Here is a 128,954-nt window from a genome sequence, read left to right as displayed (position 1 = left end):
AGGATTATTTGTTGTAGTTCTGTGAAAAATGTCATGGGTATTTTGATAGGGATTGCATTAAATCTGTAGATTGCTTTGGGTAGTGTGGCCATTTATTTATTTTTATAGCTGTTTCAGCTTTTTAAAAATTTTTTTTAAATTTATTTTATTTATTTTTGGCTGCGTTGTGTCTTAGTCGCAGCATGCAGGATCTTCGTTGAGGCATGTGAGATCTTTTGTTGCAGCACGTGAGCTTTTCGTTGTGGTGCGCGGGCTTCTCTCTAGTTGTGGCGTGTGGGTTTTCTCTTCTCTAGTTGTGGCGCGCAGGCTCCAGAGCGCGTGGGCTCTGTAGTTTGCGGCACACAGGCTTTCTAGTAGAGGTGCACGAGCTCAGTAGTTGTGGTGCGCGGGCTTAGTTGCCCTGCAGCATGTGGCATCGTAGTTCCCTGACCAGGGATCGAACCCATGTCCCCTGCATTGTAAGGCGGATTCTTTACCACTGGACCACCAGGGAAGTCCCAGTAGGATGGCTATTTTAACAATATTAATTGTTCCAATCCAAGAGCACAGGGTATCTTTCCATTTCTTTGTATCATTGTATCATCTTCAGTTTTCTTCATCAGTGTTTTATAGTTTTCAGAGTATAGGTCTTTCACCTCCTTGGTTAAGTTTATTCCTAGGTATTTTATTCTTTTTGATGCAATTTTAAATGGGATTTTTCTTGGCTTTCTCTTTCTGATAGTTCATCATTAATGTATAGAAAAGCAACAGACTTCTGTATATTAATCTTGTAACCTGTAACTTCACTGAAATCATTTAGTGGTGGAGACTTTAGGGTTTCCTATGGATAGTATCATATCTTCTGAAAATACTGACAGTTTTACTTCTTCCCTTCCAATTTGGTTACCTTTTATTTCTTTTTTTTGGTCAGATTGCTGTGGCTAGGGCTTCCAGTACTATGTTAAATATCAGGGGTGAGAGTGGGCATCCTTGTCTTCTTCCTGATTTTAGAGGAAAAGCTCTTAGCTTTTCATCATTGAGTGTGATGTTAGCTGTGGGTTTGTTGTAATGGCCTTTATTATGTTGAGATATATTCTGTCTGCTGCAACTTTGATGAGAGATCATGAATGCATGTTGCACTTTGTCAAATGCTTTTTCTGTGTGTATTGAGATGATCATGTGATGTTGATCCTTCCTTTTATTAATGTGGTGCATCTCATTGATTGATTTGTGGATGTTGAACCATTCTTAGGTCCCTGGAATAAATCCCACTTGATCATGGTATATGATCCTTTTATATATTGTTGTATTCAGTTTGCTAATACTTTGTTGGGAATTTTTGCATCTATATTCATCAAAGATACTGGCCTGTAATTTTCTTTTTTTGTATTGTCTTTGTCTGGTTCTAGTGACAGGGTGATGGTGGCCTTGCAGAATGAATTTGGGAGTGTTCTGTCTTCAGTTTTTTGGAATAGTTTGAGAAGGATGTGTATTAGCTCTTGTTTATATGTTTGGTAGAATTCCTCTGTGCCACTGTCTGGTCCTGACTTTTGTTTGTTGGCAGGTTTTTTTCTTTTTTTTACTACAAACTCAATTTCACTATTAGTGTTTCACAGATTGTCTATTTCTTCCCGATTCAGTCTTGGAAGATTGTATATTTCTAGAAATGTATCCATTTCTTCTAAGTTGTCTTACTTGTTGGCATGTAAGTATTCTTAGTGTTCTTTTATGAATTTTTGTATCTCTGTGTTATTGGTTGTTATTTCTCTTCTTTTGTTTGTTTGTTTCTTTTTTTAGCCTCTATTTTTATTTGTTTCCTCTCTGATCTTTATTATTTCCTTCCTTCTGCTGACTTTGGTCTTTGTTTGTTCTTCTTTTTCTAATTCCTTTCACTGGTAGGTTAGGTTGTTTATTTGAGATTTTTGTTTGTTTCTGTATCACTTTAAACTTCCCTTTTAGAACTGCCCTTTTGCTGCATCCCATAGATTTTGGAAAGTTGTGTTTTTATTTCCATTTGTCTTGAGGTATTTTCTGAATTCCTCTTTGATTTCTTCATTGACCCAATGTTTTTTTAGTAGCATGTTGTTTAATCTCCACATGTTTGTGCTTTTCCTGTTTTTTGTCCTGTGATTGATTTCTAGTTTTATACTGTTGTGGTCCAAAAAAAATGTTGATATAATTTCTATCCTTTTAAATTTGTGAGGCTTTTTTGTGGCCTAGCATGTGATCTGTCCTCAAAAACGTTCCATATGCACTTGAAAACAATGTGTATTTTTCTGTTTTTGGATGGAATGTCCTGTAGATATCTATTAAGTTCAACTGGTCTATTGTGTCATATAAGCACTGTTTCCTTATTGATTCTCTGTTTGGATGAAATATTCATTGATGTAAGTGGGGTGTTAAAGTACACTATTATTATTTTATTATTGTCAGTTTCTCCTTTTATGTATTTCAGTATTTGCTTTATATATCTAGAAGCTCCTATATTAGGTGCATTTATGTTAACAAATGTTATATCCTCTTCTTTTTTTATAAATTTATTTATTTTATTTTTGGCTGCGTTGGGTCTTCGTTGCTGCGTACAGGCTTTCTCTAGTTGCGGTGAGCGTGGGCTACTCTTCGTTGTGATGCGCGGGCTTCTCATTGCAGTGGTTTCTCTTGTTGTGGAGCACAGGCTCTAGGCGCGCGGGCTTCAGTAGTTGTGGCAGTCGGGCTCAGTAGTTGTGGCTCGCAGGCTCTAGAGCGCAGGCTCAGTAGTTGTGGTGCACAGGCTTAGTTGCTCCGCGGCATGTGGGATCTTCCCAGACCAGGGCTCGAACCCACGTCCCCTGCATTGGCAGGCGGATTCTTAACCACTGTGCCACCAGGGAAGTCCCTATATCCTCTTCTTGTGTTGATTCCTTTATCATTATAAAATGCCCTTCTTTGTCTTTTGTATAGACATTGTTTTAAAGTCTGTTTTGCCTGATATGAGTATTGTTACCCCAGCTTTCTTGACATTTCCATTTGCATGCAGTATCTTTTTCTATCCCTTACTTTCAGTCTGTGTGTGTCTTTAGCTCTGAAATGAGTCTTTTGTAAGCAGCATACATATGGGTCTTTGTTTTTTTGGCTGTGCTGTGTGGCATGTGGTATCTTAGTTCCCAGACCAGGATCCTATGCCCCCTGCAATGGAAGCGTGGAGTCTTAACCACTGGACTGCCAGGAAGTCCCTAGCCAACCTATGACTTTTGATTGGTGTGTTTAGTCCATTGACATTTAAAGTGATTACTGATAGGAATGTACTTATTGCCATTTTGTTACTTGTTTGCTGATTGTTTTTGTAGTTCTTCTCTGTCTTCCTTTAGTTTCTTCTCTTGTGGTTTGATGATTTGCTTTAGTGTTCCTTTCTCTCTAGTTTTTCTGTATCTATTGTAGGTTTTTGATTTGTGGTTACCATGGGGTTCATATATTTCGACCTATAACTATATCTACCTGTTTTTTTTTTTTACCTGTTTTAAACTTGTAGTCATTTAAGTTCAAAAAGATCTAAAAGATTCTTCTAAAAGAGCTACATTTTTCTTACTTTCACATGTTACGAGTTTTTGATGTCATATTTTACATCTTCATGTTTATCCCTTAACTGTTTATTATAGTTCATTTTACAATTTTTTGCTTTTTAATTTTTGTACTAGCTTACTGAAATGGTCAATCACAGCCTTTAATATACATTTGACTTTACTAGTGGGATTTTTCCTTTCCTATGGATTCTTTGTTCTTGTAGCCTTTTGTTTTCCGCTTTAGCATTTCTTTTAGGGTCAGTTTAGTATTGATGAACTCTTTTTGTTTTTGCTTATCTGAGAAATTCTTGATCTCTCCCTCAATTCTGACTGGTTATTTTGCTGGGTAGAGTATCCTAGTTTGTAGATTTTTCCCTTTCAGCACTTTATATCATGCCCTTCCATTCTGGCCTGCAAAGTTTCTGCAGAAAAATCAGCTGCTCGCCTTTTGGGAGTTCCCTTGTATGTGACTCTTGGTTTTTCTCTTGCTGCCATTAGAATTCTCTCTTTAACTTCTGCTGTTTTCATTATGACATGTCTTTGTGTGGGTGTCTTTGGGTTCATCTTGTTTGGGACTGTTCTTCCTGTACCTGAATATCTGTTTCCTTCTGCAGTTTGGGAAGTTTTCAGCCATAATTTCATCAAATACATTTTGACTCCTTTTTCTCTCTTCTCCTTCTGGGACCCCTATAATTCAAATGTTGGTATGCTTGATGTTGTCCCAAAGGTTCCTTAAACTGTTTTCTTTTTTATGTTTCTCTTTTAGCTGTTCTGAATGAGTGATTTCCATTACTCTATCTTCCAGATCACTTAGTATTCTTCTGTATCACCTAGTCTGCTGTTAATTCCTCTTGTGTATTTTTCATTTCAGTTATTGTATTCTTCAGTTCTGAGGGGTTCTTTTAATATTTTCTAGTTCCTTGTTAAATCTGTCATGTGTTCATCTCTTTTTTTTCAGTCAGTATTCTTATTCCCAATGCTGTGAACTCTTCATCTGGTAAATTGTTTATCTGTGTTACATTAGTTGTTCTCACAAGGGTTTTTGTGTTCTTTCATTTGAAACAAATTCCTGTCTTCTCATTTTGCTTATCTTTCTCTGTCTCTGTGAAACTAGATGAAGCAGTTACCGATCCCAGTCTTGGAGGGGTGGCCTTGTGTGGGGATGTCCCGACACAGTCTGCGTGTGCCAGCTGCTTTGCTGGGAGAGCTGGATCTGACGTGAGCATGAGTCACATCTTCCCCCAGGGTGTGCTGGCACCTACCACCTTGGTAGGAGGTGGGGCTGGATGTGGAGGTGGCAGAGTCAGGTGTGAGCTGGGTTCTCAGACCCTGAGGGTCAGTCTGAGCTGGTTCGTTCCCTGTAGGTGTGTGCCCTCCCTCCGAGCGTCAGCACCTTTGCTCCAGAGGGGAGTGCACTGGAGCGGGCGCCCAGGGCTTGCTGGGGGGTGCCTGAGCAGCACGGGCACCAGTCACAGTTGCAGCCAATCCTGACCTGCTATGAATGCCAGTAATAGCCATCCTCGCCCTGTTCAGGTGCCGTGCTGGGTTGAGTCAGCTCTGGCTCCTCAACCAAGCACTCTCCTCAGCTGCAGCGGCCTTCACCCTCCTGAGTGCGGTGCGGGCTGCACCACAGAGTGAGAGGGGCCACAGGGGGTGCTCAGTGTGGGCCGGGCCATGGCCCGGGTTGGTGTGCAAACTGACCAGAGCCCGGGCAGTTTCTGTCTGCTTCCTCCACTTGGCCCGGGAGTGAGCAGGCATGTGCCCACTCTTCACGAGTAGAGTCTGGGTTTGTCACATCCCCACTGCTGGTTCCACTGGTTTTCAAACCAGCTAAGGGGACTTGGCCTCCTCGTGTTGGACCCCAGGGCCGGGGTGCCCAGAGGTGGTTCCAACTGCTCACTCCCCAGGGAGGGTCTCCCGAGTCAGTGTCATCCCCCTCCTTTGTGACCCCTCCCAGGGGCGCAGGTCCCGACCTGATCGCTTCTCCCCCCTTCCTACTCAGCCCTGTAGGGCTCTATCTTACAGCCTTGGTTATAGAGGAATCCTTCTGCCAGTTTCCAGTGAGAATTGCTCCGCATGTAGATATATTTTGATGTGTTTGTGGGGGTAGGTGAGCCCCGTGTCCTCTTCCTCTTCCATCTTGATGTCCTCTGGAAAAAGCTTTTTTAAAAAATTGTATTGAGGTATAGTTAATTTACAATGTTGTGTTTAATTTCTGCTGTACAGCAAAGTGACTCAGTTATACATATATATATTGTTTTTCAGTTCTTTTCCATTATGGTTTGACATGGGATTTTGAATATAGTTCCCTGTGCTCTACAGTAGGACCTTGTTGTGTATCTGTGGCAGTAGCTTTTACAGTATAGAAATATGTAGTCCTGTGGGACTGCTGTGGAGGCCTTGCTGGCCACCAGACGGGCGATCTGAGGTGTCCCCTGGGCAATAGTTGCAAAAACTGGGGCTCTAGACGAGTTTATAAGCTTCTTTCTGGAAGATACCGCTGAGCGGGAGTGAGGCAGAGGGGGCGCATAGGATGGTGTCCCAGCCCGCGTTCCCTGAGAGCACCTCTGTTCCAGGGCCTCGGGCTGAGCCACACCTGGAGCCTGACCCTCAGGCCGAAGCTCCGGGACAGGAAGTAGGCCTCTTTCACGGAGAGAGTCGGGGTGTGTTCCGGTGTGGTGTCTGTGCGGTGTCCTGGGGTGGGACCCTGCCAAGAGCTGTCTCTGACCGTCACAGTCCTGTGGGCCCAGGAGCACAAGCCCACTGGCCACCAGAGCCGGGTGTTCACGGGCATCCCGGGGCAGCAACAGTGGGACACCAGCGGTGTGTAGGAGCTCCCCCCGAGCCGTGGGCTCTGGACGTGCTGGAGCGAGGATGCAAACACCCAGCTCTCGAGGTCTCTGGAAAGGTTTGTGCTCAGCCCTTAGATGTTGTGTGTCAGCCTGCTCCTCAGGCTTCTGCCTTGCTGGTGAGCCAGTAGGGCCTCTTTCACAGGAAGACTGAGCTCCTGGGCCTGCTGCCTCTTGTTGTGCCCTGAGGGTGGTAGCTGTCTGAGACTCCGCCTCCACTGGTTATGGTGCTGTGGGACCTGTCCGTGTAAGGCCCACTGGCAACTGGAGCCGGGTGACGTGGAGGTGTCGCCTGGCAGCAGCTGCAAAAATCAGGGCGCCAGAGGGTATAAACTCCTCTCTGGGAGATACCAGTGAGGTGCAGCAAGGCAGGGGGTGGGCAGGAAGATTGCATCCACCAGCCTCCATTCCCTGGAGCACCTCTTGGGCCCCTGCAAGCCTGCCATTTCAGAGGCCTGCCCCTCAGGCCAAAGCCCCTGGACAGCAAATAGGCCTCTATCTCACAAAGACGGGCGAATGTTTTGGTCTGTTATCTGTGCAGCGCCCTGGGTTGTAGCCTGCCAAGAACTCTCTCCAATGTTACAGTCCCAGGGGACCCAGAAACGCAAGCCCTCGGTGTTCAGAGCCAGGTGATCAAGGGGCAGCCCCTGGGCCGAAGCCTCAAAAACCAGGCACCTGACGTAAGAACCGGGGCACTGGTGTGTGTAAGAGCTCCCCTCCCAGAGGTGCTGGTGCTGTGGGCGTGGCAGAGAGAGCGGTGAAGACATGCACCCTCCCAGGAGACAGGAAAAATGATGGGGCTTGCCGGCCCTCACGAGGCAGAGAGAGAGCCAGGATGGCTCCACAGAGACAAAAGGAGAAAGGTCTCAGTTAACCAACAGGCCACCCCCAGCTTTAGCAAGAGGGAGCACAGTGGCAGCGCCAGCGCCCTGTCCCTGGAGAGTGTCCCACCAGGCCTGGCTCCTCGGGCCGAGGCTCTGAGATCAGCCAGTGAGCCTCTGCCGTCAAGTCTGGGCCCTGGGCTGAGTGAGCCTGCGTGTCAGGGCGCCTCTGGGCCTCCTGAAGCCTGCTGGGTCTCGTGGATGCGGGGCTGGGTGGGCTGCAAGCCAGATGTTTTGGGGGCCCGTCTCTCGCCGGGGCGCCCTTTGTGGGGTGCAACCTCTGGCTCCTCAGGGAGAAGCTCCAGGTTTGTGATTCCCTCCTTGTGGTGGGCAGCTGTGCCAGGGGTGGGTTTATGGGGAGACTGCGTCAGCCTCTCCTACCCGCTTCCACGTGGCTCTTGTCTCGTTTGTCAACGTGAGGTAGCTGCTCGGCGAGTTGAAGGTCTTTTTCAGAGGAGATGGTCGCACCTGCAGCTGTTGACGCGTGTCTGGAGGAGGGGAGCTCAGGGTCTTCCTGAGTCACCCCACTCTGGGTCCCGATGGCTGCAGTTTGGGGCATCAGTTTGGCAGCGTTTCAGCTTTCTTTTTCCTGCTGTGCTTGCAACTTTTCCGTGAGATTGTTTCCAAAGAGAAAGAGAACTTCAAAAGTGTTCATACCCTTTGATTCAGTGATTTCATCTAGGAATCTATCCTAGAGAAATAATCAGAAATCTAAGCCACGATTGATGTATAAAGCTTCCACACTTTTTGTAATATAAACACTGTAAATAACCCAGTATCTCAGGGCCTTTGTGCTTTTCGTGTGTCTACACTTTGTTACTTCAGTGCTGAACTGTCTAGACGCCTACGGGGCCATCTTTCTTCAGGGGTTATATTTTTGAGAGTCACACTCTGTGAAGCACCTTGTGGAGAGTTTGGGTTGGTACACTTGAAGACAAGGCGGAAGGAAATGGCTCTGTGGGTAGAAATCTAGGTTCAGTATTTGAAGGTGTCTGATGTGCACTTCTGAATGGGCTCAGATACTTGTGGCGTTTCAGGGCTCCTGCCTGAACACCCAAAGAGCCCAAGTGGAAACAGGTGCAGCAGAGGCTTCCGATAGCACCAGGTCTGTGCAGGGGCAGGAATATGGACGTTGAGCCGGAAGCCTCGACTTAGTCTCGGTTGGCCTTGCACAGCCGGCGACTGGCCTCGCTCAGCCGGGCAGTGAGGGAGGCGTCGTGAGGGCCGCGAGGGGTGCCGCTGCCGGCTGTGAAGCTGCTAAGGGGAGTGGGGATGAAGCGTCTGTACGGACGGAGCACCTGCAGTGGGCAGGCGGAGGCTTGTCCCGGGGTCACAGTGTTTCTCAGTGGAGCGGCGCTGGCAGTGCAGTCCCAGCAGCACCATTTCCGCGCTCCCAGCACGGCGTCATCCACGGGGGTCTAACTCGTTGCCAGCAGCCCCGGGAGGCACTGTTTCCGTCACCCCCACCCCACTGCAGCCTGAGGGTCCACAGGGACCTCCAGGTTCCCTGCCAGAGTGTCTTCACTCTGCCAGGCATTTCAAACAGAGGCGATTTCACGTGGGGAACTGATTACAGCTGCCCCCCAACCCACCGCCAGCCGGGGCTGGTGGAATAGAACAGGGGTGATGACCAGTTTGGCTATAGAGGCAGGAAGCCAGGTGACGAGGACGGGAATGCCGGAGAGGCTGCCCTTCCTCCCACCTGCCAGAGACCGCTTGGAGGCCGGTGTCTTGGGGTCCGGCGCTGTGGCTGGCACACTTCTCCCTCGGCACCACAGAGCATGGGAGGGCGGGCCTGCATCCGAAGAGCGGAAGGTGAGCCACTAGCAACTTAAGGTGTTGTCAACTCACCTCAGATTGTGGCACTGCTGCAGCTGGTGTGATACGTCCCTCTTCGCTGCCAAAGCCCCAGTTTTGTCTGGGTGGCCATTCCTCCCATCGTGGTGAAGATGGGCTCCACATCCAGGGTCCACGCCCACTGCCCTGGCTAGTGCTGGATTTGGAGCGTCACGTGGCCTGGAGCTCCACTATCTACCCGTGTGGACAGAGCTGGCCTTTTCTCACGTCTAGTGAGGTGTCGCCAGTCCTGGCGGGTGAGTGTCCTAAGTCAGGAGCAGTAAGGTACTGCCGACCCCACATATGCGTTCTCATTTACTGTGTTTATTTAATGCATATGTGTTCTTTGATCTTAATTTGTACCTGAACCTGGATTTATAGTCTGAGAACTTGCACGTTGCACAAGGGCGGGGCTGGGAAAATCGGGCTCTGCGTGGTTCACCCGCAAGGTCAGACTGATCCCAGCCCTGAGCTGTGGCCGCAGTGGGATGATGTTTCGTCAGCACTAAACATCCTGACCACGAACGTAGCCTTTTCTGCGTTTTGAACCCGAGTTCAACCTGGGATACTGACAAGGGGCCGGGATGGTGGGAGTGGAAACCATGCAGCCCCTGAGGGAGCAAAGAGAATATGAGCACACAAATTAGGAACAACGTACAGGAGTCCAGGGAGTGCACTTTGTTCCTGTCTAAGAAAGTTCTCACTAATAAACACACCTGTCCCATGCCGGGGAGCCTGACCCCTGACCCCTGACCCTGGGGCATGAGGAGGAGCCGGGGTGAGTGAGCCAGAGGAAAACGGGCTGTGGTTAGGGTAAGCTGGCTGCTGCTGAGCACAGCTGGGTCTCCCAAATAGGCTACCATTCTAGCAGCATTCAGTTCTCTAAGGTGCTTTTAAACACAGAAATCATGATTCTGAAGAAGGGAAGAGAAAGGATGTTTAGGGTCAGTGGCCCAGAACAGGGAAGTTTCCCTTTGATATTTTCTACCTGAGTGATCCTGGTATGAGCAGCCCTTCAGTGTATATTCTTGATGTCATTTATGCTGGATGACAAATCCTGGAACCACTATTGTTAGATGGACTGGAGGTTTATGGCTCAGTCCAGAATAATTCAAGGAGGAGACTGGTGTTTTTCCTTAGTGGGAACTGTGTGGATGAATGTTGCATTTCTTTTTTTTATACATTTATTTATTTATTTTTTGGCTGCATTGGGTCTTCGTTGCTGTGCTCGGGCTTTTTCTAGTTGCGTTGAGCGGGGGCGACTCTTGGTTGTGGTGCACGGGCTTCTCACTGTGGTGGCTTCTCTTGTTGCGGAGCACGGGCTCTAGGTGCGTGGGCTTCAGTAGTTGTGGCTCGCGGGCTCTAGAGCGCAGGCTCAGTAGTTGTGGCTCACAGGCTCTAGAGCGCAGGCTCAGTAGTTGTGGTGCACGGGCTTGGCTGCTCTGCGGCATGTGGGATCTTCCCAGACCAAGGCTCGAACCCATGCCCCCTGAATTGGCAGGTGGATTCTCAACCACTGCATCACCAGGGAAGCCCCGAATGTTGCATTTCTGGAAGCAGATAGATGGGGCGGGAAAAGTACTGGATGTCAAAAAATATGGGTGTGAATTATGGCTCTGCAAATTACCATGTGATCCCGGAAATATCAGTCTACCTTTACTTCTTCGTTTTACAAAGTGATGGTAAAAATTTACAATATCCTCCTTCTGGTTTTGTTTTTATTCATAGCAGTTACTGGCAAACAAAATATTACATCTTATACTCATTTTTTATTATCTGTTTCTAAAGTACAAGGTCCATGGAAACATTTGTATGCTCCCACTCACTAAATAAAAAAACTAAGAGAATATAACAACCTCTGAACAAAGAGCTTATGCTGGTTTAGGAGACAAAACACATGAAACCAAAACAGCAACCTGAGGACATTGAGTAGGGTTTGCAGTGCTTCCCTGAGTCCCTGGAAGCTGGTCTATGGAAGCTGCTTCTCACCTGTGCTCTGGGCTTCGGGTGGGGTTCATATGAAAAATGTAACTCGGGGGGCTTCCCTGGTGGCGCAGTGGTTGAGAGTCCGCCTGCCGATGCAGGGGACGCGGGTTCGTGCCCCGGTCCGGGAGGATCCCGCGTGCCGCGGAGCGTCTGGGCCCGTGAGCCGTGGCCGCTGAGCCTGCGTGTCCGGAGCCTGTGCTCCGCAGCGGGAGAGGCCACAGCAGTGAGAGGCCCGCGTACCGCAAAAAAAAAAAGTAACTTGGTCCTGGAGCAAATCAGGCAGACGACTCAGTTTGCCGTGAAACACCTGTAGTCTCGCTCAACAGATCACTGGGGTCCCTACTAGAAGTAAAACTTGTGTGCAAAGAGCTCTTCCCCCCCCCCGGCACGCTGGCTTGGGGTCAAGAGGGTTCAGGTTAAGGAATGTGTTTCCTGTCGAAGCTCCCTGGGGAGGGAGCGTGGACAATGGCACTGGTTTCCTGGGCTGGGGACACCAGTGGTGAATCATTCTGTTTGCTTTTTAGTAACATAGGAACAGTTGATGCCACTCCTTGGAAATGTTGTTCAGTAACGCAATGTTCTCAATCCCTGAAAGTTATCTTTTTGTGAAGGTAAAGAAGAAAACAAAATAAGTGAGGAAACGTAAGAGGGTAAAAGAATTTGTATGTTGACTTGGGATGTGTTTGGGATACGAAATACTTAGCAGACTGATGTCAGAGGCAGACAGGAGGAACAGGTGTAGCTGGAATAAAAAGTAAACCACAGAACAGTATTTCTGCCCATCAGGAAATACTTTTTGCAGGCTACCTGATATTAGGGTCTCAGTACCAGCATTATCCAGGTATCTTTGCGACTTGCAACAAGACCCCGCTCCCTGTCTCTGGCTACTTTGTGTAAAACTGTGAGATACTATATAACCTCACTGATTCGTGGACAGGGTCTCCCTATCAGCTGAAAGGTTGGCCCTCCTGAGATGTCACAGGCTCTGGGGCTGGCAACGTGCATTACTACGAGGTCAAGTGACCTGCGCTCCCTGGCAGGTTAGCCAGGTATCTGCCCCTGCGTCTCCGACTCCATCACAGGAGCTAACTCAGAGCACGTATCCAGCTTCAGTACCTGCCTGCCTCAGCTCCACCTCACAGGCTGCGGGGGTGACTGTCCCAATGCTCGAGTCCCCCCGACTCTAAATGGAAAAGGGCTGCCTGCAGCTCAGCGTCAGTGAGGGGATTCAGCGAGGTGGTGCACACTGGTAAAGCTGAGATAGTTGCGCCTCTTTCTTCCAGGAGTTATTGGTGTTTGCTGCTGTCACCTTGACATTTGTAATTTACTGAATGAGATCTTGATGTATTATACATTTAGTAATGTCCACGATGATAAAGTGTTCATGGAGGTTTTGCAAACCAGGGTATATTTTGAAAAAGCTGTACAGTAAGTATTCAGAAAAGCTTTTTCAAAAGGACTTCAAAAGAAGGTTCTGGACCTACAACACATCTATCATCTCCTATCAAATAGGAGTATAATTTGGTTACCTGAAATGCCTTACTACCTGCTTGAGTTTGAGCCCATTTTTCCCATCTGTAAAATGGGGCTACTACTACTTGCCTGTGGAGGAAGTGTGAGGATTACGTGAAAAAAAAAAATAAGGCACACACACAAGAGGCACTTGGTAAATAGTAGGTATTCCATCCTGAGGCTGAGTTTCTCTCTGCTGATCGTTAACAGACATTCTCTCCAGTATTTAGAACACAGCTGAAAGCAGCAAAGAAAAAGTTTTATTCTTTGATATAAAAGAAAACTTTAATGTGTATACAACATAGTTTTTTTTGTCCTTTTTTTTTTAAAAAAAGAAAAGCGCAGAAATATAGACCTGGATAGAAAAATACACTCAAGCAGCTGCTCAAGACAATTCATAACAACTCCTAAAATAATGAACAATCGCACACAAATCTCAGCGTAAGCCTTTTTTTCCTTTAAAAAAGTATTCACATTTACTTAAAAACACACCTAGTTATTTGACAAGATATTCAATAACCAGCAATAACTTAATAAAAGAACATTTCCTTTGTGATAGTAAGTTAGCATAAGAGTTTTGGTTCTACAATACTTGTCATAGTAAAAAAACACTTCTGACTCCTGGTGCCCAAAAATGCTCATACAGTCATTGGAGCCCATAAATTTGGGGGTCCTAGACCTCAAAGGGGAGCATCTTTGGTCTTCCCTATGCTTAGGACCAAAACAGACAGTGATCCTGGCATACAAATAACAAAAACAAACAAAGGTGCAGGAGACCACAGCTACTCAATAAAAGCTACTTATGCCCAATAAATAGTTTCCAAAAGAAAAATAATTTGCTTTTCACTGAATGAATTCAGGAGAAATGAACACATTGAGATACACTGTTTTCCACCTGTTAGCAACCTGCCATCCATAACGTCAGTTCTGCCACCACCAGCAGGGGGTGCCTGACCACAGGAGAAACAGCCACATAGTTTCCCAAAAGGCAACCTACAAAAATACGTTTACCTGTATTTACATGAAAACTTCTTTGGGTGAAAGTTTAGTTTTCAAAGTACAAGTGTAACATTTTCTCCTCGACACTGGATTCAAGTAGAAAATACAGGTCATATAAAGTTTGATTGGCTGAAACATGAATAAACCTTTAAAATTACTAAATATGTGAATATTGCTAGAATACCAAAGGAAGTGACAATGAATTCAATCTGTGTTGTTAGAAATCTTTACATTCCATGTGACTTGTTATTTAAAATCAAATCAAAGGTAACAGAACCCATACATCCAAATGACTGACCTTTCAAAGGCCTGCGTGAAGTGTTGGGAACACTTCAGAAACTGCCCTCAGAGTCACAATCCACAGGAAAAGACTGGTTTTTACCTCAGAGTAAATGCTGGCTTTTGATCACAGACGGTACTGGTGAGCTGTGCCTTCCACTGTCTTCCCAAAATTGAATTCACCTCAAAGGCTAAACAGGGCACCTCTGACGGCCTCACAAAACTGCCTGTCGGGGCGAGTCCACCGCTGCGGCCACCACGACCACTTCACGCTATGTGAGACAGGACTGCAAACAAACAGTGCAACGTTCTGAAATTCATCCTCTACCGCCATGCTTATTATTCCAGGTGTGGGTGCATTTGCTCTTGAAAACCAGCCTCTACCTTCCTGCCACGTCCCATCTTCATAGCCTCTGGCCCGTCAGCAGAATCAGTGCAAGTCGGCAGGAAGCACAGTGAAAACATGAATTTGACTATTTTAAAAAAGTAATTTTAAAGCTTCATTTTAAAAAGTATATTTTTAAAATTTAAAAACGAAGTATTTTCTGCACTTGGTCGGATTCTTTCTACCACTTGACAAAGGTGCTAGACCCTCACCCAGCCTCGTGCAGACGGTGCAGGTATTTCATGTTCTGTGGAGAAATTCTACAAAAATACAATATGCTTTTCTCTCCATAAGTTGGAATAAAGAGTAGGGTGGTGGGAGAAAAGGGAGGGATAAGTAAAAACAACACAAAGGGGGCGTGCAGTATACAATTTTTTCTTATTTTAAGACTGGAATAAAACTTGAAGAAGTATTTCCCCTCGGGAAACTGACCTGTCTGACGCCTGGCCCTACAGGGTGACTGCCGGCCCGTGCTCTTCCACCCCTCCGGGGGGCAGGGCCAGGCTGTGGCGGGGGTCAGACCGGAGGGAGCTGAGCAGCCTCTGGACACTGCCCTCCCGCCCAGGGCTGTGCAGGCCGGGCGCCAGGCCAGCGCCGTTGACCCGAGCGAGGCTGCCTGGTGGCGGCCTGGGTACCAGCCGGGGCTCCAGGACGCCCTCGAGGACCACGTCGGCCTCTTCGTCGCTCTCCATCTCATCAGGGGGCAAGTTCTGCAGGACGTGGGCTGTAGGCAGGCTGTGGCGGCTGGCCGTGCTGTCCGAGGAGCGGCCGGAGCTGCCCAACGCACGGCTGCCACGCACCACGTTGTTCCTCTGGTTGGCCGGCTTGACCGTGACGATGAGGTTGTGGCTGTTGGCGATCATCATGTCCGTGACCTGGTCCAGTGTCTTCCCGGCCACCTCAATCCCGTTCACCTCCAAGACCTCATCGTCCACGGCCAGCAGCCCAGTGCTCTCGGCCAGGCCGCCAGGCACCATACGGGAGATGAAGATGCCGGGCACCTTCTCCAGCCCCTGTGGGGCCACGCGCACGCTCGTGCCGTCGCGGATGTAGAAGCCCAGTGGCTTCTGGCAGCCATGCCGGTACAGCCTCACACGGCGGTGTGTCTCGGGGAGGATGTCCACGTCGATGATGGAGGACACGGGGCGGAAGTCATGGGGCAGGCCAATGTGCAGGTGTGTGCGCCGGCGAGGGCCGTCCTCCCGCAGGGCCAGGGGGCGCCGCCGCCTGGACAGTGAACCCACCCCGAAGCTGCAGCGCTCGGCCTCTTCTGGAAGAGCACAGAGGAGTCAGTCAGAGGAGAGACCCGCGGGCAATGGGGAAGCACAAGTCGAACAGCATCGAACACCCAGAGCCTGAGGCTGGCCGTCCAGGTAAGGCCTGGCCTCCTGCAGCTCCCTTCCCACCACCTCTCTGACTTGTGGTGTGACCCCAGGGAAGTCTGAGGCAATGGGCAAATCAAACCGTATAGAGAACTGACTGAAACACAAGTCTCCCACACATGCCCAGGAGCTGAATGATCGATTCATTTTGTCACACTTCAGTTTTGGGGAAAGTCCCAACCTCCTGGATGATATGCAAACACAATGCAGTAACTTTATGGGTTGTTTTGCTGAGCCCACAGCAATCCTGGCATCAGGTGAGCTGGCCCAACAGTATTCACCAGGCAAAGGTTTGATGCCGAGTTCAAGCACAGTCACCTCCTTAACATTAGCTCTCCGGGCAACCAACAGAATGGTTGAAAGGTTAAGAGAATTAACAATAGATGAAAGGTTTAAAAGTGCCTGACTGGATTCCGCAATGACAGTGGAGCGGGAAGCACCAGGAACGTCTTCCAACCTGGACCACAACTGCAGGGGCAGAATCTGTCTGATGTAACTAATTTGGAACTTGAGAGTCTGTTGAAGGCTCAACTTCCAGGGGAAGAACTGGACGGTAATTGCAGTCAATTTTGCTCAGTTTCAACTCTCAGCACAGTAGCAGCTGCCTAGCCCACCCCCCAGCACCCTGGGAGGCAGCTGTGCACTGTTCCTGGAGAGTATGTGGGCCAGGGTGGGCAAAAAGGACCCTGCTCTCCAAACATCAGGCATCTGTGCCCTGATTACGGACTGCTACTTCTGATCACAAAGGTGTAGACAGAGGTAGGTGGCTATTGTACCTCCCTGCATTGTTGCAAGCCCCTCTCCTTCTACCTGAAGGAGCGTCCAGGAGAGTTAATGGACTGGCACCCTTTCTCTCCCTTCATTTTTCACCTTTTTTCATTTTGGGAGCCAGACCTTAAAGTCTAGGACAGTAAAAACAACTGCATATATGGGGAAAGTTAGAAGTGACTGTGCATGCTCAAGGAAAGACTCAGAAAGGACCTTAGAAAACCTTAAGTTCACACCTTAATGTTGATACTCAGCAAAGAGCCTCCAACAATTAAAAAAAAACACCCCAAAACAGTAACAAAAACCCAGCAAACCCTGGGGAAGGGGTAGAATCTGATTTCCAGAGCTACCATGTTATTAGCTTAATCTCCAGTGTTCAACAGCAACAAAAAAAGTCACAAGACATACAAAGAAACGAGAGTGTGCCCCAAAGGAAAACAGTAATAGAAACTGTCCCTGAAACAACCTGACGGCAGATTTACTAGACAAAGACTTTAAAACAATGGCCTAAGACATGATCAAAAAACTAAAAAAAAAAAAAAGAGATGTGGGTAAAGTCAAGAAAACAATGTATGAACAAAATGGAAACATCAACAGACAGAAAACCTAAAAGGAAACTAAATAGAAATTTTGGAGATGAAAAGTACAATAATGGAAATTATTGAACAGGGGACTCAAAGGCAGATTGGAGCAGGCAGAAGAAGGAATCAGTGAACTTGAAGACAGGACAGTAGAAATGATCATATCTGAGGAACAACAAAAACAAAAGGTTAAAGAAAAGAGAACAGAGTGTAAACAATCACTGGGACACCATTAAGCAAACTGATATATGCCTTGTGAGAGTCTGAAAAGGAGAAGAGAAAGGGGTGGAGGGAATATGGGAAGAAATAATGGCTGAAAACTCCCAGACTTGAGGAAGTGTGCAAAGGCAAACATCCAAGCTCAACAATCTCTATGTAAGATGAAGTCAAAGAGACACAAGATTACAAAATAATCAAACTTAATAAAGACACAATATAGGGGGCAGAGTCAAGATGGTGGCATGAGAAGACGCCAAGTTAGCATCTCCCCACAACTAGGGCTCCTGCCTGCCGCTGATGGGGGACCCTGATGCCCAAGGAGATGGGAGGAATCCTCAAGTAAACCGGTAGGATGTGGGGGGACTGGGGGGGAGGAGAAGTGGAAGCCAGACAGGATGGGGCCCCTGAGGCCGGGGAGATCGGGAGAGGCAGGGGGAGGGGCCCTGTGAGAGGAGCAGGAGAGGAGTGGAGGGCAAGTGCCCACCCACTCAGGCCTGGGGAGCCTGCTGGGCTCCCAGGCTGATCCCCGCCCTCCAGGACAACCCCCCCCACCGGCAGCATTCGTCCTGGAGGCATAGGAAGGAGGCCGAGAGGCGAACAGGAGAGGCAGGTGGGAGGGGCCCTGTGGGAGGAGCAGGAGAGGAGGGGAGGGTGTTTGCCCTGCCCACTTAAGCCCGGGAAGCTTGCTGTGCTCCAAGGTGAAGTCCCCCGCCCTCTGAGACCAGGAGTGGGGGGCACGCCTTGGCCCCTTCTGTTCCGTTGAGCCTAAGCCCCACCCTGCACAGCCCCCAGGGCCTTTTCCAGCCCTGTGGGTCCTAAGCATAGGCCCCGCCCACCACCCAAACCTCGCTCTTGCTTAGGCCCCGCCCTCCACAGCTGGGGCCTTTCCCCCCCTTTTTTCCTCCTCTTTTTTACTAGTGTGGTACTGTTGTACCCTCTGGTTGTTGATCCATCTATATTTTTACTCATATTATTTCTAACACATCTGTTAGGTTCCTAGTCTAATTCTATTTTGGGCTTTGTTATTGTCCTCTTTTTTTGTTCTGCCACCCCACATGGTTTGCAGGCTCTTGGTTCTTGAGCTGGGGGTCGGGCCGAAGCTCCTGCAGTGGGAGCTCCAAGTCTGAACCACTGGACTAACAGAGAACCTCAGACCCCAGGGAATATTCATCGGAGTGAGGTCTCAGAGTTCCTCATCTCAGCACCAAGACCCAGCTCTACCCAACAGCCTACAAACTCCAGTGTTGGAAGCCTCAGGCCAAACAACCAGTAAGAAAGGAACACAATCCCACTCATAAAAACAACAACAACAACAACAAAAAACATGGGACAGCAAAAAAATATTTCCAGATGAAGGAGCAAGGTAAAAACCTACAAGACCAAATAAATGAAGAGGAAATAGGCAGTCTACCTGAAAAAGAATTCAGAGTAATGATAATAAAGATGATCCGGAATCTCGGAAATAGAATGGAGGCACAGATTGAGAAAATACAAGAAATGTTCAACAAAGATCTAGAAGAACTAAAGAGCAAACAGAGATGAGCAACACTATAACTGAAATGAAGAATACACTAGAAGGAATCAATAACAGAATAACTGAGGCAGAAGAACAAATAAGTGACCTGGAAGATAAAATGGTGGAAATAACTGCCGAGGAGCAGAATAAAGAAAAAAGAATGAGAAGAATTGAGGACAGTCTCAGAGACCCCGGGGACAACATTAAACACACCAACATTCGAATTACAGGGGTCCCAGAAGAAGAAGAGAAAAAGAAAGGGTCTGAGAAAATATGTGAAGAGATTATAGTTGAAAACTTCCCTAACATGGGAAAGGAAATAATCACCCAAGTCCAGAAAGCACAGAGTCTCCCATACAGGATAAACCCTAGGAAAAACACACCAAGACACATACTAATCAAACTAACAAAAATTAAATTCAAAGAAAAAATATTAAAAGCAGCAAGGGAAAAACAAAAAATAACATACAAAGGAATCCCCATAAGGTTATCAGCTGATTTTTTAGCAGAAACTCTGCAGGCCAGAAGGGAGTGGCAGGATATACTTAAAGTGATGAAGGAGTAAAACCTACAACCAAGATTACTCTACCCAGCGAGGATCTCATTCAGATTAGATGGAGAAATCAAAAACTTTTCAAACAAGCAAAAGCGAAGAGGATTCAGCACCACCAAACCAGCTTTACAACAAATGCTAAAGAAGCTTCTCTAGGTGGGAAACACAAGAGAAGAAAAATACCCACAAAAACAAACCCAAAACAATTAAAAGAATGGTAATAGGAACATACATATCGATAATAACCTTGAATGTAAATGGATTAAATGCCCCAACCAAAAGACACAGACTGGCTGAATGGATACAAAAACAAGACCCATATATGTGCTGTATACAAGACACCCATTTCAGACCTGCGGACATATACAGACTGAAAGTGAAGGGATGGAAAAAAGATATTCCATACAAATGGAAATCAAAAGAAGTTGAGTAGCAATACTCGTATCAGATAAAATAGACTTTAAAATAAAAACTGTTATAAGAGATAAGGAGGGACGCTACATAATGATCAAAGGATCAATCCAAGAAGATACAACAATTATAAATGTTTATGCATCCAACATAGGAGCACCTCAATACATAAGGCAAATGCTAACAACCATGAAAGGAGAAATCGACAGTAACACAATAATAGTAGGGGACTTTAACACCCCACTTACACCAATGGACAGATCATCCAAAATGAAATAGATAAGGAAACACAAGCTTTAAATGACACAATAGATGAGATGGACTTAACTGATTATTTATAGAACATTCCACCCAAAAGTGGCAGAATACACTTTCTTTTCAAGTGCACATGGAACATTCTCCAGGACAGATCCCATCTTGGGTCACAAATCAAGCCTCAGAAAATTTAAGAAAATTGAAATCATATCAAGCATCTTTTCTGACCACAACGCTATGAGATTGAAAATCACGTACAGGAAAAAAAAAACTGTAAATAAACACAAGTACACGGAGGCTAATCAGTGAGCTACTAAATAACCAAGAGATGATTGAAGAAATCAAAGAAGAAATCAAAAAATATATAGAAACAAATGACAACGAAAACATGACGACCCCAAACCTATGGGACACAGCAAAAGCAGTTCTAAGAGGGAAGTTTACAGCAATTCAGTCTCACCTCAACAAACAAGAAAAATCTCAAATAAACAATCTAACCCTACACTTAGAACAACTAGAGAAAGAAGAACAAAGATAACCCAAAATCAGTAGAAGCAAAGTAATCATAAAGATCAGAGCAGAAATAAATGAAATAGAAATGAAGAAAATAATAACAAAGATCAATAAAACTAAAAGCTGGTTCTTTGAGAAGATGAACAAAATTGATAAACCCTTAGCCAGACTCATCAAGAAAAAAGGGAGAGGATGCAAATCAATAAAATTAGAAATGAAAAAGGAGAAATCACAACTGACACTGCAGAAATATAAAGGATAATAAGAGAGTACTACAAACAACTATATGCCAATAAAATGGACAACCTGGAAGAAATGGACAAATTCTTAGAAAGGTACAATATTCCAAGACTGAACAAGGAAGAATTAGAAAATATAAACAGACCTATCACAAGTAATGAAATTGAAACCGTAATTAAAAATCTTCCAACAAACAAAAGTCCAGGACCAGACAGCGTCACAGGCAAATTCACTCAAATATTTAGAGAAGAGCTAACACCAATCCTTCTCAAACTCTTCCAAAAAATTGCAGAGGGAAAAACACTCCCAAATTCACTCTACGAAACCACCATCACCCTGATACCAAAACCAGAAAAAGATACCACAAAAAAATTATAGACCAATATCACTGATGAACATAGATGCAAAAATCCTCAACCAAATACTAGCAAACAGAATCCAACAGCACATTAAAAGGATCATACACCACGATCAAGTGGGATTTATCCCAGGGATGCAAGGATTCTTCAATATACGCAAGTCGATCAATGAGATACACCATATGATCATTGAAGTAGATGCAGAAAAAGCTTTCAACAAAATTCAACACCGATTTATGATTAAAAACTCTCCAGAAAACGGGCATGGAGGGAACCTACCTCAACATAATAAAGGCCATATATGACAAACCCATTCAAGCATCATACTCAATGGTGAAAAACTGAAAGCATTTCCACTAAGATCAGGAATAAGGATGTCCACTCTTGCTACTCTTATTCCATGGCAATCAGAGAAGAAAAATAAAAGGAATGCAAATTGGAAAAGAAGAAGTAAAACTCTCACTGTTTGCAGATGCCATGATACTATACATAGAAAATCCTAAAGATGCCACCAGAAAACTACTAGAACTAATCAATGAATTTGGTAAGGTTGCAGGATACAAAATTAACGCACAGAAATCTCTGGCATACCTATACACCAACAACAAAAACTCAGAAAGAGAAATTAAGGAAACAATCCCATCTACTATTGCAACAAAAAGAATAAAATACTTAGGAATAAACCTGCCTAAGGAGGTAGAAGACTTGTACTCAGAAGACTATAAAACACTGATGAAAGAAATCAAAGATGACATAAACAGATGGAGAAATATACCATGTTCTTGGATTGGAAGAATCAATATTGTGAAAACGACTGTACTACCCAAAGCAATCTACAGATTCAGTTCAATCACTATCAAACTACCAATGGCATTCTTCACCATTGAATTAGAACAAAAAATTTTACAGTTTGTATGGACACACAAAAGACCCCAAACAGCCAAAGCAATCTTGAGAAAGAAAAATGGACTTGGAGCAATCAGGCTCCCCGACTTCAAGCTATACCACAAAGCTACCGTAATCAAGAAAGTATGGTACTGGCACAAAAACAGAACTATAGATCAATGGAACAGTATAGAATAAGTGGTGCTGGGAAAACTGGACAGCTACATGTAAAAGAATGAAATTAGAACACTCACTAACACCATACACAAAAATAAACTCCAAATGGATTAAAGACTTAAATGTCAGACCAGACACTATAAAACTCTTACAGGAGAACATAGGAAAAACACTCTTTGACATAAACCACAGCAAGATTTTTTTTGACCCACCTCCTAGAGTAACGGAAATAAAAACAAACAAATGGGACTTAATGAAACTTAAAAGCTTTTGCACAGCAAGGGAAACGTTAAACAAGACGAAAAGACAACCCTCAGAATGGGAGAAAATATTTGCAAATGAAGCAACTGACAAAGGATTAATCTCTAAAATATACAAGCAGCTCATGCAGCTCAATATCAAAAAAACAAACAACCCAATCCAAAAACAGGCAGAAGACCTAAATAGACATTTCTCCAAGGAAGATATACAGATTGCCAACAAACACATGAAAGGGTGCTCAACATCACTAATCATTAGAGGAATGCAAATCAAAACCGCTATGAGGTATCACCTCACACCAGTCAGAATGACCATCATCAAAAAGTCTTCAAACAACAAATGCTGGAGAGGGTGTGGAGAAAAGGGAACCCTCCTGCACTGTTGGTGGGAATGTAAATTGATACAGCCACTATGGAGAACAGTATGGAGGTTCCTTAGAAAACTAAGAATAGAACTACCATATGACCCAGCAATCCCACTACTGGGCATATACCCTGAGAAAACCATAATTCAAAAGGGTCATGTACCACAATGTTCATTGAAGTACTGTTTACAATAGCCAGGACATGGAACCAACCTAAGTGTCCATAAACAGATGAATGGATGAAGAAGATGTGGCACATATATACAATGGAATGTTACTCAGCCATAAAAAGAAACGAAACTGAGTTATTTGTAGTGAGGTGGATGGACTCAGAGTCTGTCATACAGAGTGAAGTAAGTCAGAAAGAGAAAAACAAATACCGTATGGTAACGCATATATATGGAATCTAAAAGAAAAAGAAAAAAATGGTACTGATGAACCTAGCTGCACGGCAGGAATAAGGATGTAGACGTAGAAAATGGACTTGAGGACACGGGGAGGGGGAAGGGTAAGCTGGGAGGAAGTGAGAGAGTGGCATGGACATCTATACACTACCAAACGTAAAATAGATAGCTAGTGGGAAGCAGCCGCATAGCACAGGGAAATCAGCTCGGTGCTTTGTGACCACCTAGAGGGGTGGGATAGGGAGGGTGGGAGGGAGGCTCCAGAGGGAGGGGATATGGGGACATGTGTATGCATATGGCTGATTTGCTTTGGTGTACAACAGAAAGTCCACACCATTGTGACGCAATTATACTCCAATAAAGATGTATCAAAAAAAAATACTAGACTCAGTATAATCTTACATGCTCCAGGACACAGGGCAGGAGCAGTAATTTGAAAGGAGGCTGGGTCACACCCACCTGCTGATCTCAGAGCGCCCCCTGGAGTGGCAGGAGGCATCTGCAGCTCACCCTGGGGACACAGACGCTGGTGGCAGCCACCTTGGGGAACTCATCCTACCACATGGACACCCGTGATGGAAAGTGCTGTTTTTGAATTCTCCCTATAGCTTATCAGCTTCAGGACCCAGCCCTGCCCCGCCCAGCAGCCTGCAGGCACCAGTACTGGGAGGCCTCAGGATAAGCGACTAGCCAGGCAGGGACACAGCCCCACCCCCACCAGCAGGCAGGCTGCCCTAAGACCCCCCCCAGCCCCCAGCCACTCCTGCCGACAGCCCCGCCCACCAGAGGGCCTAGGCCCTGGCACCACACCCTGGAACTAGATGCAAGACCCCCACGGCCTTGCCAGAGGGGGTCTTGGATCTAGCCAGAGACTAGAGACTAGATCCACAGCCAGAGACTGCAGGACCCAGCTCTGCCTACCAGTGGGTAAGTACCAGCCCCAGAACCCCCTGGGCCCCCAGCCCTGACCAGAAGCAGGCAGACACCAGCCCCAGGACCACTGCAGCCAGAGACTCCAGGACCAAGCTTCACCCACCAGTGGGTGGTCGCTGGCCCGAGGATCCCTGCCGCTTGCCTTTTCAGGTGTCAGGCGACATGTCAGCAGGCTGGCAACAGTATCAGGACACCCCAGGACTCAGCCCCGCCCACCAGTGGGACGACACCAGCTGTAGGACCCCAAGGACCCTTCAGCCAGAGGCCTCGGGACCTGGCTTCACCAAGCAGTGAGCTGGAACTAGCCCATGGACCCCCCAGTCCCCAGAATCACCCACCAGAAAGCCAGACCAGCTCTGAGATAACCTTAGAATCCTCAGCTAGCTGCCCAGGGATACAGTGGGCCAGCACCAGCCTTGGGATACTGTAGAACCCACAGCCAGCCATGTCAGGAGCAGGACCCACCCACCAACAGGCCAACACTAGATCCAGGAACCCCGGTTCCGCAGCCATCTGTGCCAGAACCAGGCTCTGCCCAACGGTGAGCACCAGATCGGGGACCACCCTGGGTTCTGCAGCCAGCCACCTTGTGACCTTGTCCTGCCAACCAGAGGCCAGCAGCCTCCGCACAAGGCAGGGCCTGGCAAACAACCAGACGGGGCCAGCTGCACCTACCAGACTGCCCACAATAGTCATCCTGCCACAACAGAAGGACCAGCGCAGCCCTCATATAGCCCTAGAGCAAACAGCTCTGGTGACTAGAGGGCAGTGTGCCGCAGGGAACATAGGACATCTCCTAAAAAAGACTACTTCTCTAAGATCAGGAAATGCAACCAACGTATGAGACACACAGAAATAAAAACAGCAAAATAGGTAAAATGAGGCAACAGAGGAACATGTTCCAAATGAAAAAACCCCGAAGAACTAAGAGAAGTGGAGATAAGCAATCTACCCAATAAATAGATCAAGGTAATGATCATAAAGATAATCAAAGAACTTGATATAAGAATGGATGAGCAGAGTAAAAAGTTAGAAGTTTTTAACAAAGAGTAAAAAAACAGAAGGACCAGAGACAAAGAATACGATATCTAAAATGAAAAATACACTAGAAGGAATCAATAGCAGATTAAATGATGCAGAAGAATGGATCAGCTAGCTGGAAGATAGAGTAGTGGAAACCACTGAAGCTGAACAGAAAAATGAATGAAAAGAAATGAGGACAGTTTAAGAGACCTCTGGGACAACATCAAGTATACTAGCTTTCTCATTATAGGGGTTCCCAGAAAGAGGAGAGAGAGAGAAAGGGGCAGAGAACATATTTGAAGACATACTAGCTGAAAACTTCCATAACCTAGGAAAGGAAACAGACGTCCAGGTCCAGGAGGTAGAAAGTCCTAAGCAGGATCAATGCAAATAGGACCACACCAAGATACATTGTAATTAAAATGGCAGAAATTAAGATAAAGAGAGAATATTAACTGCAGCAAGGGAAAAGCAACAAGTTACATACAAGGGAACTCCAGTAAGGCTAACAACTGACTTTTCAGCAGAAACTCTGCAAACCAGAAGGGAGTGGCACCATATATTTAAGGTGATGAAAGGCAAAAACCTACAACCAAGAATACTCTGTTTGGCAAGGCTCTCGTTCAGATCTGATGGAGAGGTCAAAAGGTTTACAGCTAAGCAAAAGCTAAAAGAGTTCAGCACCATGAAACCAGCCTTACAAGAAATGTTAAAGGGGGGGCCTCCTTGGTGGCGCAGTGGTCAAGAGTCCGCCTGCCGATGCGGGGGGCGTGGGTTCGTGCCCCGGTCCGGGAAGATCCCACATGCCACGGAGCAGCTGGGCCCGTGAGTCATGGCCGCTGGGCCTGCGTGTCTGGAGCCTGTGCTCCGCAACGGGAGAGGCCACAACAGTGAGAGGCCTGCGTACCGCAAAAAAAAAAAAAAAAAAAAAAAAAAAAAATGTTAAAGGGACTTCTTTAAGCAAAGAAGAAAAGGCCACAACTGGAAACATGGAAACTATGAAAGGAAAAAGCTCATCAGTAAAAGCAAGTATACAGTAAAGGTAGCAAACCTACCATGTACAAAGGTAGTAAGAAGGTTACAAGACAAAAGTAGTAAATCACCTATATCTGCAATAAGTAGTTAAGGGCTACAAAAACAAAACAAAATGTAAAATATAATATCAAAACAGTTAATTGTGAGGGGAGGGGAGTAAAAATGCAGGGTTGTTTAAATGTGTTTGAAATTACGAGATCAGCAACTTACCATCCCTCATGGTAACAACAAACCAAAAATCTATAATAGATACACAGAAAAGAGAGAAGTTTCTAAACATAACACTAAAGATAGTCATCAAATCACAAGACGAGAACAAAAGAAGAAAGTATCAAAAAAGGACTACAAAACAAACAACTAAAATGGCAATAAGTATGTACCTATCAATAATCACTCTCAATGTAAATGGACTAAATGCTCCAATCAAAAGATACAGAATGGCTGTATATGGATACAAAAACAAGAGCCATGTATATGCTGCCTACAAGAGACTCACTTCAGATCTAAAGAGACACACAGATTGAAAGTCAGGGGATGGACAAAAGTTATTCCATGCAAATGGAAATGAAAATAAAGCCAGGGTAACAATACTTACATCAGACAAAACAGACTTTAAAACGAAGACTGTAACAAGTAACAAAGGACATTACATATTGATCAAGGGATCACCCAAGAAAAACATATAACAACTGTAGATATATATGTACCCAACAGAGCAGCACCTCAATACATAAAGCAAATATTAACAGATATAAAGGGAGAAATTGACAGTAGCACAATAATAGTGAGGGACTTGAACATCCCACTACCATCAACAAACAGATCATCCAGACAAAATCAATAAGGAAACTGGTCTTAAATGACACATTAGACCAGATGGACTTATATATATATATATATATATATATTCATTCCATCCAAAAGCATCAGAATATACATTCTTTTCAAGTGCACGTGGAACATTCTTCAGGGTAGATCACATGCTGGGCCACAAAGAAGTCTCGGTAAGTTTAAGAAATCATATCAAGCATCTTTTCCAACCACGATGCTGTGAGATGAGAAAATCAACTACAAGAAAAAAAGTGCAAAAAACAAAACCATGTGGAGGCTAAACAATACTAAACAACAAATGGATCACTGAAAAAAATCAAAGAAGAAATTAAAACATATCTGGAGATAAATGGAAACGAAAAAACAATGACCCAAAATCTATGGGACATGGCAAACACAGGTCTAAGAGGGAAGTTTACAGTGATACAAGCCTACCTCAGGAAACAAGAAAAATCTCAAACAAACAGCCTAACCGTACATCTAAAGGAACTAGAAAAAGAACAAACAAAACCCAAAGTTAGTAGAAGAAATAATAAAGATCAGAAGAAATAAGCGAAATAGAGACTTAAAAAAATAGAAAAGATCAATCAAACTAGGAGCTGCTTCTCTGAAAAGATAAACAAAATTGGTAAAACCTTCAGCAAGACTCATCAGGAAAAAGAGAGGACCCAAATCAATGATATCAGAAATGAAAAAGTTACAACTGACACCAGAGAAAAACAAAGGATCATAAAGAGATTACTATGAACAGCTGTATGCAAAGAAAATGGACAGCCAAGAATAAATGGACAAATTCCTAGAAGTGTACAATCTGCAAAGACTGAACCAGGAAGAAACAGAAAATATGAACAGACCAATTACCAGTAATGGAATTGCTGGAGGTTTTTTGATTACTAATTCAAACAAAAGTCCAGGACCAGATGGCTTCACAGGTGAATTCTACCAAACCTTTAGAGAAGAGTTAACACCTATCATTCTCAAACTGTTCCAAAAAATTGCAGAGGAAGGAACACTTTCAAATTTGTCCTATAAGGGCAGCATCACCCTGATACCAAAATCAAAACCAGACAGAGCTATCAAACAAAAAAGAAATTTATAGGCCAATATCACTGATGAACATAGACACAAAAATTCTCAACAAATTATTAGCAAACCAAATCCAACAATGTATTAAAAGGATCATACACCATGATTAAATGGGGTACATAGGATGGTTCAACACCCACAAATCAATCAGTGTGATATACCACTTTCACAAATTGAAGAATAAAAATCATATGATCGTCTCAATAGATGCAGAAAAAGCTTTTGACAAAATTCAACAGCCATTTATGATAAAAACTCTCTACAGTGGGTATAAGGAGAACCTACCTCAACATAAGCAAGGTCATATAGGATAAGCCCACCGCTAACATCTTACTCAACGGTGAAGAGCTCAAAGCATTTTCACTAAGATTAGGTGCAAGACACCATCGCCAATTCTCACCGCTTATATTCAGCACAGTACTGGATGTCCTGCCCACATCAATCAGACCAGAAAAAGGAAGAAAAGGAATCCAAATTGGAGAAGAAATAAAACTGTCACTACTTACAGATGACATGATACTATACATAGAAAATCCTACAGATGCCACCAAAAGACTACTAGAGTTCATCAACTAATTCAGTGAAGGTGTAGGATACAGTTAATAGAAGTCTGTTGCAGGTCTGTACACTAACAACGAACTATCGGAAAGAGAAGTTAGGCAAACAGTCCCATTTATAAGCATATGAAAAAAGAATACATAGGAATAGATCTAACTAAGGAGGTAAAAGACCCGTGCTTGGAAAATTAGAAGACACTAATGAAAGAGACTGAAGATGGCACAAAGAGAAGGAAAGATGTGCTGTGCTCTGGATTAGATCAGTATTATTAAAATGACCACACTGCTCAAGGCAATCTGCGGATTTAATGCAGTCCCCACCAAAATACCCATGAGACTTTTCACAGAACTAGGACAAATCATTTACAACTCTATATGGAGGGACTTCCCCGGTGGTCCAGTGGGCAAGACTCTGCACTCCCAATGCAGGGGGCCTGGGTTTGATCCCTGGTCAGGGAACTAGATCCCACATGCATGCTGCAACTAAGATCCTGCCTGCCACGACTGAAGATCCCACGTGCTGCAACTAAAGATCCCATGTGCCGCAACTAAGACCTGGTGCAGCCAAGTACATATGTATGTATGTGTATTTGTGTGTGTGTGTGTGTGTGTATATAAACACAAAAGACCCTGAACAGCCAAAACAATCTTGAGGAGGAACAGAGCTGGAGGAATCAGGCTCCTGACTTCAGACTATTATAACCTACAGTCATCAAAACAGTATGGTAGTGGCACAAAAACAGACACATAGAGCAGTGAAACAGAATAAAAAGCTCAGAAATAAACCCATATGCTTATGGTCAATTTATCTATAACAAAGAAGGCAAGAATACACAATGGGGAAAAGACAGTCTCTTCAGTAAGCAGTGCTGGGAAACCTGGACAGCTACACGTGTAAAAGAACGAAAGTAGAACATTTTCTCACACTATATAAAAAAATAAACTCAAAATGGATTAAAGACCCAGATGTAAGACCAGAAACCATAAAAATCTTGGAAGAAAACATAGGTAGAACACTCCTTGACATAAATTGTAGCAATAATGTTTTGGATCTGTCCCCTAAGGCAAAGGAAAGAAAAGCAAAAACAAAGAAATGGGACACCATTAAACTACAAGGGTTTTGCACCGCAAAGAAAACCATTGACAAAATAAAAAGACAGCCGACTGAACAGGAGAAAATATTTGCAAATGATATGATTGATAAGGGGTTAATATCCAAAATATATAAACAGCTCACACAACTCAATAAAAAACAAACAACCTTTTAAAAAATGGGCATCAGACCTGCATAGGCACTTTTCCAAAGAAGACATACCGATGGCCAACAGGCACGTGAATAGATGCTCAACATCACTTATCATCAGAGAAATGCAAATCAAAACCACGATAAGAGAGCACCTCACACTTATCAGAATGGCTATCGTCAAAAAAATCGCAAATAACAAATGTTGGTGAGGATGTGGAGAAAAGGGAACCAGTGTTCACTGTTGGTGGGAATGTATATTGGTGCAGCCACTGAGCAAAACACTATGGATTTTCCTCAATAAACTAAAAATAGAACTACCATGTGATCCAGCAATTCAACTCCCAGGCATATATCCGAAGAAAACAAAAATATTAACTTGAAAAGATACGTGCATCCCAATGTTCACTGCAGCATTATTTACAATAGTCACAATATGGAAGCAACCTAAGTGTCCATCAACAGATGAATGGATAAACAAGATGTGGTATATATATTCAATGGAATATTACTCAGCTACAAAAAGAATGAAAATTTGCCATTTGCAACCACATGAATGGATGTAGAGAATATTATGCTTAGTGAAATAAGTCAGACAGAGAAAGACAAATACTGTATGTTCTCACTTTATGTGGAATCTAAAGAATGAAACAAACTAATGTATATAACAAAACAGAAACAGACTTACAGAGTAGAGAACAAAATAGTCGTTACCAGTGAGGAGGAAGAGGGGCAAGATGGGAGAGGGGATTAAGAGGCGCAAATGACTATGCATGAAATAAACTACAAGGATATATTGTAAAACACAGGGAAAATATCCGGTATTTTATAATAACTTTAAATGGAGTATAACCTATAAAAATTTTGAATCACTACGTTGTATACCTGAAACTAATATAATTTTGTAAATCAACCATGTAAAAAATATATTTACATATACATGAAGCAAAAGCTGACAGAATTCAAGGGAGAAAGAGACAGTTCTTAGGAGTAGTTGGACTTCAGTACCCCACTCCTAAAAGTGGATACAATGACTGGACAGAAGTAAGGAACTAGAGGACGTAACACAATAAACCAATGAGATCTAACAGACACACACAGAGCACTCCACCCAACAGCATAGAGAGTCTTTTCAAGTACACACGGGACTTTTTCCAGGGTAGACCATATACTAGGCCACAAATTAATTCTCAGTAGATTGAATAAGACAGATATCACAGAAATTATCTTCTCTGATAACAAGAGGATGAAGTTAGAAATCAGTAACATAAAGAAAACTGAAAAATTCACAAAAATGTGTACCTAAACAGCACAGTTTTAAACAAGAAATGGATCAAAGAAGAAATTACATGGGAAATTAGAAAATACTTAGAGATGAATAAAAATGAAAACACAACATACCAAAACTTAAGGGTCACAGCAAAGGCAGTGCTAAGGGGAAAATTTATAGTTATATGCTTGCATTAAAAACCAAGAGCTCTCAAATCTACAACCTAATTTTACAACTAGGAACTAGAAGAATAAGGACAAAATAAACCCAAAGCTAGCAGAAGGAAGGAAATAATAAAGATTAGAGCAGAGATAAATGAAATAGAGAACAGAAAAACAATAGAGAAAAATCAATACAACAAAAAATTTGTTCTTCAAAAAGCTTAACGAAATTGACAAACCCTTAGCTAGGTGAACTAGGAAAAAAGACAGAAGATTCAAATTATTAAAATCAGAAACGACTGTGGGGCATTACAACCATTTCTACAGGAAAAAAAAAAAAGGATTTTAAGAGAGTATTATAACTGCACACCAACAAATTGGAAAACCTAGATGAAATGGACAAATTCCTAGAAACACAAAACCTACCCAGACTAAATTATGAAGAGATGGAAAATCTGAATAGTCCTATAACTAGTAAGGAGATTATACCAGTAGTCCAATTTCTTCCCACAAGGAAAAGCCCTGGACTTGATGTGTTCACTGGTGAATTCTACTAAACATTTAAAGAAGAACTAATACCCAATCCTTCTCAAACTTCTCCCAAAATTCAAGAGGAGGGAACCTTTCCACCTCATTCTATGAGGACTGCATAACCCTGACAAAGCCAGACAAACACACTAAGAGGAAAGAAAACTACAGACCAATATCCCTCATGAACATCCTGGGCAATTCCAAGTGTGAAGGATTTGGGGTGGGGTGAGGGGGCGGGCGGATGCTCTGAGCGGCAGCATCCGGTCCTCCACAGCCCAGAGCATCCGCCCAGAGCATCCTCTCCCCGGACTCAGGACCTGCGCTGTGATTCCATCAGAGCCGCTGGCCTTCCAGCCCCCCCATTCCCCCAGGCTCCCTTCCCCGCGTCCCCAGGCTGGGTGGCCCCAGGGCAGTGGGCACTCCAGGCGCGGTCACCGGACGGAGGCCCAAGGGCTGCGTCCCTGTGCGTCCACCCAGGACTCGGGGGACAGAGGACAGCAGGGCTCCCCACATACACAGGTGGACGAGGCCCCCGCACGAGACGGGGTGGGCTTCTGCCTCCCGAGGGGGGGGGGAATGCCCACCTGCCCACCCTACTCCGGGTTCACCGACGTCACACAAACCGCAGGACGACCCCGAGGGTGGTGAGCGGAAGGCGGCCCCAGGACCGTGGCCCCAGGGACCACTTGCTGTCCAGTGCCTGGGTTTTCTGTTTCCAAGGCCGCAGCCTGAGACGCCAGTGTGCACAGACCCCGAAGCCTAGCAAAACCGCTCTTTCCACCCGAAGCACCACGAAGGGGCAGCCTGAAGAGACAGCACTTTTAGGAATCTCTTCCCAGTCCAAGTCCAACAGCGAAAAACGCCGCTTTACCCGCATCCGACAGCAAAGGCGGAGGGAGGAGCCCCCCCCCCCAGCCCCCAGGCCGGAGAAGCCCCCGCAGGTCGGTGAAGGCCGAGCCCGGAGGCTGGATGTCCACCCTGGGCGGGGGCGTCAGAACAGGACCCGCCCAGGGTCAGCTGCAAGTCCAATGCAATGTCCTAATGTAGGCGGGTTAAAAGGACGGAGGAGCCACTCAGACATAAATCAGAGGAAAGCAGAAGCTGCGCTGATAGGTAACGTATACCTCGGGCAGAGGGACAGACGGGCCACACGCAAGACGGTCCACCCGGGAAGCCCCAAGTGCCCCAGCGGGGCCGCAGCGGGGCGGAGCAAACCAACAGAACGAAAACCGAGCAAAACGCCCTAGAAGAGCTGCAGGAGAAATCGACAAGTCCCGTCACAGCTGGAGACTCGCCCTCAACCCTCCTGACCCAGCACAGGACCCAGCAGGACAGCCTCTGGGGACAGCCCACGGGGGGGACACCCACTCTTCCAAACGCCCAAGAGCTCCGTGCCGGGACGGCCGCGCCCCGACCTCAACAAACTCTTCACACCTGGAGTCACACCGAGTGTGCGATCAAAGCAGAGATCAGCACTGGGGAGGCCACGGGAGGGTCTCCAAACGCTGGGGAGATAATCCAAGGTAAATGGCCGTCTCTAAGGAGAAAACCCGGCACTGGCTGGAGTGGAAAGGAAGCGCAGCCGGCCAAGCACATGAGACGGGGCGGCTGGGATAGCCTGGGGGGAGAGGAGTGCGGGGTGCAGGGACGGGAGAGGCACCCAGAACACGTCAGACAAGGGGAGCAGCCTCTGGTCAGCAGTCAGGGCCCACACCGGAAGGAAGGAAGGAAGGGATAAAGAGAAGTGACTCAACAAGCCTGAAAACAACAGAGAAAATCCATGACGCTAGGAGCCGAGTCCGTCACAGTCTGATGGGGGCGCTGTCACCCTGTGGTCCTGGGCCGCGTCCCCATGTGCGCTCCAGGCCTGCTGGGGCCCACGCACCATCGCGCCGCACCCCCCCGCCCCCCGCTGCCTGAGCGGGTCCTCCACAGCTCTCCTCCCTACCTGCATTACATGCTCTTGACACGTTCACCCCACCGTCATGCCAAGTCCAAACTACAGCAACCGCACGTCCCCCCTCCTCTGGAACCCAAACCCTTCAGACTCCAAGGGCATCCCCTCCATGACGTGTTCCCTTCTGGTCTAGAGGGCTCCAGCTTTCCACTTTCCTGTCCGAGTGTTTTTTGAAGGGTCCGTACTGTCCCCACTAGTGTCGTGTGTGAGTGTTGTTCAGCGTCAGAGCACAGAACCACTGGTCCTGGGCCTCCCCAGACCCTAACAGAGAGGACAGGTATGAGGGGGCCTCGCTGGCCCACAGACAACAATATAAAAATCCCAGCCAACTTCACGTTGATAAATGTTTTTAATGGTGTTGAATGACTAACCTCTAGGAAGTTGCCAGAAACCATCATTTATCATTGCTACTTACTTCCTGAGTGAAAAAGCTACCCCTGTCACCATCTGGACGTGGAAACAAATGCTGTGACGCTTCCGCTTGTATTTTTCCTTCTGAAATGAAGGCAGGCCCGCCTGCAATGCTGCCCACACAACACAGCCTCGCTACCTGAGGCTGTACGGCCAGGGGGGCACTAGGCCACACGCCGCCCAAGCATCACCGCTGTGCCCCTCCACCCAGGGGCGCCCACCCCAAACGAAACAAGCCCAGGAGCGCGACTGCGAGGTCTTTCCGCAGCAGTCCTGGCCCCGTGCCCTGGATAACCCAAGGAGGCAACACAGCCTGGGCCACCTGTGTGCGGACGGACGCCCCTGCTGATCTGACCTGCCTCCCCAGCCTGCAGGCATGAGGAGGACTCCTCAGCTTGGTGGAGTGTTCTGGAATTAGATATTTTTTGAGAAGGGCGGAGCGCTGGCAGGAAGGCCTCAGAGCTGCACCCTCTCGGCATGGGTGAACTATTAGTGTGTTCAGGGCTGGAAGTCGTAGCTGGCGTGCTCAGTCACTGATGAAAACGTAGTTCAGGAAATGGGAGATTTTCCCATTTGTTGGTAAGTATTTCTCATATTTGCCTAACCATAAGTCAGAAAGTTCCTGTAAGAAAAAGCAGCCCTTACTTCCAAATAATACGCCACAGGTTTTTTGTTCAAATCGCTGGTAATTCCATCCGGGAAGCGTATCAGCCGGGTACGGTTACTTCCTTAATGACCCTGACATTTTGGACACAGTTTTTGTTTTGACACCTTCCCGTGAACATGTTATTGTTATACACTAGTTTTTCAACATTAAGGTTGTCAGTCTGTTTCAAATGATAAAATTCTCACGCTGAACCAGATGAATGTTTGAGACTGAATCTCGGTGTTATCAAACTGAAGGCACACAGCTACACACACCACCCCCTCCTTTAGAATCCAGAGTTCAATACGTTTATCGCAGGCAATCAATTACAATCTCCCTGGTCAGGGCAGGGCCTGGAACCACGCTTCCACCGTGAGGTTTAATTAGCTGCCAGATGAGAAAACACAGCTGCTCAGTGGCCGCTTATTATTTACACACAAAACAGGATTTTCCATTTTCTGCTAAATGTCCTCAGTAGAGATCATCAGACCAGTGGGAGGAAACTTGCTTATTTCAGCCCATTCCTGCTTCTTGCAGCCACATGTGATGATTTACAAGCCTGTTCCCATCTTCTTGGTGACCTTGGAGAAGCGACCAGGAGTGTGAGGTGAGGGCTGCAGGCCCACGGCCAGAGGGGGCGGCCGCCTCGTGGGTCCTGATCACACTGTTAGCCAGACCGGGTCCCGGCGGCAGCACCTTCTTGCCTTTCTCCATCTGCTGGCGAGGAGGCCTGCTCACCTCTGGGGATGGCAGGGGAAGCGGGAAGGGGGTTAGCCGGTGGGGCTGGAGCCTGGAGGCTGACCCGGTCCCCTCTCTACCACCTGGCCTCCTTCCTTTGAGGAGCCTCTGAACACAGACACTGGAAGGCCCAGCATCTGACCCTGATCATGCTGGCCGAGAGCTGACACTCCATGCTGACCCTACCCTGTGTGCCCAGCTGCCTGGTTTATTTAGCAGTGCCTCCAAAGGAGTGTCAGCAAATCTAAAGGGGACCAAGGCACCATACCGGGTGCTCAGTCCTTCCAGCGAAGACCCTGTCCAAAGTGAGCAGCTACATCTGGGGACCTCATGGGTCCTGTGGGTGTCAAGGAGCAGAGGACATTCTGTTGTGTGGTTCCCATCCTGGGAGTGCCCTGTCTACTGGGAAACACGTATGAACACGCATGGAAGCACGAAGACACGGGGACCTGGGGGCAGGGCAGTAAGCCTGGGTCCAGGGGCCCTGAGAAGTGCCCCCTGGAGGGTGGGACGGGGTCCAGAAAGGCCTGGGGGAGGCGGGTCCTGAGTGGAGCCTTCACCACATTCCCGGGGGCTGGGAGAGGATGCTGGTGAGAATCGGGTAGGAGTGACCCTGTCCTTTGCTTTGTCCAGCACAGATCCCCTCTCTGGAAGGGAGGCGTCTCAGATCCCTGAAACTATAGTGGCTCAGGCAATTATGGAGACCGAGAAGTCGCACCATCTGCTGTCTGCAAGCTGGAGGCCCAGGTGAGCCAGCAGTGACCCAGGAGCACTGATGTCAAAGGGCAAAGAGGACGATGCCCCAGCCCAGCAGAAAGAGGGAGAATTCTCCCTCCTCCACCGTTTTGTTCCATCCAGGCCTCCGGGGACTGAATGCAGCCCAGCCTACTTCACTCAGTCTATTGACTCGAATGCTCACCTTTTCCGGAAACGCTCCGAAATGCCCACCCTCTGGGCCCCGTGGCCTGGCCAGGCTGGCACATGCAGCCAGCCGCCGACGTTTCCTCCAGGCTCGGGGACCCCTGTCCTCCTTTCTCAGGTGTGGCTGGCGGGGACTCGCAGCGAGAGGTGAGGTGGTCCGGACCCGACCCCGGGTGAGCGCGTTCGGGGTCCTGGGGACCTGCTTTTCAGGCAGGTTGACGCTGGGACTTGTGCCAGGCAGGTTCTGTCCCTGGCCTGGGACGCAGCCCGAGAGCCTCAGGTGATGCACGCGGTTCACGGCTGCTTCTGAACGACGAGGGGGCTGGCGCCAGGCCGGCAAACAGCGGTTTGAACGGAAAGGCAAAGGAGTCTCGGCGGCGGCGGCATCAGAGCAGGCGGCTCAAGGGGGAAAGAGCCGACGCCCTCACGAGGAGGCGGGGCGCCCAGGCTTCACCGCGAGTCCCGAGGCCAGCGGCCCCGCGCCCGGGTCCCAGGCAGCTTCCCTCCGTCCTCCCACGTCCTAAGCAGCGCGGCAAAGCTCCGGCCAGACGCCCGGTGCCGACACCGGCGGGGCAGCCCTGCGGCTCAGGTCGTTTCACACAGAAGCCGTCGCACGGGGACCAGGACCTCAAAAACGAAACTTGGTGTCTAGAATGTCCCACTCCTAAGATCCCGGCTTTGGTTCCTGGAATTCCTTTCCGCAAGAGCAGCACGGTCACGGCTTCTTCATCCCGCAACGTGTTCGATCTTGTTTTCCACGAAGTCAAGCATGAAGGGAGGCCCCCGTTTTCTGGGCGCATGGCCACCGCCCTCTCCCGTTTCACCTTTCCACTCACGTGAAACTATGTTCCCTTCCCCACCTCTGCTTCCAGACGCCCTCGGCAGGAGGGGAGACAAGCCTGCCGCTTCCCGAGCGCGTCTCCCTCCTCGGCCCAGGTCCAGCCGGGGGAGGGCAGGCCGACCGCTCCGCAGTCCTTCCTCACGGGCGACAAGGCCGCTCAGCGCGCCGCGCGTGACACACGTTCGTGGCGCGAGGGGGCTCCTTGGGGCCGTCCTGGGTCCGAGGGCCGGCTGACCAGCCGCAAACCGGCTTCTTTGCCAGCAAACAGGCGCCGGAGGGCCGCCACCTGCACGTGCTCCACTTCTGCCCGCGTGGAGCGCGCTCAGGCCCCGAGGGCCTGGCGGATGCGAGGACACGGGTAGGTGGGCGCGGGCCCCGTCGGGAGCACTCGTCAGGCGGCGGAGAGGAGACGGTCAGGGCGAGGGAGAGCCGTGACCTGAAGTGCCTCTGGGCGCTGGGTTAGGGACCGGCCCTCCCCCGCGAGGAGGGAGCCGTGTCCAGGAGACGCGGGGGCGCAGGCCAGCTGAGGGGAGGCTGGGCAGGGGCTGACGGGGGCCCAGGCGGGGGGCGCAGGGTCAGTAGGAGGAAGGGGGGCCGGGCGGAGGGAGGGAAGCGGCAAGGCGCCCGCGCGGCTGGGGAAGGCACCGTGTCGTGGGCCGCTCCGCTGGCTCAGGTCTACTCTGGAAAATCGACCAAGTTACATGAAAGGAACTTTAAAATTTTTAAACTTGAAACTTTTAAATTTGGAAAACGCAGAATCACGTAGGGTATCCATGGTATTTTCCATGTTATAAACACGGGAACTTGTGGACGGATAGTACTCCCTTTCAAGCAAATTGTTTTTTGGCAATTTACTAGAAACTGGACATTGAATTGAAATTTTATTTTAAAAATTCACTGAGAATTTTTTAAATCCAGATGACCAGTAAAAATGCTTAAAAAACAATCCCGGAGTTCATAAAGATTAGCGGCTCCCCCTGCCAAAGCCCCAAACCCTCTGATTCTGAAGAACAGGAAACAACGTCTTGAAGTGTAAAAGGCTAAATCTTCATGTGGTGCATACGTCAAACCAAGTTATTCCCTTAGTATAAGTAAACATTTTACTGTGTGGATGTCAACAAACCGATTTAAAGTTTACACAGACAAGCAAAAGGACCCTGAATAGCCCGTGAAATACTGAAGGAGGAGAACAGGGTCGGAGGACCGACGCCGTCGACTTTAAGACTCACCGTAAGGTTGTGGTGAAGGGACAGAGACACAGCAACTGAACAGAATGGAGCGCTCAGAACAGACCCGCATAAAGACACTCAACCAATTTTTCTGACAAAGGGGCAAAGGTGATTCAACGGAGAAGGGACAGTCTGTTCAACAGACGGAACAGCTGGATGTCCACACGCAGAAGGTGAATTCAGACCCAGACCTCACAACCCTCAAAAAACTAACTCAAAAGGGGCCACGGACCTAAATGTAAATGTGAAACTGTAAAACCCCTAGAAGCTGACAGCGCAGAAAATCTAGGTGACTCTGGGCTGGCAGCAAGTTTTTAAATACGACACACCAGACATGATCCAGGAGAGGAAGAATGCATAAATGGGACCCTATTGAAATAAAAACTGTTCTGTGAAAGACACAGAGAATGGAAAAAAAAAAAAGAGGAGCCGCACGCTGGGAGAAAATATTTTCAAAACACACATCTGATAAAGGACTTGTTTCTAAAAAACACAAAGAGCTCTCAAAACTCAACAATAAGAAAACAAACAACCCAATTAAAAAAACGGGCAAAAAGTGTGAACAGATACCTCGCCCAATACACACATGACAGATAAGCACTGAAAAATGCCTCACGTCACATCATCAGGGAGACAGAAGGTAAAACAACGAGACGCCACCACACCCCTGTTAGCTCGGCCATTCTAACAGAGGAGCCAAACTCCAGAGCACGGACAACACCAAGTGCCCATGAGGACGCGGGGCAGCAGGAACGCTCACGCGCCGTTGGTGGGGACGCAAAATGGTGCAGCCATCGCAAGACGACAATTCAGTGGTTTCTAACGAAGTTAAAAAAGTCTATAACTACGTGAAAAAAACCAATCCGAAAAGGCTGCGCACTGTGTGATTCCCACTAGATGACACTCGGAAAAAGACAGAACTGTGGAGACACTGAAGAGACAGACCCGTGGCTGCCCAGGATGGAGTGGGCGAGGGGGGGCAGGGGAGAAACAGAGCACAGATCTTCAGCACAGTGAAAATACTCTGCATGGTACTGTTGTGATGGACACGGGTCACTGTGCACGAGGCAAACTCACTGAACACCACAGCACCAAGAGGGGGCCCTGATGTAAACTACGGACTTTAATTAACAGTAACATATCAATACTGCTCATCGGCTGTAAAAGTGTAACGCGTTAATGTGGGATGCTGTCAGCAGGGAGAGAGGGCGATGGGAATTCTCTGTACTTCCTGCTGCATTTTTCTGTAAGTCTAAAGCTGCTCTAAAAAATAAAGTCTGTCCATTTTTAAAAATGCCTTAAAGCATAAAAGGCTAGAAATCGGTCTGTGGTTCTTACACAAAACAAACTACTCCCTCAGTAGCACTGACCGTTTTCTTTAAAAGTAAACTAGGTATTAGTGGTCGAAAAGCCATCAAAGCAGCTAGAACTGCCTGGAACCATCTCCCCTTGGCCCTCGCAGCCCCGACTCGAGGGCCAGCCCTGGCCAGCTGGCTGGGCGAGCACCCCAGACACAGAGCTCAGATGGGGGCTCAGCCTGGCAGGTTGAGGAGAACTCGGGTTGCCCCAGAGGCCGGGGGATGGTACCTCACTCCCCGCCACCTGCCCGCACCTGTGAGCACAGGACAGACAGACGGAACCTCTGTGTCACAGAGCCCCAGTCCAGCGTTGGAGTCAGGAGAACACGCAGCCGGCAGCAACGTCCAGCAACTGTGCCAGGAAGAAAACAGGCCCGGGAGAGGGTCCAGAGCAGCCCTCTGTGACGGGCGGAACAGGCCGGCAGCCTAGGCAGTGCCAGGAGGCTGCAAGTCACTGTGCTGTAAGCAGTGGCACAGTTAAAGGCCTGCTTTCCCTTTAAAGTAACGCCCGGCAGGTGGGCAGGGGACCCCCAAGAGACAGACGGAAGCTGGGTGGGAGTCCAGGAGTCAGCACACACACCTTCTCCGTCCCCTCTCCCACAAAGAGTTCCCACCCAACCTCCCCCCTCCCTGGGTCTGGCTTTGCAGGCCGCTTGCTAACACTCTTGACCTGGAGAAGGGGCCTGTGCGTGGGGGGCCGGCACTCGGCGCCCGGAACCCCGTCCCCTCTGGGAAGCACAGGGCGCCCCCGGGTCTGCTCCACCTCCCTGGGTCTGTGTGTCCTCCTGCTGCCTCATGTGGGCCCTCGAGGTCAGTCCACGGTGGCCCCGAGAAGCTCCAGCCCATCCTCAGTCCACACTGCCCAGCACCCTGGACACAGCTTGAGGCGAACCACAACCTGCCGGATCACGGTGCCGAGCGGTCATGCCTTGTTCATGCCCAGGGGCCCCACTGACCGAGACTGGATGGGGGGCGGCGGTGAACTACCACCACTGCCACGGCTGCCCCTTGCAGCCCGGTCCAGGCGCGAGCTGCTGCGAGCCGGCTGCGTGGCCCCCAGAGGCAGCCAGCAGAGGCCAGGCGTGCGGTCCCACCCCAGGCCGAGTCTGGGGGATCCCTGTCTGGAAGGACACCCGTTTTCCCTACCACTGCTCTTCTGGGTGTTGGCTGTGCTTTAAATAACACGTTTTCATCTGATTTCAGAAGCAATACATGCTCACTGCTACACTTCCCGGCTGTGCACACGCAGCATCATAATCGCGTGGCCCCCGGTGTTGGGATGCTCTCTGTGCCCTTCTGCTGCTGCCTCCCTGTGTGCGGCTCGTGCGGTGTCCCTGTTGTTCACTGCTACACTTCCCAGGCTGCTCACACGCGGCATCATAATCGCGTGGCTGCCGGTGTTGGGATGCTCTCTGTGCCCTTTGGCTGCTGCCTCCCTGTGTGTGATGCTTTCCCCATTAATGCTGTGCGTTAGGAGTCTGTTCAGTAACTGTTCTGCTTTTAAAGACTACATAAGACACCAGGACATGGATTTGCCCGCAGCTGTCTAACCTACCCCTCACAACTGGATATTTGGTTTGACACCACTTTGCAGTCCTACAAATAACAACGAGGTGGCCGTACATTCCTCCATTTCCTTAAGGCAGATGCCCGGACGTGAGTCGCCAGGTCAGCTGGCCAGCGCATCACCAGGACCCAGTCTGAATGCACTCAACCAGGGCATCACAATGGAAGCACAAACGTGAGAAAACACCACCCATGCCGCTCTAATTTGCAGTTCCAGGAATGGTCTTGCGTGTCTGCAGGTGGTACAAGGAAACAGCTCGGGGTGCACTTTCCGCAGAGCCGGGCTGTGTCCAGAGAAGGCAAGCTGGGCGGGCCGAGGGCAGGAGGCCGGGGGCGCGGCCTCGGCCAGGCTGTGCTGGACCTCAGCGCCCGGACGCCTCGAGCCTGCAGGCCACGCTCCACCCACAGGTCCCTTACGTTCCTGTAACTGCTCAAGGGGGGACGCACCAGACAGATGCAGAAACCTCTGGCAGAAACCCTGTGCCCCATCGGGCGCTCAGTGGCGCTCCTCCTCCAGGATCAGACAGACCAGGCCTGTGGGGAGGGGAAGGCCTCTGCAGGCGCCCTGCCTTCTGTCCAATAAGCTGTCCCCACTGTCCTCCATCCTGCTGCTGCTGACTCAGCTTCTCGAGACACAAGCTGAGGAGGGCTCCTTCCCTCCCAGGACAGTTACCCGACTTTAAAGCACCTCGAGGAGAAGAAGGAACAGCTCCCCAACGAGCCCGATTTGCCACCAGGATCACAAGAGCCGCTGCGAGTCGGCTGCGTGGCCACCAGAGGAGCATCCTGGGCCCCGCGGTGCAGGAAGCGGGGCCAGCAGACGGCTGCTGGCTTCTGTGTAAAAGGATTCTAGAAACAAAAAGTGAGAGGAGGGAGAGGGATGGAGGGGAGGGGGGAGGCGGGAGGAGGCCGGAGAACAGGCCGCAGAGAGCTGGAGGCCCTTGCGGTGACGTGCCACACGGGACGGGAGGCTCACACGGGGGACTTTAATCAGCCGTCAGCCTGGCTGCACGGAAACACCTCCTCCAGGCTTGGCTTGTCCAAGGGTGGTTAAGGCCAAACAGCTCCCCTTCCCACAATTAAGCAAACACTGCAGACACATACAGAAAACATCCCGGAAGAACCGCACCACTGGATCAAAACCCAAGTCAGAGCAAGATGTTATTCCTAGAGACACTGGAAATGTCAACATTTTAAAAGTCTGCCACATACGTTGAAGAACAAAATATGCCACATATTACAAAGGAAGCCGGAAGCCCCGCAGTTTTCTGCCTCCCCACAAACTCTGTCGTGCAGACTTGGGACCTGTCTCCTTGCTCTATTTCCCCCCGGCGCCCCCAGATGAACTCGCGGAGCGGAACTCCCTGGAGCCCCCGCTACGCACCCAGCTCTCTCCACTCCCGGCTCATCCGATTGGCTGGGCTGAGGGACTCAGCTGGGCCACTCCCGGATGCCCCCCACCCCCCTGAGTTTTCCTCAAAGGACGCCATCCCGGTTAGTCCCCCATCTTCCCCAGGAGTGCAGTCCTCTGGGTTTGGGACGGCTCCACAGGGCACCTGGGGGCCCAGAGCTCAGGAACCGGCTGAACGTGCTCTGGGCGTCGGTCCTGGCATCACGGTTGCTTCTGTCGGGGCTGGTTCCAGCTTCAAAGGAAGTTTAAAGAGCATTTCTAAGAAATGACTCGAAATGGATGCAGAATCAGGCCTAGGGCGGTGAGCCCTTTAGGGCCTCTGGCGGTAAACAGCTCCGAGGATCGGGGATCGAGGAATGCGTGGCTTGGGAGCGGAAAACTCTAGCCCGTCACCCGTCAGTGTGTCAGTCTGTGCCCTTCTGGAAACAAGGACTTGGGCGGGGCTGGGCGGGGCTCAGGCCAATCAGGGCCCCCTGGAGCTGCGGTGCTAGGGCCCCTCCCCAAAGGTAAACATGCGCTTCAGTCCTTCTGGAAGAGGCTGTGAGGCCCTGCTTCAGGGCAAGACGCCTCCTGACAGCTTGGGGCCCCTCTCGGAGTCGTGGTCCTAGGAGCCCTGCCGACAGCAGACACAGACCTGTCCTCCAGGGGCTGCACGCAGGCTCTGGGGGGCTCGGCACGGCCACTCGCACGTGTCTTGAGCGTCTGCTACTCACCCAGCAGAGAAATTCGGGTAGGTCTGGGTCACCGAGGCCCATCTAGGGGACGAGGAGCGGCAGATCCTTGCTGTGATGCCACAGACGGCCCCGGCCGCGGTGACCCCCAGGCCAGTGTCAGGCGGCTTGGAGGGAGGGCACCCAGTGGCGGGGCCTGGGCATCACTCACAGGGCTCCTGGGGTGGGGCCTTCTCGGTGGCTGTGAGCTCCCCGACACCCCAGGGCAGGGTGTGTCCATGAACTAGAGTCGGCTTCTGGGCCCTGTGCTCAGGTGACGAGATCTCTTTTAACGGCATAGAGGTGTCTCCTGTGCTTGTCTTCTGTTCCCAGGCGCTTGTTTCTTCTTGGGTTTTTGCCTCTGTCCACGGCAGAGCTCCCACCCTCCTGCCCCAGCTTCACCGGGACGAGCTCTACTGTGCATCTCACGCAGAAGCTGGCTGTGGCTTGGCCGAGCTGCAGACGGTGGTCGGCAGGGCACCCCAGCCTGGGAGCCGCTGGCACTGGGAGACAGGCCGGTGACCCTGAGCAGCTCCCAGCACCTCCGTCCCCACCTGGGTCAGGTCTGGGAGGGCTATAAGCCTCCCCCAAGAGCTGACTGACTGACACAGTTTCCTTAGAATCATATCTGTGGGTCCACCCTTTCTGGTAAACTCTAAACATCTTCAGTGCTTTGTTCTTAGCAGTACTAACTTATTTGTAACCCAGCTCAACGTAGACTAGGACCCTGGGTCCTGTATAGAAGGATGCCATGCAGTACTCAGGTAAGGACGAGCTCCCAGAAGGTGGGCTGAGGCACACCTGTCTGCTAGGTGTGCACAGAGAGCCTAAGAACGCTGAAAACAGGCAGGGACTCCGGTGCCACTGAGAGCTGGAAGGTGGGGGAAGAGGGGCACCTCGGACTCGCCACAGATGGAGGAAGGGAAACAGGCAAGAGCACGCAGCCAGGGACCCCTCGGGGAGAAAACCTCCCTAGTAACACGGCCAGTTCTCCAGCCCTCCTTCCCTCTCACTTTAAAACACATTCTTTCAAAATAAACTCTCCTCACATGAGCTTCAGAGAGCCTGGGTGCTTGACAACAAGCTTTCTTTTGACAAAAAACCAAAAAACAAAACACAGTACAGTCATTCCTCAGTATCCGAGGGGCACTGCTCCCAGGGCCCCCCGTGGACACCAAAATCTGCGATGTTCAAGCCCCTTAAAATGGCCCAGTGTGGTCGGCCCTCCATATCCGTGGGTTCTGCATCTGTATCCCCTTCGATCCTCGGCTGGTTCAATCCATGGATGTGAAACCCGTGGATACACAGGGTCAACTGTACTAGTTTTCCCCTGGGTAGTGTCTTCTGTAACTAGGGCATGGAATTCTTAACTTACTTAGGGTGCTGTTTCTGGAAGGCCCCCCACCCCAAGTCCAGGGCAAGGAAAGGAAGAGAGTTTATGTTTTCTTTTGCTTCTGGGCGTCTAGTATCTCATTCTATTAAAAAGTTAACCCAAATCATCCATATTCATTATAGGAAAAATGGAAGCAAAGAATAATCAGAAAACCCCCAGAGCTGGAGCCCCACTCCTAGGTCACCAGCGTCAGCGTCCCCACTAGAACTGTCTCAGAAAAGACTCAGGCCGCCCACTTGCTCCTCTGTGAGCCTCCAGCACGTGACCATGGACACAGCTAGAGGGCATCGTCATCCCAGGTGGGTGTTTCCACACGCCGCCCCCCAGCCCCCCGACCCCACCCAAGAAAACCTCTAAGACAGAGGAGCTTCCAGGCTCCCACCTCTGCCCCAGTCCATGGGGGCGGTGTCAGCAGCGAGCACCAAGTGGTCCATGCAACAGGCACCGCCCAGCTGTTCACTTCACCAGCCCACGTTTGCTCCCTGTGCATCTGGCTCAAGGAAAGGTGTTTTTTTAAAAAAATTGAGATAAAATTCATGTAACATAAAATTCACCATTTAGATCATTTAAAAATGTACAGTCCGGGGCTTCCCTGGTGGCGCAGTGGTTGAGAGTCCGCCTGCCGATGCAGGGGACACGGGTTCGTGCCCCGGTCCGGGAGGATCCCACGTGCCGCGGAGCGGCTGGGCCCGTGAGCCATGGCCGCTGAGCCTGCGCGTCCGGAGCCTGTGCTCCGCAACGGGAGAGGCCACAGCAGTGAGAGGCCCGCGTACCGCAAAAAAAAAAAAAAAACTTTTCCTTTAAGATATTTCCAAACAACAGTGAGAGGCCCGCATACCGAAAAAAAAAAAAAAAACAAACTGTACAGTCCAGAAGTTTTTAGTAAATTCACAGTGTTGTGGAAGCATCACCACTGCCTAATTCTGGAGCATTTTCATCACCCCAGAAAGAAACACCGCCCTTCAAAATGGCTCCCTCCCTCCAACCCCGAGCAAATACTAACCTGCCTTCTCTCTCTATAGATTTGCCAATTCCGGACACTTCCTATAAGTGGAATCATACCGTATGTGGCTTTTTGTGTCTGACTTCTTTCACGGAGCATAATATTTTCAAGTTCATCTACACTGTAGCATTTATCAGTGCTTCATTTCTTTCTATGGCTGAGAAATATACCACTGTGTGGATGGACCACATTTTAAAAATCCATGCCTCCTTGATGGACACTTGGGTTGTTTCCACTTTTTGGCTATTGTGAATAATGCGGCTACGTATGTTTTTGTGTGGACATATATGTTCATTTCTCTTGGGTAGGTGGCTAGGAGTGAAATCGCTGGGTCGTATGCTAACTATACTTTCACCTTTTTGAGGACTCGCCGAATGGTTTTCCACAGCGGCTGCACTATTTTTTATTTCCATCAGCAGTGCCTGAAAGTTCTAGTTTCTCCGTATTTGTTTTTATCTGTCTTTCATCGTTTCCCGTGCTTATTGGCCATCTGAATATCTTCTCTGGAGAAACGTCTTTTCAGAGCCTTTGCCAAATCTGACACATTCAGGTTTCAATTTGTCTTTTTATCATTGATGAGAATGTTCTTTATATTCTAGACACAAATCTCTTAATAAGATACAAGACTTTAAAATATTCTGTTCTGTGGGTTATCTTTTCATTTTCTTGATATTGACACACAAAAGTTTTAAATTTTGATGAAGTCCAATTTATCTATTTTTTCTTTTGTTGCGTGTGCTTTTTTTTTTTTTTTTTTTTTGTGGTACGCGGGCCTCTCACTGCTGTGGCCTCTCCTGCCGCGGAGCACAGGCTCCGGATGCACAGTCTCAGTGGCCATGGCTCACGGACCCAGCCGCTCCGTGGCATGTGGGATCCTCCCGGACCAGGGCACGAACCCCCGTCCCCTGCATCGGCAGGCGGACTCCCAACCACCGCACCACCAGGGAAGCCCCTGTTGCTTGTACTTTTGATATTATATTTGGGAAACCATTGCCTAACCCACGGTCACGTCCCTGTGCATTTCTAAGTAGAGCAGCAAACAAAAGTAGCTGTGGCCCTGGTTTTAAAAAACAGAAGCATAAATAACACCCTGTGTGTGGGGTCTGGTCTTAGGAGCTCTTTTCTGGCTTCCCCGGAGAAGAGGCCCAACACAAAATACCAGGCGTTAATAGAAGCTGTCTGGAACCAGCATGAGGTAAACATGAACAAGCCAACCACACAATGTAGAAAGTCCTAATTTGAGAGGCTACGTGTGGCGCTCAGCTCCCCGTTTCCCAGCCTCATGTGAGGGTGGTGAACACCGGGAGCCTGAGCAAGCTTACCAGGAAAACAAGACTCAGACCAACACTTGGTGTTTTCTGTTAAAAGCTGCCGCAAACAATGGATCAGGTCTTGAAAGCCACCTCAGAGTAAAAATAAAGTCAGCTCTGAAATACCTTTCTCTGCCAAAGGAAGCCATGCCCGAGGTGGGAGATGTTTGGACCACTCCCCGAAGGGTCTGCTGAGATGCTTTCAAAGCCCACAGTGAAGAGTGCTGGGTCCTGTGTGGCCAGTTCTGGGCAGCACTCGAAATTCTCCACCGGGATTCAGGGTCCAGGCTGCTGGCAGAACCACTGAGGTCAGTGACAAGTGAAGCTTTATGTCGTCAGGACACGGGAGAAGCCCCGGCTGAGGCTCAGCCCGGTCAGCCCTGAGAGCTGTTTGCCGTTGCTGAGCCACGCTCGACCTCCCCCAGGGCTCCAGAGGAAGAACGCGAAGGCGCCTGCAGCCAGGAAGTGGAAGCCGTCCTCTCCAACCCTCTGTGGGTGCTCAGAGCCCACCCTTCAGGCCCACAGACACGGGAGCCACTCGGGCGGCTTTCCTGAGGCCCGGAGAGGCCGGCTCAGCCGGCAACAAACCTTCCTGGAGGCCGAGCCGACTAAGAGCTTCCCAGCCCGTCCTCCTCGGTCCTCACGGCTCCTGAGGCCCAGGGTACCTTCCTTTGACAGATGGGGAAACTGAGGCTAGAGGCAGACGCCACTAGGCACGGGACCCAGGTGCTCGCCTGCGGCACTGCGCCGGTGGCCGGGAGGAGTGTGAGCCCCTCAGCAGGGGTAAAGGTGGCATCGTGAAAAGTCGCTACCTCCTGCTGGCGCATTCATTTAAACAGCGTGCAGAGAAAGTGCTCGGCACGCGCTGGGGGCAGAACAGCCCAGACTGGATCACGGATTCAATACACAAAACAGAAAGAAAATGCCCCGATGCCCTCCTTCCTAATAACTGTCTCGCGCACACTTTCCCAGGCTGTTTAGCGCGACTAAAACGTATCTGTACTCTTGGGGTTCTCAGCGGCATGGAGCTGACAGGACACATACAGACACAGACGTAGGAGGAGACTTCTCACGGGAAGCGGCTCCGGCGGTTACAGCGCCAAGGCAGCCCCCAGCCGTAGGCGAGCTGGGGACCCAGGAGCTCCATGTCCGAGGGCAAAGACAGGGAGATGCCCCAGCTCCAGGAGAGAGAATTTGCCCTTCCTTCACCTTTGGTCCCATTTGGGCCCCTAACCGACTGCAGGGGGCCGGGGGTGACCTGCTTTACTCAGTCCACTGATGGAAATGCTCATCTCTCCTGCAAACACCCTGACAGACACACCCGGAAATAATGTTTTATCCGCTTTCCGGGCATCCCTTACGCCAATCAGGTTGACACAAAATTAACCATCATGATACCACAAACAGAAAATACATAAAACAGCACTTTAGTAACTGGGAACTTCCTACGCTAGCTCGAGCTGGGTGGTTTAAACGGAAGACATTTACTTCGCACAGTCCTGGGGACTGGAGTCTGCCCTCGGGGCGCCGCGTGGTGGGTTCTAATGAGGCCTCTTCGTGGTGGAGGGGGAGCTCTGGTGTCCTCTCCTCTTCTTAGAAGGACACAGGCCCCCTCCCATGACCTCATTTAACCTTAATCGCCTCCTGAAGACCCTCGCGTTGGGGTGAGGGCTTCGGCGTGTGGCTTCGGGACATAGCTCGGTCCGTGTTGCTGGGTGCCCGGTTCACAGCTGGCTCCTTCATTTACCGTACCCTGGGCGCTCTCCAGGTAGGACAGGTCTCTCTCTGTCATAGTTATCAGGTGCACACTGCAGGGAGAGGCCTCCGTGTGCCCACCTGGACGCTCGAACCACTCTACGATGACCCTAAGACCGTCACTGTGCCTCCGAGTGGGCTCTTCCCGGAAGCGGGGCTGCGAGCTTTGGGTCAACGTGCACGATGAGCCACGCCGGGCCTGCTGCTGTGACGCCGCCACAGGCAGCGCCTCTAAATCCGATGACCCCAACGGTCCACCAGCGCCAGCGACACTGTGACGTCTTTCCGGTCAGAGGACAGTAAATCCTGAGAGGCTTCCTGGAGGAGGAGCTTTGCAAGGAGAGGAGAGGTTTGTGGTTTATGAGGACCAGCCTTGAAGGCGGACGAGGAGAGAAGAGCTACCGTCATGATGAACAGAGAAAGCGGTGAGGGGGTGGAGTTCACATTTTACCCGGAAAGGATTGGCGACAGAAGCAAGTGTGTAGAAGAGGAGGGAATATCGGCTTAAAGGGACAGGTGAGAAACAGAAATCAGAGCAGATACCCGACCACTCTTAAAGTAGCTGACACCTGCTTTTTATTTATTTCTCCATTTTGAATTCTATTTATATTTTTATACATCAGGTTCTCATTAGTTACCTGTTTTATACATATTAGTGTCTACATGTCAATCCCAATCTCCCAATTCATCCCACCATCACCCCCACCCCCAACCTGCTTTCCCCGCTTGGTGTCCGTACGTTTGTTCTCTGCATCTGTGTCTCTATTTCTGCCCTGCAAACTGGTTCATCCGTACCATTTTTCTAGGTTCCACGTGTATGCGTTAATATACGGTATTTGTTTTTCTCTTTCTGACTTACTTCACTCTGTATGACTGTCTCTAGGTCCATCCACGTCTCTACAAATGACCCAATTTCGTTCCTTTTTATGGCTGAGTAATATTCCATTGTATACAGGTACCGCATCTTCTTTATCCATTTGCCTGTCGATGGGCATTTAGGTTGCTTCCATGACCTGGCTATTGTAAATAGTGCTGCAATGAACATTGGGGTGCGTGTGTCTTTTTGAATTATGGTTTTCTCTGGGTATGTGCCCAGTAGTGGGATTGCTGGGTCCTATGGTAATTCTAATTTTAGTTTTTTAAGGAACCTCCGTATTGTTCTCCATAGTGGCTGTATCAATTTACATTCCCACCAACAGTGCGAGAGGGTTCCCTTTTCTCCACACCCTCTCCAGCATTTGTTGTTTGTAGATTTTCTGACGATGCCCATTCTATCTGGTGTGAGGTGGTACCTCATTGTAGTTTTGATTTGCATTTCTCTAATAATGAGTGATGTTGAGCAGCTTTTCATGTGCTTCTTGGCCAGCTGTATGTCTTCTTTGGAGAAATGTCTATTTAGGTCTTCTGGCCATTTTTGGATTGGGTGGTTTGTTTTTTTAATATTGAGCTGCATGAGCATACCTGCTTTTTAATAAAGTCTTTCCTAGTGTCTCTACCCAGAAAACTTCATGCCCTGAGAAAAGACTGATGGGTATACCTGTAAGTTACGTTTAAACTTCGAACACGTTAAGTGTTTTTCAGAACCAGTTATCCTACTTATAATGTGTATTTCCCACTTCCTTCAAAGCTGAAAAAATGCCCCCAAACCCCAGAGAAAAAAGCCAGCACCTGCTCTGGGATCTCAGCGCCCACGCTGAGAGCGGGCACAGCAGGTAACCCGGGCTGGGGAGCAGGGTAAGGGGCGGTGGTTGTGTGACGGGGGTGAGGGGTCGGCAGGGAGAACGGGAAGGAGTGAAGCACACTCGGCCTTACAGCTGCCGCCTGCCTGCTTTCGGAGGGCTGCTTCTGCAGCTTGCTGTGGGATGCAGGCCCCAGGACAGCTCCACGGGGGAGGAAAGCGCTCTTGGGAGGCCGTGGCCGCGAGGGCTGACAGGTGTCAGGCATGGCCCACAGACAAACACTGCTGCTGTGAGTAGCCCGTGACCGAGCCCTACGAGGTAGGAAGCACTCGTCAATCGCTGTCTGATGGGGCAGAACGTCCTGCCACAGATGGGAAGTGGCTCGTCTTTGTGTGTTCAGTCTTACCAGACACTGCTGTGATTTGCTCTTAAAAATCATGCCAGCACCCACAACTGGGTGCCAAGTAAAGTTAGGCAAACCTGAACAAGGCGCGGGTGTGTCACGTGTGACACTTGTGACAGTTTCGTAAACTACCACCACGGGAGGGAACTGGGCAAAGTACACTGGGATCTCTGTATTATTTCTGAAAACTGCAACCATCTCAATAAAAACCTCAGTAAAAACCCCATGCCAGCGGGGGGAGGGTCCCGCATGCCCAGCCCCCACTCCGGCTGAGGCTCTGCAAACTCAGTGTCTTCGGGAGAGTCGGGTGCTGCCGTGAGGGCCCCTGGGCCCCCACTGCAAGGCCCCAGCACCGCACTCCTGGCTGCATTCACGGCAGGAAAACTCCCAAACCTTCTGCTCTCTCTGCAATGCAAAGATGAGCAGAGACGCCCAGAGCCCACAGGGATCTTCCTGGAGAATTCCTAACGTGTCCTGCTGGCCAGCTCCCAGCTCCCCCCACCCCGCACCCGGGCCAACACACACACACACAGGCTCCCGCCAGACTCCCGGGTCATCTCTGCTCTAGGGCTGCCCTGCTCACTGGAGCGGGGTGGAGGCCCTCAGAGTGTGACGGAGCGTCACCTTCAGCACAACCCGCTTATCCAGCCCTTGTGGGAAACCAGTCTTTATGTACATAACACAGGGCAGGAAGCAAACGTCAACAAATCTGGGTGAGTGGAGACCCAGCCCCGGGAGGGGTACATGGGAGGGGCTGGGGCTGACTGCCCTGCGTTGCTTCGAGAGGACGAGGATCTAAGGCAGAAGGGGTGAGGATCAGCGTTTGGGGGCATCCAGCATGGTTTCCTTGAATGTCTCTGCCCGAGCCAAGCCTGCAAATGCTGAGAATCAGGCGTCCTCTCTCCCCTTCCTCGGCCCCAGTCCCTTCCTGCCACCTACGGGACCATGTCTCCTCGGGAAGGAGCGGGGGAGGACGCACCCAACCTGGGCAGACAGCTAATAAAGAATACGCCGAGTCAAGCGGAGACACAGCCAAACTCCCGAATCCTTACATTTTTGCAGAAGCCACGAGGGGGGGCTGATCACAAAGCACCAATCGGAACCCGGCGTCCCCGCCTCAAGCCCACGTGGGGGGACGTCTCGCCAAACCTCCCGGCCTCGTGCCGTGGCCCGGCCCCCGCGGGAGGGGCCGGTAGGAGGACTGCAGTCATGGTTTTAACTAGAGGGGAACATTTTCACTCGGAAATCCCGGGAACTGAAGTCACTCAGGTGTGTCTCGGTGAAGCAGCCTCAGACGCACGTCGAGGCCGGGGCAGGACGACGTCACCCCTCTGCAAGCAGGCTCGCGTGCCCCCAACTGCAGCAGCACGCCCCCTGGCTCCCTGGCCGTCGCAGGGGAGTACCGCAGCCCACGGGCCTCAACGTCACTGCCAAAGGGCTGACAGGGGTGGGAGCCCCCAGTGAATGCCCCGCTCCCCCATCCCCAGGTCCCCAGGCAGGTCTCGTCTGAGGTCTCCTGCCTCTGCGCCTGAGGCACTGCACCAACCATGGCACCCTGGGAGCCACTCCGGCCCCAAGGCCGCGTTTTCTCATTGGGTACGTGAGCATGGCGACAAACACCAATGCCGTGGGCTACCTGAGTGTTCGGAATACGTGGCACCCCGACACTGTCTCATCAGAGCAAATGGCCTGGGTTACGCAAATTTCAGAACGAGCCTCCACGGCCTGCGCGCTGGCTCGGAACACAGCTGACACAGATGCTCCTGTGGCCTGAGGGCCGAGGAAGCTGCCCCGAGGCTCCAAGAGACAAGGAGAAGGCAGGCTGCGGGGGGCCTCTGCGAAGGCGTGACAAGGCGGCGGCAGCAGTAGGCGTGTGCCTGGCTGGCAGAGCTGCGGACAGAGGCAGAGGTGACAAAGTCCAGCACCCTCCCGAGAGACGCAGAAAGGGGACTGAGGTGCCCCGTGCGTAAGTGACCGGAAGGCCTGGTCTGGCAGCCCCGGATTCAGGGCTTGGAGCTCACTTTGCCTGAAGGTACGGTCCTGGCAGCCCTACCGGCCTGAGCTCCTGCTGGGGGAGTTCGCAGCAGGGCCCGTGGTGCAGCGCTCGGCTCTCACCCTGGGGGGGTGGGACGCTCGGCCCACACGGGCTCCCCGGCAGCCCTGCGAGGGGGAGGGACCCCTGCCCACGTCTGTGCCCACGTCTTTGGAAACATGGGCTCCAGGCTCTCCTCGGACCAGTCCCCGAGTGGGGACCAGAGCTCACTTCCCTCCAAGCTCCCTGGTCACGTTCACCTGCAGCTCAGCTGGGAGCCGCCCGTAGCCGGGCAGGCAGCTGCCCCCAGAAGTTTCCAGCAGGACCGTCTCACGTTAAGCTTGCTTGTCTCTGTCACACCACAGTGACAGGGTGCCCAGTGTGATGGGGCTGCTCCATCTCTGTAGGAAGCAGGCCTGGCCCAGCTCCTAGCACTTCAGTACACACTCCACACGCCCCAGACCCCAGGGCCAGCCTTTCCTGGGGAGGCCAGACCCTCAGCCTGAGAGCACAGCGCCTTCCTCATGACTGCAGCACAGAAAGTGACACTCAACGCAGGGAACGGCCACGAGGGTCCCGACCCCCAGGGGACGTGTGGCGACGGTGGAGACGCCTGTGGTTGTCATCAGCCGGGTGCTACTGGCGCCGTGCAGGTGAGGGCCAGGAGCGCCGCCACGTGCCCGCAAAGCACAGACACCCTGCAGCAAAGGGTTATCTGGCCCAAGTGTCAGCAGTGCCGCAGGGGAGAACACCCGCCACGCACACGTCTCCAGCAGGTGGGAGGGGCCCCCGCAGAGTCAGGCCGTCTAAGGCGCGTGGCAACACACGAGTGGTCGCGACGTGGAAACGTGGGTCACAGGAGACAGCCGGCCTGGGCGGGCGGGGGGCAGGTGCAGCCCAGAGGGTCCATCTGTGGTCAGGACGCTGTGAGGACCAGCCCTGGTGCTGACACCGGGGCCTGCAGGGCAGGCCGAGCATCCCAGGCCAGGCCCAGGGAGGCATCCCCACTGGGGCTCTGCACTGGCCCCTGGCTTCCCGGTGCTGTGGCCTCAGTGCCCCCGACTGGCATGGCCTGCACACGCCCGAGGTGGACATCAGGCCTGGGGCGCACGTGCGCGTTACACACACTCGGGCACCAGGAACTGGCCGGAACGGGGCCGTAAGCACCCGGGGGTCCGCGGGCCTTTGCTCCCGCCCCCTCCCCAGCTTTAGCAGTCTCACCAAAGCTGCGTCCGGAGACCCCTTCTCCTCTGCACACTCCCTGAAGGGTAGCTCTTGCCATGTCCGCTCACAGCTCCCTGCCGCCAGGACCCCAAACAGCGAGAGGGCCGGGGGGCCCCCGGGCTGCCGTTAGCGCTGGGAACCAGGGGCACCGTATCCATGTGATGGAGAAGACTGTGGGCCAGCGGGTGACCCTGCTGGCGGGACCTGAGGCCAAGGGGGCTTGGGGGCAAACCTGGAAGCCGTCTGCAGTGGACGAGCTGGCACAGATGGGCGACCAGCACGTGGCCATCCTCTGCCCAGTCCGCTCTCCACCTGGCGGCACACACGGGACACACGGGGGCAGCGCTCGGGTGCCTGTGAGCCCGGGCCACCCTCTGAGGACCTGCGCCCCAGCTGTGCTGGGTCGTGACTGGGGACACAGGGGCGACCTCCCAGCCCGGTGCCCCACCCAGTGTCAGAGCTGCTCGCCACAGCCTGGGGCCGTGGCAGGCTGAGACAGGGGCGCCTGGCCTTTTGCCTGCCGGGAGTCGCCCCCTTCCTGGCGGGGGCCTGGTCCGGCACCCTCCTCGTGCGGAATGAACGCGGGAAGCAGGCCCTGGGTCTGCTGAGCGGGCTGGGCCGTGGAGCTGCCCCAGAGATCAGGCCAGGCCCCGCCCGGCGGAACCCGCATTTAACCAGACCCGGGAGCACACACGCGTGGCCGTGGGAAGCCCGGCGCCTGGCTCCGCCCCCTATGCCCCTCGTCAGGGGGAACCTGAGGCTGGAAGCGGGCACCCAGAGCACTTACAGCCCTCCTGTGTCTGCAACTTGACAGCTGCCCTGGACCTCGAGCCACTGCGTCCCTCTCCTGAAACGCCCAGGCCGCCTCTGCTGAGGGCCTCGGAGAAACGGCAGCCCCGCCTTCCCTTCCGTGCCCGACGTCCCCACGAGCAGACGTACGCCAGGCAAGGGAAGGTGGCCAAGGGACAGGTTCTGTGTCTAATTCTATGTGTTTCTTTTACTGCAGCCAGCAGAAGCTGGCGAGGGTGTGTGTTGAGGTCAAGGGCAGGCAGTGTGGGTAGAGGCTAGGGTGGCTGTGAGGCTGAGCAAGGGACCTGGGCTCCCTCCCGCTAAGCTGAGCTAGCCATGGCTCCAGCTCGCCCATGGGTGGCACCCTGGGGAGTCAGCGGCGGGGGCCTGCCGGTGGCTGGGTGGTCACTGGTCCTCACAGCTTGGCGGACTCCCTGGTCGTGCCCTTGTCCCTGAAGGTGGTGGCGGCTTTGTGGTGGGTCTGCAGTGGCTCGTCTCCCCCTCTCCCCTCCTTCTACTTGCAGAGTAGTGGCTGTGCAAACTCTGGAACTGCACTTAGTAAGCTATTAGCTTTTCTAAACGTCTTTGTCTTCGTTCATGGCTGAGGAATCAATCTTCCACGTTTAGACACCTCAACTCTGAATTTATTTCCAACGATATCTGAAAATACACACTAAAAATTAATTCACACTTTAAGGTAATGATTTTGGCCAATGTGTTCTGAGAACAAACGGACACTGCATAAAGATAGCTTTCACAGGGAAAAAAAGGTGCTAATCCAACACTTTCTCCAATTCCCTGGAAACCACCTGGGAGGTACAGCCTGAAGCCGATTCCACATCAGCAGTGCCTCAGACAAAGCACGTTCTCAGCGCTTACAAAGCTCGTGTTAACTCTTTAAAAACGCACACTTATTGTTTGGGCAGGACAAACTTCCAAGAAGACAGCTGTACGCTTTAGCTCTGGGGCAGGGCTACACACTCGGCTGAAGGTGGCACGCGCCCAGAAGCCCAAGGCCCTCCTGCCGCGTGCCCCTGCCGCGTGCGGCTGGACCTCCCGGACGGGCTGGCCGGGGGGCAGTTGGCAGGGGTCTGGGGGGGGTCACAGGCGTCCTCCCCTGGAGGTGGCAGGATGCGCTCAAGGGTTGCACCCAGCCCACCCTCGTGAGCTCCGTCTGAAGGAGCACCTGTGGGGAAACTGAGGAAGGAGCAGGAGCTGAGGACGACAGAGAGACACAGGCTGGGGGACGATGCCGTGAAACAGCACGAAGGGCTCGGGGAAAGCCGCTCACGGGCAGAGTGGAGAAGCACGCCGCTCTTCCCACGGGTTCTTCTAAAAACGAAAACAAAGCCACCCAGAAGACAAAATCCCCAGCACCATTCTCCTTCCTTTGCAGTCAGACAAGCCTCACCGGCCCCGAGGGCACATGCTGGTCAGAGAGGCAGCGCAGGCTCCCGAGGTGAGGGCGGCCCCAGCTGAGCCCACTTGCAGGATGCAACGGCAGGGCAGGGCCGTCTCTCCCCTCCAGCTCTGTGCTGGGAGAAACCCCGCATTTGTTTCTGCAGACATTCCTAGGCTCGAGCACAGCACGTTCCCGAGACCACAAAGATCTGCATTTAGCCAAGCCAGGCATAATGACCTTTCCATATCAAACCCAGCCCGAACGACCTTTCACACAACGTTTAAATAAAAGCGAACGGAAAATACAACAAAATGAATCCTCTAAATGGAGCTGTGGTATAAAGTTTCAATGCCCTAACTCAGGAAATCAACTCAGTTTTCCTAGGCTGAGCTGAGAGCCCGTGGCACACAATGAAACCACAAGTACAGATACACACTGAACCGTAACTGTGACGACGTGTGTGCCGTGAATGCTGACGCTGATAAAAGTGCTTTAACTCTCGTGTTTATGGGTTTTCTTCTTATAAATATGTTAGTAGTCAAGTAGCTCTATTCTCTTTGGTCGTTTTTATGAAGAAGATGAAATTAAGAGCCCACTCGCAGATGCATCTGCCCCGATACAAAAGGAAACACTAGGTCTTCAGCCTGATAAAGGGCATTCCTGAAAAAGCCACCACAACCTCACACTCAGGTGACAGGCTGGGTGCTTGTCTCTAACCTCAGGCGCAAGAGTGTCTACTCTTTACTCAATGCAGCACCTGGAGGTTCTAGCCGGGCGATTAGGCAAGAAGAAGAAAGAACAGGCATTCATTCAGGCGGGAAAACGTGAAGTACAGCCATCATTAGAAGTAGGGCCGCTGGGTCCCGTGGTAATGCCACGCTAAACCTTTTGAGGAGGCACCGAACTGAACTGAATACACACGTCTACACAGACACTTGCACAGGAATGTTTACAGCAGCCAAACGGGGGAAACGACCCCAGTGTCCGTCCACTGAGGGATGGATGCACCCATACGTGGAATATTATTCAGCCATAAGGAAGGACCGAAGTACCGACACAGGACACAGCACGGATGTGTCTCAGGAACACGATGTCAAGTGAAGGAAGCCAGTCACAAAAGACCACACGTGATGGGACCCGTTTATGCGGAATGCCCAGGATGGCAAATCTCGGGGGACAGAAAGCAGATCAGGGGTTGTCAGGGGCTGGGAAGAAGCCGTTTTCTGGGTTCAGGGCTCTTTTTGGGGTGATGGAAATGTTCTACAATTGCTGTGGTGGCTGCACAATTCTGTGAACACCCTAAAAGCCAGTGAACTGCACACTTTAAATGGGTGAATTATATGATACAGGAATTACATCTCAGTAAAGTTTTTATTAAAACAAAGAAATAAAATTGTTCCTTCCGGCTCTGGGGGAAGAAAAAGAAATACTAGATACAGCCCAGCGCTTCCTAGTTGTTGCATCCTCAGAATGCCTTTTAAGAAGAAGACATTTGTGAGACATTCTCATCTTCTCCCTACTTTTAATCGACTCTCCTTCCCCCAGTTAGACTACAATCAACACTAACGAATTAAAACCTGAACGTTTTTGCCTTTAACTGGTTTTGCATTTTATTGGGTTCACACCTTGCTTGTCCACATTCTCCGCTTCCAAACAGGCTCACCTGCACCCGTGTCCCAGGACGGGGCCTTGCGAGGGCAGGGCCAGGACACCGCTGGGGAGGCTCCACGCGCCACAACTGGACGGCTCTGCAACGCCCGTGAACATGGCGGCCGTTCATTTCCGCTGAGGCTCTTTTTCCTCCTGACTAACCTGGACTGCTTCCATTTGCGCTACAAACCTGGAGCTTTGGGTCCTTCTGGCTTCTGTGCAGGGCTCTGAGGAGGCAACGGTAAGGACCGCAGGCTTTGCAGAAGGAAGGAGCAGCAATTTGAGGGGTGGCCCCAAACGTCTGCCTTTGTTTTCAGTCCCCGGGAAGAGAGGCGGGTGAAAGGAACCTGCTCCCTACTGCAGCTTCAGGGACGCTTCACGCGGACACAGAGCCTCGCCGCTCAGAAGCTTGCCGTAATTTGCCAGTTATTTCATTAACTCTAACACCACCTTTATCAGGTGAGCAACTGACAAGTAAAATAATCCTCATTCTGTTGAAGACAAAAATTAAGACTTGACACAGGCCAGACGATGATCGGCAAACAAGTGGCCAGTGCCTCCTTCACTCTGAATTCCCCGCTTCAGTGAAGTCCTGCCCCCTTGGGCAGCCCCGAGAGCCCGAGCCCACTCCTCGCGCCTTGGAAAGCAGCCCGCACTCGGCCTTGCCCCCCCACAGGGGCAGGTCTGAGCTGGCACCCCTGCTGCCCACCTCGGCACAGCCCTCTGGGAAGCTGAGAATGAGCAGAGCCGATCAGACAGCGACTGACCTGCCGGCGCGGTGGGAAAACAGGCAAACGCCAGGGAGACACTCCCGGGGGACCGGGGCCAGGCTTGCTGTCGGGCTACTTCCTCACGTTGCCTGTGCTGGGCGGCCTGGAAGTGCACGGCGGGTCCGGGTCGAGCTCAGGATCTGACGTGAGACGGTGCGTGTGTCTGAACCAGGGCGTCTCGTCCTCCCAGGTCCTGCTTGGGGCCCAAGGAGACTGTTCTTTCGGGTGTATTATCGGAAGATCAGGTCGTCACTGAATTGGAAGGTCCCGCCCTCTTCAGGGTCTTTTCCAGCAACTGATCTTGATGAACAGAAGTCTAGTCAATGCTGCTTTGCTTTGCTGACGTCAGTAATCAGCTCCCTTGAGCACACAGGTGGCAAAGTCTCTACTTACAAATCCATTTTGAATGGCCAATTATATCCTCAGAAGGTGATTCAAGGTTCAGTGTGTTAGGAATAAGTGATTTTAAAACTAATTTTAATGAAGGTAAATTAACTTTCACTGTCTTTCCTATCTAGCTACACTTGGGCCCAAAGGTACCTAAGTGTCACACCACCGGAGTGCAAAATCATTCCAGGCACACAACCAAAGACCTTGGGACACAACAGGACACACACACACGGGCACGTGCACACGCAGGCACACGCCAACCGCTGGCTGTGATCAAGCGCTAATAAGCATTTCTTCTGTGGCCGCTCGTCTTCCGACTGTTTCAGAAGTTAACGTGTAAAATGTTATCCTCCATCCCTAAAGTCTGTTTCGTGCCCAGTGGCTTTTCATCTTTTCTGGTCTTCAGAACCAGCTTAAGCAACGGGGGAAGAGTCCAACAGGAGTCACTCTAATGCCCCTGAAGCCCAATTAGAACGCGTCCCATGGTGGGGTAGCTGGCTGACAGCTCAGGACGCAGGACTGCCCCAGGCTCCAACCTGGCTTCTGGGAGCAACCGGCAACACACGGGTGCGTTCTGCTCAATGGGCCCCTTCCTAGAGAGCCCTGGGTGTGCAACACCGGCCCTGACCACTCTTAACTTGTGCCCCAGAGTGGAGGGAACTGTGTCCCGTGGGCAGGACACAGAAGACGGGTGGTGTGAGAGCCACGTACCCCTCGGGCCGAACGACCAGCTTCTCGAGGGGGAGGCTCACTGCTGCCCTGCACTCAGGGAGGTGCTGGGCAGCGGCTGGGCTACTGTGGGTCTGAAGGACACCCAGCCCCGCCCCCGATGCTCAAGGACCGGGACCCCTGGGCCCACACCCCGTCACACACACCCCGTCGCCACTCACACCTCAGCCAGGTGCCATGGGAAAGGGGAGGGTGGTAACAGCTAACCCTCACAAAACGCCCTAAGGGGTCAGGCACAGTTCTGAAGATTTAATCCTCCCAAACTGAGGCTTCACAGATGAGGAAACTGAGGCACAAGAGGGATGAAGTGATTTGCCCGAGGCCACGTGGCTGGTGGGGTGAGGAACGGGGACTCACTATCATCACTGCCATGTCCGAGGAGCACGACCGACCCAGAAGGGAGAGCACGCTGGTGGTCCTAAGGGAGCCAGACTGAAGAAACTCCAAGTTCTGGGGGCTGATCTCAGACAAGAAGCTTAACGGAAAGACCTCGGCGCCAGAAGTGAGACGGCTTGGACTCGGTCAGTCCCACTCACTTCGCAGGACTTCTGCCCCTCCCGAGTCTGCAGTGCAGTGTAATTAAGGTCCAGACTCAGTAACCACTGAGAAGTGGGCCGTGAGCAGGCCCTCCTGGAGACCCACCACGTCTCTGGACATCCAGGGGACAGAGCTGGTGTCTCTCCCAAGCAGAACACTTTCAGAAACCTAGCATCGAGGGGCACTGATGCCAGCCGTTCTGAGGCTCCACCCTCAAGTCCACCCTCACCTCCAAGCGGGGCCGCGGTGCTGACCCGCGGCCCAGACACGATCAGCAGTAACGGCCTGGCCTCACCAGCCCCAGGGCGGCGCGCTGGCAGCTAAGGCCGGCTCGGGCCCCCGGCGGGTAGTCCTTCCCAGTCCCTCTGCCTCGCGGAGGTCGGCCCGAGGAAGAGCTCTCCCCGTTCCCCGCCCTCTCATACTTAACCTTTGTTATGACGTAGGAGAAAGGAGATCAGATAAAAAGCAAGGAAATATGAACCCCCAAGTTCCAAGGACAACACTGGGCCTCTCACAGCCTGTCTCAGGAGCAGGGTTGGGTCGCCGGGGGCAGAGCTGGGTCAGGCATTTCCGAAAAGCCAGCTCTCCGACGCCCATCAGGGCCGGTGGCTCTGCCCCCAGCTCACAGCGGGTTCCTGAACACAAGGTGATTTCAGGTGCTGAGCAGAGGGTGTGGGAAGGATAGCACGATCGAATCAGAGAGAAGGGGCGCCGTTCACTGGCTCCCCTTCCTCCGAGCGGCCACTTAAAAGCCCCACGGGGTCGCCGTCCCCTCCAGGAGGAGCGGGGCCATCCACGTGTCCACCCTCCCCCGCTGGCTCCACAGCCGGGGGCTGTGATTCGGCCTGTATTTACGGGATGCTACAGCGGTTACCAGAGGGGACAACTGTAATTGAAACAGCCGAAAATAACTGCTGGCAGGAAAGCCTGTACTTAGAGCAGACCTCCTCCAGCAGTTCCCATGGCCAGCCCTCCACGCTGCAGGCCAGGCCAGCACAGCACAGGGCGTCACGGAAGCTCCACGGGAGCCTGGAGGAGGGTCACAGGTCCCCAGCCCTGCCCTCAGCGGCCAGGTCTCTGCGCCACCTGGCACTACAAGCCTCACAGCACCCCGTCAGCTGAGTCCCACCCACGGCAGCTGCGCCTCCGCAGCAGAGGCCGCTGGGCAGTGGCGACGACGGGGAGAGGTCTCTGTTCCGCGAGCCCACAGCCAAGGCCGCCGGCTCCAGCTGCCTCTCTCACCAACAGCTCCTGAGCGTGAATCCCAGGGAGCAGTTCCCGGGACCCTACGACAGAGCACCCAGGGGCCAGCCCTGCCCTGGGTCCTCCGCCTGCTTCACCCCGAAGACGCTGCGAGAGACACAGCCTCACGGGCCCTCAGTCCACGAATCCAGAGACGGGGCGAAGACCAGTGCAGCTCCGCTAGCGTTAAACACTTGGCTCAATGAGGCTCGGAGCCGAGCGAGATGCCTGCTTCAGGAAGATGCTTTAACCGCAGGACTGAGCTACACGCCACGTGACTGGCTTCCACAGCGCCCCTCGCTAAGGGGTATAGTTCATCGGGTTTGGCGCACTCGGCTGGGCAACCATCGCCACTGCCTAATTCCAGAACACTTGCATCACCCCGAAAGGAAACCCCAGACACGTCAGCAGTCACTCCCCACCCCGTACTCAAGGTTGTGACTTTTGCTAGTTTATCAATCACTCCAGGTCTATTTATGCAACTACAAGCAAATATGAACAAAGATTCGTACTCCCTCATTTTGTTTCAGGGGGTAACAAATTATACACACAATTTTGCACCTAGGTTTTCCACTTAATACATCTTGAAGACCCTGGATTTTAAGAGCTGAACAAGTCGTCTTCCTGCTGTTTCTACGGAGCTGCCCAGTCCACCGGCGACAGTCCGGGTCAGGAGAGGGTCCTGACCGGCAGGATTGTCCAAGATGGGCAAACCACGGCGACCAGGAACCACAGTGCGTGTCTTTCTCCCGTCCAGAGGAATCTGTGGTCCGTCCGGGGGCCAATTCCTGATGCCCCCCCCCACCTCAGGCCAGTGGAAACTGCAGCCTGCGGGCTGGGCTTGTGCCAGTGCCTCGGTCCTCTGCTGACCGCTCGGGAGCACTGTGGCCTCCTCCTTCACTCCCCACTTCAGCCACAGGAGGAAACCAGAGAAACCTGGACAGCCGTGTGGACCTCTCTGGGACTCAGGTTCGTCCTCTGTAAAAGGGACAGGTCACCCCACTCGGGGAAACCATGGACTTGAGGACGCCTGCCTCGACCATGAGCGCTCCGCAGCCCTCGGAGTCTTCACTGGTGCCAGCGGCCCACGCGCCACACCGCCATCTTGACGCAGAAAACAGGGCTCGTTAAGTTCCCGCTGTAACAACAGACCCTGACGCCGTACTCCCAAGCCCCTGTGAAACACACACCACTTCTGCAGCTCCCTTCACTCACTGTCCTGGGAACGCCTGCCCGTTACGAGGGGGCCGGCAGAGCAATGCAGGCGGCACACAGCACAAGAGGACCAACTGGGTCGGGGGTGCCAAGTGGATGAGGGTTTAAAAGGCACACAGGGTAAGAAGGACGCATTTTCATTTCAGAAGCACCTCGCCATAGTTTGCGGTCAGCAGGAATTCCCCGGGAACTCGAGGAGGGTCCACAGCTAAAGGGTCTGGAAACCTCCTTGTGTGAAGCCCTGGAGCCTGCAGCACGAAGTACACGGTCTTCCTCGCCTGTCCGTGAGCGCCTGCACCAGAGAGCTTGTCAAGCTTTGGCAATTGCTCTGATCGACTCTGAGAGCGCAGGAGGCCCGCCAGGGTTCACTAGCTAAGTGTGCCCCCACGCTCGACAGTGAGGGCCGCCAGAAAGAGCTGCTGGAGGGAGGGTTGAGGAGGGTCAGGTCCTCGGGCGGACACACCCCAAATCTACACGTGGGCCGGTCTCAGGCTCTGCCCTCTGATGAGCCTGAGCGTCAGAACCGTGCTTCCAGCGTCAACCGCACGAAGAACTTCCATCCGCTAAATGATGCTCAAAAAGATTGGGATGGTTCCAAGGTCAAAGGCGACATCAGGAGACGAGGCGCCCTCTGCCTGGCGCCTGCTCCCAAAGGACAGCACACTTTTTCGTGGTGTCTGAAGCTGGCAGGAGAGGGGCAGGGGCCACGTGGGGCAGATCTGTGTTGAAGCCCCCCTCCCCCCGAGGGGCCTCAACCAAACGTCCACCCCACCCGAAGCCCACCCGAGAGCGAGCCAAGGCCAGGGCTGGGAGCACACCCAAGGCTGCGGACAGTGGCTCTTGGGGCTGGGAGTGAGGACGTGCTCGCACACCGCCCGGTGTCCACCACCGCCAGGACAGGCTGGGCTGCAGGGAGGGCCAGGAAGACGCGACCAGCACACCGGCCTGGGCAAGGAGGGCCGCCAGTCTCAGCCTCCCCATTCTCCTGCTATTCTGTCCGCCAGAAGAGAGTCCCAGGCCTGTTAGCCACAGGAGGAGCCACGGGGGCCCGGCCACCTCCAGGCTCCCCTCACCGGAGTCTGGGAGGCGCGGGGAGAAAGGTCTGCAGGCAAGCAGATTTGCCACACTGCCGCAGCCGCCCTGGCAGAGGGCATCCCGCCCCCAACACACAGACACCCGTCACGCTGCATGCTGCACTTCCCCGCTCAGAGGGGTCCCAAGCAGGAGGAGGACAGGTGAGGCTGGCTGACCCTTCTGAGTCACTGCCGATGCCCTGACGTGTCCAGAGGAGCTGGATTAATTTAACCTGAGACTCTCCACGTGCGACCTGAAGTCCAAGAAGCCCGGCCCTCACTGCCAGCCTCCGGTCCAGGCGTGGTCAGCACACGGGAACCAGAGGGATGAGGGTGGGCCGCAGACACAGCCCCCAGGGAAGGCCTGGGGTCTCTGCAGGGACACGATGACGCCACTAGTAAGTGACAATTATTTCCTAAGCGATTTGCTCTTTGCAAAAGTATAATCCCTCACCCTTTGATCTGAAATTCTAAGAAGACCACAGACACTGTCAGTTATCAATGTGCCCTATGGGCGTTTTATAGGAATTCATACTTACACGGACGGAGGTTACTTCTTGGCGTTTGACTTTAACTCACCAAAACACATAATGTTTTAGTGGGTACAGTTTCAGCTGGGAGATGACAAAGTTCAGGAGGTGGACGGTGGCTGCACAACCATGTGAACGTCCTGAACACCCCTGCACTGCATACTCATAAATGGTTAAAATGGTAAATGTTGCGGTACATATGTTTTACCACAATAAAAACAGCCTTTCTTGGTTGGTATGTACTGTACCAACACTCTCCTTTACAGTTTAACAAGGTACAGAACTCCCAGCCGCAGCCTCTCCCCGTCCGTGGTTCTAGCGGGCTGTTGGAATACGGGGGGCGGGGGGCAGGGCCTAGAGGGCGTATCCTGCTGCATTCACGTCCCCATAGAAAACAGCACAGGAGCAAACAGCTCCAAATCCAACTGGCAGTCTAATCCTAAGTCTCCGCCTGCACTTGTTAAATGCTACAAAGTGGCTCGGGGCTTTACGAGAGTCCGGGTGCAGGTGGGGTCCGCTGGAGATGGTGGCCTCTGTGCTGAATCACTTTCCCACAGGAGAGGATGGAAACTACAGAGATACAGGGCAAAAACAGGAAGACAAATCACTACGCAAGAGGAAATCCAAATCTTGCTTACGCTTCTGGAAAAGAAAGAAGTTCATGATGGAAAGTTTAATCTCTGGACTCCAGACTAGTACAGGTGAATCGTTTGTACAGTAAACTGCTTGGCACTAAGGTACCTCTGAAGTTTCCTGTATTCTAAATAACGACTCTCCTGGCTATGGGAAGACAGTACGGTCTTTAATGTGGCCTTAATTCCAGTTCCCAAGGCTGACTGCTTGTTCTGAGCTGCGGACCGTCGCATGTCACACCCATTGCAGTGAAACGGTTGGATGTCACCGGCTCTGCATCCTTTGTTGAAAGGTGCCGGATAAGCCCTCCCCAGGGGGTATTTTAAATAAATTCCAAACAACTTCAGTTGAGAACTATATTTGGAATGTTTACACTTTCCTGAAGCTTCAGTTTCAAAACGAGAACAATTATACAACTTGGTTTGTTGTGACAGTCACATGATAGCTTCAAAGTCCTCAGTCAACAGTAAACTGCTAAATGAGCGTTCGTCTTGAGAGTAGAAGGGATATATGTGTGCTGAGGCTGTGTGCGTGAGTCACTGGAGAAGCCAACTCTGACCTTCACCCCAGAGGTTCTGGTTCCTGGGTTGGGACGAGCTCCAGAATCTGCGTCTCACAAGCTTCCTCCCCTCCCTGGGGTTCTGATGAAGGTGGTCCCCAGGCCACACGGGAATTACTTTTAAGGACTCCTCAAGTAAGATGGTAACAGCGGTGGAACTTAGGAAGGAATGGCTGTTAAAGGGAAACAAGCGGGCTATGACTGAGCCGGGGAATGACATAAACAAACACAGAAGCCAACATGCGAGATGCTGGCGTGAGAAGCCATGAGGCGCGGTAACGAAAAATGTGACGAGGATGCTCGCAGCTGCTGTGGGGCGTGAGCTGTACGTCAGGGGCCAGTCCAGCCTCTAAGCTGCTGAACCAGGTGTCCGGGCAGAAGGAGGGAGTGACAGGCAGGAGGCCAGCTCAGCCCACCGGGGGTGCCACAGGCTGCCCGGTGGAGCCACAGAGACCAAGAGGAGGGGTCAGGCAGGCAGAACATGGAGAAGTAGTCAGCAGAGCTGGAAGACAGGCCAGAGTTTGGGAAGAAAGGAGAAAGAAAGTTAAAAAGGAACAAACCAGCAAGCAAACGTCTCCAGAGCTGTGAGTTTAAGGGCCTTGGACGAAGGTGGCACCAAAGCAATTTCACTCAGGGCTTTGGAACCATTTTTCTAAAACAGAGCATCCTTCTTCCCCCCCACAGCTGCCTGTTTAGAATGATTCCCTCCTCTTCACTGGTGAATTCCACTGAGGACAGATCACAGCGGATGGTGGGCTTCAGACGAGCCCACCCGGACTGCCACCAGCTTCCGGTCTCCACAGCTGTCCTGCGCAATGAGAAGCCCTTTTAAACAGAAATGGCCGCGCAGAGCTAGCGGAACCTGTCACAAGAGTGTCCTTGAGCTTCTCCATGGGCTGTGCTTTCATGGGAGCTGCACCCGGGGTCCAGTCTCCTCCCTGGGGCTTCCATGGGGCCCACACCAACTGCAGGCTCTCCTCCAGCCGTCTTCTTTCTCTCCCCAAAAGAATTTCTTCCAAATGGAGTGGCATTTAATTGGACTGAAAATGACTACTAACGGGAACATAAACAGCTTCCCAGCCCAGCGGCCCTAAGGATACAGGTAGGTGTAGGTTAGATGGGCTAGCCTTTAGCTAAGAGGGAAGACGTCACTGTTTGGAGTAACCTGGAGCTTTTTTCTAGCAAAAACGTGTCAAATGCAAAATGCTTAAAAGAACACAATTTACGATTAATACCGGGCTTCCCTGGTGGCGCAGTGGTTGAGAATCCGCCTGCCAAGGCAGGGGACACGGGTTCGAGCCCTGGTCTGGGAAGATCCCACATGCCGTGGAGCAACTAAGCCCGTGTGCCACAGCTACTGAGGCCCGCGCGCCTGGAGCCTGTGAGCCACAACAAGAGAAGCCGCTGCCATGAGGGGCCCGCACACCGCAACAAACAGTGGCTCCCGTTCGCCGCAACTAGAGAAAGCCTGCGCGCAGCACCAAAGACCCACTGCAGCCAAAAATAAAAAAATAAAATAAAAATAAAAAAAGATTAATACCGATCAACTACTTCTCACCTACGCAAAAGATGTTTTAGCCAGCCACTTTGTAAACACACTAAAAAGAAAGGTCTCGACTGAAGGCAACTGGAATATAGATCTCCCAAGGGATGTGCGATTGGTCCCCAGATCTTATCAAGACCTCGAAGGGCTTCTCCTATGTGCCCCCTCCTCTCATCTGCAAGCTCTGAGGGGGATCTGTCATCTGACCGCATCCTTGGCCAGAAGCTCACTAACGTAGCCACCAGCTCACGAGTGAGCTCCTCCTGTTTGCAGGTGGGGATACGCAATCCCCAGGCTCTCCTGGAGCTCAGAGACCCCTGGTCACCTCCCACCATTTCCTCCCGTCACAGACTTCAGCCTGGTGCTGCGAAACAGAGCCCCCACCCCCCGCAACTTCCTGCTTCTCCCGTGGCCCCGCACACGCTTTTTAGTCGACACTCAGCTCTGATACCGCCTCTTCACAAAGCCCTCCTGGTCTCTCCACCTAACGCAGCTCTTCCCAGTTCCCGAAGCACAATCCCCTGAGTGGTCGCTGTTTTCACGGCAGACTGTGGGGCTGCAGGCCCCTTGTTAGCGCAGGAGCCACGACCTGACCTTGTGCCCCAGGGCTTGGCAGTGCTGAGCACAGAGCAGGTGCCCATCAGCGAGGTGAGCCTGTCAGTAGATCATGTTAGCCGAATGAGTAAGTCAGCAAAGAGCTGGCAGTTCTGTGACCATTATGAATGATGGCCGAGAAGCCACATCTTTAGTAGGGGCTCTGCATTTTCCAGTGCAGAGTTAGGGCTGGCTGACCTAGGAACCATTATCCGGATCAAAGGGGAATGAAGCAAGGACCTGACTTTTGGTAGCTGCCCGAGGCCAGGTCACCTCTCCAAGATCCCTGTGCTGACACCTGTGGACACCCATCCCCAACAAGGGCCAGGAAAGCTCAGCCTTAACCCCTTGCTTACAAAGGCCCACGGGGGCTGGCGCTTCTCGATCTGCTGGCCTTCAGAAACACTCGGCAAAACCCAGTTTTAACTCCAGGCACAGGGCCCTCCCCCAAAGCTGCACACCTGCTGCGGGGACACTGCAGCCTGCTCGGCAAAGCAGGCCTTCCAGACGGAAAGGAGCGGGGCCCCAGCTCACGGAGAGTGTGGCCCAGGACACGCAGCGGGCACGGGTTCCCTCGGGCCGCAGGGGAAGCAGGTGCGGTGGGCAAGGCACCACCCACAGGGCACCTCGGCCCCTTCACACAGGGCGTCTGCTTCAACCTCCCCACGGCTCTCCATCAGCCTTGGAGCAACCCGCACGGCCCTGCAGCAGCTGGCCCAACCCTGGGGCTACAGTGCCTCCCTGCAACATGCCTCCCAGTAGAACCTGCACCCAGAGAGCAGGAACACGACCCAACCTGTGTGCCGCAGCACTGGGGGGCGGGCGTGAGGTTCAGCGAGCCCAAGAAGGAATGACCACTTGCCGGCCTGAACGCAGGTGGGCCCCACGGGAGGTGCCTGAGCGCCAGGCTCTGAGCGCCTCCAAGGCCTCAGGCACACATGGGAGGCTGGGGCGCGGGTGCAGAGTTTACAGGCTGGGATGCTTCAGAAGGCCAAAGAAGCCCTCCCTTCTAAAAGCAGGTGACACCACATAACCCTCACACGCTCTGGAAACAGAAACACAGCCCTGTTACATTACCTGAGGAGTATGTTGCTTTACGTTTAAAAAGAGTTTTCAAAGAGAAATACTATGGAGAACAGCATGGAGGTGCCTTAAAAAACTAAAAATAGAAGTACCATACGACCCAGCAATCCCACTACTGGGCATAAACCTTGAGAAAACCGTAATTCAAAAGGGTCATGTACCACAATGTTCATTGCAGCTCCATTTACAATAGTCAGGACATGGAAGCAACCTAAGTGTCCATCGACAGATGAACGGACGAAGAAGATGTGGCACATGTATACAATGGAATATTACTCAGCCGTAAAAAGAAACGAAACTGAGTTATTTGTAGTGAGATGGATGGATCTAGAGTCTGTCATACAAAGTGAAGTAAGTCAGAAAGAGAAAAACATATACCGTATGATAAGGCATATATATGGAATCTAAGAAAAAAAAAAAGGTCACGAAGAACCTAGGGGCAAGAAGGGAATAAAGACACAGACCTACTAGAGCACGGACTTGAGGATATGGGGAGGGGAAAGGGTGAGCTGTGACAAAGTGAGAGAGAGGCATGGACAGATAAACACTACCAAACGTGAAATAGGTAGCTAGTAGGAAGCAGCCGCACAGTACAGGGAGGTCAGCTCGGTGCTTTGTGACCACCTAGAGGGGTGGGATAGGGAGGGTGGGAGGGAGACGCAAGAGGGAAGAGATATGGGAACCTATGTATATGTATAACTGATTCACTTTGTTATAAAGCAGAAACTAACACACCACTGTAAAGCAATTATACTCCAATAAAGATGTTAAAAAAAAAAAATCCTATTAACACAGGCAGACTGACAACCAGGATTATCAGCTGAAACATGAAAAGAAAGCCCCAAACGGTGCCTCCGTTCCTGGCCTTATTTCCCATCAAAGCAGAACTCCTTGAGCTCGTCCTCACCGAGAACTGGCTTAAATACACGTGTTGATCGTCACAAACGAGCCACTCTGATATCGAAGACAGGAAAGAAACGATACGACGCCCACGTTCAGCCACACGGTCCTTTGGCCTCCGTGGAAGCAAACGGCTTCAGCTGGTACCGTCCGCCCCCCTGGGCGGCTTCCCCCCAGGAGCTCACGTCCTGCGGGTCTTCAGCTCCCACCCAGGGAGGCCAGGCTGGGAGGGGCTCCCTGAGCTCAGGAGCCCGGAGCAGGATAATCAGCTCGCGGGGGCAGGCTGGGACCTGCAAGGCACCGGACTCAGGAGTCCACGGCGGCTGCAGGAGGGCAGCCCTCCCCCCACGCCGCTCGCCAGCCCCTCGCTGGCCTTTGCTGCAGCGCTCAAGGCGGTAAATGCAAAGCTCACGAGCTCCCACGCCTCACGAGAACGGCCTTCAGAGATGTGTTTAAAAGACCCAGTTCAAAGGTCACTCTAATGCCCTGCTGAAGAGAGGTCCACTGGCAAACATACACTTTAGTTAAAGATACGCATGCCGTTTAATCCAGCAAGAACATTTCTACCAATTAATCCTGAATCTGACATGCACATAAAAAGGTACAACAGTTTATTATAATGAAAAATTGGAACAGTTTAAATATAAATTATTATGGGATTGGCTACATTTTGTTAAATTCATACAACTGCTATGTCTGTTAGAAAGGTGGTGTATATCTATATATCTACAAGGAGTCAAAAATATGATGCTAGGGGCTTCCCTGGTGGCGCAGTGGTTGAGAGTCCGCCTGCCGATGCAGGGGACACGGGTTCGTGCCCCGGTCCGGGAAGATCCCACATGCCGCGGAGCAACTAAGCCCGTGCGCCGTGGCCGCTGAGCCTGCACGTCCGGAGCCTGTGCTCCGCAACAGGAAAGGCCACGACAGTGAGAGGCCCACATACCGAAAAAAAAAAAAAAAAAAAAAAAAAAGATGCTAGGCTGAAATAATCTCTACAGTATGTGTATTATGACCCTGTTTATGTGAAACTATATCCAACTAGTTGTATCTACAGCAAGGGGTGTGGAGGGGGCTCACCAAACTGCTAACAATGGTCACCTCAGGGCGGTGAAGTTATTTCCATGTTGTTTGAATTTTCTTTTACAAATACGCTATAAACAGAAAAAACATCTTTTAAAACAAAAGTTTCACAAAGGGTTTAATGACATAGGATATGTTTATGATATGTAAGGATTTCAAAAAGAATCCAAATTGTTAGTATACTATGGGCTTGAATACATAAAAAGTACATATGACTCTCAAATAAATAAGGGAAGAGGAGAATGCAAAATTCCATCCGTGTAAACTCTCACTGTTTATACGCAAGGTGTTCTGTGGGACAGTGAGAGAATAAAACCACCATCTGATGTTCTCCCCTCCCTCCCAGAGGCCCAACTGGAGGGGAAGTTGCAGACCCAGCGACATGGGTGGAGTGAGCCACGTCCAGGACACGGCGAGGCCCGGGCTGCCCGGCAGTGCCTGCACAGTGGCCAGCTTTTCCAGGACAAGCTCTTTCTGGACGGTGGGCGGCTCTGGCTTTGTTTGCTTTTTAATGAGCTACATCAGCACATTCTCTCCCCCCATCCACTCCCACTCCAGGGGTGAACACCGGCTTCAGGCATTTTCTTTTCTGCATGTTCCCACGGTAGAGCAGTGGCAGAGTTTTTGCCCTTTTTCACAGTTGGAAAAAAAAAAAGGAAATTCTCCAAACACACGAACTTCCAGGAATCAGTGACAATTAAAACAGCAAATGTGTCTCGTGAAAAAGACCCCAGAGCAGAGGGGTGTTTAACTGCAGGTTCTCCTCACACACCTGTTCCTATATGTGTGGGCGCATAGATGAAGCTAATCCAGCCAAACTACATCTTTACCCTGCCCTCAACACACAGCCTCAAAACCTTAGGCAGCATCTGAGGAAAGAGAGTAAAACGGGCAGAGAAACAGAGAGATTCAGCTGCGGCAGCTAAACTGTCAGACCCGCTGAGCGCTTCCTGCTAAGCAGTAAGCCACCAACGTAAGAGCCAAACACGCCTCCTGCTAATTAATGACGCATCCAAGGAAAGCGTTTATAAGCAGAATTTGCAGGCCTGATACTTTTAAGAGTCTGCCAGTGTCTATAACCAAATTTTCAATGATTCTATACGTTTCACTTTGAAGAACTTCCCTTAATTACTTATTCCGGCAACACGCTTAAGTGACATCACAAGCAAATACCCCTACCTCCCCACCCTGCCCCAGTCATGCAACTTTCTGATAAGTCAAAAGTTTTAAAATGTGTCTTCCTCATTCTAGGAACCCCAAAGAATGCTAGAATGCCAAGAGCAGTTAACAGACACATGTAAATGAGCAATATTTACACTTATTTTAAAAGTAAATAGTTGAGAGCGCTCTAATTGTGCTGGAAATCTTTTGGTATAATTGTCTTCAACAAGCCTCCTCGACACCCTGGGAGGCCCCTCACCCCAGGGACAGAAAGCAACTGAAATTCCATCAGGGTTCCTCCCCTGGTCCTGGCCTGGGACCTGGGGGTAAAGGGCATCTCTTAAGTGATGAGAACACAGGGGTTGCTAGTATTGGGAGGGTTTATTTGATGGGTAAGTGGTGACAAGTGAGTGTCTGCACTTCCTGTTTATTCTGCTAAAAATAGACTCCCAGCTCCTTTGCTGGTCTCGTCCTGCATTCCCTCTGACTTGGGTCGGTTTCCCCACTGTTCCTGCAAGCTCGGGGAGGACAGGAGTATGCAGGGGATGGAGAGGATCTGTGGTCCAGGTTCCCCACTGTGACTACTTCATCCTGGTAACGGCTCTTCTTCTTCCCTTAAATGGGCAAAGCATTAAAGTGAAAGGCATAATGACATCTTTTATTCACCCAAGGGAAACACCCCACAGCTGGTAACGGTAGCCAGCCCAGGACAGAGGACTGACAAAGTCTACTAAACGCAGAAGGAAAGAAGTCTGCAGATGTGAAGGCCAAAGGCATGGTTCTCTGCCCCCTGTGGACACAAATGCCCCTGACTGGGTCCCAGGAGGGCAAAATCCCAGTCATCGCTGGCCTGTTGTCTGAGCGCCCAAATGCAGACTATCTACAGCTGGGTTCTTAACTCTGCGTCCCAAGAACCCTCAGCAATCTGATGAGGTCTGGGAACTCCTCCTCAGAATAATGTTCTTTTTTTTTTTTTTTTTTAAAGCCCACTTGTTCTTTTATTATTATTATTTTCTTTTTTGTGGTACGCGGGCCTCTCACTGTTGTGGCCTCTCCCGTTGCGGAGCACAGGCTCCGGATGCGCAGGCTCAGCGGCCATGGCTCACGGGCCCAGCCGCTCCGCGGCATGTGGGATCTTCCCGGACCGGGGCACAAACCCGTGTCCCCTGCATCGGCAGGCGAACTCTCAACCGCTGCGCCACCAGGGAAGCCCGCCCAGAATAATGTTCTTAAATGCATAAACTAAGAGACATGGGATGACAAAAGAAAGCAATTACTTTGAAGGCAATGATCAAAGCAAGTGAGGGATACAACACTACAAATGCTTTCTCACTAATGCATTCAACAACAATCCGCACTATTTAAAAATAATGATTACTGTAAATGATATTCAAGATCTCTGGCTGATATGATCACATGATATGAAAATGCTATCTGTGATTTCTACTGGTAACAATGTTGCAGGTCCTGCTAATTTTACTGTGCCTGCCACTGACATTCCCAATGAGTTCAAGGATGGCAGCCAGGGAAGCCCCTTGGGAGCCACTTGGGTGTCCTGAGCGCTGTCTTGAGTCCCAAAGCCCGTGCGTCAGGACAGCAGGTGGTGCTTACAGCTGAGGCCACAGCGAAGAACAAAAAGTCCCTATTACCAGGGGAAAAGACGATTTTAAAAAAACCTGTACAAATAAATGAGTTAAAAAGTCAAAGTATTCACACGGATTGAGGATGGCTGAAGTGTGGAAATAAAGGCTGGAGACGAGCCCAGATGACTTCACTCAGGGCCGAGACTCAGATCCAGGACAGTCTGGTTTGGATCTCATACTTTTAATTTTTAACAACTTTACTGGGATATCATTTACATCCCATAAAGTTCACCCATTTAAAGAGCATAATTCAATGGTTATTAGTATATCTACAGAGCTGTGCAACCAGCACCACTATCGAATTTCAGAATATTTCCATGATCCAGCAAAGAAACCCTGTACCTCCCACCCTCATGAATGTGCCTTCTGTCTCTACAGGCTGCCCATTCTAGACTTTTCATATACAGTTGATTCTCGTTATTCACAGTAGTTACGTCTCACAGAGTCTCCATGAACACTGCATTACTGAACACTGAACCATGGCTGCCAGGAAATACAGGGTCCTGTGAGCCTCTGATCACAGCATTTTCATCCACCGAGCAATAAACTTGCATTAGTGTGTTTCTGGTTGAGACGCCGGATTTCATATACACTATTGATTCATTAACACCAAACACATGGCCAAGAGCGTTTTCTAAGTAAAGCACATCCCATGCACCCTGGGCTCAGAGAAGCCCTACGGCACTCTGGCACTACACTTGGGGCAATTTTAAACAGTGAAATCACACGCACACACACGCACACACAGGAGAATTCTGGGATGACGGTAGAGAAGGGAGCACCAGGGACACCCCCCACCTGGACAACAATGGCAGGACCTGTCTGGGGTAACTAATTTGCAAATCTGAGGCCTGTTGAAGGCTCACGACTTCAAGGGGAAGAACTAGAAGGTTACTGCCCTCAACTCTGGTTCATTCAGGTCTTAGCACCCACCCATCGCACCCCCAGCCACACAGCAGGCAGCTCTGCATGTATGTCTAGAGCAGCTTGCAGGAGCCAGGGTGGGCAAAGAGGACTCTGCCCTGCAAACACCGGGAATCTGTGCTCTGATGCCGACTGCTGCGTCTGATCGCAAAGGTGCAGCCAGAGGCAGGTGGCCATTGTCGCCACACTTTCCGCCACTGTTGCAAACCCCTCCCCAAGAAGCTGAAGTGACCTGAAGGGGATTTCAAAAGTGAGTGCCCTTTTATCCCCCCTTTTTCTCTTTTCCCCTTTCATGAACCAGACATTAAAGACTAGGACATTGAAAAACAACTGCGAAAACCAGGAAGTGACTGTGTGTGCCCAAGGAAGTCTCAGAAAAGACCTCAGAAGTTATTAATTTTACACCTCATGCTGATGGCTTAGCAGAGAAAGCCTACAACAATAATTTTAAAAAACCAAAAAAAACAAAAACAAAAACAAAACCCCCAGCAAACCCTGGGGGAGGGGTAGAATCTGATTTCCAGAGTTGCCATGTTATTAGATTAAAATGTCCAGTGTTCAACAAAAAATCACAAGGCATACAAAGAAATAAGAGAGTATGGCCCATTCACAGGAGAAAATAATTCAACCGAATCTGTCCCTGAAAAGACTTAATGGCAGATATATTAGACAAAGACTTTAAAACAGCAGTCCTAAAAATGCTCAAAGAACTTTAGGAATATGCGGAGAAAGTAAAGAAAAAGTATGAACAAAATGGAAATATCAATAAATATACAGAAAACCTAAGAATAAACCAAAAAGAAATCCTGGAGCTGAAAAGTACAATAATTGAACTGAAAGATGCCCTCGAGGGATTCAAAGGCAGATCTGAGCAGGCAGAAGAAAGAATCAGTGAACTTGAAGATAGGGAAATGTAAATCATCAAGGCTGAGGACTAGAAAGCAAAAGATTGGGGGTGGGGGGAAAGAAAATACCCTAAGGGGCCTGTGGTACACCATCAAGAGGACCAACATATGTATTATGGGAGTCCCAGAAGAGGAAGAGAGATAGAAAAGAGCAGACTATCTGAAGAAGAATGGCTGAAAACTTTCCAAATTTGAATAAAGACATGAATATAAAATTCAAGAAGCACAGCAAATTCCAAATAAGATGAACTCAAAAAGACCCACATTGAGACAAATTTTAATCAAACTTTCAGAAGCCAAGAACAAATAGAGAATCTTGAAAGCAGCAAGAGAGAAGCAAAATCATCACGTGCAGGCCATCCTCAATAAGATTATCTGCACATTTCTCATCAGAAACTTTGGAGGCAAGTAGACAAAGGGCAATGTATTGAAAACGTGGAAAGAAAAAAACCTGTCAATGAATAATCCTATACCCAGTAAAACTGTTCTTCAAAAGTGAGGGAGAAATCAAGACATTTCAACATATACAAAAGCTGAGGGAGTTCATTACCACTAGACCTGCCCTGCAAAAAATGCTCAAGGGAGTCCTGTGATGAAATGAGAGGACAGTAGACAGAATTTCAAAGCCAACTGGAGAAATAAAGATCTCTATAAAATTAAATATATGGGTAATTATAAATGCTATAGTATTGTAACAACGTTTTAGACTGGACTTTTTTTTTTTTTTTTGTGGCTATACGCGGGCCTCTCACTGCTGCAGCCCCTCCCATTGCAGAGCACAGGCTCCAGACGTGCAGGCCCAGCGGCCATGGCTCACAGGCCCAGCCGCTCCACGGCATGTGGGATCCTCCCAGACCGGGGCACGAACCCGTGTCCCCTGCAACGGCAGGCGGACTCTCAACCACTGTGCCATCAGGGAAGCCCCAGACTGGACTTTTTGTTTTCTACATGGTTCAAAACATTAACACATCTTTAAAAAAAGAAAACAATTATAAGTGTAAAGCCAATATTAAGGTAACTTTGATTTGTAACTCCAAATCTTCTTTTCTACATAATTTAGGAGTCTAATGCACTTAAAAGAATTATTAATTTACGTCTGGGGGCACACAATGTAAAAAGATGTAATTTTGTGACATCAACAACAGAAGTAGTAGGGATAGAGCTGTAAAAGAACAGAGTTTCTGTATGTTACTAAAGGTAAGATGGTATGCATTCAAATTACAGTGTTATAACTTTAGGATGTTAAATGTAATTGTCACGGTAGCCAAAAAGAAACAGCTGTATAATATACACAAAAGGAAATGAGAAGTGAGGTTAAACATTTCACCACCAATAAAACCCACAAAAGAAGACAGGATTACAGAAAATGAGTAACATAAAAGACAGTCTTATATGTTACTATAAGACATATACTAAACAAATAGCACAATGGCAGAAGTAAGCCCCTCTTATCAGTAATCACCTTATATGAAAACAGATTAAACTCTTCAATCAAAAGACAGAGATTGGCAGAATGGATAAAAACATACGTTCCACCCATAGGCTGTCTGCAAGAGACTCACCTCAGACCCAAGGACACAAACAGGTTGAAAGTGAAAAGATGAAAAATGATATTCTATGCAAAGAGTAATCAAAATAGAGCAGGGGTAGCTATACTTACATCAAATAAAATGGATGTTAAATCAGAAAAGATTACAAGAGACAAAGTATAACACTATATACTAATAAAAGGTTCATACAGCAAGAAGATATAACAATTATAAACATTTATAAACCAAATGACAGATCATCAAAATATATGAAGCAAAGCCTGACAGAACTGAAGAAACAGACAGTTCTACAAGAATAGTTGGAGACTGAAATACCCGTCTCACAATAATGGATACAAAAGCCAGACAGAAGATAACTAAGGAAATAGAGGACTTAATACAATAAACCAAATAGATCTGACACACACGGAACACTCCACCAAACAACGACCACATACACAGTCTTCTCAAGTGCACATGGGACATCTTCCAGGACAGACCATATGTTAGGCCACAATGTAAGTCACAGAAGATTTAAAAAAGACATCATACAAAGAATCTTCTCTGTTTACAATGGGATGAAGTTACAAACCAAACAGAAAACTGGAAAATTCACAAAACTGTGGAAAGTAAACAACACACCTTTAAACAACCAATGGGTCAAAGAGGAACTCACATGGGAAGAAAGAAAATACTTAAAGACAAATGAAAATGAAAATAAACATACCAAAACTTATGGGATGCAGCAAAAGTAGTGCTAAGGGTAAATTTATAGCTATAATGTTTGCATTAAAAACCAAGAAAAGCCTCAAATCAACAACCTAACTTACAACTTAAGGAACTAGAAAAATAAGAACAAACTAAACTGAAAGCTAGCAGAAGGAAGGAAAGAGTAGAGCAAAAATAAAAGAAATGGAGTATAGAAAAACAGTAGAACACATCATTGAAACTAAATGTTGGTTCTTCAAAAAGATCAAGAAAATCAGCAAATCTTTAGCTAGATAAACTAAGAAAAAAGAGTGAAGACTCAAATTACTAAAGTAAGAAATGACAGTGGAGACATTACTACCATTTCTACAGAAATAAAGATTATAAGAGAGTAATATAAACAATTTTACACCAACAAATTGGATAACCCTGATGAAATGGACAAATTCCTAGAAATACAAAACCTACCAAGACTAAGTCAAGAAGAAACAGAAAATCTAAATAGACCTATAACTAGTAATGAGATTGAATAAGTAACCAAAAATCTCCCAACAAAAAAAAGCTCTGGACCTGATGGCTTCAGTGGTGAATTCTACCAAACATTTAAAGAAGAACTAATACCAATCCTTCTCAAACTTTCCCCAAAACTGAAGAGGAGTGAACACTTCCCACCTCATTCTAGGAGGCCAGCATAACTCTGATGCCAAAGCCAGACAAAGATACCACAAGAGAAGAAAATTACAGATCAACATTCCTTATGAACATTGATGCAAAAATACTCAACAAAATACTAGGATACAGAATTCAGCAGCAAAGTAAAAGGATTGTATACCATGACCTAGTGGGATTTTTTTCTGCAATTCAAGGATGGTTAAACACAAAAATCAATCAATCAACAACATGAAGGGAGAAAAAAATCACACGATCATCTCAAATGATGCAGAAAAAGCATCTGACAAAATTCAACATCCTTTCATTATAAAAACACTTCACAAAATTAGAAATAGAAGGAAACTACCTCCAGATAATAAACTATATGTGAAAAACCCACAGCAGACATATACTCAACGGTGAAAGACTGAAAGCTTTTCCTCTAAAATCAGGAAGAAGGCATAGATGCCTGCTTTCACCACTTCTATTCAACAAAGCACAGGAAGTCTAGCCATAGCAATTAGGCAACAGAAAGAAATAAAAGGCATCCAAACTGAAAAGGAAGAAGTAAAGTAATCTCTGTTTACAGATGATATGACCTTATATGCAGAAAATCCTAAAGATTCCACAGAGAAGCTGTTAGATCTAATAAATGAATTCATCAAAGTAGCAAGATTCAAAGTCAACACATAAAATCAGTGGCATTTCTATTTATAAGCAAGGAACAATCTGAAAAGGATATTACAATAACAATTCCAGTTATAAGAGCATCAAAATTTATAAAATATTTAGAAATTAACAACCAAGGAGGTGAAAGTCTTATACAATGAAACCTTAAAACACTACTGAAAAAAATTAAAGACATAAATAAATGGAAATATATCCTATGTTCATGGATTGGACGACTTAATATTGTTATAATGCCAAGATTACCCAAAACAATCTTACAGATTCAAAGTGATCCCTATCAAAATCCCAATGCTATTTTTTTTCTTGCAGGAATAGAAAAACCATCCTAAAATTCATATGAAATCTCAAAGGACTCTGAGTAGCCAAAACAATCTTAAAAAAGAGACTAAAACTGGAGGACTCACACTTCCTGATTCTAAAACTTATTACAAAGCTACAGTAATCAAAACAGTGTGATACTGAGATAAAGACAGACACAGAGACTGATGGGCTAGAATAGAGAGCCTGGAAATAGACGCTCACATATAGTCAAATGATTTTTTACAAGGGTGACAGGACCACTAAATGTTTAAAGGACACTCTTTTCAACAAATGGTGTTGGAAAATAGGATATCCACATGCAAAAGCATAAAGTTGAACCCTTACCTAACATCGTACACAAAAATTAACTCAAAATGGATCAAGAACCTACACTGAAGACCTAAAACTATAAAACTCTTACAAGAATACGTAGGACAAATGTCTTATGACATTGGATTTGGCAATGATTTCTTGGATATGAGACCACAGGCACAGGTAACAAAAGAAAAATTAGACAAATTGGACCTTGGGAAAAATTTAAAATTTTGTACATCAAAAGACACAATCCACAGAGTAAAAGGCAACCCACAGAATGGGAGAAAATGTTTGCAAATAATATATCTGATGAGGGATCAATATCCAGATAAATACAGAACTCCTAAAACTCAACAACCAAAAACAAACAACCTAGTACAAAATGGGCAAAAGACTTGAATAGACATTTCTCCAAAGAATACATATGAATGGCCATTAAGCAAGTGAAAAGATGCTGAACACCACTAGTAATCAGGGAAACACTAATCAAAACTACAATGAGCTACCACCTCACACCCATCAGGATGGCTATTATCCAAAAACCAGAAAGCAATGAGTGCTGGTGTGGATGTGGGGAAACTGGAACCGTTACACACTGTTGGTGGGGACGTAAAATGGAACAGCCACTGTGGGAAACAGTATGCGCGTTCCTCAAAAAAAATCAAAAATAGAATTACCACGTGACCCAGAAATTCCACTTCTGGGTTTATACTCAAAGAGGGTCTCAAAGAGATATCTGTCACTCATGTTCACAGCAGCATTATTCACGATAGCTTAAATGTGGATGAAACTCACGTGTTCATCAACCGTTCATCAACGGATGAGTGGATAAGCACAATGTGGTATCGTCACAGAATGGAAGGAGGACTAAATTGTGACACAGGCTACAACACGGATGAACCTGAAGGACGTGATGCTCAGTGAGATGAGCTGGCACAAAAGGACAAATCTTGTATGACTTCACTTATAGGAGGTACTCAGAGTTGTCAAAATCCTAGAGACAGAAAGTGGAGCGGTGGTTGCCAGGTTTGGGGGAGGGGAAATGGGGAGTTACTGTTTAAAAGTCAGAGTGATTCAGTTTTACAAGATGAAAAGGGGACGGATGGTGGCGGCTGCACAGCGCTGTGAATGTATTTAATGCCACTGAGCTGAACACTTAAGAATGGTTATGATGCTAAATTTTATGTTGTATGTATTTTAATACAATTTCACAAAACAAAGCAGTACAAAAATGTGGAAAATGTGGCATTAAATAGACCATGAAAAGCACGCTTGTTCACAGCGTGAGCTGAAACAAGCAGGCAGAGCAGTGCCTACTTAGCCTCGTCTGGAACATGCGTTGGCAACCTGTGCACGTCTGCAAACGATTGTGAAAGGGCCCTGCGTACTGATGTTGGGTTACAAACAAACTGGACTGAGTTCACAAACACAGAATCTGCACAGGGTGAGGACAGATCATAAATGGAATCCTATAACCCATGGCTGTTTCATCCACTTGGCATTCTTTCCCATCCATACTGCAGTCTGGACCCTTTAGTACTTTGTTCCTTTTTATGGCTGAATAATATCTCATTGGATGTATATACCACATTCTGTTTATCTATTCATCCACCATGGAAACATGTTTTCCATATCCTAGTATTTTGCTGAGGGGTTTTTACATCTATATTCATAAGGCGTGTTGGTCTGTAGTTTTACTGTGGTGTCTTTGTGTGGTTTGGGGAGGGGATTAGTAAGTGGCAAACAAATTCATTTTCCTAAACATCACTGTGGGTCTATTTCAACATCTATTAGAAGAATGACTCTTCATTTGTGATGGTCAAACAATTTCCTCTTACAATACACATCAATGTACAGAAAGTTATTAAGTAAACTACAGACCAGGTGTGGTTACAGTAAGATCATGAGAATGGCATTACTGTGACCCAAATCTCAGGACCCACGCTGTAGGAAAAGGACATGGGACTTGAGTGTCACCTCCAGAGGAACCTCATCTCTGCCCCACCCGTGACGGACAGCCCCTCTCACACGGTTAGCGAGTCCTTCCTGAACACGCAGGGCGCCAGGATGACTCCTGCTTGCCGCCGTCCACGGAAACACAACTGCCCTCGCCTCTCCCCCTGGGATGCAGTCTTTACAGTTGGACTCCATTGAGGAGAGTGAGAGGAGAGCCCCAGTCTCCCCAGTGATGGAGCGAGGGGCCAGGCTTTGGGACCATCAGGAACATTTTCCTCTCGAAGCCTGACAATAACCTGAGGTAGGTTCTCCCACTGTACAGATGAGAACATTAGGGTGGGGGGTCGTAGAGCCAGCGAGAAAGTGCTGGGGGCAGGGTATGAATGCGGCTCCCTGCCGTCACCTAACAGAGAAAGGCAGGGGCTGGAGGCGAAGCCTGCACCCTTACAACACGGGACGGCTAGAAACCCTAAGGCAGCTAGTTAAACTCTGGGCTGTTCCTCTGAGGCCAAGGGAAAGAGAAAAAGAAAATAATAAAGACAGGAGGCAGGGCCTGAGCCAGCAAGCTGAGCAGCAAAGCCATCCGAGCGACCCGCGGAAGCTGGTACATCCCCGCCTGCGGCTTCCCGCCTCACCTGAGCTTCGGTGACTCGACAGCACAGGCCGCCAAGTGTCCCTAGGGCTGCCCTCACAAAGGGCACGAGTGCCTGCGGCGGTGCTCCCAACGCAGCAGTACAGAGACGCCTGCTGCCTACACAGGTGGCAGAGCCCGTGTGCACATCCGTCACTCACAGGGCTTCACACCCACTACTCACCCTTCCGCACCCTGTGAGACAACGCCGCAACCTGGGATGGCCAGGGCAGAGCTGTGGACGTGGGATCTGGACCACGCGCCAGCCCTGGGAGCAACTGATGATACAACACAGAGAGAGCAGAATAGAGACAAGGGGATGGGGGCGGGGGGGGGGGGGGACACAGGCCAATAGAGACCAGGCCTCGCCGAGAGGGTGGACGGACGAGAAGAGGCACCCAAACGACATGAGGAGCGGCAGGCTCCCCGCGGCCCCAGCAGCTCCACAGCGAAGCGAAAGCCAGTTCCCCCAGGCCACCGTGAGGAAGTGACAGCTGTGTTGACTTTCAGTACCATCAGCAGGACACCCAGGCTAAACCAGGGCTGCAGATGCACAGCTTTCTGATCTAGTGCCAGGGAACCAGCCCGAAGTGAGGTCAGCAGATCCCCCGCCGTTCCCTTGCTACACACTCCCTTCCAACACCACAGACGAGAGGACAGCAGCAGCCAGTGTTCAGAGCACGGGCTGCCGGCCAGCACGCTCTGAGCACTCGCCATGTGCGGCCTCCCAACCTCGGGACGGCTTGGCGGGCGAGCACGCTTCGAACGCCGTCATGCAAAGGGCGGGACTCGGGCGGAGGAGAGAGAGCCAGGCACCTGGGCCCGCACTTGGGCCTCCTGCAGTCTCACGCTTACGAAGCCTGGCTCCGGCTCCCGCAGCCTGGAGGGCGCCCCGCCCAGCACGCTGTGCTGCGGCTTCTAGTGTCCGTGAAGCTGCCCCACTGCCCCAGAGGCTAAGACCGTTCTCTCTCCTGCGCTACGCCGGAAGTCCACAACGGCGAGTACGGCGTCCCCACCGCCATGCTGCTCCCCCGGGGTGGTCAGCACTTGCTGCGGGCACAGAGGTCTGCTCAGGGAAGGAGGGACGGTCGTGACCAGGGCAATCATAAGGTGCCTCTTTCTTTAACCTCAGGCCTCGCCTGCAGGTGGCTCTTTTCTTCAGTACGTTATGTAGAATTGCTAGGGTTCTCCCAAGTTCAGAGACGATGAAACAAATCTAACACGCAGCTCTGAGAAGTGACTCCACAGCAGGGTGCCCCACCTTTCAGCCGTTAATCTGTGTTAGTGACTTATTCTCACATAAAATGATATTGTTCTTACTTACAGCAAAGCTAGGCCTTCAGAGCTAAAAGTTAACTGAAGTTATAATCTAAAGCTAACATTTTTTTCAACCCTAAGAAGACAGTGGAAAACATATACTAACAACCTTAAGTTTCACTCTTGGGTGACTGGCTAATGCATCCAGTTAAAATACTGAAAATATCGAGATTATTTTTCCTCGGTATTTACAAATCATAAGTCAACACGATTTCAGGTGGAAAATGCAGCTTAAATATTGTTAAGCCTTTCTAAGAAATTAACGTCGACCAAACAGATGTTAATTTCTTTAGTCTCCCACCAAAGGCTAGAAAGCAGAATAACATGGTTCTGAAATTACAGACAAAATAGAAAACTGTATTTATTTCTTAAACGAGTGCCAAGCAAGAGCACGAGCTCAGCCTCCTCGGTACCTCGTTTCTGGATGAAGACCCTGAGCAGGGGGTTTGCGCTGGAGACCGCTTTGCAGAAGTTGTCATCGTTGTTGATGGGCAGCAGGTCGCCATGCACGTCCGCGTAGCCGATGGTCACCTCAGTGTTGGAGATGTGATGGGTGTGCACAACCAGCTTGTAGAAGTCTTCGAACTTTCCAGGCTTTTGTCGGTCCAAGGAGAACCTTCGGAACTCGGCTCCAAACTACAACGAAATAGACAGCGGGTCCGCGGACAGCAGGGAAAGGGCAGCAGCGCTGTGGCTCGTTCGCCTGACAAAGGAGCACTTACAGGGCCTCCAGGAGGCCTGGGACACAGCTGCGAACGGCACCCCAGTCCTCGGGGCTATGCGAGCCCTGAGGGGAGGGACCGGCTCGCTTGAGTGCAGGACAGGCGCTGGAGCTCAGTTTGTGGGGGACCCTCACCTCCTCTGAGGACGCTGGGGCGCATCTCCAGGCCCAGGCAACAGCACAAGCCCGGGGCAGCCTTAGACACTCAAAGGTGGGAGGGAAGCAAAGGCCAGCTGCAACTTCTGCACTCTTTCCTAAGGGCGATGGGAAGTCCTGGAACAATTGTAATATTAAGGAAGGAAACGATTTGATATGATTTGCATTTTTAAAAAGACCAAACGGCTGCAGGATCAGATGCTTCACAAATCTGGGGGCAGGAGCATAGGTTCTGGACTGGCCCAAAGGACAGAGCAGGTCTTTTCAAAAAAGATGCTATTCACTCTCCTGTTGTAGGAAACATGCAGGGCCCACCTCCTTCCTGTCAGCCCCTGGTTCTGGCTCAGATGCCCACAGAGTTGCCTGCAGACCTCCAGGCCACCTGCCAGGGGAGGACCCTGGGTCAGCTCCCATGGCTGGACTGTCCAGCGATCTCAGGAGAGGACCCTGGGTCAGCTCCCATGGCCGACTGTCCCGCGATCTCAGGAGAGGACCCTGGGTCAGCTCCCATGGCCGGACTGTCCCGCGATCTCAGGACACCGCCTGTTTGTTTGGCCTGAGGCTGCTGGCTCAGGACATGCTGTTGTCCCGCACTTGCCAAAGGGACCTTTATTCATCAGGCAGGACAGATTCTGTGCCCTTGTACATAATTGACAACTAATTATATTGGTTCCAAAATACACAAAAATGAAATGTCTAATGTTTACACAAACTAATAGTTACATCATCTAGACATTATGTCAACTACTCAAGGGCAATGCGACTCAAACCATACAGGTGTGAGTGGTTCTGAACTTTGGGGAGGCATCAGAATCACCTGGAGGACCCCAGAGTTCTGGAATTGCCTGATTTGGAACGCAGCCCAGGAATGTGCATTTTAACAAGTTCCCAGGAGAAGCTGATGGTGCTGGTCTGCAAAGCACACAGACAAAACCACAGGTTTAAAGGGTTAGTCTTCAGACCTCAACCTCCACAGATCTTTTAGAAACAGAGCCTCAGATCCCATTTCCCTTTTAAAAAGCAAAGGACAACACCCATCCTGCGCTGCCCCAGGAACGAAAAACTTCAAGTTTGGGAAAACCACCTTCAATGGCTAATCGAAACTGAAGCCTGGCTCCGCAAGCCAGGGCCCAGGGGAGCACTCTCCTTCATCCCCTGCTGCTGCCAGAGATGCCTCCCCTTGAGACGGGGTCCCTCTCCCCTTTACTTAAAAGACAAGCCCCATTCTCCTTCTCAGTATTTTCTCCAAGCGCTCACAAGAGCAGGCTCACAGTGAGCAGGGCGCACCCCACGCCTTACACACAGGGGAGACGCCCCGGCCGGCAAAACTTCCAGACACAAGAGACGAGCAGACAACACAAGGTTAATGGGATTCTTCATCATCAGTTATCCAGTCACATCACGAATGCTTATTTCAACAGCGGTCAACCACCATCCTTCCAGTCTCATATATCTCACACATGCTGACTTCCAGAGCAATTAGTTTTCATCAGTCTATGCCTTATTCACTAAATACACAAGAAGAGCTTCATCATGTCTAATGAAACCGGGTATTTTTATATATATATATATATATATAATTCCCAGTTGAATATTCCCCCAAACTGGACACAACACACTCACTTTCATCCAAGGGACACCAGGGAACTCTCATTCTTCTCCCTCACGCTAGACTTATGCCGCATCCTGCAACTTAAGTAATGAGGAACAGCATGCATTAAATAAGTCAGTTCTGCAATGTTTTAGTCCTAACTGCACTTGGTAATTAATTTCAGATGAAGTTTCATTTGTTTCTCAGTTCTTGTAATAATTTTCCTCAAAGTACATGTTAATTTGAAGTGCAAATGAGTTCTGGCTTTTTCCTGACAGAAAGTCTGATTTCTGTTGCATAAAGAGGCTGGCTTTGTCAATCCAACTATATGTTGAATATGCTTTATATGCTGAATGAGTTCCACAGTTGGGCAAAGAGAGGTGTGAAATGTGATACGATAAAAGCATTTTTTTCAAGCTTTCTTTTATTGTGGCAAAATATACGTAACATTCACCATCTTAACCATTCTTAAGTGTACAGTTCAGTGGCATTAAGTACATTCACACTGTTCTACAACCATCACCACCATCCATCCGCCTTAACTCTTTATCTTGTAAAACTGAAAGCCTATACCCGTCAAGCAATAACTTCACATCTCCCTGCCCCCCAGACCCTGGCAACCACCACTGTGCTTCCACTGTGCTTCCTCTCTCCCTCCCTCCCTCCCTCCCTCCCTCCCTCCCTCCCTCTCTCTCTCTCTCTCTCTCTCTATATATATATACACACACACACACACACACACACACACACACACACACACACATATATATGCATATAATTCTTTATCAGATACATGCTTTGTAAACATTTTCTCCCATTCTGTCTTTTACTCTGTGGATCTGGGTCCTTTAAGTAACCAGGGTGCTGGGAGGGAAAGCTGGACTTTTTTTTTTTTTTTTAAAGCTGGACTTTTGATACAGTTCTGTAACTTACTTCCTAACCTAGGTCAGGCACATTTAAGGCAAGTTTTTCTTAAAACTTTCCTTAGTAAGTATTGAACTTCATTTGAAATTGGTAATGGAGTGAGCCATTTTATGGGTCTGATTATCGGATAATAGGTGAAGGAGTGAAGCTCTGCGGTCACCCTTTCGTGAGTCCTGCCGTGGGAACACAGTCCAGTGAGATGCTGAACACCTTAAAGGGGTGGTGAGTCTCCAGTGAAATTCACTGTTGGTTCAGGCATTTCATAGGGATCCCTCTACCCTAATGCAGTGGTCTCCAAATGTCACATATCCCCTCAAGAATTTTGGAAAACCTACCACTATGAAGAGGATAATATACTTTTAAGTTGGCATCTAAGTTCTTCATAATAAAAATAAATAGTTGCAAAGGATATAATTTCCAGCATGCTGTAAATATTTCATTTAAAAATATTTTATCATATGATCTTTTAAATATAGTCAGTGAACTCTAAATGCCATAGTGGTTTGATACTACTGTCACGCATTTTAAAATAGAATGAACAAGCTCTTTTATAACAATCAGAAATTCAACAAGGATGAGAAACCCCTGCTCGCCACAACTAGAGAAAAGGAAGCCCATGCACCGCAACGAAGACCCAACGCAGCCAAAAAAAAAAAGAAAGAAATTCAACAAGGTTCCTTTTTCTCTTTGATCTCGTTTCCATTACACTACTCCAAGAGAATTTAACCCCGATATTTTATCCTAATAATTTATGCTTGATTACCCTATCACTCTTCTCTACAACAAAGTTAGATAAATTGAAATTAAACATTTTCCCCAAGGCCATAAGGCTCTCCTTGTGAAAAGTATTTCCAAGTTGTTTCTAATGGGTGGAGAGTTTTAGTTTGGAAAAATGGAAAATGTTCTGGAGTGGATGCACAACAATGTGAATGTAATTAACACTACTAAAACGTACAATAAAAAATGGCTGAGACGGTAAACTTTATGTATGTGTATTTTATCACATTTAGGAATCAAGTAATATAAAATAAACAAAACTAGATTTTTACAGTAAAAAGGTTCTAGATTGAGTCATTACAGTCATTAAATCAAGTTGGGACACATTTATAAAACCTGACAAATAATTATTAGCCTTCCAAAGCAAACATTTAAAAAACCTTTTAACAGAAAGTATTTATTGCTAAATGAGGCAAGGGCAGCATCGATTCTTCTGCTGTTTCTTGTTGTTGTGGTGTCGGCACTGAGAGGCCTTTTCACATGAAGCAGGAGATAGGCACAAAGATGCTCAGCCCTGTGAGTCTCGCCAAGTCTTGGGCCAGAAGTAACCACAGAGCAGCCTATCATTAGAATTATTTCAGACGAACTATTCGCTGACAATTCAATTAGGAGCACTTTCAAGTTTTTTGAAAACAAAGAGTTGGAAAATACTTGACTTGGAAGATTTATTGCCCAGCCATTAGAGCCATTCACTTTTTCAATTTCTGGCAACTATACCGAGAATTATACGACAACGAATTGTGCCGGCTAATTCCTTCATCTAGAGGCAACCTGTCTGATCTGATAGAACAGGGAAGTAAAAATATAAAATTAGTACCACATGCCAATATTTTTAAAAAATAAAATAGTTTTGTCATAGTAAAATTGGACCCTTACCTAACATCATTACAAAGATTAACTCGAAATGGATCCATGACCTAAATGTAAGGCCTAAAACTATAAAATTCTCAGACAAAAACATAGGGCAAAAGTTTCAGTCCATGAGGTTTGATAATGAGTTCTCGATATGACACCAAAGGCACAGGTAACAGAATTAAAAGAATAGACATTGGACTTCTTAAAAACTAAATTCTGTGCATCAAAGGACAGTATCCACAGAGTAAAAAGGCTTTAAACAGTGATAAATACAGTCGTACCTCTGTATCAGCAGAATCCTAAGAAGCCCAAGTCCCTTATAAAATGCCACACTGTATGCATATAACCTACGCACATGCCCCACCCCCACACTTTAAATCAACTCTAGATGACATATAATACCTAATACAATGTAAACACTAGGTAAATAGTTGTTAATACAATGTAAATAGTGGCCAGTGCACGCCAAATTCAAGTTTTACTTTTTGAAAATTTCTGTAACTTTTATTCTGAATATTTTCTATCCACAGTTGGTTGAATCCACGGATGCAGAACCTGTGGACACTGAGGGTCCACTGTATTCAGAATATATACAGAATTCCTAAGCAAAATGTTATTCAGCCTTAAAGAGGAAAATTCTGGCATCTGCTACAGCATGGGGCCTTGAGGACACTATGCTCGATGAAATAAGTCAGCCATAAAGGACGATACTGTAGGACTCCACTATATGAGGTACTCAGAGTCGTCAGAATCATAGAAAGTCCCATGGTGGTAGCCATGCGCTTAGGAGGAGGGGAAAATGGTTAGTTATTGTTTAATGGGTATAGAGTTTCAATTTTATAAGATAAAAAGAGTTACGGGGATGAATGGTGATGGCTGCACAATAATGTGAATGTATTTAATATCACTAAATTTAAAAATGATTAAGATGGCAAATTTTATATTCTGTGTATTTTTAAAATTTATTTATTTATTTGTTTATTTATTTAGTTAGTTTTGGCTGCGTTGGGTCTTCATTGCTGCACGCAGGCTTTCTCTAGCTGCGGCGAGTGGGGGGGAGACGCTTCATCGTGGTGCGAGGACTTCTCGTGGCGGTTGCTTCTCTTGCTGCAGAGCATGGGCTCTAGGCGTGCAGGCTTCAGTAGTTGTGGCACCCGGGCTCATGGGCTTAGTTGCTCCGCGGCATGTGGGATCTTCCCGGACCAGGGCTCAAACCCGTGTCCCCTGCATCGGCAGGCGGACTCTCAACCACTGCGCCACCAGGGAAGCCCCTGTTCTGTGCATTTTAACACAAATTAAAAAAAAAAAGATCTAGGGTTCCTTGTCAAAATGGCTAATTCTAGATATGAGTCAAGAACCTTATATGACCCCGTGAATCTCATCCTTCTAAGAAGCAAGGAATTATCAAAGACTGTTAGGGTCATATCAAAAGGACTCAGGAACTAGTTTGAATGATCTCCCAACAGCTGAAGATGGGACATTTGTGCATTTATCATCTATAAGGATAATAACTGCTATGGACTGGAACACATCCAATACGTATAAATAATGCATATTTGTTTATAATGAGAACCAAAATTTTATTTTTTACTTTTTGGAGGGTGCCAGGGAACCAACCTACTACTTTGAAATAAGTAAATAAAAGGAAAGAATCAAGCACTTTCCCCAAAGAAACAACATTAATTATTGGGAAATTAACAGATGTAACAACTCCTTATTTCCCAAAGCTTGCAGATAAATAAACTGTCATTCCATTATTATCTTGATAATATTTACTGAATTTTACAGCTGACCCCACCTGTTATTCCCACAATAGGACAGTAAAAATGGGGGAGGGGGTTCACCTCTTTAAATTTTTTAGTTATCTCAAATATGAAATAATTAAGTCAGTAATCAAAAATGAATCGGCCTCTAAATGAAATGTACTTTTATTTCCTTTAAAAATATTCCGTAAGTAATAAAATGATCATTATAATTAGAGAACAAAGGTTTACCTACACATCTATTTTGACCCTCTTTCCCTTCAGGAAGAAGGGATACTTCTGACAAATGCTTGTTGAATGAATAATACCTAGAACTTAGTTGCTACAAAAGTAATATGCTATTGAGTGCACTGTGTTACTGATAAAGTCCTTTGTCAACAAGAAGCTTTTCCTTGGTCAAGAAGCAAGGAGACAAAAAAGAGCGGTAGACACCCAAGATAGCTAAGAGCTGGGGAAGTACAAGTTATTTGTTGTTCTAAATGAATCTTGAAGTACTTCTAGAGCAGCGGAGTCATGATCTGCAAAACTCTGTTCCTCCATAAAAGCAATGAGAACCCTGGCAAAGGTCGTGAAAAGTCAACTTTTTGAGAATTCTGGAAATTAACCAAAGGTTTGCAAGCAATAATCCACGTGCATTTATTCCAGAAAAGCAGCTGAATCTCGGAACAGCGAGTTTTACGGTGTTTGAACTTCCCCCGTTCCTCAGCTTTGAAAACGGGCAGCCAAATAGCTTTACAGGGGGCAGAACCGGCTTGGAGCTCACCCAAAAGCCCCATACTTAGAGAACTGTCATCTTTAAACGTGTCTCACAAGTCCCTGGAAAAGCCCTGTTCACAGGGTTTGTCTCTATGTGACCTGAGTCAGAGATCACTCATTGGGAAAAGCCCTTTCCTCAGGACATTTGTTGAGAACAACCAGCAGCAACTGTTTAATGATTAAAGATTATACAATAAAAGTTCCATTTTTAAATGGAATTTTTACAACATGAAGGAAATTATATTCTTTCTAACTATATTTATTACAAGAAAACTTAGATGTAAACTTCAAAATATGTTATCTGTTCTACAGAGGTAATTCTCAAAATTCTTTTAGGGGGTTGTAACATATGAAGATTACTGCATTAGGGTATAGGAATCTCTACAAAAGTACCTGAGTCAAGTACCAGCTGGGACAAACACAATAAAAAGAAATGCTGGGGATTCCCACCCGTTAGGATGGCTACTGTCAAGAAACAGAAAACAAGTAGTCGTGAGGATATGGGGAAAGTGGAACCCTGTGCACTGTTGTTAGCAATGTAAAATGATACATCCACTGTAGAAAACAGTACGGAGGTTCCTCAAAAAATTAAGAATTACCATACGGCCCAGCAATTCAAATTCTGAGTATACCTCCAAAATAACTGAAAGCAGGGTCTCAAAGAGATATTTGTACACTCACGTTCATAGCAGCATTATTCACAACAGGTTAAATGTAGAACCAACCCAAGTGTCTATCAACAGATGAATGAATAAGCAAAATGTGCTTTATCCATGCAATGGAATGTTATTCAGCCTTAAAAAAGGCAGGCAATTCTGGCATATGCTACAACATGGACGAACCTGGGAGACAGTATGCTCAGTGAAATGAGCCAGTCACAGGAAGACTAATACTGTATGACTCCACTTACATGATGTACTTAGAGTTATCACAAGCACAGAGACAGAAAGTAGAACGGTAATGCCAGGGGTTGGGGGAGGGGGAAACTGGAAGTTACTGTTTTTTCTTTTTTTGAAGGGAGGTCACTTAGTACACCTTCTTTTTTTTTTGTTGTTGTTGTTTTTTGGCTGCGCCATGCGTCATGCAGGATCTTAGTTTCCCAAGCAGGGATTGAGCCCGTGCCCCCTGCCCTAATCACTGGACCGCCAGGGAATTCCCAGAAGTTACTGTTTAACAGGTATAAAGTTTCAGTTTAACAAGATGAAAAGAGTTACGAGGATAAATACTGGCATGATTGTACAACAATGTGAATGCATTTAATACCATTAAACTGTACACCTAAAAATGGCTAAGGTGGTAAATTTTATGTTATGTGTATTTTACTACAATAGAAAAATGGAGGAAAGTTTTTAAAATGGTGGGGAATGAGGTATCCATAGAAGGCTTTGATAAGTTCTGATATATTCCTGGAAATATAAGGGCGCATTCATGTGCAGGACTGTGTGCATGGTCAGGAAAGACATGAGAAGGTTGTAATCTCTCATATCTGGCTGACTTTGAGATTCTGTGCAATCAGGAAGTGAAGGCTAAAGCAAAGTTGTAAACTACTGAAGTGTTGACTGTGTGCCCCAATACGTGCCCCTTTTGGTACGTATAACCAAAAGGACTGGAGACTTACTGGTTAAAATCACTTGAGGAAATCTGTGTCCAATCATCAGATGACCATGAAGCTAACCAAGCAGAGCTTCAGTGGTCACATAAGAGAAAGAATACACTTTTTTACAGCATTAGTCCAGGAAAAGTCACTCAACAAACCAACAGCAGCAACAACCACAAACCCCTGAGGGAAGAGTCTGGCTTTCAGAGTTATCATGTCATGTTATTTAAAATGTTTAGTTTTCAACAAAATTATGAGATATACGAAGAAATAGGAAAAAATGGCCAGAGTTAAATAAAACAGTCAATGCAAACTGTCCCTGAGGGTGCCCAGAAGTTGCACTTACTAGACAAAGATTTTTAGATAAGCTACTATAAATATGTTCAAATTAAAGGAAACCAGGTATAAAGACTAAAGGAAACCATAAAACAATGTCTCACCACTAGAAAATAATAGAGACTAAAATCATTTTTTAAAAAAGAACCAAACAGAAATTCTAGAGTTGAAAATTATAATAACTGAAATGAAAAATTCCCTAGAGGGACTCAGTAGTAGATCAGAGGTGGCAGAGAAAGAACCAGCAAACTTGAAGATAGGTCAATTTAGAGTATCCAGTCGGAGAAGCAAAAGAAAAAGGGATGAAGGAAAATGAACAGAGCCTCAGAGACATACTATCTGTGCCATACTATGAAGCATACCAAGAAACACATCTTGGAGAAATCCTAGAGGAGAAGAGAGAGAGAGAAAAAGGCGAAAGGATATCTGAAGAGATAGTGGCCCCAAACTTCCCAAATCTGATGAAAAAGTTTAATCTACATATCCAAAAGTTCAACAAATTACAAGTAGAATAAACTCAGTGAGACCCACATCTAGATGCATCATAGTCAAACTACCAAACTCAAAACCAAACAGAGAATCTTGAAAGCAGCAAGAGAATAACAATTTGTCACGTCCAAATGATCCTCAATAAATTAACAACTGACTTCTCATCAGAAACCACGGAGGCTAAAATGCTGCGGAATGACATGTTCCAACTTGTGGGTGGAAAAAAGAATGTCAACCAAGAATTCTATATCCTGCAAAACTATCCTTCAAAATGAAGGAGAAATGAGACATTCTTAAATAAACAACAACTGGGAGAATTTGTCACTAGCAGAACTGCCTTACAAAATACTAAAGCCATCCTTTAGGCTGACATGAAAGGACACTCTACACTAACTTAAATTCACATGATGAAATAAAGAGCACTGTTAAAAGTAACTACATAGGAAAAAAAATAACTACATAGGTATGTACAAATGTGTTGCTGTTTGCTTGTAACTTTTTCTTCTCTCTGATTAAAAGACAAGTGCAAGGACTTCCCTGGTGGCGCAGTGGTTAAGAATCCGCCTGCCAGCCTCTTCAATAAGTGGTGCTGGGAAAACTGGACAGCTACATGTAAAAGAATGAGATTAGAACACTCCCTAGCACCATACTCAAAAATAAGCTCAAAATGGATTAAAGACTTAAATGTAAGGCCAGAAACTATGAAACTCTTAGAGGAAAACATAGGCAGAACACTCTCTGACATAAATTACAGCAAGATCCTTTTTGACCCACCTCCCAGAGAAATGGAAATAAAAACAAAAATAAACAAATGGGACCTAATGAAACTTCAAAGCTTTTGCACAGCAAAGGAAACCATAAACAAGACCAAAAGACAACCCTCAGAATGGGAGAAAATATTTGCAAATGAAGCAACTGACAAAGGATTAATCTCCAAACTTTGCAAGCAGCTCAATAACAAAAAAAACAAACAACCCAATCCAAAAATGGGCAGAAGACCTAAATAGACATTTCTTCAAAGAAGATATACAGATTGGCAACAACCACATGAAAGGATGCTCAACATCATTAATCATTAGAGAAATGCAAATCAAAACTACAATGAGGTATCACCTCACACCAGTCAGAATGGCCATCATCAAAAAATCTAGAAACAATAAATGCTGGAGAGGGTGTGGAGAAAAGGGAACACTCTTACACTGCTGATGGGAATGTGAATTGGTACAGCCACTATGGAGAACAGTATGGAGGTTCCTTAATAAACTACAAATAGAACTACCATATGACCCAGCAATCCCACTACTGGGCATATACCCTGAGAACACCATAATTCAAAGAGTCATGCACCAAAATGTTCATTGCAGCTCTATTTACAATAGCCAGGAGAAGGAAACAACCTAAGTGTCCATCATCGGATGAATGGATAAAGAAGATGTGGCACATATATACAATGGAATGTTACTCAGCCATAAAAAGAAACGAAATTGAGTTATTTGTAGTGAGGTGGATGGACCTAGAGTCTGTCATACAGAGTGAAGTAAGTCAGAAAGAGAAAGACAAATACCGTATGCTAACACATATATATGGAATCTAAGAAAAAAAAATGTCATGAAGAGCCTAGGGGTAAGACAGGAATAAAGACACAGACCTACTAGAGAATGGACTTGAGGATACGGGGAGGGGGAAGGGTAAGCTGTGACTAAGTCAGAGAGTGGCATGGACATATATACACTACCAAACGTAAAACATAGCTAGTGGGAAGCAGCCACATAGCACAGGGAGGTCAGCTCGGTGCTTTGTGACCACCTAGAGGGGTGGGATAGGGAGGGTGGGAGGGAGACGCAAGAGGGAAGAGATACGGGAACATACGTATATGTATAACTGATTCACTTTGTTATAAAGCAGAAACTAACACACCATTGTAAAGCAATTATACTCCAATAAAGATGTAAAAAATAAAAAATTTGAAACATAAAAAAAACAATGAATGTTGGAAACTTCAATATTCCACTTTCATTACAAAATAGAACTAGACAGAAGATCAAAAAGGAAATAGAGGACAATACTAGATCTAACAGTCTATACAATATGACACCAAACAACTATGGAATGCACATTCTTCTCAAGTGAACACAGAACATTCTCCAGGATGGACCACATTTTAGACCCTAAAACAAGTCTTAATAAATTTAAAAGGATTGAAATTATACAAAAATATGTCTTCCAACCAAAATGGAATGAAATTAGAAATCAATAATAGAAGGAAATTGGGGAAATTCACAAATATGTGGAAATTAAACAACACACTCCTAAATAACCAATGGGTTAAAGAAGAAATCACAAGGGATATTAGCAAATACAGAGAGATTAAAGAAAATGAAAACATACCATAGCAAAATTTATGGGAATCAGCTAAAGCAGTGCTTAGAGGAAATTCACAGCTATAAACACCCATAGTAATAGAAGAAGAAAGATATCAAAACAATAACCTAAACTACCACCATTAGAAACTAAAAAAGCACAAAAAGAACCCAATGCAAGCAGAAAGTAAGAAATTATAGAGATTAGAACAGAATGAATGTGATAGAGAATAGAAAAAAATATAGAAAATAACAAAACCAAAACTTGGTTCTTTGAAAAGATCAAAGTTCAACAAAAGTGACAAATCTTTAAGTAGGTGGACCAAGAAAAAAAGAAGATTCAAACTACTAAAATCAGGAGTGAAAGAGGAAACATTACTATTGAGCTTAAGGAATTAAGAAGGATCATAGGCAACCCAGTAGTAACAATCACACCTAACACCCAAGAAACTCCTTGAAGAATCGACTGGTTCTAGAACTGGTACACAAAATACATAAGATGAGCCTAGGAAATTTTATAACACCAGAAAGTAAGAAAGTGCTGAAAACAGAAACAAAACACATCATCATGGGGGTATGTCAAAGGAAACAGGAACCAACTGAAAAAGCTCCCAATTGCTGAAGCTGGAACCATATGAGCAACAAGATCAATAAAGTATACTGGATTATAACTCAGCATACAAAATAAATGTCCATGTGTCCATAATGACATAATAAATGAGAGAGAAGAGACAGATCTCCCATGCAGAAGAACACCAAATAATTTACGTAGATACACCAACTTCAAGGAGGTAGAACATAACTCCTTAAGTGTAGGCTGCACACAGAGTTCATTCCAAAGAATACAGTATGGAAAGGGAGAGAAAGAGTAACTTTAAGTGGAGCAATCTGGCAAACATTCTCAGCCAGGTCATCAAGGTCAACATCGACAGTGATAAGCCATGTTGACGGCATGTGCCCTTGATGTGGTGTGATGAAAATGACACTTCCTATAACCCCAGTATAATCACGAGAAACACAGCAGGCAAATCCCAACTGAAGGATAATCCACAAAGGATCTGACCATTACTCCTTCAAAGTGCTGAGGTCGCTGCTTGAGCTGCTACAACAAAATACCGTAGACTGGGCAGTTTAAACGACAAATATTTCTTCCTCACAGTTCTGGAGGCTGGGAGGTCCAGAATCAAGGTGCTGGCAGATTCAGTATCTGGTGAGAGCTCTCTTCCTCATTTGCTGATGGCCGCCTTCTTACTGTGTGTCCTCACATGATGGAGAGCTCATGCATCTTTTCCTCTTTTATAAGGACATTAATTCCATCATGAGGCTTCTACCCTGATAACCTAATCTAACCCTAATTACCTCCCAAAGGCCTCATACCTCCAAATACCTAGAGTCAAATTGGGGATTAGGGCTTCAACATATGAACTGAATTCAACATTCAATTCATAGAGGTAATAAAAAACAATTAAAGTCAGAGAAATTGTCATGGTCAAGAGGAGCCTAAGGAGACATCACACAAATATGATGTGGTATCCTGTACAGGATTTTGAAACATTAGGCTAAAAAGAATACTAGGTGAGAACTAAGGAAAAATAAAGTATGTATTTCATTTAAATGTATCAATATTTACAGACTATAACAAATGTACCATTAGATTTGATTTTATTAACATTAGACGTTAATAACAGAGGAAACTAGATGTGGCACATATATGGAAACTCTCTGTGCTATCTTTGCAACTTCTCTGTAAATCTAAAGCTGTCCTAAAATTAAAAGTTTATTTTTTAAAAGTATGACAAGGGAATACTACTAATAACTGTGTGTCAACAAATTTGATAACCGAGATGAAAAGGACAAACTGCTAGAAATACACAGATTACCAAAACTGACTCAAGAATAAACAGACAATCTGATTAAACTTATTGCAAGGTATTTATTTAATTTTCAAACTGCCCACAAAGAAAAGCCGATGCCCATATGGCTTCACTGGAGAATTCTAGTAAACATTTACAAAAATAATACCAATCCTTCACAAATCTTCTAAAAAGTAAAAGAGGAAGGAACATTTTCCAACTTATTCTATGAAGTCAGTATTACCCTGGCAAAGCCAGAAAAAGACATTACAGGAAAAGAAAACAACAAATCAATATCCACTGTGAACAGAAACACAGAAATTCTCAACAAAATACTAGCAAGCTATATCCAGCAAAGGACTATATAGAAAGGACAATACATCATGACCAGTGAGATTTATCACAGGAACACAAGGTCAGTTTAACACCTAAAAATCAATGTAGTATATAATAGTAATAAAGAGCAAAGCCACGTGATCATCTCAAAAGATGCAGAAAGAGCATTTGACAAAATCTAACACCTTTTAATGATCTAAAATACTCAATGAATTAGGAATATAAGGGGACTTCTCCACCCTGATAGAGGGCATCTAAGAAAACTCACATGTAACCTCTGGAAATTAATAAAGGAGACCTCAACTAAAATTAGAGTCAGGAATGACCTGTAGAGGGAGCTCTCACGCATTCTCACTCACCATCATTTGCATGCCCTGAATTTCATGTGTATGCCCCACAGGAAGAAGCATACCTTGCACTCCCAGACAGGAAGTGACTACATTACTATCCCAAAGGAAGAATTTCTCCTTGCTCAGCAACAGTTCAGCCAATGAGAAACATCACAGCTCGACCAAGGAGAAGCCATCACCATCCTGAACTTCTACCTTCCTCCAATGAACTTTCATTTAGAACAACCCCTGCAGCTTCCCCATTTTCCCCATAAAAGCAGACTCCCTTTGTTCTCTGGACATGCCTGTGGTTTGCCATAGACTGCATGTCTCAAATTGCAATTTTTTTTTTGCTGTTCCCAAACAAACCCTATTTGTTGGTAAAGTAACTGCTTGTTTTAGGTTAACACCTCACACTTAACGGTCAAAGACAGAATGATTTCACCCTGAGATGAGGAACAAGAAAAGAATTTCCACTTTCACATCTACCATTTAACACTGTTCTACAGGTTCTACCAAGGGCACTTAGGGAAGACAATAAAGGACATCCAGATTGGAAAGGAAGAATTAAAAATACGTCTGTCCCCATCTGGTATGTCCTTACATGTAGAAAGTCCTAAGGAATCTGGAAGAATTAATTATTAGACCTAATAGATGAGTTCAGCATGGTTGCAGGATACAGTATCAACACACAAATATAAATTTATTTCTGTACACTAGCAATGAACAATCTGAAAATGAAATTAAGAAAATTTCACTTACAATAGCATCAAAAAGGATTAAAGTATTTAGGAATAAATCTAATAAAAGAAGTGAAAGACTGGTACACTGAAAACTACAGAATACTGCTGAAAATTTAAAGACCTAAATAGTGTGAGCACATATATGGACATCTAAAAAGGACAAAACAGAACAGCTTTTAATTCATAAAGTAAGACGACTAATACATTAACAACAATTCCCTGATGAGTTCCCATTTTGTCAAATATTTTTCTCAAAGTTATTGGCAGGTGTCTCCAGGGAGCAGATGGCTACCTATGGCATGAAAGGAAGGGGGGGGGGGAGGAAAAAAGATATTCAATGCTTATGAAGTGCAAGGCTTAAGACTGTTAAGATGGCAACAATCCCCAACTTGACTGCAAATTCATTTCAAGCCCTATGAAAATCCTAGCCGCCCTTTTGCAGTAACTGGCAAGCTGTTCCTAAAACTTATGTGGAAATGCAAGGGACCCAGAAAATCCAAAAGATCCTTGAAAAAGAAGAACAGGGAGGACTCACACTTCTTAATTTCAAAACTTACAGACTAATGCTGGCAAAGAAGTAGACATATAATCAACATTATAGAATTGGGAGTCCAGGAAAGTAACCCTTACATTTGTGATCAAGTGATTTTTGACAAGAATGCTAAGGCAATTCAGTAGTGGAAGAGAATAGTCTTTTCAACAAATGGTGCTGAGGCAATCTGATACTCACAGGCAAAACAATGAAGTTGGACTCCTACCTCATGTCATATACAGCTAAACGAAAATTGGATCACAGACGTAAATGTGAGAGCTAAAATTATAGAACTCTTAGAAGAATACATAGGATTAAATTTATTACTTCACTTAGGCAATGATTTCTTCGCTATCATACTAAAAGCATAAGCAACAAAAGAATAAATTAGATAAACTGGCCTTCATCAACACTGAAAGTGCTGTGCTTCAACAAAGCGAAAAGATAATCTACAGACCGGGAGGAAAATGCTGCAAAAATATATAAAGACCCCTTAAAACTCAACAATGAAAAGACAAACAACCCTATTAAAATGGGCAAAGGACTTGAACAGACATTTCTCCAAAGAAGATATACACATAGCCAATAAACACATGAAAAGAGCTCAACATCATAAGTCATTAGGAAAATGCAAATCAAAACTGTAATAAGCCACCATTTCATCCACTATGATGACTACAATCAAAGAGATAGATGACAGGGACTTCCCTGGCGGTCCAGTGGTTAAGACTCCACGTTTCCACTGCAGGGGGCATGTGTTAGATCCCTGGTCAGGGAACTAAGATCCCACATGCCATGAGGTGCAGCCAGAAAAAAAAAGAGAGAGAGATGACAATGTGTTGGTAAGAATGTGAAGGAGTCTGAACTCTCTCATATTTCTGGTAGGAATATAAAATACGTGTCTGCTTTGGTAATCAGTTTGGCTCCTAAAAATGTTGAACAAAGAGTTGCCATGTGGCCCAGAAATGTCACCCCCAGGTATGTACCCAAGATTAATGAACACATAAAAACTTGCACACGAATGTTCACAGCAGCATTGTTCACAATAGCCAAAGAGTGAAAAGTATCCCCATGTCCATCAACTGATGAACGGATAAACAAAAAGTGGTATATACCCTATTAGTGAATATTACTATATCACTATATCAGCCATATTACTATATCACTATATCAGCCATAATAAGGAATGAAGTATGACACACGCTGCGACAAATTTGAACCTTGAAAACATTATGGTTAATGAAAGACGTCAGACACGTAAGAGCATATACTGTATGATTCCATTCATATGAAATGTACAGAATAAGCAAATTCATAAAGAAAGCAGACTAGTGGTTTCTAGGGACTAGAAGTAGAAAGGAATTGAGAATGGCTGCTAATCGGTATGGGGTTTCTTTTTGGGGTGAAGAAAATGTTCTAAAATTAAATAATGGTAATGATTGCACAACTCTGTGAAAATACCAAAAACTACTGAATTTACACTTGAAAGGTATGAATTTTATTTCATATAAATTACAGCTTATAAGAGCTGTTTTTGTAACTTTCACTTCAAAGAATAAGTTTTTTAAACCGCCAATTGAAGGCTTATTGGCGGCTGCGTTGAGAAATATGGAAACCCCGGAAGACGGTGGTGGACTGGCTGGTGCACACGGAGGCTCGGCTTTTGCCCCAGGAAATCCCAAGAGACCAAGGGTCCAAGCATCGCCTGCCAGCACACCTCAGTTTGGAAGATGAAGACTTACAAAGAACTCAGGGAAGCCCGCCCCCCGCCCCGCCGCCATTGCTGCTGGCCCTTGCAGAGGAGAACGGGATGTGAGACTTCGTCCAAGCTGGTAGGGCAAGCTTTTCCAGTTCGAATTGGTCCAACAGCGTAGAGCTGGTAGGGAAGACAGAGGGCAGGCACTCTGAACAGGGCAGAACTTGCCTCCTTCACACGCCCATCTCCACCCTGACCCCAAACTGCAAAAGGCCCTCAGTCCCTCTCATCCAATTTAGAAGCTAAAACTCCATATGAATGACGTTTTCGGAGCCACAAGGCTCTGGCAATACAAATGTATTTTCATCGTTCAATGTCACGTGACTCCAAGGTTAGTTCATTACCATTACCATAATTATCCCTTACTTTCCAGGTTAAAAATATTAAAAATGTAGAATTTTCTTTTTCTTGATACCTAAGGAGTTCTCTCTACAGTTATCCACATGTTTAAACAAATCCTTTTTGTATGGAAACATATTTAATTCAGAGCGTGAAAGGCTCATTTGGTGTGCACTGCAAGTCTTGTTAGCTGTCTTCACGCCCACAATTAAATCATAAGCTTCCCCAGTGGAAGTGCACTTCCAAGCTCCTATGCTGAGGGTCTCAGAGAGAGAGATTCGCCCAAGGCCATAGAGCTACTTGACTCCAGGCTGGAAATAAAGCCCATTTTCTGACTCTGCTCCTGTGTTCCCTCTGCCCTCTGCAGCAGTGAGCTGCTGCCACTTCAAGCCGACCAAGAAGTTCATTCTTTTCACGACGGAAATCATGGTCCCAGGTTTCATCTTAAACTCACTTAGCTACTCTTTGCTTAAAAACTCTAAAATGGCACATTTTTGATAATTAAGATGCAGCTCTGGCGTAATACCATTCCCAGAGAAACTGAGTGAGTCAAGCAGCTGCCGTCCTCCTGTGGTCTAACACCAAAGGCAAGGGTAGGAGAATGATAAATGGTATTGTCTTCTCACCTAGGTCCTTTCCCACTGTTGTCTTTCTAACTAGGGAGGGCTCCTAGGGCCTGAACCCCACGTGATGTCCCTCGACGGCCCCCGGTGGGGGGCAACCAATCACCATTTCCATCAGTTGGGGGAAGGCTGTGGGAGGTAAAGGTGCACCCGTGGCTGTGTCTCTAACAGCTATATGGGGGCAGGAAACGCACCACACTACTGTTACTTTCAAGCTGCCCCCTCCTAGATGTAGGCAGCTAAAACCCAGAGGCAAAGGGGCACTTGGTCACTCTTTGCCACAGCGTCTGAGTCAACCACCCCCAAGCCCCAGCTCACCTCCCCTTTCAGGTTGCCTTTCACAAAAAAGGGGAATTGAACTTTAAGGACAAAGGTCTGTAACTCTGAATTTCTATCCTCCTTCATCATTTCCTTAAGATACTCTGCTGTTTTTAAAAAAGCATCCTTTCCTCTCCTGCATGCAACTCACGGTAATGTTCGCCTCAGAGGCAGTCAGAAAAGCCGACCGCATGTGCCTGTGAACACAGTCACTCTGGAGAAACCAGCAAGATTCATGCTGGACCGAAAAAGGGGCGGAAACGCCAAGGGCTGGTGTCTGGTATGACACTTGAGGTGCCACTGGAGCCCAGGGCTCACTGTCCTGCGGCCGTTCCAGTCCTGCCTGGGCCGGGAGGGACAGCTGACTGAGAGAGCTCTGCGCTCGGGAGAGGACGCTCCTCCAGGCTTCTCCAACATGTGTGCTTTTTAAACAATTAGGATCACACAGTTTGGTACATTTATCTTTATGGTTTGGATGGGATAGAACCATACAGCTCAAAATTCAGAAGGAATCCCAGCCACCCAGTGTCCCCTGCACAGGAACCAATGATTTCAGTTGTAGTGCCTTCAAAAGGCATCTCCTGCATGTAAGAGCAGTATCTGTGGCTTGCATCCGTATTCCCTCTTCTTTAAACAGGAGCATACTGTATGCACTGGTCTACTCTATGCATTTTCCACTTATCTGCTGTACTTGAAAAACATTCTTTTACTGAACGCTTGTGGTCCTATGAGGTAGGTATCTCAAACTTGCACGTCACCTGGCTCCTGGCTTGTAAGGTGCCCACAAGGTGCCCACAGGGGCGTGATGAGGTATTGTCAGACTCACCAGGCAAGGCCAGAGGAGCCAGGCATCAAGGAGGAGTCTTCACCTGTTGAAATCTGCTTAGTGACTGAGTCACTTATAAGCTACCCCCAAACCCCAAGCAGCCACAGACTTTCAATTACCGTATGAGCGAAAGCAGTAACCTGCCACCAGACCACAAGCCCGTGAGGGCAGGGTCTGTCTGCTGCAGCCTAGCACGGTCCCTGCTAGACGGTAGGCACTCAAATCTTTATTGAATTAATGAAATAAACCTGTGTTAACCAGCGTCAAAATAAAAGTCTATAAGCTGACATTACCGGACAAAACAGGAATGCAGCAGGTGTGAGCACGGAGTCAGCAAGCAGGCCCCGCGCCTCAGGCCAGCCCTGCCACATCCCAGCAACCTGAAGCTGAACGCCAGCCGCCCCTGCCCGCCACGTGTCAGCACAAAAGTGAAGACACCTTCACCAGCAAAGGCACTGTTCCAATGAATATTTGCAAAGGGGTGTGACCTGGCAGGTGTAACACACTCTGGCTGTGCCTCTGCTTCCGAGGGCACAGCTCAACATCAAGTACCAGCTTTAGGACACAGAGGCTCAGGGGGTCTCAGTCAGACCCAGTGGCTGCCTGAAGGTGTGCCCTCCGCTGGAGACCACGCGGTGGGCACCCTGCACTTGCGGCAGGAAGGTAGACCCCGAGCCTCTAGGCCGCTCCCAGCACTGCCCGCCCCACACCCTCCCTGCAGCAGAACTGACCCTAGAAAGAGGAGAACATCCGAGAAGCATCGTTTGCTTTTGCCGCTCCCTTTCACAAGAGAGGCCCCAAGAACCACCAGGACACTTTTACAAAAGTGTCGTTTCACGTGACATGTGTCTCTTCATTCACGTGAACTCACTCCTCCAAACTACCAAGTAGGAACTTTTTTTTTTTGATGTGGACCATTTTTAAAGTCTTTATTGAATTTGTTACAATATTGTTTCTGTCTTACGTTTTGGTTTTTTTGACCTCGAAGCATGTGGATCTTAGCTCCCCGACCAGGGATAGAACCCGCACCCCCTGCACTGCAAGGCGAAGCCTTAACCACTGGACCGCCAGGGAAGTACCCCAAGGAGGAACTTATTCATTGAAAAAATATTTTCATGAGCTGGACTTTATAGCTTCAAAAAGAAAACTATGGTCTCCATTTTATCCCCACTGACCCTGGCATAGAGCAGGCACTCAAAGTACATCTGCTGAGTGGACAGCTAGTAATGAGGTATGGCCGCTGCTCTCACTCACGCAGAGAATATCCATGGAGAGGTTCCAAGAAGCAGGTACGACCTCTCACACTGGGGCACGTAAGTGAACAAAACAGAAAAAATGTCTGCCCCCATGAGACTTACATACTAGTGGGGAGGTTCTGACCACTGTAACAATTTGACCATTACTGTGAAAGCAGTACTTTCCTTCAAAAATCTTCAGGGCTAGACTCTTCCCAGTGATCCTGAGCCTCTGTCCTAACCTTGAGGGACCAAGGAGGATGCTAGATGCTAAATCTTCTCATTCCAATCCCCACTGACTGCTCCCTGGCAGCGGCCTGGGGCTGAAGCAACCAGGATTCCTCTGCTCATTTTCCTACTATAAAATGTGTTTCTCTTGAAGATACCCGAGGGTTATCCAGGGGGCTACTATGTTCTTCCACACACGAACGACCCCTTTTAAGTAAAGGCTGTCTTACAACGCAGGCTTCAAACGACGCACACACGTTACCCAGCCTTCTCACTGCAGGAAGCGACCCGGCCCAGCACCCTGGATCCTGCGGTAGAGGCTCCGCCCCCAGGCGACCCCACCCGGGGCACCACCCCATACCAAGGCCACCATCCCCGGCCTCTCAGGTGAGAGCAATCACAGGAAGAGAAGCACAGGTAGATTCTGATAGAAAATCTTCATCAAAATACGGTGAAAAACGGAAACTGTAAAAGCTTGTCAAACAGACGAAGCACGCGCGCGGGATGAAACACGATGAAGCCAACACGCGCGGGATGAAACACGATGAAGCCAGCGCGCGCGGGATGAAACACGATGAAGCCAACACGCGCGGGATGAAACACGATGAAGCCAGCAGAGGTGCTGCTTTAGCGCTCAAGGAAGCCTTTACAGTATGGACAGTGAAAGAAAACACACCCAACGGTAAATCCACAGTGTGATCCCAATCAGGTTGAAACTTACTTGGGTGCAGCACAGAACAAAGCAGCAAGGCCCCCCCGGGCCTGGGACTCCTGCCTAGGCCAAGAGCCCAGGGAGCTGTGTACACCCGGCCCACCTTTGGCCAGTGAAACCAGGCTCTCTGGGCTGGGCCCAGGCACAGGGAATCAGAATCTGCGTTCTAACAAGATTCCCAGTGACCCAGGTGCACACTAAAGTCTCAAAAGCAGTGTCATAAACATCCCAGTAAGCATCTTGCCAGTAACCACTATGGGCTACTTTTTTTTTTTTTGCGGTACGCGGGCCTCTCACTGCTGTGGCCTCTCCCATTGCAGAGCACAGGCTCCGGACGCGCAGGCTCAGCGGCCATGGCTCATGGGCCCAGCCGCTCCGCGGCATGTGGGATCCTCCCAGACCGGGGCACGAACCCGTGTCCCCTGCATCGGCAGGTGGACTCCCAACCACTGCGCCACCAGGGAAGCCCTGGGCTACTTTTTAGTACTCATTCATTCATTCAACAAGATTTCACTGAATGCCCAATGCGGGCCAGGCCCTGCGCCAGTGATGAGCGTCTTCGTGAGGCTGATGGTTTAGCTTGAGAGCCCAACACTGAGACGCTGAACAGTAATCACATGTGCAAATGTGTAATGACAAACTGAGAAACGTAAACGAAGAAGCGGCATGACACAGGCCCTGGTTTAAACTGTGTGCATGAGAAAAGCAACAAACAGATGGAGAAGGGGCTGCAGCACATCACCCACATGTGGCCCGAAGGAGCTCCCAACAGCCCAGGCACCGGGGGGCAGGACCTCACTGTGTGCACCAGGAGGCTGCTGGGGCAGCCCTGTGGGCTGTGACCTATGGCCTGCTCTTCATCGGGGTGGGTCCTGGAGTCACAATCAACACGACATTCCAACCATAAAAGATCTCAGGAGTGTACATTCATAGGGTAAACGCCAGCACCTCGGGACCATTTCAGGAAGGGGCCAAGGAACATGTGTACACAGCATGCCACGTGGAAAACTGTGGAGAGACCTCCATTTATGGGATGATCAGGTAGCACAGGCTGTCGTCCTAACGAGGCATCTGTCAGAGCGTGGGACCTGCCATGGGACGACCTCCTGGGCTGACACGCTGGGACAGTTTACAATCGGGCCACAGACCTGTGAGTCAGATGGGGCGGAGCCTGGCCCCTTGCTGTGCCCCGTCCACCCACCTCAATTCACAGCAATGGTGGTACAGCTGTCAGCACCTGCACAACTGCTCAGACAAGCACCAATTCCTGCATGAGGCTGCCAGACAGCTGCTGGGGACTGAGAACCCACTGCACTTGTGGTCACCTCTACGAGCCCCACGTGTGCTCCAGACAGGTGGGCACACACTCCTCTGCTCATGAATGCGTGACCGGCACCCGTGGACCCAGTACTGCTAAATGTAGCGGTGGGGCAGGGCTGAGAATGGAGGAGAGATTTAGGAATATGGTCTGTGGTCCCTGCCTGGCAGGGGTTTCCACTGTGGTAGAGGAGGTGTGGTGGGCGCCAAGCTTTGCGTGCATGCTCTACGTGACCCTGAGGTGTCACTGTTCCCATTTTACAGACCAGGAGACTGAGCCCTGGAAGGATTCCATAACAGTGCACGGGTACAAGGCTAGTAAATGAAGGAACTGAGGCTAATACAGGGGAGAATTTAGACAAGACCTAAAGAGCGCCCATGGTGTGGGTGAGAATTCCAAGGGACAGGGACACTCTACGTGGGAAGGGACGGCACCCAGACCAGCTGACAGCGTGGACAAAGGGGGGCCATGGTGGGGTTAGCAGCATGAACCAGAGTCGGGCTGCTCTAGAAGCTGGGGGTAAACATGCAGGGAGACCCTGGTGTTGAGGTGGGGCTGGCGGACTGGAAGGTCCACCTGGGCCAGAGTGTGGAGGCAAATGCCAGGGTGCTCATCTGTCTTTGCCTTCACAGAACTTTCCTGGAACAGAAATCCGCTCAGGCAGAGGACTGGAGCCCCAGCCTGAGTGGGGAGGCAAGGTCACGTTCGGACATGAGCTCAGGGTGCATGGAAAACCGTCAGTGTCCAGGGAGGGGATGGGCTGAGGCGGGACGCTGCCTGGGCCAGTGGTAGCTTATCACACAAAAGGCAGAGTCACTGAGAGCGAAGGCTCTGGACCAGTGTACTAGGTTCAAAGTCCTGACTCACCTTGACTGGCTGGGTGACTCGATAATTTCAACTTCTCCAAGCCTATCTCCTTTGTAAAAGAGGGACAAAGCATATTCCTCGTAGGGTTGTTGTGAGAACTGAATACACGTCCATGTGCTGCTTGGAGTGAGATTCCAGCAAACAGCAGCTGGTCACCAGCTCGCACTCGATCCGCTTTGCTCCCGGAGCTTTTGCTCTTCTTGGCCAAGCACGCATGGAGAAGTTTTGCACTGAGCTAGACCTTCCACACGCATTCCCAGGGCTGTACTGAGCCCTCCTCAAAGAGTCAGACTTGCCAGCATCATAAAGTGAGGCCTTTTGCCGGTGTGGGTTTATAAATGACAGAGCAGGAAGCTCGCGGGCCCCCAACAGCAGCGTTCCCTCCTTCAGCTGAGCCACCTTCCTGATTTCTGAATGCGAGTCGCGGCTTCCATAGGCCCTGTCCCTTCCGCCACTGGCAGGCAGCTGTTGTTCAGGGCATTTTTCACAACGAAACCACCTTTTTATAACTCTGTGAGAGAAAAGCTGTGCTCAGGAGTGTGGCCCTAACCCCGATCTCTGCATGGGGACTCAGAGCTAAGCTGAGCAGGTGCTGCCCACCCCAGCCTTGCAATCCAAGGGGCCTCCACTGAGTCACATGGCCAGTGCGCTAGGGACCTGGGAGGTCACCGCTGACACTGACCACAGGTGCAAAGAGCCTCTGCAGTGCTACAGAGGAAAAGGCTCTCCTTGTACCCTCCCCATCTCCCTCCAGTCAGACTGTACACAGGCCAGAGCTCATGGGGCTGCCGAGGAGAGGGGATTTCACAGCATGCAGGAGGGATATTTAAGAAGCAGCGCAGCCCTGAGCTGGTGTCCAGGAGGCGCTGGGGAGGAAGGTGGAGAGACACGCGCTGTGACTTCAGAGCACGTCTGGACCAGGTGTTGTCTGTCCTCCATGAGGTGGAACCAGGGGATAATAACTAGATGGGAAGCAGGACGGCACAGCAAGTGAGGGCTTAAGATCTGATTCTGCCACTCGGCTGGGGCCTTGGCTGGGCGAGCTAACAGCCTGGTCAAGACCCCAGGTCCTCCCCTCTACAGCCCATGTATAAGGTGTCATGAGCGTCAAGGAAAACATCTGTGATGAGCACCCGGCAGAAGGGCCGGCAGGAAGCTGGTACACAGCCGATGCTCCGAGAAGGGAAGCTGCAACCATGAGACGCCACGGAAACTGACGAGAGGTCACACCTGCCTGGACTCTCCTCCAGGTGAGGTGACCTGGGTGGCAACCGCTCCCACCAGTCTGGACCTAGCTCCTAGGGCAGGGAGGGAGCCCAGAGACTGTGGGTTCCGCAGAACCTCACTCCAGGAAGGACTGCAGGGCAACCCCGATAGCACATGCTTGCTCACTCTCAAGGGCTGGTCCCTGCGGATCCTCGGCCTGGCGGTGACCAGAGTCTGTGACCCACCACCGGGTGGGCTGAGCGGAGGCACCACTGACCAGCAGTGCGGTCGCATTCCTGGGAAACTGCTCCCAGTTCGGGGCGGCGGTGCACAGGACCGGTGACTCCGAGCTCGAGACGAGCAGGGACAAAGCTGCTCCAGGGCAGCTCCTCTCCGGAGAACCCGACACACTGCTGCCCACAAGAGCGTCCAGACGTACGGGCTTCTGCATCCCCTTCCAGGCCAAAGGAGCACGTCCTTGTGCAATGCGGGTGCCCCGCGCGTCCTGCACCTGTAGCTGCTACCAGGAGCCAGGGGCCACCTCCTCCTCTGTGTGAAGGACCTTCGTGCAGGCAGAGTAGTTTGCCCCACAGCAGCAGCCCATCATTATTCCAGGCCAGCGAGGGAAGTAAGGGCAGGGCTTGTGGGTGGGGAAGCAGTCGCTCAGGCCCCCAAGCGTGGAAAACAGGACGCGAACATTCCTTTAGTCTCCCAGTTCCTCTAGCATAGCTGACCGTGGAAAGACAGCCGCTTAATGGTCCTCACAGTTCTTTTCCACAGCCCTTAACCAGGGACCCCAGGGTCCTTCCACGGCAACACGCACCCCCAAAGGAGGCCGTCGGGGGCGCTTTCTGCCCCTGTGCATCAGTGCCCCACGTCCTGTCTCGGAAGCAAAGGCACAGAGAGATCTGCTCTGTAGACTGACGGACATACAATCCAGCTTTCGACAGGCACACTCACGCCGTGAAACGGAAAATAAACATGCCGGATCACTAGGCAGGACTTTGAGGGAGAGCGAAGTAATTCCCGAAGGCAAAGGGTGCAGCTCACCAACATCCTCAGGCGTGCGAGTGGTGAGCTGCAGGGCGACACAGGGACACCCCTAGGTGAAGGCCACGTGAAGCTCCTGGCTCCACAGCCCGCCACGGTCAAGGCCGCCGTGGGGGTCTTCGTTCCGCGTGGGAAACTCAGACAGTTTTCAAAAGGACAACTGTGCACCGTCACCAAAGAGACTGTGGCAGAGGTAGAGAACAAGCGTACGGACACCAAGGGGGGAAGTGGCGGGGGGGGCGGTGGTGGGCTAAACTGGGAGATTGGGATTGACATGTACACACTGATGGGTATGAAACAGATGACTAATAAGAACCTGCTGTATAAAAAATAAATAAAATTCAAAAAAAGAAAGAGACCGTGGCACGAGCTGTCCTGGACCCGTCAAGCAGCACCAGGCCCGTCCTTGTTCGTGTCATGTCTCAGTTTCTCCCCGAGCACCTGGCCCACCAGAAGGGCCCACGCAAGGTAGTATGGGGTAAAGTGGGGCAGAGGAAGGCAGGACAGCAGCAACTCAAACTGCAGAATTAAATGAAAGACCGGGGCGGGGGAGGGGGGGCTTCCCTGGCGGGCCAGTGGGTAGGACTCCACACTCCCGATGCAGGGGGCCCGGGTTCCATCCCTGGTCGGGGAACTAGATCCCGCGTGCGTGCCGCATCTCAGAGCCTGCGTGCCACAACTGAGAGTCTGCGTGCTGCATCTCAGAGCCTGCGTGCCACAACTGACAGTCTGCATGCTGCATCTCAGAGTCTGCGTGCTGCAACTAAAGATCCCGCGCGCTGCAACTAAGACCTGGCACAACCCAAATAAATAAATACATAAATATTTTTTAAAATAAATAAAGGAAGGACTAGGAAGGCCCTTCAATTCTGTAAGACAAATTCCTCATTTGTTTGGATTCAGTAATCAACAACCTATTAATAAGCTGTGGCTCAAGGCCTTCGGGAACTCCTTAACCCTCAGAACCCTACAACAGCTGCTCCACCCAAATCCACCCAAGTCCAGGGTCGGAGCCCGCACACCTGACGCTCCAGAAGAGCCACAGTGGGCTGTGCGCTAGCCTGACGAGGGCCTCCGCCAGCCGGCCCCCAGCAGCACCGAGAACGGCTAGTGAAACTCACAAGCACGCTGAAGGGGAGCTCACAGGAGGCTTTGGCTGCCTGGACCTCCAGCAACACAGACGGATGCATAAGAATACTTTTTTTTTTAGCATCTTTATTGGAGTATAATTGCTTTACAATGGTGTGTTAGTTTCTGCTGTATAACAAAGTGAATCAGTTATACATAGACATATGTTCCCATATCCCCTCCCTCTTGCGTCTCCCTCCCTCCCACCCTCCCTATCCCACCCCTCTAGGTGGTCATAAAGCACCGAGCTGATCTCCCTGTGCTATGCGGCTGCTTCCCACTAGCTATCTATTTTACGTTTGGTAGTGTATATATGTCCATGCCACTCTCTCACTCCGTCCCAGCTTACCCTTCCCCCTCCCCGTGTCCTCAAGTCCATTCTCTACGTCTGCGTCTTTATTCCTGTCCTGCCCCTAGGTTCTTCAGAACCATTTTTTCTTAGATTCCATATATATGTGTTAGCATACGGTATTTGTTTTTCTCTTTCTGACTTACTTCACTCTGTATGTCTCTAGGTCCATCCACCTCAATACAAATAACTTAATTTCGTTTCTTTTTATGGCTGAGTAAAATTCCATTGTATGTATGTGCCACATCTTCTGCACAAAGGAATACTTTGAATCCATAAAAAACAGATCTCTGGATGCACACAACACGGATGGACCCTGCGGACACAGACTGCATTGTGACATCGCGCCTGACGACCAGCAGGCTCATCTCTGGTGACAGAGACCCTGCTGGCGGTTACACTGGGGATGGGGGCTGACTATACAGCGCACGAAGGCACTTCCTGAAAGCCGAAATGTCCCACACTGTGTGCACAGTGCTCACCGGGTGTGCAAACATGTAAAATTTCATCAAGCCACACGCCTGAGGTTAGTGTACTTCACTGTCACACACACCGCACTCCACACAGGAGAGATTCCCTGGTGTGAGGCGGCGCTGGAACAGTTTCCTGAAAAGGCAGCTGTTTCAGCCTTGAGGCATGGCAGAGCTTCCTGCATAAGTGTAGGAGACGATCGGGTTGCAGACGGTCAGCCCGTGGACCTGGGGAGGGTGACAAGCCTGTGGACCTGGGGAGGGTGACAAGCCCGTGGACCTGGGGAGGGTGACAAGCCCGTGGACCTGGGGAGAGTGACAAGCTAAGAACTTAAAAGGGATGGGCCATGCAGGAGGCTCTGGGTGCTTTCCACACTCCTTAAGTGGCAAAAGCTTTTTTTTTACTTCCCTCAAGTAAAAAGCTACACATATACCCCAAAATACAGAGCGCATGCTCTGGCTGGGGATGGTGAGAGGAGCCCACCCGCTTGGTCTCCTCTGCCAGCAAGCATCTTTGCAGAGCCCCAGAGGAACACAGTCTTGGCGAGTCGGAGAGACGGATGGTGGGGTGCGGGACACATGTCCCTGGCCCCCAGGAACCTGGGAAGCACTGAACTTAGGGGACAGGGAAAGGAGGCATCGAAGGTAACTGCTGTCCCAGCTGTAACAGTGAGAGCCCTGTCCTGCTACCCCTATCCTATGCGTAACACAGGGCTGCCCAGGCAGCTCTGGCAGAGGAAGCAGGTAGGGCCAATGGGGTTTACAGGGAAGAGGGGTGGGCAGCACTCGTGGAGATGCACAGGAGCTGGTTCTGACGACATGCCCCGAGCTGGGCCCCTGCAGCTCTCAGCCTACAATTTAGCACTAAGGAAATAAGGAGACACTAACAACAGCAGCCGTGTCCACGTGGACTTTTAAATCAGCTTCCTTTGAACTTCCAAATTTTCTCTTCTTTGTTCAGCTCATCTGCTACCCCGTTCTCTCCCTTCCCCTCCGGGGCACTAGCAGGCAGATGACAAGGCCCCTGACCCCTCTCAGAGATGCCCTGGGAATAAGTCAATTGGTGAATCCAGCTTTGGTCACCTGCCCCAAAAAGCAGTTCTTTTTGAAAGTACCCTGACAGACCACTTCTGAACTAGCAGCTATCAGGAAAATCATCTGATTTCAACTCAACTAACATTTATTGGGTACCTACTGCATGCAAAGCACTGCTTGTCACATTTTAGCCGCCGAACGTTTTCCCTGGAGCGTGCTACTGAGAAAGGCAGCACAGGGAGAGAGCTAGAGTCCCCAGATGCGTACAAGTGGGGACCAGAGCCCAGCTGCTTCTGGAAGCAAGGAGGGGAGAAGATGCTCTGACTCATCTCAAAGCAACCCGTGGGGGCACCGCTGTTGCTGACGCCAGAGAAGATAAGAGCAGCTCCTGGATGCCCGAGCACCGACTGCTCTTGCTATGTGGGCAAGACAGCCAGGATGCACCGGAAACCTCTGGTCTCAGGATGTGAAACTGTGGATTTGGTGATACTTCGGATATCAGAATGAAGGACCCCCGCATCCACCCACTCCGATATGCCCATCAGTGACTGATCCTTCATTGGATCATACGTTTTTAAGGTGAGGATACTGGCTGTCTTGGTTACCTTTGTACCGCAGCACGAACCCCACACCTGTCACACTGTAGTTGCTCAGTAAATGAATACATCAATGGATGACAGGCTTTTAAGAATGACTACTGAACACTGGACTTCCCTCAAGGCCACACGGCTAGAAACTGCTCCCGGATGGAAGAAAAGTAGAGCTTCCTCCCCACAAAGCACTAGGCCTAACCCTTCCAAACTCCAGATCCAGACAGCCCGAGAGGGACTGCCTCATTCTACACGGGGTGAGCTGTGAACACTTGCGTCAGTATCCGGACCTGGACTTGAGGGCTTGTCAGAGGGAGAGGGGCAGCAGTCCTCCTCCAACAGGGCCACAGACCGCTCATGGTAAAGAGCATGGGGTCTGGAGCCGAACTGCCTGAGCCCCCTGACCTGGGCCAGGTTAGTGGCGCCACCTTGACGTTTCAGTGTTCTCTCGTGTAAGGGAGGTTATAACAGAACCCATCCGGCAAGGCTGTGATGGGGACTAATGAATTATTATTTGTAATGTATTTAGAATATATATGTATGTGGTTAACCAAATACTAAGAAATACTTTGAATGCAACCTATACACAGAGGGCAGCACCCAGCCTGGACCATCTCTCTACCCCTCGTGTGTTCAGGGCAGCCTCAGAGGAGGGCTACCAGGTGTGTGTTGGGGCTAGAAAGGGGCACAGCACCTCACACTGCTCCCCAGGTTCACAGCTGAGGAGAAATCTGCCGAGAGGAAGTAGGGAGCCTATAAACATGGAAACAGCTAGTTGACCAAATGCAACCCCCAGAGCCCTGAGGCCCCTTTCACAGACGCCTCTGCCATCGTCATTCCAAGCTCCTTCCTTGCTTGTCTCTAAAAGTCCAGGAGGCCCCTTCATGGGAAAGGGGCAGGATGCCTCTCTATTTTCGCCGATTCAGGATGTGATTCACAAACATTAGAGCTTCTGACACCTAGAAGCAACCTTGAATGGTTGCATCTCCCAGGCCCTGACACTCCTTTCCTTCCCTAAAATTGGAAGAGCCCTCTATCTGAAATGTCATGGGTCCTAGGAAAGGGCTTGAACCCCTGCTAACTGGGGTGCCCCTAGGAACGCCCATAGGGCTTTCTGCTGCTCACGGGTCACAGACCCACAGGAGGTGGGCTGCAACACCATCCATGCCCACCAGACTGACACTCCCCACCTGGGTCCCTGATGAGAGTCTCCTCTAGATGCAACTCCCCAAATCAAGTTACCGAACCTGTTTAAACACAGACATGCACGGATACAACAAAACCGGAATCTTAAAAGGGTGTGGCCAAACACAGAGGTGAGTCAAACTGTCAGGCGGTTCTCAACTGGCCCACAGGAGGCAAGTGCCCAGCCACCCCATGGGGAGGGCCTGGCCCAGGCTCCAGCCCCCAGGTGGAAGGGCATGGCCAGGCAGCCGACAACCTCGGCAGAGACAAGATCTGGGACCACAGGGAACACTGTCACCTACCACCATCTGCACTGACTGGAAAATCTCCTGGGACGAGCAGCTCCATCACTCAGTAGAAAATAAGAACACTAATCAAAAAAAAGAAGGGTGGAAGGAGACAGGCAGCTAAAAATAGACATAAAGTAGCTAACAAATATAAGAATTTTCTATTCACTAATAACCCAAGAAAACAAATTAAATGGGGTGGTGTTTCACTTATCTAAATGGGATAGAATAAGAAAATACCCAGGACTGGAGGGAGGGAGAGGGCTAGACATGCAACAAGGTACACATGTATAGAAGAGACTTTCTGGAAGGAAATTCAGCAATACGTACTCAAAGCCTTAAACATGTGCAGACTTTTCACTTAGTAATTTCACTTCTAGGAATCTGTCCTAAAGACATAATAAAAGTTCTGCATTGAATTAAGGGAATCAGTATTCTTTGTATACTTTTTATGATATACGTTCTATATGTACTCTTTATATAAAGATTTAAATGCAAAGTTGTTATTCACAGCATTGTTTATTCTAGGACAAAACTGGAAATAACCCAATAGGATATTAGTTAGATTAATTATGGTTTACACATAAGATGGAATACTACGTAGTCATTTCAAAAATATGTTTTCTAAAATTATTAATGACATGAGAAAACACTTCACTGTTAAGTTCAAGGCGGAAACTTGAAGGCTACAGAATAATATACCTATAAAATATGCCTCTGATTCTGTAAAACAAAGACATCTGCATGTATACATGCATAATAAAGGGTCAGAAGGACACGCGACCACACTTTGGATGTGAGAATTACCCCCTTGTGCCTGTTATGGTTTCTACATTTTCTACAATGATAATGTATTTGTTTAGAATGCAGAAAAGTCTCCAACATTACCTAAACCAAGCAGCCAAAACTGGATTAAAACCTTTAGAGGTGTTACTCTCCCCTCACACAATGAACACAACAAGCCATGGGGGTGTAAACACAGTCCTGGGTTCCTGTCACCAGCACCGTGACAAAGGCCGTAAGATGAGAGAAACACGGGGAAGGGGTCAGAGGATGCATAAGGCTTGGCCTGGTGAAGACATCAGATGGGCCTTGTAGGAGAGGGTGGTCAGGATAGGGCAGATTCTTCGAGAAAACATTTCAGGTGGGGGGAAAGCCACATAAACGGGACCCAGAGGCTGAAGAGAACACGGATGAGGCCTGAGGGGTAAGGAAACCGGGACAACACGGGCCTCATTTAACACAGGGGCCTCCAGCCAGAGGGTGAGGGCTCAGTGAACAGCAGCTTGCGGACATGGGTAGCTGTGCTCCTCTAGGCTTTTCAGGCCTGTGGCTCGCAATGGCCCCGGGCGGCCTTCTGCCTTCTCCTCAAACAAGTCATCCCCAATTACTCTGCCCCTGCAGACCCCTCCCCCAGCACTGGCCTTCCTGCTGCCCCTCTGATGGGCCAAGACTTGCTCCCCTCGGCCTGAAACATGCTCCCGCAGACAGCTGCACAGCCCCTCCCCACTGCAGGTCTTACAGGGAGAGAGGAAAAAGAGTGAGTGTGAAATGGCGGCCCCATGAACCAGAACTGGGGAGTCAGAAGTGCGTGCACCTAGAGGGGTGGGATAGGGAAGGTGGGAGGGAGACACAGAGGGAGGGGATATGGGGATGTATGCATACATACAGCTGATTCACTTTGTTATAAGGCAGAAACTAACACACCATTGTAAAGCAATTATACTCCAAAGTGCAGAGAAATGCAGCTGGTGGGGAGAGAAATAGATGCATCACAGGTATTAAAACAGAAATGCTGGGGGAGAGCCAGGGGCTATACGATGGGGAAGACCCACCAGGTCAAGATAATGTCTCTGCCTCCGACGCTTTGGGAACTGACCAGCTGTGGCAGATGGCTAATGCCAAAAATTCTGAGAGGATCAGATTTTCAGACCTGATATCCTGAAATGCCACAGAATCCTGACCTGCAGTGCTTAACTCTTACAATTGTGGGTGCTCTGCGGTTTAAAAGTACTTCACATTCATTACCTCATTTGATCCTGGGGGGCTAGTGGAATAGGTACAATGACCATTTTACAGATGAAATAACTAAGGCTCAGAACAGTTAAATAACTTGCCTGAAAACTCCAAAGGGTAGGTGGCAGAACCGGCCGGACTCAGCTCCCGGGCACCACTTCCTCCACATACAAACCCAGGTGTTACGGTGCTACCTTTAGATGGTGGAAAGACATCACTGTCGTAACGTCTGGCCTCCCATATTTTGACATCAGCAGCTGGACTAACGCTCCCTGCACAGATGGACTCCATGCGTGCAAGTATTCACTACCAAGTGGGTGGGTGGGAGGGCGTGTACAGACGCACGAGCCGCGTGGACCCTCTGGACAAACAGTAAGGCAAGCCCCCTCTTCCAAAAGGGCGGGGGTCAGTCATGGTGCTGTGTGTATAACCAGCCAGCCCGGCAGGGCCCAGGCTGGTGTGGCCTGCCAGGGGTGCTCCCAAATTCAACCAAAACTCTCGCTCTGCCACTCACCCCCGGTGGAGCATTCAATGCATCTGCACTTGAACCCAGGCTTGGGCCATGGGGCAGTGCCCCTTCTTCACTGGGCAGTCAAGAAGGTGGGGCAGCCTGAGGCAATCCGCTGGGCCACCCGAACGCCCACAGCCCCCAGTTCCCCAGGAGAGGCAAAGGCAGATGCCTACTCTCCAGTCCCCAGGGGTCCTCACAGTGTCCACAGTGCCGAACTGCAAGATAAGGCCTGGTGAGGGCATTTCCTCCAGGGCTGTCCCTCTGGACGGACCCTCTGGAGTTGAATCTGGTCAGGCAGCTGCAAGCCGCCCGTGGCTACTGAGCACAGGGGATGTGGCCAGTGAGACTCAGGAACAGCATGTGATGTTAATCACTTAGAACCAAACTGCCACTGTGAAAGGGCAGCAGGAGGTACCCTTGCGTTCGAAGTGGTCTGTGTTGTGACCGTGCTGGGTCTCAGGAATGAGCACACGACAAAAGTGTGTGACCCAAAAACACCCCGTGAACAAGTCTGATGAGGTCCTGAATGCGACACTGTGATACAAGATGTTACCTTTGGGGAAGTCTCTGTATTCTTTTCCACAACTGCCTGTTAATCTGTGATGATCTCAAAATAAACAGTTAAAACGAAACACCACACGGGCTCAGTGGCTACTGCAGGCGACAATGAGCTCCACAAAGCCACCTTCCCACTGAGTTGAAGAAACGTCAATTATTTGGGGCTCCCACTCACGCCTGTCAGTTCTTCTCCCCCACGCAACTCACAGCGGGCACTTCTGATTCCGGGGTGTGGGCACTCTGGGGCTAAAAGCGGGGAGGAGTGCAGGGCAAGGGTCCCGGAATTAGCACACGGGGTAGTTAGAGATGAGGGGTTCCTAAAAAGACTGTCCAACAAGATGGTGATGAAATGCCGCAACTCACTGCAGTGGGGTTCCCGCACAGAATCCCCCATCCTCGGAGGAAGCCCTGGAACTCCTACGCCAAAGCACCCCCCTTGCCCGGTAGGGGCAACCCAGGCAGGGGGCCGCCGGGTTCGTCTTCCCAGATACCGGACCGGGTCACACACGCCCCGCGACCCAAGCGTGCGCAGAGTTGGAGGTCAGAGCCCACCCTCGGGTCCGGCCCCCTCCCACCAACCACTCAGTTGCCTCTGCCTTGCTTGACCGAGGCGGGGGGCGCGCAGAGAACGGGCGAGAGCCGGATCCCAGGCAGCGGTAAGCTGAGCCCCCTCCCTCCAGGACCCTGAACAACTGCAACTCCTCCTCCGCCGCGGGGTCCACCACTGAGACCCTCGCAGACAAAAGCGTCTGCCGCGAAGTAGCCGCCCCCGCAAAGGGCAGAAGCGCCAGATCCTATCAGCCAATTACCCAAACGCGCACAGCAACCCGCAAGTTCGGGCACGCTGGGGCCGGGGCGCGGGCAGCGGGAGGGGCCGCCGGCCCGGCGCGCCCGGGCAATCTGGGCCTGGGGCGCGCCGGGAGGCTGAGGGACTGGTACAGAGGGCCGGGCCGGGAGCTGGGGGTCCGGTCCGGGGATCGGGGACCGGCTGCCCGTCTCCCCTCACCGATTCCGAGACTCCTCCGCAATGAAGGAGGCGGCGCGGCCAGGGCCCTCCCCTGGCCCGGGCCCCCGAGGCCCCTCCACGGCCCCGAATCCGAGCAGCCCCTGGGTCGCCCCGGAAATGTCGCCCCTCCACCGTGCGGCGCGCCGGGTCGCCGCCAGCTTGTGGAACAAAAGAGCCGCTCTCGCGAAGGGTCAGGCGGCCGCGCGGCCCTCCGAGCGCCGGGGCTCCAGCTGAACCCTATCGGGCTGCCGGGCTTTGTGCGCACGCAGGGGCGGGAAGGATTGCGGGACCCCTGCACATCCCACGGACGGCGCCGCGTTCCAAAGTTGGCGCCGGCCCGTCTCGCACCTCCCAGTCCCCTTCGGGGTGCCCATTCATTCGCGGGGGTGGGGGGCGCAGACCGCCGGCCCCCGGCTCACCTTGCTCTTGACTTCCACCGCGCTGCAGTCGTAGAAGCGCAGGGTCTGAGACTTGTGGAAACTCCGGTTCATGGTTCCGGCCCCGCTTAGCCTCGTCTTCGCCCTCGCTCCTCGCTACGGGGGCTGCAGAAGGACCCTGGGTGCAATACCCACCGCCGCGGCCCCGACCCCGGCCCGCGCTCGCTCGGCCGCGGGGCAGCTCGAGTGCAGCGGCCCGAGCTGGGCTGGCCGCGCGCCTTGGGCACTCCAGGGGCCGCGCGCGGGAGGAGCAGGGGAAGCCGGCGCGCGCCGCCCCGAGGACCCGCCCCCCGAGCCCCTAGAACCTACGTCCCGCCCGGAGCCCAGAGTATCCGCCACCAATCCCCGCCCCGCGCCCAGAGCATCCGCCGCCAATCCCCGCCCCGTACCCAGAGAACCCGGCCCCACGCCCCGCCCCGCGCGCCGACGACCTGCCCCGCGTCGCCAGCACTCGTACCCCGAGGACACGCCCGGAGCTCGGAGGGCACGCCCTCACGAGCCCCAAGGGCCCACGTCCTGCTCCGCGCCCCGTGGATCAGTCGCCTGTCCCCGCCCCGCGTCCCGAGGACCTGTTCCCCGAGGACACGCCCCACGCCGAGAAAACCGGCTCACGTTCCCGAGGACCCGCCCCACGAGCCTCAAGGCCCAGACTCGCGCCCTGAGGATCCACCTCCCGAGTCTGGAGGACACGCCCCCTGCCCCCGAGGACTCACCCAACGCCCCGCCCAGGGCTCGCCGACCCGGCCCCCCGAACCCGCCGTCAATCCCCGCCCTGTGCCCCGAAGACCCTCCCCCAGCCCCGCCCCGCGGGCCCGCCCCCAAAGACGCCGCGACCGGGTAGGTGCGCGCTCCAGTCCGCAAAATCAAGAGCGGGGAAGAGACGCCGCGCTGACCCACGCGGGGCGCCTCATTCCCACCTCGGCGCCCACGCTTTTTCTCCCTTGCTTGCTCCCGCCAAGATTTTGTTTGCCTCCAGCCGTCGGCCAGGGAAGGGGGCTGATCTGGGGTGATCTTTAACGTTGTCTTGGATAATAGGGGAATCATCGGAGGCGTGACGCCCTTGGGTCCACGTGTCCGTAGGAGCTGCCAGGTGGTAGATGGTCTGGGCGAAGGTTCTGCCGGAGGCAAACTCCTAAGGCATAGTCTAGCATAGGCCGAAGTAAAGGGATAGGGAATGGTCAGAAGCATCGTATAGGCCTGTCTGATGAGAAGGAAGACTTCTGCCAAGGCTGGTAGAAAAAAGAACATGTTAGGAGAAAGAGGTCATCAGTTGTTAGCAATGACATGAGTACTTATTATCTAGAGAGATGGGGAAGCGGGGCTGCCAAAACCAACATCCTCGCTCTTGAGGAATTTGTAATGAAGTTAAGAACACAGGACAAATAGGTGTTTCAAAATTATTATAAAGTATACTATACGAGTTTACAATCCAATTTTAGTTTATTATATAATTTTTCTTAGTGTAAATTCATAGGAGGAAAAGGAAGAGGAAATACAAACATGCTAATTTAATTATTATACATACAGAAGGGTGTGTTAGTTAAATCTATGGTTTTATATGTAATCAAGGACTTCCCTGGTAGCGCAGTGGTTAAGAATTCGCCTGCCAATGCAGGGGACACCGGTTCCATCCCTGGTCCGGTAAGATCCCACATGCCGCGGAGCAACTAAGCCCATGCCCCACAACTACTGAGCCTGCGCTCTAGAGCCCGTGAGCCACAACTACTGAGCCCGCGTGCCACGACTACTGAAGCCTGTGCGCCTAGAGCCAGTGCTCCACGACAAGAGAAGCCACGGCAATGAGAAGCCTACGCACCGCAACGAAGAGTAGCCCCGGCTCGCCGCAACTAGAGAAAGCCCACGTGCAGCAACGAAGACCCAACGCAGCCAAAAATAAATAAATAAAAAATAAATTTCTAAAAAAAAAATTAAACTACGTTAAAAAAAATAAATGTAATCAAGAACAAATTTAGAAAACAATATAACCCCTCAAATTTTCAGAACATTTTATGTATATATACATATATATATAGAGAGAGAGAGAGAGAGAGGGGTGTGAAACGAATGCAAACACGTTGTGAAATACTTATTAAATTCTATAGACAGAAAAAATAACACAGTAAATAGGAACTGTGAGTATATATATATATATATATATATACACATCTGTCATGCCTATAAATGTGAGTGAGATAAAATTCACCTATTTTAAGACTTTCAGATTTGTTCACTAAGTAATACCCAGTCAAAAACAGCAAACAAGAGGGGCCCTCCCTGACGGTCCAGTGACTCAGACTCCACGCTCCCAATGCAGGGGGCCCATGTTTGATCCCTGGTCAGGGCACTGGATCCCGCACGCCGCAACGAAGATCCCCAAGGGGCAACGAAGATCCCCGCGTGCAGCAACTAAGACCCGACGCAGCCAAATAAATATTTTTTTAAAAAACGGTAAACAAGAGACGTAACTACAACAAAGTGACATAGAAAGGATGAAATTTAAAATATCAGTAAAAGGGAGAAAATGGGGGTTCTTAATTTAAGATTATGTTGCTTTAGGGACAAAGGCATTACCTCATTTAATGAAAATGAGGCTTCAGATACCACAGACGACAGTTTTTTTTTTAAGGAAAACAAGTCATATGGGCAAAATTTTTCTTTAGGAATAGTTATTCCTTACTCCTGTTATATTAAGCTTACTCAGTCATTGTACAGACTTTAGACATCTCTTACATGATATTTAAATAAAAGGCTCTATATTTTGGACACACACACAAAAGGAAATGATCCTTCATAATGAAAATGGTCCTTCATAATGAAAAATGGTATGCCAACATGAAGATCTAATATATATGAACACTACACGGCTCAGCATTCATAAAATAAAATGGCAGGAAATAGAATGAGAAGTTAACTAATGTACCTTTGTTAAAATGCACAGTAATAGGTAAAGAATAGTAAACTTAGTCATTGAACTTATATAACTATTGAATTCTGCCTAAATACAGACAATGGTCCTTTTGCAGTTTTCATAGAACATCCACAAAATAACTGTGTATCAGGACATATGTTAGGACAGGGCCACACGCTACGGCCCATGTGCCAAATCTGCTCTGCTGCTTGATTTTGTAAATAAGGTTTGATTGGAACACAGGGATGCTCGTTCTTTCATGTCTGTGGCTGGCTTTGTGCTCCAGGTGCAAAGCTGAATAGCTGAGAGGGAGATTGCATGGGTCACAAACTCAAAAACTCTTGCAGTCTTGCCCATTATACAAAAAGTTTGCTGATCCCTAAATTAGTTTGTAAACACTAATAATTCCAAAGTATAAAAAGAGTATTAATATATATGTATCAATATATAGATAGATATTGATATGTATATGTGGTCACAATGTTTTAAAAATAGGAATGAAAGAAAAAATTAGAAAATAAACACCACAACAAAAATCCTTACTGTCTGGAAGCTAATTTTATGAACTCAAACTGTTATGAAAATACACACACCTTGAATAAATGAGTAAATAAAAATCAGATTAAAATATCTAAAGTAATAATGAAAAACCATAGATCGGAGTGTATATGATATAGTTCAAGTAGTGCTCAGAGGAAAATGTTATAGTAAGTAATTATACTAATAAATAAGTGAGAATGAAAATAAATGAATAAAAGATCAAAGGTAAAAATTTAAAACAATAACAATAAAATAAAATTGTAGGATGGGAAGTAGAAAGATTGAATTAGGAAAAGAATAATAGAATCAATAAATAAATGCAGGAGGTGGCTTTTTGAAAAAAACAAATAAATATTAGGTAACCTAACCAATTAAAACATTATTATCAAATATACCATAAATGACTATAATTTATAAGTTATGTAATTATAAATGTACCATAAGTTCATTGTAAAAGAAATATGGAGAATACAAACACATAATAGAAAGAAGTTAAAATCACCCATAATCAAACTACTCAGCAATCAACTGTATTTATTACCTTTTTGGTATATTTTACCTGTATTTCATTTTTCTGCATTTATGTTTATATATTTCACAAAATTTTGATCATGCTGTTTAACCAGCTTCACAACCTGCTTTTTTTTTAACCTCATGTTATATAAAAAACATTTTCATTAAATGTTCTTAGAAAATATAGTTTTTAATAACTGCAAATATGAATACAGGTATAATTTTTAATCATTCCATTATTGAATATTTAGAATGCTTCCAATGTTTAGGTTTTATATAATGCTGTGTTTATTGAATTCTCTTATTTCTGATTTCATTAGAATCAACTCCTAAAAATGGAATTACTAGGCCATAAAGCACACCTATCCCTAAACCCTTCAATATAGATTGACAAACTGCAGTACACACAATTTAATTTTCATTTCCTTTTACTACATATGCTGTTACATGCCAGGGACTACAATCAGAGAGGCAGCGAGTCACGGTCCCTGCCCTTAAGAGAAGGGTGGCCAGTGGTCCAGACATGTAGACAGAGTTCCACAACAAGGCACAAGTGAAGTAAGCAGGCAGACAAAATGCTGAGAAATTTCCACAGAGAGCCAGGAGAAAACTGTTCCAGACAGCAGGCTGAGGATGTCCGCTTGTCTGAAAGCTACAAAGGACCTGGTATATTAGTTTGTCATCTATGCAAAACTTAATAAATTCCAGGTAGAACAAAAAAATGTCAGAGAGATACACAGTGGGCAAGTGGGAGAGTAAACTGTGTACAGAGGTGCTGACTTTCTCTCAAAGGGAAATTTCCTAATCTGAATGCAGGTCTTTGGCTCCGAGGAGAGTCACAGGTTATGGCTGACAGTGGGCACCTTCGTCTGGTGTGGGTAGGAGAGGCTCCGGGCATGCTCACGGCGAGCTCCCACCCAGATGTTTTAAGAAGGAGGGCTAGAGGCAGAGGGAGGATGAACAGCGCCCTTGGGGCAGAAGAGAGGAAAGGCTGGAAGCCACAGGATTCCAGGCTTGGCGGAGGAAAGATCGCCTCTGCCACGTTTGTGGCCCGTGTGGTCCGAGGCCCCATAACACGTGTTCCCGTGGCACTTGTTAGGGATCCCCCAGGCCCGCTGCAGCGCGATCTGCACCTGAACATCTGCACCCTTTCTCACCCATCTCTCTTCTCTTCTCTCTTCTGTTGCCGGTCACTTGTTGGTCGGCGTGGTCCGCAGGAGGGAAGGCTGGGAAAGCTGCCTGTCTGCATGTGGGGCCTGAGTGTCCAGCTGAGACTTGAACAGGATCCTTTAGGGCTTCAAGACTGTGGGTGGGTTGGGTGTAGACAAACCAACTTGCCTAGTGGAGCCTTCAGGTGGAAAAATCTCTTCAAAGTTCAGAAGCATAATTGAAAAGCTCTCCACAGGTCCCGGCCTGACACACACCATGGGGTCACAGAGCCCTGGGAGGCCTCGTTGGGAGGCTCTCTATGGCTGGAAGGTGCATGCTTGCCCCACAGGCCAGATACAAGATGTTGATTGCTGTTCCGTTAGTTGTCTCTGAGCTAGCTGCCTAGTCAGGTATCCAGAGATTTAAATGAAGTTAAATTTGGAGTCTCTCAGCAGAAGAGTTGGGAGTGTGTGGAGGCCTCATATTTCCATTGTGCAGCCTGCAGGCATCTTATGAAGGACCTGGATCTAGGTCAACTTGGACAAGTCACTTAACTGAGCTTCAGCGTTCTTTCTTTGTAAGGTAGGCACTGCCGTGCTTCCCTCGCCTACTTCAAGGCGATATCCTGGCAACAAGAGGACACCATGTGGGCCCACTTTGAAGTCTTTAAAGCGGTCTGCCAATAAAAGTGGCTGGAGGTTGCACCTTCCCAGCAATGCCTCACCTGGTCTGGGGTGGAGAGGGTGTCAGGAGTGAGCACACTGTCCTTGAGATGAACCAACACAGCCCAGCCAGAGGTGTTCCTTCACTGAGGCCCGGGCTGCAGAGGTTCACGCTTTCCATGTACACAGGCTAGTTTCAGATGGAGACTGGAAAATAGGCAGGTGTAAGGGTGCAGTCCTCCTCAAATCTTTGGCTTCAAACAATCCATCCCAAACTGGTACCCGAGCCCGCCAGTATCAAAAAGGAAACATGCTATAGACCCCGAAAATCTGTTTCCCAAAAGGCCTAGATTTGCTCTCACAGTCATCAGTATCTAAGATGGAAGTAGCCGTAGGCTTAAAATCTTAAACTTCTAGGTACTCGGGGACCAAAGGCACTTTCATCAGAAAGAAAGGGATTTAATAATGAAAACGCAGAGAGATAAGTTGTTTTCAAACCCTGAAAAGAGAGAAGAGAAATGTCAACCTCATGGGAGTGGCAGAATCAGCAGTTAGGATTTTTGGATGTCAACTCTGGTGGAGAAGAGACTCCAGCCTGTACCCTCCCTGCCCACCCTCCCCGGTATGCCTGGTTAGGAGGTGAGTCCTGCATGCATGGTGGCCCCTGGGCTGGCCAGAGCAGCAGGGTAAGTGCAGGGGTTCCTGAACAGAACAGTTTTACCCTCCCTCCTCAGGGACACCTGGCAATGTCTGGAGGGTGGGCTAGTGGCAGGTGGCCAGGGACGCTGCTAAACACACCATAATGCCCAGGACGAACCCCACCACAGAGAATGATTCAGCCCAGAATGTCAGCAGTGCTGAGGATGAGAAACCTATGTATGTGGTAATGCTGGCCTCCAGGAGAAGCTCAGGAGACAGCCAACCCTCTTCCTGCCCACAAGGGGGTGATGGTCCTCTCCTGTAGCTTGGTCAAATTTAAGGACCTTTTGCTGTCCACTCTTGGTGAGTGACCCACTGCCCTGGCCTTAGGATCTGGGAACTGAGGGCCTTGTTAGCTCTCCGAATTCCATGGACTCAGAGTGCACCTTACCCCACCCTCCCCTCTGTTGTAGAGCAGGGTCTGAAAAGACAGAGGGAGTGGCTGCTGGATTTGGCGCTAGCAGACTTGGTCTTGGTCTCACTGGTAATGTACAATGTATATTTGGGGTAGAAAGAGACAAATTAGGCCAATGAGTAGTGAGGTGGCGGCTGCTCTGTGGAGCACCCTTGAGTCGCGACACTCCAGGGTCAACTGATAAGTAGCAGAGGTGTGACGAAGACACAGCCTCCCACCCTACTCCACAGCCGGGGCCTTTCGGAGTTGACCCTTCAGAAGGCTCTCCAGGCACCGACAGCCCCACCCCCAAGCCCCAGCACGCTGCCGACTCTACACTGGACATCTGCGGTAGTGCGGGGTGTGGTGTCCATGCCAGACTGAAGTCCAGGCCCGAGGGGCTCAGCCTGAGGCTGAAAGGAGACGGGTGGATCGGTAGGTTAGTGGCGCGTATCTCTTGGGAGGGAATCACAGGGAACTTTGGCTTCTTCTCAGTCATCTTCTGCCGTAGGTGTGCACTTCTGCAATCAAAACCTTGCTAGAGGGGAAGCTTAGTGGAGCAGCTCTGCAAAAGGATCCTGCCTGACTCCCGGCCCACCTGTGTGCCTAAATGCGCGTGAAGCTGGGGTTTGGTCGGCAGCGGCGGCCTCCTGAGACTACTTACAACCTGTAAACGGTGCGCGCTCCTCCACGGGAGACTTCGGTTCTGTGGCTCTCAGGTTCTTCATCTGTGCAGAAGAAGGGCAGATGTGTTCTACAAATGTCCACAGTTCCCCGTGGAGAATGTGCCTCTGGGCATGAACATGTGCTGGAGTGCAGTGATGCTGGCGTCTGCCCCTCACAGCTCGGTCTCAAACACTCCAAGCAGAGCTACTTATTTTATACTTTTCTTCCCTTCTGAAGACATTGGCTGGCACTTGGCCTTGGTCCAGGTTGTGCGCCTTCCTCAGGACGGGGCTTTGAGAGGGCGCACACGCCCCTCCCTCCCAGCCACACACCTTCTCTTCCTTGAAGAAAGCTTGTAGGAGCTCTCCCTTCTACTTTGCCAGCGAAGCAGCTGCTTCGTCCTCTTCTGTAACCTGGGCTCTCCCATCTGTCTTCAGCTTTTCATGTGCTCATAGCTGGCTAGAAACCTGCCAGGGGTGTTTTTCAGATGAACTTGTGTAACTTGCCCCTGTAGATTAGTTAAGAGCCTGTAGGTCTCGAAGGGATTTGTGGAAAAGACCCAGCAGAGTCTCCTAGAACCCGAGGTGGCTGTGGCTGGAGCCAGGTGAGCCACAGGTTAGGGGCGTCTGGGCCTCATCCTGTGTGAGGTGGATGTGCTACTGCTCTTCTCTGCCTCGGACCTTCATCTGTGAAATGGGGATACAGTGAGGACTCCCCTCCCGAGGTTGTCATGAGGCTTAATGTATGAATGCACTGACCACTCAGAGCAGCCCTCACAGCAGGGAGCAGTGCGTGCGTGCGTGCGTGCGTGTGTGTGTGTGTGTGTGTGTGTGTGTGTGTGTGTGTGTGATTGTAGCCACCGGGCTTCCCTTTTCTCCACTAACTCCTTCTTCAGGGGAAGCAAGGAGAGGCATGAGAGGGAGGGAGGGAGAAGGCTAAGGAAACTTGGCAGAGGGAGGTCCCTGGGAAGGGTTTCTGCCACTCATGCATGGGTGGCCCGGGGTCCAAACTTGGGGTTTTATACCAGGGCATGTGAGCAAGGGGCTGCAGCTAGGAGCAGAGCATTTACCGACGCGCACAGGTCTGGACAGAGCGGGAAGACACCAAGGCTCTGCTTCCTCCCGGCTGTCAAGGCCCGAGGCAATAGGTTACTCCTTCTGAGTCCCTGAGAAATTGGGAGCTGCTATAGTCCAAGGGCACAAAGTTTCAGTTATGCCAGATGAACAAGTTCTGGAGTTCTGCTGTATAATATGGTGGCTGTAGTTAACAATACCGTATTGTGTGCTTAAAATTTACTGAGAGGATGGTTCCTTTCTTAAGTGTTCTCGCCATACACACAAATGATGATAATAGGAATAATAATAAATAAAGGAACGAACAGGTCAGGAGCAAACCTTTGGAGTGACAGATATGTTT

At 48.9% G+C, this 128,954-nt stretch overlaps 1 protein-coding gene across 1 annotated transcript; it reads right to left on the bottom strand.

The window, feature by feature from the left end:
- Positions 1-14,694: 14,694 nt before the first annotated feature.
- PARD6G (par-6 family cell polarity regulator gamma) lies at positions 14,695-120,204 on the bottom strand. Its single transcript, XM_067698767.1, has 3 exons — positions 119,990-120,204; positions 84,253-84,475; positions 14,695-15,515 (listed from the first exon to the last, which is right to left on the bottom strand). The coding sequence occupies exons 1-3, from the start codon at positions 120,059-120,061 to the stop codon at positions 14,695-14,697; spliced, it is 1,116 nt and encodes a 371-aa protein (XP_067554868.1). The 5' UTR covers positions 120,062-120,204.
- Between the last annotated feature and the right edge of the window lie 8,750 nt (positions 120,205-128,954).

Source organism: Pseudorca crassidens, chromosome 12 (genome assembly GCF_039906515.1).
Source record: "Pseudorca crassidens isolate mPseCra1 chromosome 12, mPseCra1.hap1, whole genome shotgun sequence".
In the NCBI taxonomy this organism is placed as follows: Eukaryota; Metazoa; Chordata; class Mammalia; order Artiodactyla; family Delphinidae; genus Pseudorca; species Pseudorca crassidens.
This window is presented reverse-complemented; position numbering and strand designations above follow the sequence as displayed.

Bases quoted from the DNA above. Each gene is read 5' to 3' on its own strand.
- PARD6G (XM_067698767.1), bottom strand. From the start codon at position 120,061: ATGAACCGGAGTTTCCACAAGTCTCAGACCCTGCGCTTCTACGACTGC. The intron at 84,476-119,989 runs GTGAGCCGGGGG...ATTTCGTTGTAG, and splicing joins CGGTGGAAGTCAAGAGCAAG to TTTGGAGCCGAGTTCCGAAG. The intron at 15,516-84,252 runs GTACCGAGGAGG...GTGCTCTTCCAG, and splicing joins GGTCTTCATCCAGAAACGAG to AAGAGGCCGAGCGCTGCAGC.